General features: G+C 46.9%; 2 protein-coding genes across 8 annotated transcripts; both read right to left on the bottom strand.

Annotated features, from left to right (window-relative positions):
- Positions 1 to 23757: 23757 nt before the first annotated feature.
- LOC142570847 (uncharacterized) lies at positions 23758 to 37266 on the bottom strand. Its single transcript, XM_075679161.1, has 4 exons — positions 37054 to 37266; positions 35742 to 35868; positions 32358 to 32576; positions 23758 to 25721 (listed from the first exon to the last, which is right to left on the bottom strand). The coding sequence occupies exons 2-4, from the start codon at positions 35840 to 35842 to the stop codon at positions 25163 to 25165; spliced, it is 879 nt and encodes a 292-aa protein (XP_075535276.1). The 5' UTR covers positions 35843 to 35868; positions 37054 to 37266; the 3' UTR covers positions 23758 to 25162.
- Positions 37267 to 49201: 11935 nt separating this feature from the next.
- LOC142571919 (zinc transporter ZIP1-like) lies at positions 49202 to 113425 on the bottom strand. Of its 7 annotated transcripts, none has more exons than XM_075680634.1 (5): positions 113110 to 113425; positions 58882 to 59059; positions 54261 to 54386; positions 51252 to 51473; positions 49202 to 51162 (listed from the first exon to the last, which is right to left on the bottom strand). In XM_075680634.1, the coding sequence occupies exons 3-5, from the start codon at positions 54371 to 54373 to the stop codon at positions 50589 to 50591; spliced, it is 909 nt and encodes a 302-aa protein (XP_075536749.1). In that variant the 5' UTR covers positions 54374 to 54386; positions 58882 to 59059; positions 113110 to 113425; the 3' UTR covers positions 49202 to 50588. The 7 variants fall into 7 exon arrangements, with proteins under 7 accessions (XP_075536749.1, XP_075536752.1, XP_075536750.1 ...); XM_075680637.1 differs by lacking the exon at positions 113110 to 113425 and adding an exon at positions 77232 to 77281; XM_075680635.1 differs by lacking the exons at positions 58882 to 59059; positions 113110 to 113425 and adding an exon at positions 56327 to 56935.
- Positions 113426 to 144179: the final 30754 nt, after the last annotated feature.

Genomic DNA, 144179 nt, shown 5'->3' with positions numbered 1-144179 from the left:
AAGTTGGAGGCATAGCCGGAAAGTGACGCCACAACAAACAAGAACATACATATCGAAGCAATTGGGTGAATCTCACCGTATTTTCGCCGTGATTCACCTATATTGTACATATGATGCTTGTGTGTCTTCAGTTGAGTTTTCGACCTTGAATACGACAGCCATAATTGTGCGTCCAAGCTTCAACTGCGATGTACAGAGTATAAAATGGCGAGCTGACGAGGTCGACGTTTATACGGCCCTGCCTGGCCTCTATGACAGGCTGGCCCAATTTATTGCAGGACGTCCCTGCTGGGAGCGGCCGTGACATCACCGCGAACGCCGAGGTCGCTGCGCGCGGATCGCAATCACGGACGGCTTCGCGTGCACGCACGGCGCCAACGCATGCGACGTTCGAGGGTTGCGACGACGATTATGGGCGCGCAGCAGCACACTCACGCTGGCGCAAACGAGGGCTCCTCTGGAGCAGCTCCAAAGCAAAAAGAAACGGCGAGCCAAACGTGGACAACCTTCGAATAGGTCGACTTTCGCATGAGGCAGTGGGTGGTCTCGCGAATGCCTTTGTTGCTCGCCTGGAGCGTATGATATAAAAACACAGCAAGTAAAAAAAAACAACAACAACAACAAGAAACATACGCACAAACACGAACTGCTATGTGCGCTGCGCTGGGCTGCTTTTGATACAAGCCCAGCACATTTTGGCGGAGCGCGCTTTCTGATTTAACGATACGACTTTCGCGTTTCGACTGCGGCGACACGCACGATTTTACCATTTACCGCCCGGATGGCTAAATGATCTTGTATGCTGGACGAATAAAAGTATACGAGCGCGATTGTAGCGCAGCGTCAGGGGCGCTGCACTAAAGTCGGGACAATGGGGTACAGAGTGCGAGGAAAATATCACATGACATGTGATATTAGAGTAGCTACGTTTTCGACTGTTAGCGCTTATCCGTCGTTCGTCAAAGCCTTTACACACACACGCACACCCCGGAGCCCGGAGCAGTGCGGGACGAAACATTCCACACGTTAAGTTGTAACTCGGGTCTGTCCATCCACAACCACCTCCGTTTGGGGTTCTTCGAGAATGAGGATGATCAAGCTTTATTACCTAGATTGGCCGATTAGTCTAAAGTGTAGTGGTATATGGGGGTTGGGAGATGAAGTGGGCTAGCCGTCGAGAGATTCTCCGCTCTACACCATGCGGAGGATGCCCGGCTCCATCGCAAAGGCGTATAGCGTTCGCGGAACGCTGCTGGCTTCCGTCGACGGACGGATCCACTCTTCGTAGCTAGCTACGTGGCCTCGGTGATTCCGTCGGAGGGCTTCGAACTTCGGGCAGTCGCACAACAGGTGTCGCACTGTTGGTCGTGTTGTACGCAGGGCAACGAGTCTATTCAGGAGCCAAGTGAGCCACAGCGTCTTCCGATAATTTTCTTCTTTCATTATGCGTAGGCCAGCGCACCAGTACGTCCGAAGTTAGTGTCGCGTTAGTGCGGGCCTTGTACACCTGCACTTGTAAAGCTCTACGCTTGTCATTGCTGGTCACCGGCAGCAATATATGGCCCTTAAATGACTCGCTGTGAGCACTTTGTCCTGTCATCGCTTCTGTCGAAGGTGCACCCGGAAATGTTCAATGTCACCCAGAGAGTCCCCTCTGTCGTTCTGCATCGCTTCGATTATGATGAGGATATTTCTCACGAATTCTACGAATGATTAAACGATGTTTGCTTAAGCACTGCGTAAGTTGTCATTGCTTTCCTTGGCGTCACTTCTAAAGGCCGCTGAAAGTTCAAGCCAGCTAGGGCTGACTAATAGCGAGGTAATCGGTAATTATCTCTCACACGGGCGGACCGCTTTCCTCTTTGCGATGGCCTTGAGAGCCACAGGGTACCGCCTACGACGGTCATGAGGTGTTTATTAAGTCATCGTACGAGGCAGAACGGAAGGTTCGGAAACATCTTGCGCGTTTGCAAGTCACAGCAACTTCAAGTCAAGGCCTCAGAGAAAAAATAATGGTTGCCTCCGCTCAGAAAACGGCTACCATGCACTGTGCAATGCTGGTGACCAGCTACTCAAATACGGGTAAAGGGGAGCTACAATAAACAACAAAGTGCCGAGAATGACACAAAAGTTTGCCAGAATACGCCGTATAGTTTTGAGTAGGTGACGGTGCCGGCAAGCAAGACAGCATGGTGATGCAAATATGCATGCGTTTTAATTCACCTGGCTCACCTAAGTTCTTCGCGCTGCTTCAAGTTTTACTCAAGGTGAACCAGCTCGCCCAAATAAAGTTGTTGCTACCTTAGTTCATTACGGAGGGGTTTCTCTAGATTGCCGGGCCGGATATATATCCCGCGGACTAAGAATGGCTCCGACTAAGCTATATATATAGGCGCTTGGAACCTAGTATGTGTCTTTGTCACACATGCACACATTTGTCTTCTTTCTCTTTATTCCCGGCTGCTTTTATCTCCTCAGGAAGGTCTAACAAAGTGTTTACAAACATCGTTGTCTTTACTTCCTCCTTGTCGTTCAGAAAATTAGCGCACACGAACAATTGATAGCAGAGATACGAATACGCTACCATCAAGCGGTGAACAGAGGCCACGCCACTGCATTTCAGTGGATACCTGGGCACCGCAACATTACTGGCAAAGAAGTGCCGACAAAGCTGCCCGTGAGGCACATGGTGAATGTGAAACCATCTCGATACTATTGTCTACAACAGATGCAGCGCGGCACCTCAGCGGTCTTGCCTATATTATTGCTCTAAGGAAATGGAACACACCGGAGTTCACCAACCGACGCCTATATACCATGAACCCACCATATGAGATTACAACTTTCACCTAGTTTAACTTGCTACTTTAATTTCGTTGTACAGGGATGCTGATTTTTTATAACCAGTGCGAGGTTCACAGGTAATGCGGTATTAATTAGGGCCCGCAACAGTTTCAGCATAGCAAAACGCCAGAAAAACATGCACAAAAAAGCACCAATGAAGTGCCGAAACACACAATGTTTGACTAAGTGCCATATAAGAAAATTTCAACGCATTTTGTGCAAAAATGCGGCCTTAGGAGGCAATATATCATTACTTCACTGCAGTCGGTGCGTTCCGTTACTCGATAAAATCGGGCAAGATCGTCCACAGCGAAGCACCGCGAGTGCGCATTTCAATGCGTGCCGCCGACAGCCTTTCCACAGGAACGGCGCGACGGTGATGTCATCTGAAGCTCGATATATCCTCGCAATATATCATCCTGTTCTTCATGGCTATACAGCTTTCTTTAAGCCTCAAAATCTGACGTATTGTAAAAAGAAATTCATATTACTTTTCACTTTGCGGATATGGAATCATCAAAGGGCTCCTGAAACGGTTTTTGTTGTGCGTCTAGACATAGCGGGTATTTCTCAAGAAACGCTTTCTCACAGGAGTTTTGTGTCAGCGTGCTATAATAAAACGGGTATACGAGCCGCGGCGTACATCTCAACTGTTACACCGGGCGGCCATCGCGATATATGTTCCGTCTCGATCGTTCATGTGGTGACGCAGGTTTTGTCTACTTCCGGTTGATTTGAGCAGAGTGTATTCTTGCGTCGCCTCCCGACGCACTTTTTCTCGCTATAAGCGTGGGCTACACTGAGCGAACCTTCACCACGCACTTCGCGCGGCGGATGGAGACGTGGCGGCACGACGCGCAGTGTTCACTGGCTTGCGCTATAAAAAAGGAGGCGGAACATGGCGCGCCTTCCCCGCCTTTGTGGGATCGTATATCCAATGTACAAACTGCAAAGTAACAGTTTGCGGTAATATTTGGGCTTGATAACACCCAGATAATATGTAAATATACGCGTACGTTTACTATTACTCTATATCGCGCTCGCAAGACTTTTTCGTAGCCGTCAGCGGTAAAAACAAGCGCTGCCAGAGTTAGGCTGTAGCTTCCGCTAAATTGTGAATGTAGAGAAATGGGCTACGTTTCCTCTGCTCTAGAAGTTACAGAAAAGAAGAAAAGAAAAGCTAAACACCGAGGACACCTAAGCACTTCTTGTGAGTTGTGAAGGCGAAAGCATTAATCTCCATTTGAGCTTCGCTGAACGCTTCGAGTTTTGCGCTATGAGTAATCTGCCACAGCGGTACGTGCTACCAGAGCCAGCAAGCAGCAGCGGCCTGTGGTGCCAACGCCGCATGCTTCACTACATCATCATCATCATCATTTCCTTAAAGACCCTCATGTGAGGGTATTACATAAGGGGTGGGACACATATAGGTTAACAACAGTACCACCGACGTCCTGCGCTATACGAGATACTGAGGAAGCAGCAGCGGCCACCAAGGCCGGTCGGCGCGCGCAGCAGCTAAGCCCAGTGAGGTGTGTGTGTTTGATTGCGTGTGATAGAGAGAGAGAGAGAGAGAGAGAGAGAGAGAGAGAGAGAGAGAGAGAGAGAGAGAGAGAGAGAGATACGCACTGCCAACACCCTCTAGAGAACTTGTCTAGGGGTTGTTGGGACTGCGCGCATGCTTCCGAGAGCGAGGGTGGCGAGGGTGGTGTGGTGGCGGGGTTAAGTTTAGTTGAGTTGAGTGGTTGTAGGCTACTGGTGGGATTAGCCTTGCAGTTGCTGCCGGCAATTGCTCCACCGTAGCGACACTTAAAATACATAAATCACATAAATCAGACACAGACCTCACAACTACACAAAGTCACTCGTAAGGTCACCATGTGGAGGCCGAATTCGTGTCCTGCAGGTAATTTAAAAGAAGGCGAGAAACCTCCTTCCTACACAACTGGTTCCCGCGCGGGAAAACAATGTCCTGAAGAGAACTATGAGGAACGGGGTCTCACCACATTTGTATTCTTAACTGCATAATGAATCAGTATCTATTAACCAACTTCACGAGTAGTAACTTTAGGGTGGAAATTCCAACGAGAAAGTTGTAGAGCGTCATAAGAAACTTCTAATTCAGCCGCTTCTAAGTTTATATTTCTTACGCAATCATTTCTCCTGCGTCCGAAAGAACGCCGCGAAATGTGGGGGAAAAAATCACTTGTCATGCCCGCTTGTCAGCCCTGTTTGCAATTCTCTCAAACGTACCGCATATCAACGAACGACGCATTTAGCCTGTTCTGGTGATGAAACGCCGTAGGAGATGCATATAACTGGCGTGGATAGTGCAGCGAACGCATGCGTCATGGTCCTCTAATTTTTTTTAGCGGTAGCGCACCAGGCTATGTGCGCTGTTTGCCCATATTTGGGCATTTTTGAGAACACCGCGATCGTGGTGCGCGAGCGGGCATGCCACGTGTTTTTCTTTTTTTTTACTTTTCGCAACCTTTCTTCTTTTTATCTTTCTACGCAGAATAAATGATTACGTAAAAAGTACTACATTAAAAGCTGCTGAATTAGATGTTTCTTAGGGCACTCTACAACTTCCTACTTGGAAATTCTGGCGATGTTGGTTAATTAACATTTTATCATTAGGAAATTAGACAAAATAAAGAATTCAAAACAAAAACAAAAAACAATGTGTGACCTGCTCTATACAATAGCCAACAACACATATTTGTCGCGACCTCCAGAGTGGTTTGGCACGTTTTAACACCTCCGCTAAAGCTTATTAAAAGAGCTAAAGCTTATTAAAAAATGAATTTTTCATTCTGACCACATCGCAATGCGGCCGCCGCACCCGGGAATCGCACCTGCGACCTCGTGCTCAGCAGCAGCATGCCATCTGCTTTTGTCTATAGCGAATTTGTGCCGCTGGACTGCCGTGTAGTCTTGTGTCAGGTTTGCCTATACCGGCCTGTAATTACACACCCGCCGTGGTGGCTTAGTGGCTATGGTGTTCGGCTGCTAAGCATGAGCTCGCGGGATCGAATCCAGGCCACGGCGGCCGCATTTAGATGGAGGCGAAATGCGAGAACACCCGTGTACTTAGAATTAGGGTCACGTTAAACAACCCCAGCTGGTCCAACTTTCCGGAGTCCCCCACTATACGGTGTGCCTCATAATCAGATTGTGGTTCTGGCTCGTAAAACCCCATAATTTAACGTATAATAATAATTATATGCCCTTGTTCTCTCATTATTAGTTGCATGTGCACTTTCCCGCCTGACTAAGTGCGCCCTGTCTATGTTCTTTCCGGGCTCCTATATAATATTGTATCCGCATATTTTGTGTACTTGTCACGCTATTCACCTATCCCCTTTCTCCTCCCTCCAAACACACTGTAATACAGAGGAGGTGTTGTGAGTTAATAAAGTAATGCAGCAACGACGACGACAACAACAACGACGACGATGACGACGACGACCGATAATCACTGCCACCCGATTCATGGTCGAACTCCCGTAGTTGATAGAGCCATACCCATAGGCACCAAACCAAAGCAAACCAAACTGACAAGAGGTGACTATGGTCGTAGTCGACACAGAGACAATTATGATTATTTGTGTGTGTGTGTGTGTGTGTGTGTGTGTGTGTGTGTGTGTGTGTGCGCGCGCGCGCGCGTGGGCGTAGAAGTGTGTGCGGCTATTACCCGCAGTAAATGCCTTGCCATGGCAGCATGCTGCAAGCGAGCTTGAGGAGATGACTGACTGTCACCGAGGTCGCTATGGGCATATAAGGAACTAACGGCGACGTCCCTGCGAGGCACTGCTGTCGGGCAGACTGAGCCGCGCCGTTGCCCCAGGGAAAACATTGGAGCCAGCGACGCGTGGTCGTCGCCGCAGTAGCAGCAGCAGCAGCGTACTATATCACGCGGGCGAGGCCGGCCGTCTGGTTCCTGTCTTCGCGCGCCGTCTCGGGCCCGAGATGAGAGGAGCTGTCGTCGCGGACAGCGGTGTGTGCCGAGTTGCCTATAAGGACACGGCTCTGCACTTTGCAGCCCTGGTCCCGATGAGCAAACACAGAAAGCGCATGTCCTGCGAAGCGCGGAGGCAAACAAGTGTGCTCCCCGACGTGGACAGCCTTATTCCCAGGACGGGACCCTGTGGGTGCGGAAACCACGAGCACAAGTGGGCGAGGCAGTGGTTGTTTTGGCCCTGCATGAGAGGGCGCGAGGTTGCGATAAACCACTGAGGGGGTGCTGCTCGCATCATACCCGTGCGACGAGGTCGATGTCGCTAGATTCCTACGAACCCTATAGATTCTCCACTGCCATGGTGTCTAGGGTCCCTGCGTTGCGCGTGCGTCAACTTAAAGGCGCAGTGACGGTATGCGTTCAGTAAGTATTACACTGCCTCACAAGCTTTACGATACGTTTATTCCCCGGCATGCTAAATGCGCAGGTTTCATCATCTTTCGTCGTGTCATGTGTAAAACCGTGTCCATCTTTTTTTTTTCTTTCCATTTTTGTCTCTTCCCCACCCTCTCGCTCAAATGGCTTTTCCGGTACGGCGACCTACGCAACAGACTGTCTTGCCTGTCACCTGGAAGCAATGTTTCATTATTTCTTTTTTCCAGGTTGAAAGATCTTAATCAACAGCGTGATCTTTGAAGTTGCCACTATAGATGCCAGCAGCTTGGTATGTGTATAACTTCACAAATCCGTGATGCACATGACAGCAGATTCCTGGGATTCTATCTAAATAGGTTTCTTTGTACCTATATCCAGTGAAGCAATTAAGCTTGTAGTCACGATCACCAGGACTTTACTCCACCGTGCTAGTCGCGCGGCGCTGTTTCGCATATCGCAGTCTTTCTTTCAGGCTTGTAAAAAACTTTTATGTAACACGTATTGAGCACAAAAAAGATGGATTGGGAATTATTCAGGGTGATCTACAATTTTCTCATCGACACTCTTGCTCTGCATATAATATTTGAAAAGTTGAATAATTAATAATAACTAATTATGTAATTAGGCGAAATACAAAAAGATGGCCTGACTTGCTCCAGGTGAAGGCAAACAATATTATCTAGGGTCCGTTCGGGTACGTGTTACTCGCATACTTTTAAATTTTGGCACAAGCGGGACACATGCATGGTATATGGACACCCTTCCGAATTTTGACTGCGTTCAAATTAAAAGGCGCGTTGAATTGCCCAGAGTCTACTTAGCGGCACTCGACAGTACTGCTTATAGTTACATTGTCTTGTCTTGTGTTGACATTTTCCCCCGTGTACGTTTTTCCTTGGCTTGTGTAGCCACGATGAATACATGCATGCCAACTAGCTCAACTTTCGTGCTTCTGAAACACTCCTTTAGCGTTCGCCTTAATTGCAGCGAATATTGCATGTCGCACTGTGCTCAAGCTAACGGAAGGTGGCTGTAGTAAGCGCACTTAACGCATAATTTAAAAAAAATATAAGTGAGGAAGCAAGCCTGCCACTTGTGTTTATTCTTTGCACTATGATGTTCATTAGGCATTAACCAACTGGTCCCTGTAATATTGACAACGTTCATCAACGTACCATAAATCTCGAACCTTTTGTGGGCTCTTTACAGACAAATTAGGCAATACATTACATAATATTGCATAATTAGGAATTAATAATATGCTGCATTGTTTCTTTTTCGTATTTCATTGTTATGCTTCCCGTTTTACCACTCCCCTCTGTAATGCCCTGGGGATTCGAGGGCATTACAGAGGGGAACATATCGCGTAACATGAATGAATGAATGAATGAATGAATAAATAAATCCTAATAAAAGGTCACTCACACCTCAATGTACTTTGCATGTATTTGTTGAGTATGCAGCAAACGTGCTAACCAGAGAAAAGTTTGGAAGCAGCAATGCGCTTTCGAGTTTCGGATTAGATCTGGAAATTTAGTGAGACACCAATGACGTAAGGTTTTAACGCCCCTGGGCATCTCTGGCAGTTCGCAAATTGCACTATGATCCAAAGCATTGTATAGGCACTTAATATAATTATCTGGGTCAATACCGTAAAGGCTTATATGGTCCTCGCACCAGAAGACGACGAAGGCGCTACTTAAGTTTCGTCTTTCAAGTGATCTGACATGACTCTGACACTCCCGCTTGTTTTTTTTTTTTCGTATGCGTGTGCTCGTGTATGTCTGTTTTGAGAAGCATACAGACTGACGCAGGGCCCTGCGCTTGCCCCTTCTTTCTGTTGTCGCTGTCACTTTGTGCGCTTCTCAGAGTGTTGTTCCCAACTCAGCCGCATGTGTTTCCCCTTCTCCCTGCGCATGTTTTTCGTTTTCATCATTCTGCCGCCCCTTATCCCTTTCCCAGCGTGGGGTAGCAAACCGGATGTTTGTCTTCCGGTTGACCTCCCTGCTTTTCACATCTCATTTCTCTCTCTCTCTCTCTCTCTCTCTCTCTCTCTCTCTCTCTCTCTCTCTCTCTCTCTCTCTCTATTTCGACCCGCGTTGAAGCGAACATGTGGTAGAGGAAGGAGGCTTAGGGGAACTGAAGGCGAGAAAATGCGTTAAAGTGCCTCAGTCTGATACCTTTCCAAGGAATTCTAAACTCCTTCCATTGGATATTGACACGTGTACTTATCTCTATCGGGCGACCACGTTTCGCCGCCTAACAAATGTTATCGCACAGCGCAGGACGCGCCTGCACGTAAAAGAAGTTTCTGAAATGTTATCGATGGTTCCGTCCACTCTCTTTCACCGCAACTTGTGCAATCTTATTGCTTGTATGCGCGACGCGAATAGTGTAGAACTTTGTGGGAGACACGCGTGTCCCAGCGGTTAATCTGGGACATTCGATGACTGATCTATAAAAGCCGACGCGCTCGACCCGCTGATCAGATTTCCGACGATCGCCGACGTGTTCGCCGCTATCGTTGTGCTATAAGTGTAGCCTGTCTTGTGGGCACAGGTTCGCCCAATAAAAGTTAATTTTGTCGTTCACAGTATTGCTACTGTGTTCTTCAACGTCACCACCACGTGACAATATTTAACGGGATTGTTGAAAGACCACCTTGAGAGCACACATATAAATGCAGGGATTGCCACAGGTGCTTTCATCAGTGCAGAAAGACAGGCGTGAACATACTTTCGCCATCAATAAACTGATCTTTACTTGTCACTTCGACTGTCCAACTTCGCACTTACATTCCAAGCAGAGGTGTTGACGATAATCCCAGCGCTACGTACGAACACTCCCAACATCTATTTCTTCAGCAGTTATAAGTGACTCCGTGTTCGTTTGTTCCACTGTCGCTGTCGAATTCACCTAACATCCTCCGAGAACATCGTTAACCAATTGCCCAACACTTACTATTCGTACGTTTGGCATGGGTACGAGGCCACACGGGCTTAACATTAAATGAATCAACGGACGTACTTGTGGCCGCAACCCTTAAAGTGCCAGTCCCCCCGCAGGGGCGTCTGCATCAGCAGGCGTTTGCTGTGTTGCGGCACCACGTACCCGAGCACACGAGGGTTGGCCCCTCCCGCGTGTAGCCGTGCGCGGCTTAGCCGTGTCTGGGGAAAAGAGGATTCTGGGGGTTGAGCCGATGCTGGGTGTTTGGACCTTTAAGGCCCCCGGCGGAGGCAACACACCCCTTTGGCCTCTGCTTCACACAGACGGCACGCCCGGACTGACCCACCTGGGGGAAATCGGCAGTCGCCTTTTCCTGTCCCCCTCTTCAATATTTTTCTGTCTCTCTCACTTTCAATCTTTCCTGTCTTCTACTCACTTATTCTTACTTCCGTATTTCCGGGCGGCAAGGGTTAACCGTGTGTCATATATTCAACCTTGGGTATATACATTAGGTTATAGTGGCGGTGTATAGCTGGCGTCTGCAGGTTTCTTGGAACCTGCAGCTTCCCCTTGTTGGGCTCGGTGGTGGGTGGCTACCACCGCTGCCGAATTTTCAAACTATCCAATTGCAGAGGCGTTCCCGCGACTTTTAGATCTGCCTCTGAAAAGAGGTCGCACCGAAGCAACTTTCCAGTTCTTTTTAAAACCAACCGAAAACTGATTTCCAAAATACCATGTTCTTCACAGTGAAAGCAACACAACCGTAAGGAAACTGTCACCATTCATAGTTTCGAAATGCTTAGCAAACACAATTGGAGCTGGTTACAAAGCCTCGAAGATGGCTAGCGGAGACCTCCTCCTTGAACTGACCAAAAAAGATCAACTTGAAAAACTCGCCGAACTCACCACTATCGGTGACATCAAAGTGAAAATCTCTCCACACCGCTCACTGAACACAAGCAGCGGAGTTATATCAGAAGAAGACTTCCTGAACCTCAGTGATGAAGAGTTCCTCGAAGGATTTCAGGAGCAAAACGTAATTAAGGTACAGAGAATAACACTACGACGCAATGACCAACAGACTCCGACGAAACATGTGATATTGACGTTTGGTAGCACCACAGTCCCTAGTTCACTCGACGCAGGATATTTGAATATCAACGGGAGGCCGTACATACCGAACCCGAGGCGGTGTTTCAAGTGCCAGAGGTTTGGGCATGGATCACAATCATGCAGAGGCAAAGAAACATGTGCGAAATGTAGTGCCAATGACCATCCTTCTGATAACTGCAATGCTCCCGCACAATGTGTAAATTGCAAGGGCGATCATCCAGCTCACTCACGGAGTTGCCCTTGCTGTAAAAGAGAAAAAGAAATAATTGCAATAACTGTAAAGTAAAGGAAAAGATTTCATTCCATGAAGCCAGGGCTAGCGCACTTACCTCAAGTAAACTATGCCAGTGTGATGCGGCAGGGGACAGCGCCACACCGGTCTCAGGAATCTACAGGGTCCACGTCCGGTACCCCTGTAGAGACCCCAACCACCCCCTTCTTGGATGCAGCCAGTGCTGCTCGATCAGAAACGAAGACGGGCCGGCAGACCACACTGCCGCAGGGTCCGAGTTGAACCGTACCCCACGGCCCGAGACGCGCGTCTCGGCGCCTGGCTCTCGATCGTCCAGTGCCTCGGAAAAGGCGATGGAGGTCGATCCAAAAACCCCGGCGTCATTGACGCCAAAAGACCGGCGCTCCTTGGAGCGCTTACAGAAGGAGAAACATATTGTAACTCCGGTGAGAAAAGGAAAGGTAACCTGAACGGTTACCGCCCTTTATAAGTGTAATACGCTTTTTCAAAACCCGTCACCTACAACTTGTAAGCTCACGCACATAAGTTTTTTTTCCAAATCCAGTAAGATGGCTTTTATCATTCATTGGATTTGCAGAGGCCTAATCCACAATCTAGGTGACATCAAAAATATTATAAGTAAGTTATCACCAGTGGCATTCTGCCTCCAAGAAACAAACCTAGGACCCAAACATACACATTTTCTTAAAGGTTTTACTGTCGTAAGAAAAGACCGCGAGCACTCCAGTCGTTTATCAGGAGGTGTCGCTATTGTCATCGAAAGCGCCATTCCCACACGGAACGTTTTATTATATACTCCGTACGAGGCAGTAGCTGTCACCGTTTTGTCATTTAAGACTGTCACCATCTGTTCATTGTACATTCCTCCCCATAGCCATTTCAAAACTCGAGAATTTTTAATTGACCAGCTGCCGGGGCCTTTTGTTTTAGTTGGAGATTTTAATGCTCACTGCACTCTTTGGGGTAGCGATAAGAATGACCAAAGAGGACAACTTATCGAAGATTTTATTTTGACTAATAACATCTGTCTTATAAATTCAGGTGCACCAACTCATTTTTCACCGAGTTCACGTACATTTAGCTGCATTGATTTAGCATTCTGCTCTCCCGACATTTTTACCGATATTAAATGGGATGTACTGGAGACGTCATATGGCAGTGATCATCTACCGGGTGTAATCAACCTCATCTCAACGCTACCCATAATATCTCACAAACCGCGCCATTGGAAACTACAAATGGCAGACTGGTCTGTTTTCACAGAAAGTGCCAGGCTGGAGGAGTTTACTTTAACAGATTTAAGCATTGACGAAATCAATGAAAAATTTACTAACTGTATGATTTCTGCAGCCAAAGAGGCCATTCCGCAATCTCCTGGCGTTGTTCCGAAATAGCTTAATCCTTGGTGGTCACATGAATGCACCGTAGCTAAAAAGAAGCAAAATAAGGCCTGGGGAATCTTACGCAGGTACCCAACACATAACAACCATCTAAATTTTAAACAAGCCAAAGCAAAAGCTCGATATATCCGGAGACAGGCAGAAAAATCTTCCTGGCAAAAATATGTATCGACAATTAATAGCACCGTCACATCCAAAAGGATGTGGGAACAGGTCAGGAAGTTTAAGGGGGACTACTCATCATACGCGATACCGATACCTACACCTTCAGGCACTCAAACAACACTACAAGAACAAGCGAATATACTAGGGGAACATTTTTATAACATCTCTAGTTCGGCTAATTATTCAAACACGTTTTTAAAATACAAACTGTCAGCAGAAAAGGAGAAGCGACCAACTGCTTGTATGTCAAGGGATGAATACAACGCTCCATTCACGGTACAAGAACTTAACAGGGTCCTCTGTGCTGGCAAAACAGCTGCAGTAGGTCCTGACCGTATCCATTATTCCATGCTTGCGCACCTGTCCCAAGCATCCGTAGAGGCTCTCCTTGAATTTTTTAACAAAGTATTTGAATCTGGAAGCATGCCAAAGAGTTGGAAAAACGCAACAGTTGTGCCTTCTTTAAAACCAGGTAAATCCCCCACATCCCCAAGCAGCTTTCGACCGATTGCCCTGACAAGCTGTTTGACGAAATCATACGAAAGTCTCGTAAATGCGAGATTAACTTCCACGCTTGATACACGGAACTCCATTGATTTTCACCAGTGCGGCTATAAAAAAGGGTGTTCAACGACAGACCACCTCGCCCGACTTGAACACGAAATACGTGAAGCATTTTTACACAAACAGCACTGCCTGGCAATGTTTTTCGTCCTAGAAAAAGCGTACGACACCACGTGGAGATTTGGAATCTTACGTGACCTCGCCTCATTAGGAATCCGTGGCAAAATGCTAAACTGTCTGGCTGATTTTATGTCCAACAGAACATTCTAAATCCGTCTAGGCACTGTGCTCTCGCGCACATTTATCCAAGAAAACGGCGTGCCACAAGATTGCGTACTTAGCACAACACTCTTTATATAGTAAAAATGAACTCTGTCAACAACGTCATTACCACCTCTGTTATGCACTCCATATACGTCGATGATCTGCAAATAGCGTGCCGCGCCTCAAACTTACGAACATGTGAAAGGCAGCTCCAGATAACAATAAATAAACTAATGGAGTGGGCTGAGAAAAATGGCTTCCGCTTCTCTACGTAGAAAACCGTTACAGTGCTTTTTTCGCAAAAACGAGGGTTGTACTTAGACCTGGAGGTAAAATTGAATGATGTCGCGCTGCCGGTAAAACAAGAATATAAATTCTTGGGAGGAATCTCTGACAAAAAACTGAACTTCCTAGCCCACATTAAAACACTAAAGATTAAGGCAAATAAAGCATTGAATATCCTGAAAGTTTTATCTCATAAGCACTGGGGTTCCGACCGAACATGTCTTTTACGTATTTACCGGTCTGTTGTGCGTAGCCTTTTAGACTACGGCTCCGTGGTTTACGGCTCAGCCAGACAGTCGTACATCAAACGCCTTGATCCAGTACATAATCTTGGACTGCGACTGGCAAGTGGTGCCTACAGAACGTCGCCTATTCAAAGTTTATATGTTGAGTGTAATGAACCCTCATTACAGCAGCGCAGAGCATTACTCACTTTTTCCTACGTACTAAGAATTCAGTCATTACCACAACACATATGCTACAACATCCTCACACAATGCAACTCACGCCTACACTATACAAATAAACCGAACATGATTAAACCGCTTGTCCTGCGATATGAGGAATATGTTCGGGATTATGACATTCCTTGCGAAGTCCTCCAGGTTGCCAGAAAGCCACAGCGTTTACCCGCGTGGTACGATTTTGAACCGTTATGTCACTGGACATTGACACATTTAAAGAAGAAAGACACCCCACGCGAACACATCACACAAGAATTCCGTACACTTCAGGACAAGTATCAAAATAACATGCAATATTACACTGATGGCTCTAAAACGAAAGAGCACGTTGGTGTGGGGGTCTTAACGGAAAATTGGGAAAAAAGTATTCGATTGCCACAACACGCCTCTGTTTTCACGGCCGAAGTTTTCGCTATATGGGTTGTTGTCAAAAAGATTATCGCTGATAAACACAAAAATGCAGTCATATACACAGATTCTTTAAGCACACTAAAGGCTCTACATATTAAATCTGAGTATGAACCCCTGATTGGAGACATATTAAATATGGTGGCTTTTAACAAATACGGGAGGTCAATTCGTTTCTGCTTGGTCTCAAGCCATGTTGGGATACCGGGTAACGAAGCGGCTGATAGATATGCATTGATGGCAGCTTACAAAGAAATTACAAATACGACACTCCCATATAATGATAACATCCGTGCAATTACAAAAACCTTCACAGTAAAATGGCAGCGCGAGTGGGACCGTTGTGCCGACAACAAGCTACATCTCACGAAACCCATAGTTGGCAAGTGGAAGTCATGCTATCATCAGGAGCGGTTCATCGAAGTAGTTTTATGCCGACTACGCATTGGGCACACACACAATTACTTACTTACGAAAGAAGACACACCAACATGCGAGAAATGTCAACAGCCACTAACAGTTATGCAGATATTACTTACATGTACGGAGACGGAAACACAACGAACACTTGTGCACAAATTATATCAACTACACATACCTTTACACCCTGCTCTAATTTTTGGTGATGATCCGCTAGTCCCATTATGTGGCGTCCGTAAATTTCTAGACGACACTGGATTTTTTACATAAAATATAGACTACTAATACAGCTTTTTCCTTCATAAACTGGATTTTAAAACACCTCGTGTTTGGCGCAGCATAGCCTTAGATGCTTTTGCGCCATTAAACCCCATTTAACTAACTAACTAAAGTGCCAGTCCTTAGTGTTCTACGACTTTGGGCATATATTAATGCTTCAATATTAGCAAAATTTTCTCTTCATGAAGAACATGTGAAATCATTCGTTAAAGAAATGAAACAATGATTTTCAGTGCCATATATAGGTTCCATTGAACAGCGTTTCCGGATACCAGACAGCGTTCCCGGATATCGCTGCCTAATTTTTATTCCCACAGGCCTGGTTTGGGCACCTTGCCTTCAATTGTATTACTGCAGTGAACCTGAAAACATACAAGACTTCTTTTTTGAATGTCGTAGCTTTAGAACTCGAACGAAAGGAATTCTGGAAGGTATCAACAACATTAATAGCATATCCTCTCTAATATATCCATAAAATTTACATTAACAGAGTTAAGAGAATGAAGCTGCTTTACTATGCTTATCCATTAATGTATACGATTGTTATCCTTTTAAAATATTCTATATTTCTGACAAACTTCATTCACTTAACGTTCTTTTCCACTTAATACTACCCAATTCACGGCCTATCGGCTGTGGTGGATTGAGTTATGAGAACAAACAACCAACGAACTTGGTTTAACTTCACCTTGGAGCCTCAGCACCATGATTTAGCCATAGAGATGTGCTTGACGCTATGGGTCATATTGTCATGTAGTAGTGACAATATGACACGAAATATAAACAAGTAGACGTGTCGATATCCTTAAATCGACAAGACGTTCGCTACGTTAATTCTTAGCTGTTTCTTTAGTCTCTCATGCTATACTTCTTCCAAATTCCTTTCGGTCTAAATCGTTCTATGAACATTCTTTCTACTTGCTCTAATTCGCACTTACTGCATTCCATTTGATAAATGTGGGCAGTGAACGGAGAGGGAAAGCATAAGGCCAGGTTCTCAGAGGTAGGTGCCTCTGTGCCAGTTGTCAGGAGCCAAACACAGACACAACGGGTGCGGTCCTCTCTACTTTTCGAACCTTTCAGATTATTTTCTCTAAACCTCACACACTCGCAGGGAGTGTTCGACGAACTCACTTCGCTGTGCTGATGTGTTAAGTGTGTAGCCTCGATAGCAGAGCTTCAGAATAAATAAATAAACGCTCCACAGCAGAGTCGGCACTACTTCTGAGATCACTTTTACGTGACTTCATATGTTATGAGCGTCTTTACGACATCAGTTAAGCCTCAATAAGCTTGTGGAAGCCGGTGGAATCCGCCATTTTGACTCTTTGGATTTTGGTTATATCGCAAATAAACGCGTTAACGAAATTATGATATCAAGGAGTGCAGATTTTTGGCCTAGTTGGTTCGGTGCATCTCTTGAAGTCATGGCGCTGGATTGACACGGACAAGAAAGACGCTAGGACGTGCGTTATCTTGTCTTTCTTGTCCGTGAGAATCCAGCGCTATGACTTCAATTTATGCAACGAACCTACGAGCCCAAAAATTTGCACTCCTGGATTTCATTTCTAGTACAACGGGCCCTTTTGTGTGTGATCGCGATCTAGCGCACGGCCTGTCGTCTTTCTTGTCCGTGTCAATCCAGCGCTATGACTTCAAGAGATTATGATATTTTTATTTTTCTTTCAATAGCCTCCACACATTGTCATTACATTATTAGCGATTCCAGAGCAGCAGTACGCAATTTTGCGAAAGGTCGGGTCTCGGCTCCCGTAAAACACATAATAGACACAAACCAACACCCACGACCAATCCAGATCATTTGGGCACCAGCACACTCCTCCCTACCCGGCAACGATGCCGCCCACACCGCCGCTCGAGGACTCGCCAACCGAGCACCCGGACGGCTCACGCTAGGGTCAGGGAGGGATCGCATGGTCAGTTACCAGGAAATAACTCAGCACTACAGGTTAGCCAGGGCAGAGTACCCGCCAGCACACAAATCGCTTAACAAGCGACAAGAAGTAGCTTGGAGACGACTTCAGACGAACACCTACCCCAACCCCGTAGCCTATCACTACTACTACCCGGACCAATACCCTAATACATGTAAGCATTGTAAGCAAAAAGCGGATCTATTCCATATTATGTGGTCGTGCCCAGCCGAAAATCACACAAATCACGAAATAAGTAGTACTGAGCAGTGGGAGGCCGTGTTGCTCAGCTCCGACCCTGACCTGCAGGCCAAGGTCATCGAGAGAGCTGAAGAAGCCGTCCGGGCCCAGGGGCTCGTGGCTGCCTAACAACAAGGTCATCCGTCAATACCTTGTTTTCCAATAAAGTCTTCACTCACTCACTCTTGAAAATTTCTTCTAAGTAAGCATTTCTTTTTGTAATAAAAGACCAACCATTGATAAAACTCAAAATCCCAAGAAACATATCATGCTCTATAATTCTAAATAGTCATTGTCATCAATCCCGAATGACACTTCGTTTTACCGTCTAGCACCATGCCGCCTAAATGACACTCAGCGAGACAAGGTGCACTCGCTCGAAGTGTCACCAAAAATTTGCCCGTCCTATGGGGGACTTCACTTCGTTGTCACCGATCTTCACTTGTTCAAATCAAGCGCGACAGAACGGCGAGGGGCCGAGATGGTGAGATGGCGCCATCTGTGAGCTGGGCGAGGCAATTGATCGCTGGTCTTGCAGAATAGAAGTGGGGCGGCTCTTTTCGGTCGGCATATTTGTCAGCAGGAAAAATGACGTTGGAAGGAAAATTGCTTTAGATATTTTAACGCTATTTAAATAGCTTTCTTTGGCTCTTTCGGCCGTTGTCATAGTTGGTCGGTAGTAGGCGGTCAATGGTCGGTGGACGGACTCGGCAAGCAAAACGCTCGTTCTTTCGCTCGCTCGTTCGAGCTCTTCGCTTACATCGACAGTCATCGTCGACGATTCCTCCACAATTCTTTTTTTTCCTTCCTTCGTGGAAGAGACTATTCCATCTGCACGCAGCTATGCTGAGAGGCAGTTGTTGCTGCAACTCGTAGTAACATGGAACAACGACTCGCCCGGCCTCAAACCTTGTTACTGCGCACCGGCAAAAAAGGAACAATACGGATGACGCGTCGCGTACAATGGTAACAATTTGTGCCTTCTTTCATTTCTCCTCATTGATGCATAGACGAAATAAATATATATTTGTAGAGAAAGAAATTAGTTCTTTAGTTAGAATCAGTGTGAATTTGTATTCTTTTTTGGTGTCGCATGTTATACTCCTTCCAAATTCCTTTCGGCCTAAATCGTTTTATGAGCATTCTTTCTCCTTCTCTTAATTAGCACTTACTGCAGTCCATTTACTTAATGAGGACAATGACCGGAGAGTGAAGGCATACGGCAGTAGGTCAGATTGTCAGAGGTTAGGGGCATCTATGCCGGTTGTCAGAAGCCGGAAACAAGTACATCGGGTGCACGGTTCACTGCTCCTTGAACTTTGACCTTAATTTATTTGCTCCAAGCCTCATTCATAATACAGTTCAAGTTTGATTTAAGCTTAATTAAGCCCCCAGACATAAGGCCGCACAAAGCCTCCAAACTAAGCCCCCTTGAGTTAGCTTCGTTATTCAGTGATCTTCACTTGTTCAAATCAAGCGCGACAGAACGGCGAAGGCAATGGTGGCGCCATCTGTGAGGTAGGCAAGACAACTGATCGCGGGTCTTGTAGAATGAACGAGGGGCGGCTCTTTTCAGTCGCTCGGCATGTGTACCCGCAAGAAAAATACCGTTGCAAGTTTCTTTCCTGCGAGAAACAAATTGTTCCATGTGCACGCAGCGGTGCCGCATGCAGTTGTTGCAGCAAGCCAGCAAAAGGGGAAGAATATATATATATATATATATATATATATATATATATATATATATTCTTCCCCTTTTGCTGACAAAATACAAAAATACAAGAATATCCGAACTATACCGGCGATGACGTTTCAGATGAATATTAAAATCAAATGAATGTTTGGCCGTCTTTTTCTGTGTTAGTAATGAACACTTTACCACCAAATTAATGAATATACTAGAACTGTGAAAGAATACTTCACTCGTATAAAATTATTTAATGCTTATCTGTTTTGTCGCATTAGCACAAGGCGGAAGGGCACTGAAACCAGCGATGTTGTTTATATTTCCTAGTTCATGGAAATATAAAGAAGAGGCCCAGACGCGGTTCTCACCGGTCCTGGAAGCCAGCAACGGAAAGCCACATTACGGTATTCACCCGGAAGGGTTCCCCAGCACCGCGGGTAGACACTATCAGGGTCCTAGGAATGTTTATCGAGTCGAACGGGGCCAATGGAGTCGCCCTCAAACGCATTTGTTCCAAGACCGAAGGCGCCCTTGGCCTGAGCCGAAGAATCGCCAACAGGCACCGCGGAATCAGGGAGGACAATCTGATCCGGAGGTGCTATGCCACCTCGCTTATTCAGGGGCTATGCACAACTGGATCATGTCGGAGCGAAACAAGATTAATTCCCTAATCAGAAGGGTCTTCAAGCTTGTCCTCGGCCTTCCCGTCCGAAAGCACACAAAATACCTCCTCAATTTGGGTATTCGCAACACGTTCGAAGAAATTGTTGAAGCCCAAGAGTTTGCTCAGTTTGTCAGACTCTCCGGTACCCCAGCGGGCCGAGCCATACTTGGCAAGCTGGGACGTAACCCCACGGTCATCGGTCCCGACGCTGTGAAGCTGCCCAACGACGTAAGATCCAAGATTTCCATACACCGGATGCCACGCAATATGCATCCCACCTACAACGATGGACGAAGACGAGCCGGGGTAAAGTTCTGCTCGCCAGTGCCCGCTTGAACAAGGATCGAACATGCTTTCTCCTCGGTGCCTTCTCCTCAGTGGCCATCAACTGTGATTCCGAAGTCCTCAGCTGCGCTACCATCCGCACTTCTAGTGTCAGCGTTGCAGAGCAGGTTGCTGTTGCTCTTGCATTGACGGACAGTGTACGTGACACGATTTGTTCAGATTCCAAGGCCGCTGTCAGGGCCTTTCAGATAGGAATGGTGGATTCCCAGGCCATACGTATCATCCAAAATGCTAAAGACATCAAACATCACTCATTGGCCTGGTTCCCTGCGCACCTTGGAACCATTGAGGGTGCCTCACTCAACCCGAACGAGGAGGCGCACTCGGCTGCGCGAGTTTTTACTGACCGTGCGCCGGGTAACGCGTCCTCTCCTGGGCGACCCGAGCCTCTCTGCTCGTACAATGAGATCTGCAAATATAATTATCTGTCAAGAAGACTCCTGTGCACTCCTCGCTGTGCAGGGCCCAGGCAGTCACTCTCAGACTTCTGCAGACAAGCACTTACCCGAGTCCCGCGTCGCTGCACAGAATGTACCCCGAACGGTTCCCAAACCCGGACTGCTCTCTGTGTGGTGGTTATGCGGACTTTGACCATGTCCTCAATAAGGCCCAGGACCAGACCTCTCAAATCCTGGCAGTCTAGAGGGCTCGCGAGAGGGCCGTCAGGTTTCACCTGATGGTCCCCGAGTGGGCCCTAGCCAGGTGACGTTGAGTTTACTCACGTCTATTGTGAACCAAATAAAGTTGTTTCACTCACTCACTCACAATATGCTCCAGAAGTTTACACGGAATGCTTGTTAAAGGTATCGGTTCATGGCCAACTCGCGCTTACATGACTTAATTTATTCAGAATTCATATATTATATTCCAGAATTCACTTCTCAACCGTTGTATGGGGAACAACCATGACAACTATAACAAGCTAATTCTTCTTCAAAAGAAAACATTGTCTGTATTTGAAATTTACGCTGGAAATGCACGAGGCCTACGAACTGTGGGCTCACGCTACGTCTCCCCGCACGGCGTCGCCAAGTACACCCCCGAGAAGTGGAGCTTCACGACGGCGTACGGCGATAGACCCACCGCAGGTTCGAGCACCGAGCCGAAAGGCCTGGCCGGCTCTGGCCGTACGTATGGGCGCTCTCCCAGGAACACGAGACGTCCAAGGCAGTTAATGCGTTTATTGATTACAATATGGCCAGCACGTACCAGACTCCATCCAAACACACGAGGCACACTCGGCGTCTCCCCCCGCCCTTCCCGAAGGCGGGGGAAGGCAGGTTCCACCCAGCGTCGAACAATGGTTCACATACGCGGGCCGAAATGCGTTCGCAAGCACTACCTAGCGCTTCCCGTCACCGACACCGGTCAGCAACGGTTCGGACACGCAGAATGTGACGCACCGAGCGCCTGCGACTACCGCAAGGGCGGAACGCAGAGCCACTCAGCAAACCACACTTACGCAAGCTGACAAAACACGTGAACGTCTCCAGGCCGGGGGCGTTGGGGACACAAATAGCTGGTCGCTCACGTACCTTGCCGCTTGCCTCTCGTGACGGGAGCTCGTCCCTGCCGCAGCTCGACCCTCCCGCGCACGGCGATCTTCCCCAGAAGGGGCTTCTTCCCTACGTCACGCCCCACGACCCAAAAGGAGGGCTGCGTAGCATGACGTCGCGGGACGCGGCCGCGACACTCGGGGACAACGGCGTGCGGTCGAGGGGAAGGCATTTAGGGGGGGGGGGAGGGGAGGTTTCCTCGCAATGGCGAATAAGTCGGGAACCGGAGGCACAGCAACGACTGTGCCCCGGTATACCAAATGAACTCGCACATCCCTCTCCCCTTAGATGTCCCTACCAGCTGAGAAATAAGCCGCCGGCATGTAACACAAAGGAAAAGTACCCTGTATCAGCCAGCATTAGACATTGGAAGGACGGCTAACCTCCTGCCTCCGTTCCAGTCATTAAACACATATTAAAGAAATGAGAACGTTACAATCAGGGCATATACACTAAGAGCATAATTATATAACACGTACACAAACCCAATGATAATCGCGCACAACCAAATAACTCAAAGGGAACTGTATAAAGCACTGCCCCAAAATATCGCTAGAATAAATGCACTGTCTGCTACACGAACACACACACACCCACACAGACACACACTAACAAATAAACATAAGAAAGGGTAAAGAACCCCACCTAGAAAATAAAACGGCAGGACGTTCCCGGAGCCTTAGCACTCAGTCCCGAACGTTTCATTCCAAGGCTGTCGCCGGCACTTGGTCGCCGCCCACCACGTTCGGATGGGTTTGTTTCTGCGAAATAATCCGTCGCTCTCTGTGGGCTGCCTCTTCATCGTCTGGAGCCCCCTGACGAACGAGCACTGCGAACCCGGGGTCCTCTTGCATCCTCTGCCAGCACAATTGGGCCAGCTCGCCGTCTTTCATCGCCGTTGCCGCGCCAGAAGGCACCGGGGAATCTCGCGCCGCACTCTTCCCCCTCTCCTCCACGTTGGACGCCAATATGTGGGCTCACTCTACGTCTCCATGCATGGCGTCGCCAAGTATCCCCCCCCCCCCTCCCCAGAAGTGGAGCTTTATGACGGCGTACGGCGATAGACCCACCGCAGGTTCGAGCACCGAGCCGAAAGGCCTGGCCGGCTCTGGCCGTACGTATGGGCGCTCTCCCAGGAACACGAGACGTCCAGGGCAGTTAATGCGTTTATTGATTACAATATGGCCAGCACGTACCAGACTGCATCCAAACACACGGAACACACTCGGTGGGCACCCCCCCCCCTCCCTATGGCGGGGGAAGGCAGGTTCCACCCAGCGTCGAACAATGGTTCGCACACGCGGGCCGAAATGCGTTCGCCAACACTACCTAGCTCTTCCCGTCACCGACCCTGGTCAGCAATGGTTCGGACACGCAGAATGTGACGCACCGAGCGCCTGCGACTACCGCAAGGGCGGAACGCAGAGCCACTCAGCAAGCTGCACTTACGCAAGCTATCAAAGCACGTGAACGTCCCCAGGCGGGGGGGGGGGGGGACACAAATAGCTGTTCGCTCACGTACCTTGCCGCTGGCCTCTCGTGACCAGCGCTCGTCCCTGCCGCAGCTCAACCCTACCGCACACGGCGATCTTCCCCAGTCGGGGCTTCTTCCCTACGTCACGCCCCACGACCCAATCGTAGGGCCGCGTAGCATAACGTCGCGGCAGGGTCGCGTTATTCACCATTGCGAGGTTTCCTCGCATTGGCGAATAAGTTCGGAGCCGGAGGCACAGCAACGACTGTGCCCCGGTAGACCAAAGGAACTCCCACAGAACACAACCATTGTTCTTTTTTTTTTCAATGTACACAAAGCTGAATGTAGATTACGTTTCTTAGTTTGAGTCATTAGAGTGGATTTACGAAAATTCTCGTTATTACGACTGGTACACTCCCAGTTCAACCGCATACCAGATCCGTCAGCTTAGGCAAAGAGTGCCGGATATACACCAACAATTTATGAACGACGTACGTTCAGAAAATGTGTAATTCAAGAATCAATGTAGGTACTTCCTGATCCCTAATGACATTTTGTTTTGCACGTTTGCAGCCTGGCTTAGCATTGATGTGTTTTACCACAGCAGATTAAGTGTTTGATTCATGCGGACTCCTTTTGCGACATGAAATGTTGTCCTGCTGTTATTTACAGTTTGTATGTATGTACTATAAGAACACACACACGCACACACACATTCGAGGCTCTATAATTTGGACAGTTTATCTACCATATTCATCACACCTTACCAATTCTTTTTGTTGCGCCTCGTTGCATTGCGAGAGAAGTATCCGATCACATTTTTATTATGCGGTGTATTTGATGCATATATATTTTTTAGTAATGTTGCATTTCGTAGAGAGATGAGAATACGTTCTTGTACACAGTGGAATTTTTTTGTATTTCTGTAATGATGTGGATGAGATTTGTACATCTATGATGTCAACTCCAACAACTGATTGGCACGTTTATTGAGCACATGCTCGTGACGCATAACATGACCTGTACAGTTGCATGAACTGATATGAAAATATGTTTTGATGTGTCATGCATTTTGTACACACAGCCGGGGCCAAGCCAGCCAAAATATAGCCTTTACCCACAGCCTCCTCTTAGACTTTGTCTGAGAATCAGATACAGAAGGAAAAAAAATGTAGGAAAATTGTTCTTTTTTTCCGATCTTCAGGAGCATTTCCAGAGTCTAAAAAGTAATGTGCCATAATCCTCGATAACCTGGATTTCTGGCATTGCAACGAGGGAAGTACTTTGTAAGAGTTCTATATTATTGTTGCATTGAATTGAATTGTGGACCTCGTGCTCAGCAGCCCAACACCATATCAGTGTCAACTATTAGTGTAAACTATAATGGTGTATTAGTGTCAGTGCTAGGGGTTCTACGTTGGTGTTGCAGGAAACTTCGTACCAACAAGATGATAAGAATTGCTAGAATCTTGATTTGTTATCGAATAGCAAGGTGGCTCCAACAACAGAGGCTTGCCCGTATTCTGCCAGAATTAGTGTGGCGATGAATGCGCACGCAGCCAGCCCCAAGTTGTTCATGCGGAACCTTTCCGGGAGTTCGACGCGCGCGCATAAAATCGCGAGGCAGCTCAAGCACAGACACGTTGCAGAGAGGAAGCCGTCCCCAAGGCAGAATGCCGCCCAGCCAATGCGTTTCTCTGCCATACGTCCCATGCTGTAAGCAACTAATGGCAGCCCGACAATTGACGAAGAAACAAGAAAATCCAGAAAGCTCACTGGTCCCACAGTGTAAATGATCACAGTGTTCACAAACGAACACAGGGCCGACAGCAGCGTCAGGCGGGCGGCCCCAGGCTGGAAGGAATCCGTGTCCTGAGTGCCGTAGTCAAAACAGCGAACGGTGACCAATAACAAGAGGCACATTAAGACCGACACGCAAGCGCCTGCTGGTAGCAGCGCAGGTTCATGTGGTCGCGACGAATCTTCGGCGTCGCCTGAGCCTACGCCATCGTTGTTCCTCCTGCGATAAGATATGAAATCGGAGATTACTCTTTGTTAATCTGTAAAAAAAATGAACTGACGTGGTGAAAAATGGTGTAGGCATAATGAGACAAAGAAATAAACGCCGCGGCGAACGATCTAATGGCGCCCGTGTATGTAATGGACCCTCTCGGACATAAATACAACATGTCGCCTTTCTTCTAGGTGGCTTGTATGGGCTGGCGTGTATGGGCTGGCGTGTATGGGCTGGCTGTATGGGCAGGCTGTATGGGCAGGCCTCACGAGGCAAATCGACAGTGAGCGGCGCTGTGATTTTCAAGACATTGTGTTCATTGGCGAGTGATCGCCACTTTTCCGTATCGCGTATCTCTGTTTCTAGCCTCTTTCGTGAGCCACTCCCGGGTATAGCGCTCTCTAAAAATGTGATAAAACTGATGACAGATGGTGATGAATCATATAATTTGTTCTCAAAGCCGCGGTCACGATCATGACTGATGATGATGCTGACGATGATGATGATGATGATGATGATGATGATATGGAAGACGATGATGACGACGGCGAATACGATGATGGTGATGCTGATAAAGGATGACAGAAAGTTGGACGGCGATTCGACCTCTAGTTGATGTCGCTCCAGCGCCGCTTTCATTATAAATCATACGATTTATAGATCCCATTCTCGTCCCCAACGAGAACCACATAGCCTAAGTAGTTCTGCCCCGACTCGGCCAGGAAGACCTGTGTCTTTGGTTGACTCAACTAGAAGCCAAATGTTCTGATGACGTGGCTTTGGCAGTCTATGCTTACCACTGTCAGAAACGGTATCGCGCTCAGAGCCTAGGCTCGCCAATATCCCTGTCAGAGCGATGCAACCGCCGGGTCTGGCGTGGAGCATGTCTTGTTCCATTGCAGCATGTTTGTATCGTGAGAGCAGCTCTGCTGTGGAGGCGCAAAGGCTGAGTCTTCTTCAAATTTAGAATTTCCCGGCATTATTTATCTTAATCGCGGAAAACAAGAATGATCGGCAGAAACTCCATTATTAAAATTCATGTTTTCGAACGTGTTCTGACACGCGATATTAACATATCAAGTAATTATAACGTTCATGAAGTTATGTATTTATTCATTAGAAACTAACCAGTTAAGAAGGCAAAAATTATCGAAACGCATTTATGTTGATGCTAATAACATACAAATTGGTTTCGTTCGAACAGAAGGCCACACTTTTAAAACATGGTGCTTTTAAAAAACACTTTAAACGCTTTTTAAAACACTTTTAAAACATTGATAAAGAAGTCGGGATCATCATCATCATCATCATCACCATCATCACCATTATTATTATTATTATTATTATTATTATTATTATTATTATTATTATTATTATTATTATTATTATTATTATTATTAATTCTGTGACCATATTACAAACAAAGAGAATTCTGCGAACATCTTACAAACTAAGTAAAAGAAAAGCGGGCTAGCAATTGTCTCCTAAAAGGGACACTGTGCCCATCCGCTTGCAGAGGAGAGAAAAGAAAGACAAAGAGAAGAGGGAAGAGAAAAAGAGGAAGGAATAAAGAGCACATGGATGCCTTCACACCATTTTTCGAGAGTGGCGGGTGCCCTGGCTCTCCCGGGTTCTTCACGAATCTTGCGAAAATTGTCCCAATCGATGAACGTGGATTCCCTGGCCCTACTCCGAGACACCTTGAAGTTAGTCTCGAGAATGTAGTGGTCGCTGCCGAACTCCATCTCCCCAACGCTGTTTAACATCTGTATGTGGTCTTTCCGAGAGGTTGGCGCGCGTCGATGACGTCGAGCACACCATCTACGCCGATGACATCACCATATGGTGCTCCGGCGGCTCCGAGGGCAGAGTCGTAGAAGCCGTGCAGGGGGCGATCGACGTGATCGAGGAATATCTCCGAGCCACCGAACTTCGATGCTCCCCCGCCAAGTCGGAGCTCCTACTTTACAGAAAAGAGAAGGGAGGCAGACCCAAAGATTGGAAGCCAGTCTCCGAAAGCAGCATCAGACTTCGCACTTGTGACAGGGGGGTGATACCCAGGGTCGACGTTATTCGGGTCCTGAGCATGTTTGTCGAATTCAACGGCGGGAACGGAACTTTGCAAGATCATCGCAAAGACGGACAACGCTTTCCACCTCGTTCGCAGAATCGCAAACCGGCATCGAGGCATGAAGGAAAACAATCTTCTCAGGCTGATCAATGCCTTCGTACTCTGCCACCTCACGTACACGATGTCTATGCACAACTGGCTCAGAGCGGAGCCAGACAAGCTCAACGTTCTCATCCGCAAAGTAGTCAAGAGGGCTCTTGGGCTACCCATCAGGACCCATACCGAAGATCTCTTGAAGCTGGGTACATAACACCACCGAGGATATTGCCAAAGCCCAAGAACGCACGCAATTCAGTCGCCTGTCCACCACAGCGGCAGATAAACGCATCCTTGAAGAGCTGGGTTACCACCCTGCGGGATTCCCGGTGGTCAGTACCCCGATCTCTAGGTGCATTCGAGCCAAGTTCGTAGTGGCCCTTGTGCCCCGAAACGTCCATCCCGTCCACAACGAGGGCAGACGCAAGGCCAGAGCAGCAGCCATCCTCAAACTGATCAAGCAACACGACATTAGAGCAAGTTTCGTCGACGCCGCGGAGTACCGTGACAGGAAGACATTTGCCGTCGTTGTGGTCGACTCGAGCGGAAAGATTTCCAATAGCGCCTCGATTCGCACTTCAGACGCCGGAGTCGCCGAGCAAGTCGCCATCGCCCTCGCCCTGCTAGACGGTCGTGGGTCCGAAATCTATAGTGATTCTAGAACGGCAGTTAGGGCTTTTCAGAGGGGTTGCATCGCCAAGGAAGCTGTTCGTCTTCTTAGCGGCTCGAGTCCACATGTTCTCACAAACCATTCAATTCAGTCGTTTCCCGCTCACGTAGGATCGGTCAAGGGCGCTCCCCCGAACCTCAATGAGTCTGCCCACGAGGCTGCGCGTGACCTCACCGACCGCGCTTCCTCTATACGGAGCACTAACTCCCCTCCTCTCTACGGTCACAGGGACGCTCCCGCTACTCACAACGAGTTTAGTAAACATTTCGACATGTCCAGAAGGGTCTTTCCACCCCTTCACCCCAAGTTGAATAGGGCGCAAGCCGTTTTGCTTAGGCTTCTACAGACCAGCACATATTCGTGTCTGTCCGTTCTCCACGAGGCTTACCCCGACGTGTATCGCGACGACGCCTGCCCGTCCTGCGGCCAGACCTCCACTCTACCTCACATGCTCTGGGAGTGCGGGTCGACATACCCCAAGTTCATCAAGGAGGAGTGGGACCCGCTTCTGCGTTGCGCCGCTCTAGAAAAGCAAATCCTGGCCGTCCGGCGTGCCCGCGACCGGGCCGGTGGGCTAGACCTGCCGGTCCCGACGTGGGACTAGCCGGGTGCGCGACGAGTTCGCGTCCTCGCCGGACCTGCAATGAAGTTTATTCACTCACTCACTCAAGGAGCACATGATACAGTCACACGTGATGGTGTGACTCAGGCTGTATCTGCTGTGGATGAAAATGAAAAAAAAAAAACTGTGTGAATACGAAAAAAATTTAAAAGAAAGGAAGAAAGGAAAACTAAATAGAAAAATATTTAAAAAATTCTCTTTGAAGTTTCTGTAATTCGTTTCTAAGCTTGTGCCATGCACGCTGTAGCTGTGAAACTGAAAACAACGTGCCCCTTCCCTTTCGAGTGGACAAGAAATGTTTCAAACCATAAAAAGAGCAGTTGCTCGAAAAATTAAATATTGCGCATGAGTTACACAGGCAGCTGCCCTTGATAGAAACTGAGAACTTCCATTTGTATAGAATGTTTGAAACAGCTACAGATTTCTTTTTTTTATTTTTGCTTCAGTCATATGTATCCTCAGAAATGTTTCTTGCTGATCCTTTTATTACGCCGCTTTGCTTTGTTTTGTGGCCACGCCATTTTCGGTATCTGATTATACAGCAGTGTTGCAGTGCTGCTTTCCGCCACATGGCGGCGCTATAGCCACTGACGGCCAAGACAGGCACCCAGCCAGGAATGTAGGGAACGTCCACCGCTAAGAATCGCTGCATTCAAAGCATGATAGTCAGTAACTACTCAGCGGTCGAGATAAGCGAAATACGTCTAGATTATTTGTGGGGAAATAGAAAGGAAAAAAGAAACAGGGAAGTAATGAAGGCGGTGTCATTACAGACATAGGTAACTTTTCAACACAGCTAGAGATATGTGTTTTAATGCACACAAACATTATAGCTTGGTCGAGATAAGCAAGATGCTAGACTGTAATAGATGCAGTACAAGCTGATTAGTTGAAACACGCTAGGTGACTATTTCTCACCACCCCTTTTAAACCTTTGAACACGGTATGCCATTAGAAATCATCATCATCATCATCATAGCAGCAGTAGCAACGGTAAAGTGCTTCTAGTTCACCGTAGTAGCGGCAGCAGCGATAGAGTTCAGTAAAATATGGATATACCGTTAGTCAGTCAGTGAGTTTGAATCGTGCTCTATGCGTGTGAACAAGCTGCACACTTATCGCGGAACCAGAAGAATTGACTATTAGTTAACCAAAGCAGCTGCCTGCAGCGACGATTATTGACAGTACTAATTACGTTTCCGAGTCTTCCACTCAGGCGCTGCAAGACGCATGCTTTGCATGAGCATTTTGAGGTGCCATGAAGTGTAGCGGCTTCGCCACAGTTACTTCTATACTTGCCATCGATGCTTATGTCGCTTGCTTTAGAGGCTGCGCGACGCCAGGCACCTTGGCTACCTTGCAGCAGGTACGTGCAAACACAACGAGTACACAATATCAATGGTAATCATTCAAAGAAAACAGTTATCGGTGAATTTACAGCATAGACTACAGACTACTATATTCTGTAGTCTGTAGTCTACTATAGACTACAGCACAAAATCGCAAAAACGTATATATTCGATTCCATAAGCATAGTGTCACCGGCATAGACAACCACAGTGCTGCGCAGGGGCGCTGCTGTGCAAGTTGCGGACGCCATCTACAGTTAAAAATTTACAACGACCATTAAAGTTAAAAATTTACAACGTACAGCGCGCGCTCCTCCGTTTCCCTGTATTGCAGAAGCACGATTTCCTGCGCGCACCACACTACGTGTATTAACTTAACGGCGACAGTTTGCCACAACTGCTTTGTGTCAAGGACATGTACACCATCTGATCAGGATCAAGCTCAAACAATTTTTTTCACCATTCAAACGTCACGAAACAACAAGAAAACAAAGAGAGAGAGAGAGAGAGAGAGAGAGAGAGAAACTTGTGGGAAGAAAATTTGCGTGTGTCGAGCTTTTCTTTTTTCGCCTGCTTTTCTCAGCACATAATAAATGTCTCTTAGGCAAACTGTGTTGTGATGAATTTTCGACACAAATAAAGTTTCCCCAAAATCGATAGCGTCATGTGAGTTCTTTCTTTTTATTTTTCTGGTAATGAAATGATCGCAATTATGGCCTAAATGAAGGCGAAGCTGAACATTTACGGCAATTTAATGCTTCAAAATAAACTTCTTGTCAGCAAGAGGTTAACATTAAGGAGCCTGCAGCGACTGTGGACATTTATTGATCATATGTGCGCAATTAGAGATCAGGAAGGCTGCGATTTAATTATTATCACTTTCTGTACTGCGTTTGTTTTTATATGTATGTGTCAGCGCAAAATGAACCGATCATTCACACTATTTCGGAGTTTAAGGTCCAGAAGTGGAAAACTGGACTGTGAGGACTACTTAATGGATGCCTATACGCACTATCTATGTTCACTATCTGATGTTCTTGACTGCACATACCAGGCACGCTACACGACCATTTTTTAAATTTTTTTTTGCATTACATCTCTCGGAATATGCAGCCGTCGTGGGCGGCAATCGCATCCATGTCATCCTGTTAAGCAGCGGAACACCATACCCACCGTGCGGTTTGTGTTAGTAGAGCAAACGTGAAATAAAAGCAATGGGCTCGAATACCAGTCTATAGATACAACTGCAATTTCTATTAGCATCCTTTTTATTTTTTATTGCTAGTTTTTTAACTGTCAAAAGAGTATATTTCTTCCCGTTTTCACGAAAAATTAGGCCCCTGGGATTGACAGACCTGGCTTACACGTGAAGATTCTTGTCTGTTTCGTATTCTTCCTGCCACTTATAAGAATAAGCTCCAGCGATTTGAAAGAATCAAAGGGCGAGGTTGACGGCGCGCGTGCAGTCGATGGGAGGTGGTAGCGATGGCGGTACAAGGACAGAGCTACCACGAAGGCCGTCTAGTATCCTGTCCTAAGTTCTTTTAGGGAGGGTGCAAGAATGAAGGAACAACAAGGTTGTATTAACCGCTTCCACAAAATGCAGATTTACGTCCATCCTTCGCCATGCCACGGTAGCTGGGAGCTGATTGCATGCTTTTTTCTTTTACAAATCCAGGCCGCATATACAAGCTCATTACTTACATATGTAAGCAATAACATAGACGTTGTTTTAACTGAATGCGTTACCGTAAGTTAAAGCGTGGGAAAAAGAAATCAAAAGGTAATTTAACATATCTCCGATTCGGCCAATGAAGGTTCGATTTTCTCTTACCTTTTGCTCATTGTTTCACATAGAAGGCGGCTGGATTGAGCTAGATTCATCCAACAGGCGGCGAGCACGCACATTGCCCATATTTTGAAGCCTCCCAATTCAATAAGGCAGGCGTCACTGTGCGAAGTACCAAACTTGAGGACCGGGATGCAGTGTATGCAGTGGAGGCAGATGTTGGTTAGGAAGCCACCGCTGATTATGGCACAGGCCAGGTGGGCCCTGAAGTGAAATGAGAAAATTAGTCAGGCTGTGGTGTTTATTGTGCGTTGCTGATGATAAAAACTCCTGCATCATCTGACGGTATGAACGTCGACGTTAATGCGATACGCACTGAAGCAGTGTAGCGCATTTAGCGTTGAACGCTAACGCACGCAAGGGGAACCTTACGTACGACAACATGACGTCGTCAGTCGAAGCGAGAGCCGCCCGCTTCGGATCTATCGAGATGTCGGCCGGCACCATTCGGCTAATTCGTTCCCCACTGATGCTCGTATTCGCTTTAGATTTGTGTGATGATACTTCGACAGCGACATACTGCATGGTGACAAATTGACGTTCTCAATTAACGGCCCAGTAGGCTTAACTCGTGCTGGCTTCGTGTTTTGGAGGGGGCGTTGTTCTCTTGGTGTCTTGGTTATATATTCTCGTTATACGAAATAGAAATCCAGTTGGAAGTCAGCGCTTGCCATCGTCATCTTTCGGTTCTTTTGTCTGTGTACGCGCTGTAGTCAAGTTTGTAATTGAATATCGACTAGCCCGTACTCAAACCCTGCTTATAACGAGAGAGTTTGCTCATGTTTACGTGTTTGCTGTAGCCGCGTCGAGAAGGCGCCAAAGCCTGCCTTTCGCTCATTCGCTTGACTTAGTGAGGCACTTGCGGATTCGGCATCGGATTAGCTCGACATTCCGTATGGATTTGGCTTGCCAGTATACTGTTTCTACATCTAGATGGCGCCGTATATGTTTGCGTTAACGTTTTGCTCCATTCCGCTGTTCTAAAATACTAGCTTGGGCCGCGCAATGCAGCCTTTCTTAGGGTTAGCATCGCGTCGCACGCTTACGCTAACGTTAGCGTACGTACTTAAGAGATCCAGCACCGTTTACGTACAACGCATGCGCAGTGTGGAGCACGCAGCGCTAACTCCTTGCGTATGCCGCTATACGCTATACTAATTAATGCTGTCTAGTATTGCCAACGCCGAAACGCGTCACGTATGAGGCGTGTATGCGGCTGGGCTCCTATCCCGCACTTCTTTACTGTACACGCTGCGCCATCTAGAGGCACCGCCGTGAAGTCCGTTCATGACACGTGTGTGACTATTGTATATTAATACAAGAGCGTGTGAATATATTGTTCGAGAGCACTTTGGAAGTTTGAGGAATTAATGATTCTTTCTGGCAGTTTATTCAAAATTTCGATACCTGTAAACTCTTGAAGATGTACTCCATGCACATACGTTACTACGTGGTGAAAGATTATAATTTGACAGTCACTTTAGCGTACGCTAAAGAGGATGAAGGTGAAAGCCCGCGTGCTTACGGGACATTAATTAAATTAATTGACATTCTCACTCGGATGCGTTATTTCCTATTACTTGTTTTCTCCCTCCAAAGGTCGTGGGTTCGAGTGCCTTAACTAAATATATCTTAATTAACGGTGTCTTAATTAGCTTCGCCTCAATTAACACCAAAGGTTGTGGGTTCGACTCCCACCAACGGTCGTTGGTTCTACTCCCACAAAAGGTTGTGGCACCATCAATTTCCGGGCCAATGAATTTTGGTGCTATAACGCCGGACAACGAATTTTTTGACCCACGAGGCACTTCAGCCTTTCACCTTAAAATTTTCTGCAGTAACACTTTTAGTTTCCCGTTAAGAAGGATAAACTATGGAAGCGTTAAGCGGGTGGTTGTATCTCACGACCGTATAAACACACGTTGATATGCTCTGTTCACGTAGCAGATCAAATGGTAATATGTGATACCGATTGAACAGCGGTGCCGTGCGGTCAGAATGTTTAGAGTGAGCCATAATTCTAATCGCTTGTTTTTGAAGTTTCCGAATGGGATTTATTATGGTTGTATATGACCACCCCCAAGAATCAATACAGTACCTTAAATTGCTTTCTATAAAATCAAATTACATGAGGCGTAAAACTCGGGCGTCAAAGTACTCGCGAGCTGAAGTTAAGCCATAGCAGCCATATGCTAACCTGGAGCAAACGCTGTTTATGTGATCTTCCCACTGGGCTGGACTGGAATATTTATTATGGTCCTGGGCGGCTGGCACGAACATTTAATAACGAAAATAATAATGAATATAAAAACGCGTTCTTATATGCTCCATAGACAACGCCTAGTGCGCACAACAACGCGTTCTTAAATTCGTTTACTCGTATTTTCGTTACTAAATGTTCGTGGACGCTGCCCCTGATCTTGCCATTGTGAGTGTTTATTGAAAATCACCCCGAAGTAGTTGTAGGCACTAGTTCGTTCCAGTAAGACGTGTCTATCTTTAGGTTTAATGTCGTAGTATCTAAGACTGGAATACCACACTTAGTTTTATTTGTGTTAATTGGTATCTTGTTTGATAAGAACCAGTCCGAAATTCTGCTCGGCTCCATGATTGCTTCTTGATTAAGTTCAGTGATGTCATCCGCTATTACAATGACACAGGTGTCCTATGCGATCATGAGTACTTCTGCAGAGTTTATTACTTGCTGTAGGTCATTTGTGCACAAAAAAAAAAAGAAATGAGGGGGCCCTAATACGAAACCATGTGGAACGCCAGTACAAATAATTTGTTCAGAGAAATCAATATTATTGACCTTCACGACCTGAGAAGTATCTTTCATGTAACATAAAATGAAATAGAACACTTTTCCGAGAAACCTATAATAATTAAGTTTATCTCAAAAAATGAAATTATTCGCAGTGTTCAATGCTTTCTTTAAATCAAGAAAGATAACACTGACTAGCTTATTGAGTTGCAATGACATGTTTACGTTCTGATTTAAAATCATAACTTCAGTAGCTGTAGATAACCGAAGTCTGACACCGAGGGGGGGCCACCGTGCGCTCTGCCTCACTCACTAACGGAACGCAAGTCGCCTGAAACAGGTTCCGGCTTGTTTCGGACAAAGGGAAATGTGACACACGGAAATGGTGTCCCATAGTAATTGCCGTTATGCGCTAAAATATTCGATACTCTACTGTTGCATTCATGTAAATGCGGCTACAGTCAGTGCTCGTAGCGAGGAAAAAAGAAAAGAAAACAAGAAAACGCGACCTCGTGGGGAAATAGATGTGCACGAAACAGAGTAAAATATTGAACTAGAAAAGAAAAGTCAGGTTGAAAAAACAATGTGATAAGAACTATAATTACACCGGGTATCTTCTCAAGTTCCAAAGGTCCAATAAGTACAGTATGAATGGAGAACAGATGAAGTTGCAAGTGTTCATGGGCATCAGGGCCATCGAAATCATTTCGATCAGTTTGTTGAGGACAAGTTCTGAAAATGAAAAAGAAACTGAGGTAAGCTTGGTGGCTAGAATTCGGGACTTTTTCTGAGAGAGAGAAAGAAAACAAAAGCAAAGGCAGGCAGGGTAGCCAGGTTGTACCTGGTTTGCTACTCTGCACTGAGGGAGGAGGAAGGGGACAGAAAGGGAATAGGGAAAGAGATAGAGGAAGGAAAAGAAATGGAACTGTCAGTTAATCAACGACTGACTTAATCAGCGAAAGACACTTCTGCACTCACGCACGCACAAACACAAAAAAATCTAAACAAACAGAGACCAGGTGAATGCCAGTATCTGTAAAACGATTTACCTATCTTCATTTGACATTAGCATACACAGGGCAGAATAACCATTACATAGGTTTGATTAAACAGCAAAATTTTCTTGCGTGCTAGTTTTAAGTTACTAGTATTCGCATTATGCTGTTTCTAGGAGTGGGCGAATATTCTAAATTTCAAACTCGAATCGAACAGCTCTTGCTATTTTATTCGTATTCGATTCGAGAATTGATTATTTCAAGTAGCAGAATACTAGCTTCTCTTCGAATATAAGGGATAACAGAATCTATTGGAGTCTCGAGAGAATTAAGGTCGACACAAGTTAGAACTGCAGGAGAACACTGCAGGAGAGCAGCGGTTGTTGCTCACAGGCACTTGTGCATGAGGAAACGCGCGGGAAGATACATTTTTTCGAGTCACTCCACAACAATGTCACGCTTTTAAGCAGCCTATGCATTTGAATTTGCGCGTTGTCATTTATGCAAATCAATTCATGATTTACCCGGATTCACCATATTTACATGCCTTTAAAACATTGTTCGGGGCTATAGCATCACACTTGTCCCCTTCGGCGAACACAACAGCGTTCGCATTTGGTGACGTGGCATGCTGTTGCCATGTTATGCTAATAGAGTAATTGTCATCGAGCGGCAAATAACTGAAAGTGGTAATATTTCATTTACCGGCTCTTCACTTTACCAGATTGAGAATGGTAATATTGTAAAAAAAATGTTGATGATGTTGATGTTGAGAAAAATGAAGACAAAAGTGAAACGGTGTCTTCACAGAAGCTGTTCGTTGCACGCGCTGTAGCACTGCGCAAATCCGCTATCAACCACAGGCGTTCGCAAACCGTACAAGCGAAACCGAACGTGTTAGTAAATCGCTTCGTGAACTCACGGTCCGCTGCAACGAAAGGCGCACGATTTGCGGCTCGGCGACCATGTTGCAGGTTTTCTTGGCGCGCGACGTCCTGTTTGCGAGCGGCGTCCTGCTGCCGAGTCGCTTCGGCGAAGGTATGAGAATTTTGATCCGGCTCCGTAGTGTCTCGGGCAGCCAGTTGAGTTGCGACGCGCTCAGCCTCAGGAATGCTGCTGATTGCACCGCGAACGCTCGAAGGCGTTCTGCTTCACGCTGCCGCGTGTCTCTCGGCAGAACAAAGCGAGATTCGGCCGTCGACGTCGTTGCCTTTCTGCGCCGTTTAGCGCAGCAGCTTTCTTAGTTGGTGCCATCGCAAGCGAAGCAGTAGGCGGCGTGTATAAGCACTGCTGACGCAGGTTGAAGCTGCACTCCGTAGGCGATGAAGCGTCACAGGCTAAACCGACGCGAAAAACGAACCACGTGCGGAAACTGCGTCTTCACCTCAGCCATATGCCTCAGCTGAGGGCCTACACCGCTTGCACCAGGCGGCACCGCGTTGGAGCCTCCTCTGCGCTAAGACTACCGAAGCACTCACTGTCGGCGCTCGTTAGTGTCATGATGCTGGGCTTCGCTTCACCGTTCCTAGATGGTGGCGCTATTCCTGTCAAGAGAGAGCATATTATACGCGTTCGCGCCTAGGTTACATCCGTTACAGGAAGTTGATGGTGGACCCGGCATAAACCTTTCGTGGTAAAAATGTAAGTACTCTAAAACAGTCTCAGTATTCTATCTTTCTTTTTGTCAGACGGACTATAAACAAATTTGATATTACTCTTCCTTTAGAAATGATAAACTATTCGATATTTTATTCGCTATACGAATGTAATTTTTCTTGAATATTTGTATTCGTATAGATTCGCAAATTTCACTATTCGAACACCACTAGTTATTTTTCAGCATTGGCTCTGGTAATTGTCGACTCTCACAGTGATGCTGGTCGGTTTCACCAACTTGCAACGAACGAACCGCGGAAATAGCCCCCCCCCCCCTTCCCCCACGTGTTGGCCAGTAAGAGAATACTTTACTGTCCCATTCAGAGTCAGTCGATTAGACATGTTTCAATGTTAAAATATTCATTGATACGGCTTTTTCACAGGTGTTGACTATACATGTTCTTTTTTTTTCGGCAGCGATAACTGTGGAGGGTATATATTTGGCAGGATTTACGGCGACGAGTGTTAGCCAGATGTAACAAGTTAGTAAATGGTACTAGCGGGTCATCTGCCAGCAATAGGGCAGAGTGTATAGGTATACGTAAATTATACAGGTTGTGCAAAAGCTTCCGTCTCTGTGTTTCGATGTGTGGGCATGTCATAAGGATGTGTATCACTGTAAGAGGTACATGGAATTTTTCGCAAGTTGGTGGGTTTTATTTTCTAAGGAGCAAATTGTGGGTCAGATGTGTGTGCCCAATCCGAAGTCGACACAGGATCACGTCATAGAACCGTTGCTGGTGAGTGCACGACTTCCACTCGCCAATTACAGGTTTAGTAAGATGTAACTTGTCAGGATTATATGATGATCCCATTCGTGTTGCCATTTTGACCTCAAGGCCTTCTGAATCGCATTGATACTATCTTTATATGCAACTGTCGTGTTTGTTATGTCTTTGTACGCTGTCATTGATGAGCATCTATCCGGTGCTTCATTACCAAGTATCCCAACATGGCTTGGTATCCTGCAAAACCTAATTTATCTGCAATATTTGCTTGTAGTTATACTATGCTTAAAATATCCCACTTGCCAGTCGTAGTCAAAGATAGAGTGCATAAGCGTGACTGAACGAGGACCGAAAGAAACAGATACACAGAGAGAGCGCTTTCAACTGTAGATTTTATTTTCGCATGCATCGATAAATATATGCCGTACGAGCGGAAACAAACGTGACAGCAAGAAAGAACATTCAGTGGTGCATGTCGATGAACCGTACACGTGTGCAAGGCATGGTGAATACTTATACTGCAATGGATAGAAAGATAAATGTTCTTTTTTGCTGTCACATTTGTTTCCGCTCGTACGGTATATATTTATCGATGCGTGCAAAAACAAAATATATAGTTGTAAGTGAAGCGCTGTCTCTGTGTATCTGCTTCTTTCTACGTCCTCGTTCACTCGCGCTTATACACTCTATCGCGGATTCTGACCAACTTGCCCACCAACGTGTTTTAACGTATAGTCCAAGGTTATGAACTAGATCAAGTCGTCGGATGTAAGACTGTCTGGCTGAACCATATATGCTGCTACCATAGTCTAATATGCTACGTACAAAAGTGCGGTAGATGTGCAGCAAGCATTTACGGTCAAAGCCCCAGCGCTTCTGGGAAAGGACTTGAGGATGTTAAGTGCATTGTTCCTTTCATTTTAAGACTATATATGTGCGCAAGGACGTTCAACTTTTTATCAAACAGAAAACCAAGAAACTTCTGTCCTTGTTTTATAGGTAGTGTGGCTTCCTGTAGCTTAAGGATGGGATCTGGTTGTAGGCCTCTGTTTCTGTGAAAAGACAACACTAAGAGTTTTTCCAGTTGAGAAGCGAAAACCGTTTTCAGATGCACACTGCGTGAGTTTGTTTAATGTAACTTGAATTCGCCGTTCGCAGGTTGCCAAGTTCGATGCACAACACGCAATTTTTAGATCATCCACATATGAGTGCATTACAGAGGATAGAATTACATTTTGACTAAGTTCATTTTCACCACAAACCGTGTTGTGCTTAACACGCATCCCTGTGGCACGCCATTTTCCTGAATGAATACACATGACAGCGCCGTTTCTAAACACACTTAGAATGTTCGATCGGACATGAACCCGGCTAGAGATCTGAGCATTCTACCGCGTATTCCTTAATCCGCTAAGTCCTTTAAAATACCAAACCTCCATGTTGTGTCGTATGCCTTTTCTACGTCGAAGAAAACTGTGACACAGTATTGCTTGTTTAGAAAGGCCGCACGTATCTCGTGTTCTAGCCGGGCTAGATGATTTGTTGTAGAGTAACCACACTGATGCTTATTCAGCAGATTCTCGGTTTCAAGGACGTACGTCAATCTTATGTTTATAATGGCTTCATAAGACTTTGCAAGACAACTTGTGAGTGCTATAGGTCTGTAGCTGGTTGCTGTTGTAGGAAGTTTTCCCGCTTTCAAGAAAGGAATCATAATGGATTGCTTCCACTGATTCGGCATTTTTCCCATTGCCCAGATTATGTTGAAGAAACGAAGCAAGGTCTCAACTCCTTTAGAGGATAGATGAGCTAGCATTGTGTAATTCACTCTGTCAGGACTGGGTGCTGTTCTTTTGCCAGTAGTGAGTACTCTGTTGATTTCCGGGAGTGTTAAGGGGACATTATATGATCTCTCGGGGACTTCCTGTTGTCGGAAGCTTTTGTTTCTTTGCTGATTGTTTATATTTTTCAAATGTAGCAGAATAGTTTATTGAGCTTATGTCTGCTTGTTCATTTAAGTTCGTTTGCGTACCTGGGGGTAAGAGTTGTTATCTTCGGCATGCATGTGAAGCATGTCCAAACCTTTGGCATTTGAAACATTTTCTGGTGTTTTCTGGTCTGACATTTACTTTTTCTGGCATTTGCTTTTTCTTTCTGGCATTTGAAACATTTTCTGGTCTGACATTTACTTTTCGTAACCTGCGTCCAGCGAGGTAGGAATTATGCTTGTTCCAAAGGTGAGTATAACATGTTTTGTCGGGATTTCTTGGTCATTTCTGCAGATCACAATTCTTTGTGATTTGGTAACGTTTTGTTCCTGAAAACCTTCCAGCAGTTCTTCATGGCTCAAGCCAAGAAAGTCTTTCTCGGATATCACACCCCTGCTTGTATTTAGTGTTCTGTGCGCTGAAATTGTCACTGTCGCGTCGTCAGTACTGGTAAGTTCCGAGAGATATTGTGCTTGATCTTTGCCATTTAGTTCTAGGAGGAAGTCCCCGCTAGACATATTTAAGGCTTTGTATTTCAGTCCATTCAGGCACTTTTCCACCAGGGATGGAGAGAGCTTTCTTACCGGTATGTTGTTTTCGCTGTGGACTACATAGTACTTAGGAAATGATGGAGCGTTGCTCCGGAAGGAGAACTGGAACGGTACTTCGGTGCGGGATCTTTTCAGACACCGATCATAGACAACAGAGGTTTGCACTGCCATAAGAAAAATGTGTATGTTCGGCAACAGCGCCAACCGCCCACCATGGAGTCCAATGGGGGAAGGGGCAGAGCTTGCGTACAAGTCTGCACGACGCCGGTCGTACGCCGTCACTCTAACCAAATATGGTGTACCCAAGGTAGGCCAACAAGAAAGGAATTGAATGGAACAGAGAAGAAGACAGGAAAGGCGAAAAAGTGTGCGAGACAGAGAGAGAGAGAGAAAGAAAGGAAGAAAGAGAGAGAGAGAGACGAAGATTTGAGGAGAAAGAGACAAGAAAAGGCGACTGCCGTTTTCCTCCAGGTGGGTCGGTCTGGAGGGCCCGTCTATGTGAAGCAGAAGCCAAAGAGGTGTGTTGCCTCCGCCGAGGGGCCTTAAAGGTCCGAACACCCGGCATCGGCTCAACCCCCAGGATCCTCATTTCCCCAGGCACGCCTAGGCCGCGCACGGCTACACGTGGGAGGGCTCAACCCTCGTGGGCTCGGGTACGTGGTGTCGCAACACACCAAACGCCTGCTTACGCAGACGCCCCTGCGGGGGCCGAAAGATGACGTACACGTGCTAGTGCGCCTACGTACACGTTTTTGCACTATGACGTCGCTCGTGGTGACACGTGACTTCGAGAATTATTCAATGCAACATCTGTTATTTGTGTAATATGTTGCTTGAATAGACGAATTAAAGCTAGAGAAATAATAAAACACGCAAAGCGAATGTCTGCAAGTTTTTGTTTTACTTCGCACCGCAGCAAGAGAGATGTACAGGTGCCCCCAGAATAATTCGGAACGCCGGACACGCAGGTGCTCGTCGGCGGAGCGCGCCGGCGGATAAATACAGGCAAGGTCTGCGCATGCGCAGTCTCCCTAGCGAGCAAGTTTCGCTCCCTAGTGTTTCTAGATTGGCGTTGTCTTGCTCCAAAAAGGTAGCGCTAGGTGCCCTTTAGCATTGTGCAGGGAGGGCTGGGCGTATGAATGTCTGTAGCGCAGCATGCACCATAATCTATACATAAAGGCTTGTGGACGCCGTGCAGCGTATTCTCGCCATGGTCTGCATCCCGTGTGGGAGATAATAGCAATGCTTTGCGTGATTACGTGCTAGTGAGGCGACTTGGCTACAACGACCTCGCTGCCCTATTTTTTCAACCGTGTTAGCCTGCCCTGCGAAGTATTAGTTCTTATTAAATTATCTCCCACTCCGTGGTACTAATGGCTTCGTAAAACGAGGACAATTTCCACTTATATATGACCCCTCTTAAAGGGTGTGTCTGCGATAGTGGCAATAAAAGAGTTAACAAAATGAAATAACGCGGCGCGTTCCTCAAGGCCAGTTTCATGCACAGGAGGCCACCTCATTCCTTTTACTCGTGGGAGGCCGCTCTTCGGGCCACTTGCTCGCATGAACAGCTCTGGCTGGTGGACCGTGCTTGCCTAGAGATATCCGCCAGGGGGCTCCCGGACGTCTAGGGGCCCAACCACATTTAAATAGATCCAGTAAAGTTTTATCCATCCATCCATCCATTCGAAGGGCACTTTAATGAACTCTTCACGACTCCAGTCATTTATTGGCGCACCACATTACGTGGTTCGCATATATTGTGCGCCAATCAATCACGGAAACTGGATCATTGGAAGCGAGTATTCTTACGTATTGATCGCGTGTCGGCGTTTGTTGGTGTAGATATTCATTTTCATACTCGTTTTCTTTTGCTCAGAGGGGATATACAATGATAATCAAGGATAGGCTGAATGAAAAAAATATAGTAAGGAGAACATAGTAAATATAAATAACAGGAAGAACACTGGGTTCATTTTTTCCACAGAAAACAAAAAGAATCGAAACGTAACTTTGTTTCGTCTAAAGCGGTTGGCATGTTCTGCTATCAACATCTCGCGATGTCCACGCGAAGCGCAGCTTGTAGGCAGCGTGGAATTGACTCGCAGAGCGCATCTACGAAGTCCCTCCTCTCACCAAAGCCCTTCCACTCGCGCGTTATGGCGAGCCAGAGCTCGTCGGCACTTGCCCCTCCAAGATTCAGCTTGGATAAACTTTCCTTCATCGTGCCCCACACGTTCATAACATTGAAGTCTGCACCTTGCGGAGGCAAGAAGGCGAACACCACATTTTTAAGAAGTTTTTCCACAGCTCTGGCCATGTGCACCGGCTCAGGTCTTGTTGGAACAAGTAGCAGCCATCTTTAAATGGCCCGTCAAGAGCGTATGGCAATAGGTGGAATTCCTGAATTTCGCTGTAAACTTCAGCTGTGAACAATGGGGACAGCCGGATTATCGGACCGAGGCCCTCTTTGCTAATTGCTCCCCAAACGTTGAGGGCAGAGTGGCCGCTGTTGTAGATCTCGGAAACATACTCAGGCTCATATCTACACGAAAAGGAGGCAATGGATAATGGTCTTTTCAGATGAAAGACCTCTTGCGCGTTCGAAGAATTTCTGCTTAAAAGATCAGAATGAAAAGGAAAATACCTGCAGTTGTATGGTCTCCATACCCGGCGCTCTTAATCCCATCTAGATGAAAATGTCGATTCATCTGAGAATATGACTTCCTTCCATTCTTTACAGTCATCCAGCGCTCATATGCCCTGCCCAACTCAAGGCGCCGGCGTTTTTGGCACTCCGTAATGTGTGGCTTTTGTGCCGCGACAAATCCACGAAGACCAGCCTCTCGCATGCGCCTTCTAATTGTTTCCTCACTGGCTTGCAGGTTGAGGGCTGTCTTGATCTGGCGGGCGCTCTAAAAAGGATCGGCAACGGCTGTAGCAACAATCAGAAGGTCGGACTCTTGCAACATGCATCGGTGTCGTCCCGATCGTGCTGCATCTTTGAGTCGGCCATCTTCATCCCTGTATGCTTGGATTATTCGGTTGACCGCACTTATAGACTTTCCTGTGAGGCGGCATATCTCACGTTGAGGTATATCTTGTGAACTGAGCTTCATTATATTTCTCCGCACATTAATCGGCACTTTTTCGGCATGTTGCCTCGATTGTAATAGCGCGGAATTCGCGTAACTGTCATTGTTTAAATATGTTCGTATCTCTTTATCAATCGAGCCGCCGATATCATCACGGTTGCATCAGACGCAAACGCCGCCCTTTGCCAGCGCTAGTCACGGTCACCTACCATGAATATTTTGAGCAAATGATAAATACGGCCCACATGAAAATTGAAAAACAAAGGAGCCCAAGCACCCGACCATGCAGACACGAGCGCTTATGCTCCAACGCGAGTGCATGCGCAGACACAGCTTGTCACGGACACCATCGGCCCAGCCCCCTTGACAAAACGTTAAGGGGCACCTAGGGCTACCGTTTTGGAGCAACGCAACCCAAACTAGATGCACTAGGGAGCCAACCCTGCTCGCTAGGGAGAGCGCGCACGCGCAGACCATGGTACTACTTTTTCCACGGGCGCGCTCCGTCGGCGAGCGGCCGCGTGTGTTGCGTTCCGAATTATTCTGAGAGCGCCTGTACTTCCGTTTCGTCTGCTTGTTTCCATGTCGTACAGTTGCGCGCGAAGACATCGAAACTATGTCATTTTTTTTTATACTGTGTTCCAGCGCGGGATCATGCTCTGTGATACCCTTGTGTCTGCCTCAGTATTCATGTAGCACTGACTTATACCGCTAGTCAGGTGTACTCGTGCATAGCGCGCAAAATCGTGCGCTGCGCGAAACGAGACAATCACAACAGCTCGCCGGCGACGCCATCAGCGGAAGTGCGCCGCGCCGCAAAGAAGCGAGGAGAAAAAAAAATGAAGGTGAAGCCCGTGCGTGACGTATACGTTACGCGATCCTCGAGGCCCGGTATGGGAAAACGCAGGGAAGGAATTTCGCTTGTGGAGGGTAGACGAGGCAAGTGGAGAGAGTATCTCGCTTGGCAGTGGAGCTCGCCTTCTGAAATGATAGGTTCGCGGCACATAAATCTTACTGTCTCGGCTATTAATGAGCCGATATGAAAAATTTTCGCGACAGAACGCTCCCTAGAGCACATATAACTTCCAGCGTACAACGGAAATTTGCTATCCTGGGGTGCTAGTCGTTACGTCTCACTTGATCATCCCACAGACATGTGTTCCTCCTACATGGTGTGCCTTGCATTGAGTGTAATGTGACTACACGTAGATCAACTAGTACTTTCATGCTGCAATGCTTCGTCAGGGGCCTTGAGAGCAATAGGCGTAAAACTGGCAGAGGCGAAAGAGCCCACAGGCGCCCAACCTACCTGCACCCAAAAGTGAGGCAACGACAAAATGCTCAACAAGAGATTGGGCGCCAATCTGGTTAAGCGTATGCCGCACATGTCTTTCAAGCGAACTATCATTTTACTAATTTATGATGTAGGAAACGGCACACCAGGAAACAAGCCGCCTAACTCGTTTGCTGTCCGAACGCCATCGTTGCCCTATGAACAACAACAACAACAACAACAACAACAACAACAACAACAACAACAACAACAACAACAACAACAACAACAACAACAACAACAACAACAACAACAACAACAACAACAACAACAACAACAACAACCAATATCTTCAATAGACGTGTCGTGCTCGTGCTCACGCCACGAACCACGCATTTATATTCTCTTCCTCTTGTAATTTGCACGACTACTTCACCTGTAGGAAGAGGGCGCTATAACGATTTCGACGAAACACTGCGTTGAGCATTGCAGAGAGGCAACCGGGCACCGCGTAATTTGCGTCTTTACACTGAAGGAGGACTGGCATGTCTTATAATCTCGCGCTTGAACGCTTGGTGATTACGGGCTTATCACGCATTCAAAATAGACCTAGGCACGGCCTTGTGAAATCGAATGACTCTTCCAAAGAACTACTTTTTCCAAAAGATTAACAGAAATGATTACGAAAATTAATATTTTTATGTAACTAAGAAGAAGCCGCATTGAGAATACCGCATTGAGGAAACGTCCCAATGGGACGATGACAAAACCCTGAACTATACAACTGCTGAATGAAAGTCAGTCTTCGCAGTGCTGTGTAATTATGGATACTACACAGACTCATCACTATGTATCGCTTCCTTCGTAAGGCACCGTATACTTTTCTTAATGCTCTCTCGTGGCTCTCAAAGCTAGTATGCCTTTAGAACCAGAAGTTGTACATGATTATGTAATCTTTCGCTTATAATAATATCTCGTCTCTGTGGAGCGTGACCTTCGCTAAATTTAGGTGACGATAAGGCAGTACCATTCAACGATGGTAATTACTTTGCTTATTGTAAACAAATATTTAAAAAATCGTTTATGATGTTCAGGGCGCTGCTGGATGATACCAGAGTGGACGAGGCTATGAATTTTTATACACAGAATTTTGGATGCCATGAGAGACTTCCCGGAGGGGAAAAGAAAGGCTTAGGGGGGAGCGTCAGGTGACGATCATGATTCCTTTACTCATAAAAAAAGAAAAGTCATGATAATAGCACCTTCCTAAGCACGCTCTGGCAAGCGTTCTTTTCTATTCATACCACACGGTTGCCCTGTGTTCGCCCTCTGCTGCGTCGCTCGGATGCTACCTTTGCGATGATGACGACCAGTTTAAGTTAAGATAACGCAAATGGCTCGTGTACTCAAGAACACAGTGCCTGCTTGGCTTTTGCTGGGAACCAAGCAACCAAGTCGAGAATTGAAGGCCTCAGAGGCGGCGAGCCGAAAACAGACGGCATCTGACTTAGGCCTAACCACGGATCCAGATGCGTAGGGCGTCTCTCAGCAGGAGTCAACGCGCGATATGCGCGTTTAACAAATAAAAGCGGTGAGAGAACGTTGTCAGAGGAGGCTGGATTTTCCAAAGCCGATGGTCTGACGTCATGCTCTCCCCTATTTCTGTTTTTTTTTTTATCTCCATGGATCACTCTTACACAGCATTGAGCCATACTTGCGAAGCACACCTTAATAGTATCGGACATTTCTCCATTACTCTATGTTTGGAACTCTAACATACCTGCGGTTGGTGCTGCCACGAGGCTTCCGATCCAAGTGTTGGAACTGTCCAACTGTCGAAACGTGAAGGCGTAAGCAAAATCCGTATATCACTTGTCTGCCGCAGTGATGCGGCAGGCCGAGGCTCGTCGATGATAGCGTCGCTGGACGCACATCCAGCAGCCGCCGTTGCTGGCCGCTACTCAAGAGTCGGCATATCTGTCGTGACACGGCCAAACAGACGGGCGTTCGTTTGCGGAGGGCATTGGCATCGCTGAAGTGACTAGCATAGCAGATGGCTTCTTTGTGTAAGTCGGGGTCAAAAGGGGAGTGACAAGAAAGGCAGATAGGGGTGTTGTAGGGTAAAGGTCACGCACACCTCCCTTCGAGGAAGGGAGGAGGGAGAGCGCTTCTGTGGGCAACACGGCTGCATTACCGGTTCCGAAAAAGGCAAGGTGGGAGGCGACGTGCGCGACGACCAGCCCGCATTCATGCGCGAAGTAGTGCGCCTCGATGTCTTTCTTCCTCGCCCGCCGCTGTCATTTCACCGACGGCGCTGTTCAAATTATGCTGCTTCACTTCGAAGCCGCATAATGCAGGCTTTTGTCACCGGTTAACTCGTTCTCCTGGTTATATCTATATCCTTTAATCGCTGGGTATTTGATCTTGTCATTTGCTGATGCTTGTAAAAGTGGTGTTGCTTCTGCGTTTCTCTATATTAATGCAATTTTCCCTCTCCTGTTCGTGCCCTTTTCTGAGTCTGCAGTATCGTATAAATGAATGAATAAATAAATAAATAAATAAATAAATAAATAAATAAATAAATAAATAAATAAATCTAAGTATTTAAACGCGTGCAGTGTCTTCCAGTGACCGTTTTTCACAAGCTATCCACTGTTACCAGTTATACTTCGGCGCGACCCGCGCTTACATGTAGCGGATTTTCCGCATGCTGTCGCCGATTCTATAGCGAAATAGTATTGACTTAATTGTCGGATCAGGTCGCCTGCGCGACACGAACAGTGCTGTATATTCTGGAACACGCGCGAGCACCAGTGGTTACACGCTGGAACGTACGGCGAGTCGCGTAGATATAGCCGACGGGCTTGACCTCCTAATAGAATTCGACGATCGTGCTGGCAGCTATCGTTGCGCTCTGAGTGTTCATTGTTTCCCATGCCACGAGCGCGGCCAATAAAATGTTAACAGACGTCTCAAGCAGTGTCCTATTTTTCACCATCACAACGTGACAGTATAAGCAAGTGCAAAATGTGAGGGCGTGGCGACTGCTAATCGACAGCCTTTGATAGAAGCTGTCGTGCTACTTTCTTAACTTATAATATAAGGCAGGCTACTCGTATACTATTATATGTTTATCTGAATAGTTCACTGACCGCTTCTGTTGCTTTTTTCGTTCACTTTTATGTACTGATGTCGCCTCTACAAAGAACAATCATGCGACTCTATAATTATCCTTATCTTTTAGGCGCTGATAACAGCGGCGGTTTGTTACAAGCGCAGAAGTGTGATCCGACGGAGACGCTTCTTATTGACGCATTACTACTATAATAAACATTTCAGTCTGCCATAGCAGTATGCAAAATTGAAAACGTGTGTTTCCTCGACGCAACGACTGGGAATGATACGTGTTAGAGATGCACTGCAGCGTCGGGAGCAGTTACTCAGGGCTTGTGTTTCCTGTGTAGCTCTATCAGCAAACGTTAATTGTACGACACGATTGCGTGTTTCTTGTAGGAAAACATGGCATCAGCCTAATGTGCCCATGGCAGTTACCTTCTGTTTAACCACTGTTCAGCTGTGTAGAGTGACCTGGCCACTTTCTATGAGAAAATACTATATGGGAACATGGGAATATTTTGTGGTGTGTGATATACCGCACCGAACTCACGAGCACGTGGTGTTTGTTTGGCTTTCAGTTAGCAAAAAGACTAATACCTCATAGCGCGACCTACGGCACTCATCGAACGTCATACGGTAAAGGTCGGACAATTCAGGCGCAGTGAACGTTTCAGTGAATCTGTTCTGGAGATCACAATTTATTTTTTTTCAGATAAGAAAACAAATACCACGCTCCCGGTAACTATACCGGGTTTCCTTCAATACATTGCATGCCTCGAGCAAGTAATCAAGATGCGCTCGTGAATGGATGAAAGGCTAAACTGTCAAAATAAAGTTATTTAACAGGAATATAGGCGGGTTAGTTGGTGGTCAATATTGGAATGCATCATGTAACCGCACAAACAACAAAGGACAAAGAAGAAAACACACAGGACAGGCGCGGATTCCGCGCCTGTCCTGTGTGTTTTCTTCTTTGTCCTTTGTTGTTTGCGCGGTTACATGATGCATTCCGATATAAAGCTATACGCGCATGATGGATGAGCCGAGTTTCTTACTTCTGAAAAACCGAAGACGCGACATGCACATCACAACGTTTCGTGAGTATTTGCTAATTTATATACAGTATGCGTTCACGTAAAAATACATCTCACATCGTATTTCGGTCATGAAATGAAAGCGCTCGCTTGTGACTAGAGCTCAATATTACTGAAACCTTTGGCTTGCTCCATGCAACGTTCCATGGCATGTTTCATGGTGGCGCTTCTGCATGTTTCGTTCTACTGTGATCGACTGTGAGCAGTTTTTTCTCGAGTATCCTTGAACATTAAAGCCTCCATCGCTGTACTAAGAAATACACAGTAAGAAGCAACAAGAAACTAGATTCAGTTATTCAGTTTTGTCCAACAAGGCAAAAAGCAACTTCATATTTTAAATGTAGCACTATCCGTACGAACGCAAACCGCGATTGGTAAAAGGAAAAGTAGGCTGTCAGTGAACGTCTGGAAAATGTGGTATCAGTTTGAGAAGCAATATCTGCAAATAGTGATGCGGTATTAAAAAAAGAAACATAAATACATACATATGGGAACGATGTCCAATACCTGTGAGCCGTCCACTACACGTTTCGAAAGAAGGCTGCGTGTAGGAGGATGCCGCCTTTGTTGTACTCACACCTTCTACTCACATTAGCTGAAACAAGTATGAATGAAAAGTCATTGGATGTGTTTGCAAACGTCCTTAAAAAGGGGTAGTTCTTGAGTCCGTTGCTGAAGTTGTAGAAACGTACCTTTCTCTCTTATTTTTTAAGCTCATCACACACGGCACCAGAGACACATGTGCTTAGAAAATGGCAGTCGCGCGCAGATGTTGCAGTTGATTTCGGCTTTACCCGCGCTTGCTTCCCCTGCAGTCTAGCACGCAACAACACGCCGTCTTTCGAGCTCCTTCTGAGAACGTGCAGTACGTGTCGACCACGAGGCAACGGAATGAGCACAATGCAGGTCACCATGTGTCAAGTGTGCAGCGCGCACCAGTGTTCGTATGCACTCGTCACCAAACACCAGGAAGGGCAAAGCGTACGAGAATCGAGCACACCACACCCGCCGCCGCGGGTGGGAACGAATTACAACCGGTAGCCGATCGACTGTAGGGGCACACAACACCGAGAACGCTTGCGCACTGAAGCGCGCCGCAGCAGAACGTGTCGGCAATGCCCACGTAGAGCCGCGAGACGCTCCACTTGACCGTGAAGCAACCGAAAGCGTAGGCTGAGGCTGGCAGTACAGCCGGCAGCAGTGAGGCTGCCAGGAGCGCCGTCGGCTGTGGGTCGGAGGAGTACATCACGACGGCGAGGGCAATGGAGCCTACGATGGTGTTCGCTTCGGCAGCCTCGAAGCCGCCGCTGGCTTCGACCGAGGCTTGATCGGGTACTCGACCTAGAATGAGGCAGTGGAGCGGGAAGTAGACGCAGATACATCCGAGGACTGTCAGGGAAGCCCAGAGGCCCACGTGGGACAGCGGCATGTCTCCTGGACGCACACCATGAATGGCACAGGTGGATTCAGTGGCACCGTAGTCGACGTTTTCTGAGTAAGAAGACAGCATGGTGCTTTCTGTGGCTGACCTGCGAAGCGTACATTGATGATATAAAACATCAGAACAGAGAAGAGGCTAAGACACCGAGAGAAACTTCTGGCGCTGGGCTATACTCACACGCTCCGAGGGATTCTCCTGCGTTCAGCCCAGTCAACGAGAACAGTGGCCAACTGCTGGAGGCAGAGGCCCACTGCGAAACCGACGCACACAACTATTTCCGCCACTGGCGTGTCGGAAGGCGTGATATGGCCCAGCATCCGGGAACCTGAGTACAGCATGTCGACCAAAGATATTCCGAACAACGCGCCCCCGGAAAACAGCAGGGCCGTACGATGGTACCTGTAATGCACAATAAAGCTCAGTCCCATAAAGGCTCCACCATACATTTTCATTTTCTTATGAAGTGCTCGATTCGTGTTCTTGTTAAACCAAGCAGCTGATCATAATGGAACTCTAAAATTGCTAAATGCGTCTTTATGTCTTTCTATTGCCTTACCTACCAATGATGGAGTTAATGTAAGCACTTCGACAAACTTTCTCGTTAAGAGGAGGAGGGTTGAAATATGGGCATGAGTAGTGGAAACAGAAATAAAAGATAAGAAAATGTTTGAGGTTAAAAATATAAAGCAAACCAAACAACGTTTACGATCCTCGCTAGATTAAAGCTAACACATTTCGTGTCGGGAACCAGCGCAGCTGGACCACGAAGACGACCGCAACACTGCGCCGACTGCACTAGTTCTTAATCTCTCAGACAGCCATGTTGGATTTAAGGTGTCGCCCCCTATAGGCCGTGAAAGTTGCGAATAGCGACCTGCCCCTTCGCCGCAAATAGTAGGTATCTATGTGTAGGCGACGAATGCCGTCGCCACCAGGCCCCGTTTTCTCAGAAATAGAAGCGACTAAATTACACTGTGGAGACAGTCCCACAAGGGGCGGTCTGCAAATCCTACAGCCTCACCGCCACCCCCGCTCCGACTTCCTTCACTGACCGCAGGCATCTCCCTCCGCCTCCAGCCCCGCGTTTTACGACCCTAGCTGTGTACGGTAGCCTAGTAGAACGTACGGTAGCCTGTGTCGTCGAGAGAGTAAAACTGCGTTTCAAGGAGGAAGGTTGTGTTTCGGTTTGCTCCCACAAGTTGGCGAGGCGCCCTTTCTTGCGTGGGAGCCGCTTGGGGCGAGTGTACGCCTGCGTCTTCGCGTCGTGAGTTTCTGCTCCACAGTGGCGTATTCGAGGGCCGCTGTCGACCGGACCGAGTTTTTCTAACCAAGTGCGCGGTGAGGTAGCTGAGTCCGCGGTCGAGAACTTTTACACATATGTGCTTTAACTCAAGCTGGAGGCAGTACCTTGTATGTTTCAACGCTGGTCACAATAAGCAACATGCTCGCGAAAAAATATAAAAAAGAAGGAAAAGTGATTCCATTCCCATGACCACATATCACAAGCTTATTCTACTAGACAATGAAGAATTAAATAACTACGCGAGCTAAAAAATGACGGGCAGAACTAGAGAAGAACGATGCGAACGAACGGACGAGCTATGGCGCATGTGCGTGCATTCCTACCTCTTTGGTCTTTAGAACGATTGCAAGTTATGCAATTCTTTGCCGGTGTTGTGCAGGGTCCCAGAGTGCATTCTGTTAAATTAAGCATATTTCTCTGTAGCGCTTTTGTGTTCTACCTCGCTATTGTTATTATTGGGGCAAATATCAACCTTCTTGAATACGAATAGAATAAGAATAGTAGGTATCGAATCGAACATCGAATATTGAATAGCCAAACTCAGACGCACACATATACAGCAGGAATATTTATATTGGTATACTTAGGTACCATGCCTGTGCTGACTAAATAGACGGGGAACTATCACATACGAAGGATCAAAAGTAAACTCAAGGTCACTAATTGTCGTTAACGAAATTGCACGAATAGCTGCTCAACAACCTTACGGCGTCGTTGCAAGCAAGATTTCCAAGAAAGCATGGTTGCCGTATGACTAGCTTCCCCAAAACGTTAAATAAATGGTTGCCGAAAAAAAAAAAATGGTTGCCGAAATAAAAGAAAACTTGTATGCCATATCGACATGCAAAAAGGCCCATTGCAAGAACAACATCAGAGGTTGTAGCGTAAAAGATAAAAACTGCTATATGACTAGACTGCCAATAACACTAAATGACAAACTACAAGCGAAAATCACAGGTTGTCATGGAGGATTCCGGCGCTAAATCGAAAACAACCTTCGCATTACCATTTTGTTTCTGCATTGCTTCGAAAACATTTATCGTTGTCGCAGTTCTGATGATTTTCGATTCTTTGTTTAATAGACGCAGAACAGTAGCAAAAGTTGAACACTCGGCTGTTATTTGTGAAATATTTGGTTACTTTCAGGTATTCTTAAAAGTACCGAAAAGTTCCTTTTCGAATACGAATACGGATAGCTAGTGTGCAATATTGGATTCGCATTCGAAACTTGGAATACTCGCCTACCACTAATTTTAACACGCGCGAAAATAAACTCATAAATATAGACGCCAGAACTTACTGTCGGCTGCAAAATGGCGTCGGGTTCATGAAAACGGTGCAGGTTTGCGAACTTCGGGAGCGCGCTTTCTGGAAGGCGGATCTGGAGTATAGGTTAACGTCGTATCCCCGCGTCGTATAGGTTAACGTCCCGTAGCAACAGGTGGTTTGGGAGAGGCGAAGTAAATGTCTTTCTTTTCTTCTTTTTCTGAAAGCGCGCCTCGTGAAATATTAATTCTCGAAGTGCCCGACGAAATGCATTGGCATTCCAGTTACTTTTGCGCTTTAATGCATAAAACAGTGATTTCTTTAAGAAGTAAGAGGAACAAGAGTGCATTTTTACCGGAAGTTTGAGAGCGCATATGTCGAAAGTGCTGCCATCCTCAGAATTCGTTCCAACTGTATGCGCCCTGTGAACTTCTACAATTTGTAGATTGAAATATGTGTCGTAAAGTTATTAATTAAAAGGGCAATTAGTGTCATTACAATAAATATTTAGTTAGCTGAAGGAGTAGAATTATGCAATCTGCCACAGGCATTTAAAAAAAAAATTTGATGCAGCTAAAAAGACAAAAAGAAACATGCTTATGTGGGCGATCACTTACGCAGGCCAGCTTTGCCGAACGTCTGCCCGAACGTGCAGCCAGTAGACGAAGGGTCCGGCTACCAGGTTACCTCCTAGCAGGAGCAACGCCCGCAGCGTGGACGTGGCATCCATGACAGCACGAGCGCTGGAACCGAGACCGTCACGAGGTTAACGATTGACGACGGATCGATTGCATTGTCCCCAGATTCGGTCGTGTTTTGATTACGCCCCATATGCGGGATCGTTCCAGTTTATACCTTTGCACTGTATATTATATTGGCCCGGTTTAGATGGCGAGAAAGCGACCGAGCACACACGAGAAACCTCGCGTACGAAGGAAACGAAACCTTCGCTTTAATGGATGAATTGTGCGACTGAAGTTGGCATATTTGTTGTGATGAGAATATTTATGTGCAATCTTATGCAGATGTGCCCGTTGCCGGCACATCTGGAGGACACCTAGAGATATGTAAGGCGATTCGTCAGGTCGCGGCTGCTCCGCCAATTGACTGATCTACGATCTATAATGTAGAAGAGTGCGTAGGCTATAGCTCACACCAAACCTCTCACCCTCACCACATGTCTCGGCCAATCAGCTGGTATTAGTTTAAAGAACGCAATTGCTAACCAACGACCACGAAAAGTGGCTAAAGTGACCAAAAAGCAATCCTTTAAAAGTGAAAGCACAGACATACGGGGGTTTTTACGAAAACCTGAATACAGCTATCGGAGATAATCGCTTTTCAAGCTCTTTTTTTTTATTGTCTAGTAGTATGTTACGAACGTGGTGAAAGCCATTTTTTTTGTTTCGTTTTAATACCACGGTTCAGTGCCAAACGCTGCATCTCCACCTACGTGGAAGAAGTAACCACCTCCTCTTCATGTTTGCTATGGTGAAGAACTGCATTTTATTGCCTATAAACACAAACATGAAGAAGGAACTATGCGTAGTACATTGCCATACTGCTGCAGCCTCCTGTAGTTCCACGCCCTCTCGAGGAATTCAAAACAGATTTCAAAGTTGCTTTCCGTAGTCTCTGACAACACAGAGGTCTAGATCAACGTAGTGCCAATTTTCTCGAAAGTTGATGACAAGAATATGAGTAAACTACTTCCGTACAGTTTCACAAGCAGGGGCCTTCATAACCACAATGAATACATTTAGTTATCGCTGCTGCACTAATACTTAACTTACGCTAATCTTTATACTACTACCCTTTACAACAATTCATATATATTCAAAATATCTTTAATCGCTTAGCCACGGCAATGGATTCCCGTTGCAAGGGTTTGGACAGGACGTTTACTTCGAATAAAACTTTCCCTTTTCTTTTAGGTGGTATAAGAACAAAGAAACAAGGTATGGTGTCACAAGTGATTGATCGTGGTGTGTATATATATATATATATATATATACACACACACACTTCTGCGTGTTATAAAGCAACTCGCCCCAGAAAAGGTTTTGCCAATCAGTGACAAGCCGGCTCAGCAGTAACGATCTCAACAGAAAGACGAGAGAAGATGACGAATACGCAGGAAAGTGAGCATAGACATCGCGTAGATGCTCGCGAATCTTTTGTCGTGCGTCTAGTAAAATCACGAAGGGGTAATTAACTAAGAATCTTTCAAGGAGCAATTTCATTGCCTTCGGAAATTCCTGCGAGTAATTAAAGGCGCACCCTGCTAACGCTTTTCTTGACGTATATCTACTATGAGGGCGTAGAGAAAAACAAAACAAAACGTTATTCTGCAGTTTTACGTGCGGAAATCACTGTATGATTATGAGGCACGCCGTAGTGGGGGACTCCGGATTAAATTGGTCATCTAGGGTCCTCTAAAGCACAGCTTAATCTAATTAGACGAGGACTTTTTAATCGAAATGCAGCCGCTACAGTCATGAAAGATACTCGATGGCCATTCACGATAATCACACGATAGCCAGTGGCCGAGTTTTCGTTGGTCTGTAAATATATTGTCGCTTTAAATTTCCGAGCTTATATTTATTTCGCAACGTGCCTCGGAGCGTTGCGAAATAAACCGAGGTCAATATGTTGGTCAGAAAACATTAGGAACGTAACTCACCCCACTGCACGAAGAAAATAAAGCTCGATGCTCAAGAACGGGTAACGCGTGAACGTTACGGTGCTGCCTCGGCTGCCATGAAAAGTAGGACACACGGTCAGGCTAGCTATCTCTTCCTTCGCCCAAACACTTTTGCCGCACTTATCAGCACTCGGCCTAAGACGTTGTTCTGCTGAGGTCAGCAAGCAACTGATTTCGAGATGCTATGACACTTTGTATCTCGATATCAAAGCCGACTTATCGGGGAACATGCAACCTTGGGACATTGACGATCGAGTTTTACGGACCGGAAGTTTACGTATTCTTGGCACCGAGCTGAGCAACTCTGGTCACTGATATATAAGCGACAGTTTCAAGTTGCCATGGTTACGACATGCACGCGTAATACGAAGCTTCCCGGAAGAAGCTGCTGTCAGATATTTACGATTTGGGCTGAGTGAAGAAACGCGCCATGCTATCCTTGGATCTGAATATGTAAGATGATTTTTTTCAGCTATGGTGATTGACATTTTCATTGCAAGAAAAGTTCGCATAGTACGTACAGCGGAAGACAGTTATAGTAAACTATTTCGGATGGAGTGAATATTTAACAAATCTGAAGCTTATCTATAAACGTGTGCAATTTCTCTAAACATTTACTTCATGCATCAAAGTTAATTAGCTACTGAAAGAAGGGTATATATAAGGCACTAACGACATGAAGGTTAAGCGTCATTCAATTGACATCAACTCTGATTACTATATTCGAAACCGTGTGAAAGAAAGAAATACTCTCATTTGGCGAGCACTCGACCAAATCGGATTAGATTTGTTTCGTTAAAGAAAACTGTGTGGTGTGCATTTGACATGGCTCCTGAAAAGGACAGAATCAGCTTGTCGTACCTGTGGCCTCGAAGAAGGAGGTTACTCTCTAGTAAAGAGATCAGGAAAACTTGCCTAGACGACGTATGAGCTTCTCATAAAATGTGCACTGACTGGCTCATTTTGTATGCTTTCAACTCTCTTACGCGTGGACTTTGCAAAACTCTTCTTTGCAGCGTCACAAACACTGTTTCAATTTCGAAGAATTTCAAACATTTCGCGATTTTCGATGCATCCCCTTAAAGAAAGATTGTAATAAAGAGGAAGTTCTGCTTCTACCGGAGGGTAATGTTGTGCTGTGTTTTGTATACACAGATTTTACCGTGATTATCGCCACGCGATATTGCAATGTAAGAATTTCTGCGATCTACACAAATGGTAATCCAGATACATCCAGCAACATGCTGGATTTGCGCCTATATATCCACAGCTGTGGCTCAGCGGATTCACGCGGATTCAGTGCGGATTCACGCGTTCGAGGCCGCGCTGCGTCTACTGCATGTCAGGTGAGACGGAATGCAAAGGCGGTTCTTGTATACGTAGATTCAGGTGCACGTTAAAGAACCATATTTGGTCAAAATTATTGAGATGAGGTTGCGACATCTCCCGTAGCCCACCCTAGTCTCCCGTGCAATTTCGGGATGTTAAGCCTAATAACTAAATTACTATTACTTTTTTTACAGCTTACGCCTACGCAGTGAGGAACAAAGCTTGCAAGCCTCGAACATAAGCTATTCATCGGGGACGCGGAGTGTGAGCCGAGGAAATTAAGGACGAAATGCCGCCACGCATCATTTAGCGTGCGTAGCTGATGCCACAAACTTGTAAGTTAACTCGGCGTTCTCTCCGAGGGACTGCCTTTCTCGCAGATGAGAGCATTGCCTAGATTCCTTTTTTAATGGCTACAGTGAACTCGAGGTATTCAGGTGCTCATTACACAATCTTAGTTTATGTCCTGTAAAAAAATCAACATATGAATTAAATTAAAACCCGCAAGCACGCCTCAATCCTCGCATACTTCCGAGTACTTACAACGAGAGAAGTGAGGCTACAAAACGGCCTTTACATCTTCCGTCGCTCGGGTCGAGGGTATACCGTCACCAGGACCCGTATTGACAAGAGCTCTTTTACGTGATTGCTGTCGTATCACGCCGATCCCTTACAGGTGCGCGAACACTGTCCAATGAGGAGAGGCTCTTATGTAAGGCAGACTTTGCGAGTACGGGTGCTGAACACAATGAAAAGGCGCTCGAAGCGTTTCCGCAGCCTATGTGGGAACGGGCACCCTGCGATCTGGAAGACAAGGGCTACGCTGTAACAGGAGATAAAACAATCGGACTATCGACAGTCCACAGACTAGCCCGATAACTGTGTCAGCTCAGGAAAACAAAGGTCACAAGACTGCTCTCCACTTCCGCTTCATAAATAGTTTGTGCAAAATTTGGCTATTCCGGCATGCTGCGCGGCAAACCGTGGGAGTCGGAATGCTTTCGACACTTACATTCGCACTCGTCAAAGTTTTATATATGCGAATTTATAGCCTAGGTAAAGCCTATGTATGGTTAAAAACGAAACACTGAACGAAAATAAAATGCTTCTGCGCGAGCAACGCGTAAGTCATACGCAAGACGAACAATAGAAGTCAGAAGTGGTGCTCCGAGATAAGGCTGTTGTAAGAAAACCTGGAGACGCACAATGGGCGAGGCTGTGAAGATCCCCCTTCGGCCAGAACAATGCAGGAATTGTAGAACGGGAACAATAAAGTTCACCGTCGTTGGCTCTTGAGTCGACGTGGCGGCGCAAGCTGACCGTAACTTCGTATTCCGCCTTGCCGGATAATGCAGAGGCTCCTTGCTCCCTTCTTGTGTTTACCTGCATGCAGGGTGGATTGGAGAGTTAGAAGATGAGCTGGTCGGTGCAGTAGATAGTGTGGCTTCAATCGAGTGCAGTTTAGTTGTAGTTCGTTACAAATTTCTGCTACTAGTGAGCGAGATAGATAGATAGATAGATAGATAGATAGATAGATAGATAGATAGATAGATAGATAGATAGATAGATAGATACATACATACATACATACATACATACATACATACATACATACATACATACATACATACATACATACATACATACATACATACATACATACATACATAGAGAGAGAGAGAGCATGTTTATTGTCACATTAGGGTAATGGTGAACAAAAAGACAGTTCCGAGACATTTACACCTGGAAGTCGCAAAGCGAGAGAGGGAAAGAGCTAAATGGACCTTTATTTGCGAATTAAAGAGACATAGCAATCTTCTATCTTGGCCCCCAGGTTGCCGGCTTCCTCATTCCAGGAAATCGTGAGCTCTCGCTGCCACTCTGGCCCGATCTACAAGCCTTCGCTGGTCATCCAGGCCTGGACAAGACAGTATGACCTCCCATAGTTCTTCGATCCTTGGCCTCTCCTGTCTTCTCTTCTTTGGCTCTTGCTTCATTTTCCGCCTTGGTTGTTGTGGGATTGCCGCACGCACGCACGCACGCACGCATGCACGCACGCACGCACGCACACATACGCACAGGATACACACACATGAATGATACAGTTTCAAGGGATAGAGTAAATTTCGCAACAGTCTCTTTCTATATTTAGGTAGAGAGAGACAAACACGCAAGAAAGAATGAAAAGACAGAAAAAAGAGCGAGGGGTAAAAAAGAAATGAAAAAGCCTAAGGGAGAGAGCCTAGGGTCAAAAAGAATCTCTTTGGCCCTAGAAAGGCCCACTAGCTATTTTTATAGCCCCCTCCCCCCCCCCCCCCAATATCGGAAACAACAAATAAAACCATACGGTTTTGACAGGCATGAGCACAGGCGACACTATATGTACAGATGTTTATTTATTTATTTATTTGCTTACTTATTTATTTAACACGAGTTTATTCAGAAATAACATCCGTTGTTTTCATATTGCAAGTGACGCCGCGCTGACTCATTAATCTTTGGCTCTTTCATACAGTGCACGTCTACAATTTAGTTTTATTAGGTTTTTGCATTTTTCAAAAACCTCAAGGTACTAAACACTGGAATGCATGCGCATTTATTCTACCGTAGCCTCCAACCATGACCTCCGAGATCTCACCATGTCCTTACGCTGTACAAATTACGTCGTTACGTGCTTTCTGCTCCAGGTGGCGTAGGCCTTTCAATCGCAACCATGCGCCCGGCCGCAATACCAGTCGCAGGCGGACGTTTGAGATGTTACGTCGATCGAGCGTTCTCTCACTCGTTCTCTCACTCACGCGTTTACGTGGAGGTGCTTCCACGTTCTCATTGCGCTGATGTGTCGTGTGTTGTTCTCGAAATAGTGTTGCGTGTTCTAAAACACGACACATGGCATTGGGAAGGTTCATCTCGCAATCGTGCCGTATAAAACAGGGTGCTTAGAGGTACACGTGTCAGTCTGCTTTTGATGGCCACCTAGCGAGTGTCAACAGCGGAAGAGAAGTACGCACAAGCAGAAGCGTTAAAACATTTCATCGCCTGCGTTGTGTGACCGAAGCTTCGAAATAGCGCTAGATTCCCGCAATTCGTGGGATCTCAGTTATCTTTACAATACTTAAAAAACGAAAACTACAGTTAATAAAGAAATGAGCAGTAGAAGCAACTGGGCATTGACAGCCATTTTATGCATATCAATATTGTAAGCTAAAAAAAGTAACTATTCATAATATTCTTACATGGAATTCTTCAGAGACATGCACCCAACCAGAGCTCTTGCGTCAAAATAAAGTTCGGGAATGGAATAGGGTGCTTAGCTTAGCGGTTACCATCAGCATTAACACGGTGATCATTACAGAGGTACTTTCACTTACGGCTAAAGACAATCTGCTGCCCGACACAGGGAGGTGCTGTGAATAGTTATTGTAGTGAATACCGACGAGAATAAGTAAGGAACAGCCTAAGTGTGACCTGATAGAAATTCAGACATCCGCGCCCATCTTACACGGACTTTCCCACACGTCAGAAGAGCGACTTCAAAGACTTTTAGCTAGAGGACTACGCCTATGCCTAGGAGTTCCACGAGCGACTTCTAGTTCTCTTGTAATAGCTGAGGCTCGCCAATCACCATTTCCAGTTATGCGAACTACAGAAACATGCCGGCATTATTTCCGTCTTCAAACCCAGCATAAAAAAGATCCATTGGCTCTAGACATAATGAAACGAGATAGAAGTTATGTTCATGTAGAAATTCAAGAAAATCTTCACATATTGCCAAGAAATGAATTTTGGAACTCAGACATCGAATATCCTCCATGGCTGCTTACAGTTCCAAAAATCGAATTGTCAGTAGATGGGATATTCAGCAAAAGAGACAAGTTCATTCGAGCTGCTCAACAACTAGCGCTGTACCAGATATATATGCGGTATTCAGGATACACAAGCGTCTATACAGATGGCTCCAGTACAGCAACCTCTTCAACTTCATCATTCATTATACCGCACCTCAACAAACAAGAATCATTTAAGTTATCTCGTGCGACTTCGTCCACAACGGCTGAACTGTTCGCAATCCTATGTGCGATAAAATTTATATTGTCAGTAAGAGATGCGCAAAAATGGGTAATTTTCAGCGATTCACCGGCGGCTCTAACATCACTCAGCAACACAAAGGGGAAAACATTCAGTGACAGTATAATATATGAAACACTTAAAAACCTCACAAAGGCAAGCGAAGCGAAACATTCAATAGCATTCCAGTGGATACCAGGGCATTGCGACGTTCCTGGCAACACAGCAGCCGATGAAGCAGCACGACAAGCGCACCTCAAAGATGATACGGCTCCGCTCCCAATATCAAAGGATGAATTACGCTGCATTATAAGGACAACGTCTCTCAAAATGTCTAGAAACACTTGGTTTGACCAGAATTCTAAGAGCTCGCACTTATATCACATTGATCCATTTATAGAATTCAAATTTCCATTGTCATTAGATAGAACTATGGAAACCCTTATTCATCGATTTAGGCTAGGCACTGCCTACACAAAGCATTTCTTACACAGAATTGGCCGTGCGGAAACCCCCGAATGTGATTGTGGATTTGTAGACGAAGGTATATATCACCTCCTTCTAGATTGCCCACATCACGACACACCAAGAAGCCGACTTAAATCAGCGCTAATTAAATTAGACCGCAGACCTTTCAGTTTAAGGAAACTTTTGGGCCCTTGGCAAACAACGGACTTACAGAAGAGTGCTTTAAAAGCACTAAAGACGTTTCTTGAAGACAGCGGCATTGCTGGACGTTATTAGCGCTTTCATTGTTCCCTTCATTTCATTGTCACTGTATATATCCATCTGTTTGTGAATTATGTTACGTTGACTGTTCTGTTGTGACTGTATGTGATAAAGCATTTACACGATGTATGTACCACCCGCTAACTAGACAATGTGTTATTAGGCGACAATATCTTTTGTACTTTTGAGACTTTCATTTACATAAGTGTGGAGACATTTACATTGTATATTGTATGTACCATGTATTCCTTACGTCATAGTCTTCCTGTGGAAACGTTGCGTGATAAGTCCTGATGCTTGTGTGAAAAGACTATTTGATATGTAACCTTGAACCCTGTACGATGTATGACGGAACCACTCAAGAGATGAGGAGTAGCCGGCGCCTTAAACTGTGCGCCAACACCTCCTTATATCATATCAATTAAAAAAAAAAACAGCCTAAGTGTTGTGAAAAGCCTGCATTTTGTTGTGCATTAATATTTATTTTGTTTTGAATGGGGTGCCAAACGCTTGCACGTAAGCTGTGGTTTGTTGGTAGGCTTCAAAGACCTCATCCCGGCCATGGCGGCCGCATTTCGATGGGGGCGAAATGCGAAAACACCCGTGTACTTAGATTTAGGTGCACGTTAAAGAACCCCAGGTGGTCAAAATTTCCGGAGTCCCCCACTTCAGCGTGCCTCATAATCAGAAAGTGGTTTTGGCACGTAAAACCCCATAATTTAATTTTTTCTCAAAGACCTCAATGCACGTATGAACTCATCCTATGGTTTAGACGCACGCGAAGCAAACTAACCTATTGAGGGCTGACTTATCATAGAGTATTTAATGGAAACGACTGAAGAACAGCGCGTCGATTGCACCATAAATTTCAAATTTCATTAATAGTCTTCAATTAGCATATAAAGACAGACTGGCGAAATGCAAATATCTTAGGTGCATTAGGGAGAAGGGTGCACTCTATCTAGCAATAACTATTTTATTTCATTGTTATCGTCTTAGAATAGTTCAAATGTTCTTTTATTCCTGAGTCATCGTTATACGTATCAATGAAAACGCTGTGCAAATTGACGTTTGTACATGTAATTTGACTTACAGGTGACGAGGTTTTTTATCCGTCGATACAACCATTTTCAACGCAAGTGATGACCTAGACGTGTTTTGCGTGACACGTCTTCACAGAATTGCCTTTTTAATGTGTTCATTGATTTACCTTCCGCTATCGGTCGTATGGCTTCCGAATTGGTGTAATACATTTGCTTTTTTTCCCTTACGCTGGTGAGCTCAGCAGCTGGCTGAAGGTCGAGAGGTCCAACTGGCTTCCATCAACTATTCGTTCACTGAAAACTGAGAGGCGCCCGACAGCTTAGTGATGCCGAAGCGTCAAAGCGGTTATTGCAAACATTCGCCCCTCCTGCCTACGTACACTAGAAAGCTTAGAAGTTCAGGCACTGAGAACCTGTCTTGGTCTGCCACGCTGCACTTCGACAAAGGGCGCGATTTCGGAAGCACGTGGACCTCCTATAGACGCTTATCTCTCATGCGAAACCTTTAAGGGTATATCTTCGACTATTAACCCGCCATGAACGTCACTCTCTGTCGGCCATTCGCATTCTACGTATAGACAGCACTTTCTCGGCATACCTTTCACGTCAAGAGAGCGCCCTTCCCTCAGGCTTTACTACGGCAAAAGCTGCTGACATACCAGCGCGGACTTTGTCAAGACCTGTGGTAAATCTATCCATTCCCGGAGTCAGGAAAAAATTACCTATACCTTCATGTGGACTTAAACAACTTACTTTAACCCATATAACGGAAGAATATGCCGCTTCCATACATATATTTACTTACGGGTCGGTGTCAACAACCACTTCAACCTCGGCATTCGTAATACCGAATATGAAGATCAGTAAGCGCTTCAATCTCGACCACCAAACTACCTCAACGGCCGCAGAGATTGTTGCCATTCGGGAGGCAATGCGGTATATATCGATGGAGCCGCTTCAGACTAGGACTATATTTTGCGATTCTCTCCCCAGTGTAGGGTAGCCAACCGGATCTTTTTCTCTGGTTAACCTCCTTGCCTTTCCCCTTTCCTCTCTCTCTCTCTCTCTCCAACCAGCACTTCAAGTGATCGATTCTGCCCTTAGACGAGGACCTTACTATTTCCTTGCTCAAGAGATCATCGAATCACACGATGTCGCCCTAAGAGCTGGTCCTTGCATAAAATTTCAGTGGATTCCGGGACACTGTGGCTTACATGGAAATGAGCTCGCCGACGCGGAGGCAAAGATGGCTCACATTAATGCCACGCCCAGTGTCAATCCCATTTTCCCGGACAGACACTAATGCCCTAGTGTACAGACTTCTGCGCGTTAATACCGCAGTATATTGGACCTCGCTAGGTAATCGTCATCGCCACCTTCCCGAACTCGACCTAGAGATGAGAATACGCATACCACCGAACATGAAAAGGTGCAATGCAAGCTTGCTGCACAGATTACGATTAGGTGTGACCTTCACGCGGCGCTGCCTACATCTCATCAGCCGGGCGGGCATACGTTAAAGTGGGGCAAAAAAATTAATAAATAAAACTGTAGAAAAATGAGATAAATAATAAAAAAATAATAAACAAGAGGCCTCTCCCGTGTCACTAAGTATAACGGGATAGTAAGAGAAAAAAAAAGAATGAAGGAAAAGATAGAGAGAAGAAAAAAAAAGCGAGGGACTGTCCGAATTGGGAGAAATGCGGTATTCCTGAGACGATAGAACACCTCTCGTGCATCTGCCCGCGATTTGATGTACAGAGAAAATAGCTGACACACATCTTGTCAAAATTTGCCGTTGGACCATTAACAGAAAAGATTATATTGGGACCTTCGCCTGATACTTGTCATTAGCCTGATAGTCTGGAGTCTCTCAACAAATTTTTGTATGAGAACGAACGGGACAAGAGACTTTGAAGAGTCATGGAGTGCACAACTTTCTCACCACCCTCTTCATACTTATAACCAACGTCTTCTCTATTCTTTTTACACCCTTTCCCTTTCCCCCATCGTCGAGTAGAAGGCCAGAGCATTGATTCAGGCCGACCTCTCAGCTGTTCTATCACAATAAATACCTCTCTCCCTGGACGTCAAACCCCGCATTGTATTATAACCGAACACTTTTGGCACTGTGCACTGGAAGTATAGCACTGCTTTATGTATATTTCTCACATGCAGGATAGCAGGGAAAAAAAGCGTTAACGATCTGTGTTGATTTTGTGTTGACACATACATATCGCGAAAACAAACGCACTGTACAAAGTGACGATAATTAAATCACAGCATTCCAATATTGAAAGTGCAGAATGTAAATTCAACAAAACGCACACGGGGACATAACGTCCTACTGATCGACGAATCTTATTTTGAAGCGTTGAATTACCATAAATGTTCATGTTCGCCTTCATTTAAGACAATTGCAATTATTTCATTACCTTCAAAAAAACTGACCTGATGCTAAGGGTTGCTTAGGCAGAAAATTACTGTATTAGAAGACATTTGACCTTAGAGACATGTGCTGAGAAATGAGCAGAAATATTGCAGGCAAAAGAAAAACAAAGGAAAAAGAAGAGCGCGATACACGCGCATTTTCTTCGCACAAGCACTTTTTTTCTTCTTCTCACGACTTGCTCCGCGCCGTCGACGTAATGATGCGAGGCTAGCTGTGCTTTCGCAATGTTTGAACAGTGAAAATAATTGCTCGAGTTTGATCCAGATCGGAGGGTGCAGGTGTCCTTCGACACCAAGCACCTGTGGCAAACCATCGCCGTAAACTCTACACGCAGTTTGACGCGCGCGCAAGATCATGCATCCGCCGTGCAGCGAAAGGGAGGACAGCTCTATGTACCCTTGGCTGTTGTGAATTATTGCTGTAGGTGGCGTCCGCGACTTGATTCCGCCGCGCACCCACCCGGCTTTGTGGTTGTCTGTACGCTTAACATGGAAGCCAGCACTTCGTGGTATTTATCATTGCGTTTGTCTACGTCACGCTAAAACAGACTGAGTTTAGGAGTGAATGCACTTCATACCCCAGCAACTGGCTTTTATGTGCCGATTACGGAACCGTATGTTCACAGTGTAATGGATGTTTTATTTGACAGAACGTTTCTGCGATGATTCGTGACGAGATCATAAAGATGCCTGGGCTGCTGGATGATTTCAGACGTTTTACGAAGGTGGAAAACAATACTTCGTGCACTAGTTTTCAAGGCATCACACTTTCTAATACATTCCTGTCCAAGCACCGCTCCTTGATTCCGGAATGTGCAAAAATTAAGTAAAAAAAGGAGGGCAACGGTGAAGCAGTGAGTGTAAACTGTAGACAACAAACAGCACGAACAGTTACTTAAGCTGTGCTCGTGGAAACGTCGCAGTCGGTTATACGACGTGCGCAGGCGGGGACAAAATAGTACTGGTTCTGCGAGCGCGTGCCAAACTGCATTCTCGCGCCTTTTAACGTAGCAAGAGCGTGCTGCAGAATCATGATGATTGCAGAAGATTATGGCAGGAGAACGATAACTACGAGATTTCGGCCGCTGTGACCGTGCGACAATGCACTGTACGCTCCGCCGGCCGAATAGGACAGCGCTCTCCTAGCGGAATATTCTGAAATCGTCACGATTACGATAGCACACTGGTGAGAAATGGACCTATGTGCGAGCACGTGAGCATGAAAGGTCGCGCATGCATGCACAATGCCGTGTCTCCACACAGGGCGCTTGCTACGTTAAAGGACGCGAGAGTGCAGTTTGGCGCGCGCTCGCAGAACCTGTATTATTTTGTCCCCGCCTGTACAATTAGGACTGAAAGAAGCAGAAATTGCTGTCGATCCTTTGCTTGTTCTTTTTTTTCATCTTGCAGGTTTATACTGGTGTCACGCGTTAAAAATATTCGTATTTGCTTCAGCAGAACGAACTGTTCCCGTTGAACGAGTTATGAGTGGAGATAGACTTGCAATCTGTCAATGTAAAGAGAGGTGCCTTTGACGACATGTCCGCGTTGCGTGATGACAGACAGTTTTTATTACACAAAATACAGAAACGGACAATAATGGCGATAACAGGAGAAACACACAATGGAGCGGCTTTAAAATGAGAATTTGAAGTCAATTTTGATGGGGAATTTAGCGCACACAACGTACAGCAACAGCACTTTGTGGAGTCTTTACACTCCGTTTTATAATCCACAGTGTATCAAAGTGACATTTTTTTTTCGGACGTGATTAAAGCATCCAAGGATGCACCACTGTTAAAGACACGCGGAATGTAAAGCGTACAAACGCGACACAAAATCACCCGTACAAAATAGTCCACGTAACATTCATTAAGCGCGAGTGCATTAGTCCCTTTTTAAGTTCAGCTGCACCACGATGGGCACGTTGTATCACATTATACCAGTTGTTCGATAGCAGTTAATTCATTTCACACAGATCTATTTCGACTACTGGTCCTTGCCTGCAGAATCATTTCATGCATGTCTCTAAAACAACGTTCACACACACACACGCATAAAAAAAAAACAGGAGCAAATTGTCTTTCACTCAATCGTGAGGTAAAACCAGGACTAGCGTCAACATGATACAAAAACCGAGAAGCACGGCCAGCAGCTGCAGCACGCCACTCAACTGGCTGTTCTTGTCCCTCTGCAGGACCTCGAAGAACGTCACGTACAAGAGGGTGCCCGTTGCTACGCCATTGAGACCGGCAACCACGGGCGAGTCCTCGAGCCTGTTCTTGGTCACGGCTCCAATGAGCGCGCCGAGCGGCGACATGACCGAGAAGATCGCAATGTAGATGAGGATGGTTCGCGCCTTCATGCGACTCGCGGTCATGTCGAAGCCCACGACGAACGCGATGACGAACTTGTGGATGGAGATGGCGAGGAACATGATCCAGGTGGCCTGGTCCGTCGACTGCAGGCCCAGCGAGAGGCCCTCGAAGATTGAGTGAAACGAGAGGGCCACCACGATCAGAACGCTGCCGAGAGAGATGCGCTGCGGGCCGGGCTCGTCGTCGGCCACCGCATCCGCAGGGAAGGCCTGCTTGTCCTCCACGCCGTTCTCTTGCGTCGGAGGAAGCGGCGGCGGTGGTGGTGGTTGCTCCGCATCGTGACTAAGTTGTAACGAGACAAAAAGGAAAAACGAGGACCACAGTTTGCCCCCAGAGACTGGAGCACAAGCGTTACACTGAGACTGATTTACCGGACAGCGCACTTATCTCCCCTTAAATATAATGAGGTGTGGCATCGTCCATCAGAAAACGTGCCGACGAATATTCGACACAAAATTCTCGACGAATACGGCGCAAGGTACGGTTTACATGATTTACCGATAGGATGAATAAGCGAAGGCAGCTAGAAACAAGGCTGCCTGCCAATGTCAAAGGTACACTCGCCCACGAAATATTGCGAGGCGCGCGAGCGCGTGGCGAAATAGTGTTCCTGTATATGCTCTCGCAGGGAGCAGAGTTGCGCGTAACTTTTCCGGCGCCGCTCGCACCGCTGTTCGCCGAGCGCTATCACGTGGCGCGAAACGACGTCAAATATTCAACAGCGCAACTGCGAAGCCAACTTTACGGCACGATGCCCACTCGTCGTTTCCGTCAGTGCCATCGACAGTGGCGCAGCAAAGGGGGGGCTGTGGGTTCCGGGTGCACGGGGCCATTAGACGGGGGGGTGGGGGGTGGAGGTGTCAAATACGTCTGAAGACACCCGAAAATTGTCGATATCCTCGCCTTCCTCGAGTACATCCGGGGGGGGGAGGGGGTGACAGAAGAGTTATCGGCCTCAGGTGCCAGACGACCTAGCTACGCCACTGGCCATCGATATTGCAATCAGTGGACCGTAGAGCGTGCGTTGCGTTCGTTGGCTCCGGGCTGTAGGTACTGTATTCGACGGTATTCCGTCAAGGACTTTGGTGAAGTAATACAAAACACAGCATATTGACACCTGTATTCCAGTGCGGAGGCGCGCAGCGCACCAAACTGCACAAACCGCACGGAAGCTGGCAAAGCTTTACGCGGTGCCGCGGGGACGGACAGACGTGCGCCGGCGACTGGTGTGGCTATTGCGTATCAGCCGAGAGCGGCCGGCTCCGAAAGGGACCAGGATAAGCGAGATCCGTACGCCTTGTTTACAGAGGTGAGTTTGCCTTGTTTACAGTAAAGCAACATGTATCTCGAGTAACGCCCCCGCGAACGCTGACATGCGTAGGGGTGCCATGAAAGGTTGTACGATTTTTGGCGTATACGTGAAGCACGACGCAGACGCGGGACAAAAATTAACGACACGTTTGTGTCGCGCTGCAATTGTACGCCAAGAACGCTAACTTACCGACTTGCCCAATTCGCTGTGTTGCCTATATACGAATGTTTTGACTATGCGGCTCTAACACAGTTTTCAGAACAAAGTATATACTAGCGGATTCAATTTGCACGCTGCACCCTGGTTTTTCTGTCCTCTGTTGGTTTTAAATTTTTTGTCGGCGTTCTGATTTTTTAAGTAACGTTGATTGATGTGCTAGTGTTCATTGTTTTGTAGTAAGCGAAAACCTCCCGCGCTCCCGCTTATGAGGCAGCTGTGATAGCTTCAGCATTTACCGCCCGCAATACCTTCCTTGTTTGATCGGCCTTAGTTGACGTAAGCATTGTAAAATTATGCCTGTATGCTTAATAATCCCTGTGTTATAGTAAATTGACCCGAATAATATTAATATATCAAGAAAAATGTGTTATACTATAGTCGGCAATGTGTGAATAACTACTTTGGAAGTTTGCCATGTTTATGTGATTAGTGCAATACAAATAGCCGGTTGTTATTCTTATTAGCTTGTTTCCTGTCCAGTTACATTGAATTATGTCCCCCAAGGCTTCAAGAACCAGCACTCTTGCCCTTCTGCCCGCAGCCATTGGTCATCCATTCTCTTGTACGAAATAAATTTGATCTAGAGGCTCGTCCATCTTGAATCGTTTTCCACTTCAAGATTTACTGCTACGAAGCAGCTGGTTAGTATGTGGTATGAATGGAACCGTAATAGTAAGCTTTGTATAAAATTTGTGCATATGAACATTTGAAATGCGTTTAAATCTGCTGCAACGGATATACCGAAAACATGCAGCTGCTGTGAAACGAGGTCAGCGATAAATGATTTTGTTAACGGTCCCTGGCATAACTGCAGGCATGATAGTTCGCTTGGCAACGATCATTAATCGGCTGGTTTCGGCAGCCAAAATGCGCTCGCATAATTGTTCACCTTACGTGTGCGAAGTCTTCTTTAAACGCCCTTTAAGATATTTCTTGCTTTCCGGCCTCGGCGAGAAAACTTCATATGCATGCTGGAAAACATTGCACCGCTTTTTGTTGCAAGGTACAGCGCGTGTGCACGTGAACTTTTGAGCTGTTCGAGCCAAGGGCCTAGTCAGACTTATTTCGGGGGATCGAGGGGGTCCCACCTCCTGTATGTACGTTCGCGGGTGTGTTTGTATGTGTGTGTATATATGTACGTACAAAATTTCGGGGGGCTGGAACCCTACCCCATTCAGGCTACGCCAATCAATGGTTAGAGCGCAGCCTGCATTAGGAAGTGCCATCTTGCTGAGCGCTTGCGGAAAATTGGCGCATGTAGCTCGCGAATAGACTGTACTACTCACGACTAGACTGTACTACTCACGACCAGCTGACAAAAAAACGCAAAGGGTAAACCGTGCGGCATTTGCGTCCTGCGCGCTCGAAGAATGGCTTCACTGCATAGCTGCGACATACTGGAGGACCCATGCCCAACTCTGCTCCCTGTGGGAGCATATACAGGGACACTATGGCGAAATAAAGCCTCTAAACCATGCCCCTAAATGATGGTGAAACGGCCTTCCGCGCGTTCAAGCGGCTTATCTCTGCTGTCGAGACAGACGCATGCGCGTCGCTCCGGGAGGCAAACGTGCATGTTTCCACGCTTCCTCCTTCCGCGCCGGCGATAGCCGAGTGCAGCCGCGAGGTGGCCCTCTTGCGATTGGCGCTGTGGCGGCTTCGACGGGCAAAACTTCGTTTATATAAGGAAATCAAGAGTTCATTTTCAGAACTCGTAAAAAGAATTCGTAAAAAAAGAAACAACGAAGATTCGCCACGAGAAACGTCACCGGGCCCTATGCGTCCGCACTCGTGACTCGACAAAAAGCGGCCCCAGCGGCGCTCGCAAGCTCACGCTTCACACAACCTAGCTCGTCACATAATATAGCTTCACGCTCGTCAAAGCCGCCACAGCGCGTATCGCAAGAGGGGCACGTCGCGGCTACATTCCAATATTGCCGGCGCGCAAGGAGGAATCGCGGAAACATGCGAGCATGCAGTCCCGGAGGGACGCGCATGCGCCGGTCTCGACAACAGGGGTGCGCCGCTAGAACTCGCGGGGGGCCGTTTCGCCCCGCGCGCCCCGCTATATTTTATGGGCGAGCGCACGTCGCACCTAATTTTTCAGATGGTCGAATGTTGTATAGGACCACGCTTGTGGTCATTATGTGAAAGTAAGTAATATCAATTGTCAATCAACTGAATCTATGTTTGATGCTGTTAATGTACTGACTTCGAAAAGGTATCGCGATGAGGTTGATTGATGTTCCTTACAAATTCGTTACAGATCTTTTTCTGGCTGAATGCGCGACCGTCTGCTAAGCAGAAATACAGCACAATGTTCATGCCCACCTGCAGTTCATTACAGCGGCTCTGTGTGAATGACCGTGGTCGGACGGGTGATGGCTGTGACCTAGGCAGGCGTGGACGATCTCTTCCAGCGCGTAGACGGCGAGGAAGCCCACACAGACGACTCCTTCAGTGACGGGAAAGTCGGTCGTCAACTTCTCGAATCCTTCGCGCACTTCGGGCAGAAGGTGCAGGAAGCTTGTGGCGAACAGTACGCCGCCTCCGATGCAGACGAGAAACGCGAATGCCTTGTCGCCCCACCTCGCCATGCTAAGTCTCTTGACGAGCCAGATGGGAAGCAGCCCTGACAGCAGCGTTCCGAACAAGAGCAACAGCGGGGCCGCGACTTGGGACCACTGAAATGCCATCTTTCACCGACTTCTCGAGTCCCTGGCGGGTTCGGGCTTGTAGAAAGTGTGGCCTAGTGTCTTCGAGTGGTGCCCTGAGGACGGATCCGGAATTCTGAGCCAGAATGAGACACACGGCCCCCGTCAGGCACTCTTGTGTTTTCGAGGATCTGCAAAAACAGGACAAGCGTACGCGGACGTCAAGTGAGTGGTTCATAACACTGGTGGGAGTTGCATTGAGCTCTGTGATCTGCCAGGACTGACCTTGGGTTTTCTGTTCCATTACGGGTCAGGGAAACTTTGCAGTCGGACAGGAACAGGGAAGGCGTAGACGGGGGAGGCGTTTCCGGGACAACGCGAAAAACCGGCGAAGGGCATAATCGTATGGATCAGCCTCCACTTACACCAGAGCACTCACAGTGCATCAGCGTCAGCTGCGCACGAGGGGGCAGTACGGGTTTGCACCGGTCGCGCAAGTTCTTAAATATTTAAACGGAGGTGGCAGCTGACACTATACGAACCGATAAGCAGAAATAAAAGCCCTCGCTGCGTAGCATTCGAATACACTCTGTAACGCAGCCCCTCAAACACCAATTCATGTAAAAAAAAAGAAAGAAATAAAGATACAGCTCAGCCCTCAGCTGAGAGAGAGAAAGATAAACGCGGTTGGAAACGCAAGGAACCTTCAGGTGAAATATCTGTACGATACTGACGATTGTGAATGAATCAGATTAGCTGAAAAAATACTGTCAAAAAGCATGAAGCCAGATCGGTATACCGATCTGGCCCTGATGCTGTCTGACACGATTTTTTCAACTACTATACGTAGGACAAGTGCGACTCGCTTTTAAAGGAGTCACCGAGGCTGTGCGAAGAATGAGTGTCAATATGAAGTAAAATATGACCGTGGCTGCAGTCAACAGCCTCAAGTGCGTCTATTTACAAATGACATGCCTCATAAAATTACGCTTAGTAGAGAAATAACCAGCGGAGCATGCCCCGCATGAAAATGAAGAACCTTGAAACACGACTGGGTGCCATAAAATTCCGAAGGTCCATTCGCTTTACCTGTTTGTTGGCCTGGTGTCAGACGGGTTGCGCCATTATACGAGGGCAGATTTAATGCAGGCCCAAAGCTCAACACACGACTGTCTTCTGAACGGCCAGAAATCGAGAGGATATTGTTCTTAGCCTCATTACTTACGTAGTCGGCCGCTGATGCGATTGACGGGGGAGTCTGGTGCTAAGAGGCATCACCCACGAACTGACAGGCGCCTATATAAGCATTGGCAACGCATTCCATGTACCTGCTCGAAGTCACGGGCTCGGTCCCGGCCGCGGCGACATCTTGATGGGGGCGAATACCGTTGCGCCCGTACGTCAGTTTGACGTCATGGATTGCTAAGCAGTTCTTTCGCATTTCGGCTGTTATGTTTCACCAAAAGTTCTTGAAATTTGCTGTGTACAGTCTTGGGCTCTCTTAAAACACAATACTGTTGATCTTTAGCCATAAAAAATGAACTAGGCCTGTGCAGACGCCGCCAAATCTATTACGTCACGCCAAGCTGGTGCGGGAATTTCAAGGCGGCGTTGCCACCTAGCTTTCATTCTAGCCTTTTTTTTTCTGGCTTTCCAAGCGTCTTTTCACGGTAAGGGTGACTTTTATGGTATTGTGGAAGGGTAATGTACTAACACATTTCAAATTATTTCTATCTTTAATGTCTACCTCTGGGAGTCTACAAACCTTCTGATAAACAAAACATACTATACTCTGACCACGCCCCGCATTACATGACGATGCCATACATTTTTTTGTGTGTGTGTTTTCGGCTTGGCAACGACAGAGGACCGGCAGAATTTGATAGCGGCAGCGAAATGGGTCAGATATCTTCCTTTCCAACAAAAAGCAAATCGTGACACAGAGGCCCCATCACTGTCGCGGCTGGAACGCTTTGAGGTGGCGATTCATAAACGTGACGTCACTTAAGATTGGCAGACTGCGAGCTCTTTAAAGGGAGTAAAGAAACCGGTAAGTAAAAATAAATCAATAAATAAATAGATCCGGGTGTTTTGATTATGAGGCACCTAAATCCAAGCGCACGAGCGTTTTTGGCGTTTCAACCCCATTAAAATGTAGCCATCGCGGCAGATATCGGACCCGCGAACTCATCCGCGCCGCGCCATATCCACTGGGTTACGGCGGCGGGTAACTCTGGTAAGTAAAATATTGCACGGCATGATGCAAATATACGCCAAAATTGACGTTATGCTGCTCTTAATGGAGCTCAGTTTCTTTTTTCCTCCTGAAGTGAAATAACACATTTAAATCATCAAAGCGAAGCTTTGAAACAGCGACATACCTTGACGCTGCATGAAGCGACGAACGGGACAGCTGGAGCCTCCAACTTTGAATGCACAGGGGAGGATGAGCTCAGAGAAGACCGGGTAAAACCCGGAATGCGCATGCATCGCTCCCCCCGCGGCTAGGTTATCTCGACGCTGCTGATTAAAGCATTGTGTTGCGTTCTTCTGTTTGTTCTCACTGCGACTGCTCTCGCCTATAAAAGGAGCTGGTAAGTTCCGAGTAAACACGCCGCGCGTGCGAACTGCCTTAATGGAAACGTCCGGCTGAGGGAGCTGCGTGTAACCTGCAAGTTTGTCGTTTATCACGACAGTGTGTGATATACAGTGCGAATGGCCACAGCCTGATACAACGTATGAAATATCTTCGAAACGACACTGAAGAGCGAAATAAGCTGAGCTGCATTAGTAAATTACCGTTCTACAATGCCAAGAAAACCACTCGTATACATGCATGAGAGGAGGCTTTATAAGCCACAAAAGACGCAAAGGGGAAGGCGGCGGAGGACGACGACGTCTTGAAGTTTAGACACTAGTTCACCGTGACATCATGGTGGTTGATGCCATCTCTTTGGGTCTAGTTAGTTTTCTAAGTCGGACATGGGCTACATTGTATTCTGAAGGAACAAAAGACTGAACTTGGCGAGTATCGACAACTTTTACTGGGCCACAAAAGGCCAAAATCCCCCAAAGTACTTTGAAATTCGTGGCGCCACACTGACGTAGCGGCGCTCGGGTTTCTGAGCGAAATACCATAAATGCACGTTTAGCCTACGTTCTGCCATCTAGCAATAAACCTCTTACCGGCGAAAATGAACGCAAAATGGAGTTTTGAAGCAATGCCTTCACCGTCTAAACTAGTTTTTTTAAGACGAAGCTTCAGCTGTTACTTTCCAGATTCAGATACATGAGAAACTTAGCTGTGCTCTCCTTATGTATATGCTGAGCTTACTGATATGAAATTTTTTTTTTCGTTTAATTAAGACTGAAGTCAAATTCCTTTTCTTTTGTGTGGTTGTGCGTGCGTGCGTGCGTGCGTGCGTGCGCGTGCGTGTGCGTGCGTGTGCGTGCGTGTGCGTGCGTGTGCGTGTGTGTGCGTGTCGCACAGCTGAATGCATTCCTACGCATTTCGATCATTCGTATACCGTTCAGCCGATTTCATTGCGCATGCACGCAGTGTGTCACGTTACGTCACTGAATATAAAATTGACCAAACGGCGGGCTTTCCCACAGGAGATCAGAGCGCATTCACAGACGAGTAAGCCTGAAAGCAGCTAATGTGTGACACATGGTCAAGTCTTTATTGAGAAGCGTCGCGGGCCTTGCAAGTGAGGCGACCCAAACCGGCACGCGCCAACCAGCACGTCAACAACGACCACGGTCGAAATAAGGCGCCAGCAGCGATCAAAGAGGCTGCAGCTTCGATGAAAGTTCTTTAGGGATGTCCTAAGCCTAACGAGGTACTGATTTGGGGGAGGAGGAGGAAATAAAGAGAGAAGGCAGTGATGTTAACCAGAAATGCGTCTTGAGGGCTAGCCTACTCTGGGTGACGGGAAAGAGGGAATATGAAGGTAAGTTATGGAGGGGAAGGCAAGGGGGAGGAAAGCTACGGTCAGCTCGCGCATGCACGCGGAGCGCCTGAGCGAGCCGAAGGCGTTCACGTAAGGCAGCCGCCCTCAAGAAAGTGCCTTCATAGCTTTGTGAGAGTGGGAATTACGAATCCACGCAGGTTATCATCGCAAACTTACAAAGAAATCGCGGGAACAAAAATATGGAGCGCTGCAACGCTCTGTATATGTTTTTGTTACCGTGGTTTTTGTGTATTGGGTGCCGAAAGCCTAGCAAATGTCCTCAGCATACTTACAAGATGAGCTAAAGTTGTACGCGGCCCCTTCTTAGCTTTATAATTTACAGGTTATCGCGCCTCAATGCCGCTACTTGGATATTAGTAACGCCGTATTGAAGGGCCCGATTAGTTGTTGACCACCTAGGGTGGTTTGATCAGCCCTTAAGTCTATACTGCAGACACGGCCGGGGAATCGAATACGGTATGCTCGGCAGTAAAAAAAAAAAAAAGAAAGAAAAAGAAGAAGAAGCCCCTTAGCCGCCGGGTTACCGAGGCAACCACTTTCAGAATTTTCAAAAATACTTTTCCGGCATGGTTGACACGTACTGAACTGAACTTTCTTTTTTCGGTACTCAATATACAGTATATAGATTATATAAAGCATATATACAGTATACACAGTATATACAGTATACACGTTCGAGGACGCGTGTAACGAGTCGGTCAATGTAAGGTGAAAGAATATTACGAACGTGTTCGCAGCAAGCCGCCGTATACGAGGAGCACTAGAATTCGTAGCATACTCGAAAGCATGCAGAGCTCTCGTGACAAAAACTTTCTCTGGAACACGCCCGAAAACACTCGCGTGCGGTGACACGTTGGCGTTCGGAACTTCCAGTGCATTGACAGAACAATGTGGCACACCGCAAATCACGAAAGCGAACGAGAAGTGAACAATGGTGATTCTATAGGTAAGTAAACGAAATTTACAAATAATTCAGCATCAACTAGAAAAAAAGCGTTGCGTTAAGGAGACAATTGCACTGTGTGAGAGAACAATCGCTCAACGTAAGGAACGCCGTCTTCTGAGGAAGTACGAAAAAAAAAAAGAAAGAAAACAGCTGACGTGAGGGAACAAAATAATATTCCGGGTGCGGAGAATGGTTGGGTACTAGCGTTATTAAGATGGGAAGAATATTTCGAAAGCGCTTGCTCACCTCATTAAAGTGGTTCTTCACGAGCACTTGTCTGCTCGAGAGGGGCGTCTGTGACGGAGCCTTGGGATAGCTTTGGCGTTGAGGTACAGCTTTGACTGCCTCATGTTTACGGTGTAAGCATTAGCTATTCTATTTGTGGTGGTGGTGGTTAGCCTGGCATGCTTGGCTGGCACTTGTTCTGCATGAAAAACACTAGCGCGTCATCACCATCGTCAGCCTGGCTACGCCCACTGCAGGGAAAGGCCTCTCCCATACTTCTCCATCTACCCCGTTTGTGTACTAATTGTGGCCATGTCGTCCCTGCAAACTTCTTAATCTCATCCGCCCACATAACTTTCTGCCGACCCCTGCTACACTTCCCTTCCCTTGGAATTCAGTCTGTAACCCTTATTGACCATCGGTTATCTTCCCTCCTCATTACATGTCCTGCCCATGCCCCCCCCCCTTTCTTTTTCTTGATTTCAACTAAGATGTCCTTAACTCGCGTTTGTTCCTTCACCCAATCTGCTCTTTTCTTATCCCTTAACGTTACACCCATCATTCTTCTTTCCATAGCTCTTTGCGTCGTCCTCAATTTAAGTAGAACTCTTTTCGTAAGTCTCCAGGTTTCTGCCCCATAGGTGAGTACTGGTAAGACACAGCTATTATACACTTTTCTCTTGAGAGATAATGGCAACCTGCTGTTCATGATCTGAGAATGCCTGCCAATCGCACCCCAGCCCATTCTTATTCTTCTGATTATTTCCGTCTCATGATCCGGATCCGCCGTCACCACCTTTCCTAAGTAGATGTGTTCCCTTACCACTTCCAGTGCCTCGCTACTTATCGTAAACTGCTGTTCTCTTCCGAGACTGTTAAACATTACTTTAGTTTTCTGCAGATTAATTTTTAGACCCACGCTTCTGCTTTGCCTCTTCAGGTCAGTGAGCATGCATTGCAATTGGTCCCCTGAGTTACTAAGCAAGACACTATCATCAGTGAATCGCAAGTTACTAAGGTATTCTCCATTAACGTTTATCTCCAATTCTTCCCAATCCAGGTCTCTGAATACCTCCTGTAAACACGCTGTGAATAGCATTGGAGAGATCGTATCTCCCTGCCTGGTGAGCGTGATGAACGTGTCACCAAAATGTTAATCAACTCAGTGTCTCGGAGGAATGCAATCAACATGCCCAGAACTTCTTTTTATAGTAATTCAGGGCCGTCCAGAAAACACTAGGTGTTGAACACAAGCCTACAGAATAAAGATCTTCCACATGCGAGCTTTCCTATTCCTGCTCGTTTGTCTGCTATAGTAGGAACATTCCCTGGCCCTCACTATAACGATCTCCCCATTGCCCTAATGTAGGTTAGCCTGCCTAAAGCCGCTCAGATTAAACTCTTTGCCTTTTACTGCCCTACGATATACATTCGAAATTGAATATCCAATTGTCCACTTAAATCCCGACCATAGCAGCCCGACAACGACATCGCAAGCTTCTCTTCAGCAAGCAATGATGTCGAAGATCAAAGAGAAAAATAGAGACCTAGCACGTTTGCAACGGCTAATCTCAAATGATATCTTCGGTGACAACCATCTCGTGTGCTGAGAGATATATAAAGAGAAAAAAATGTAGAGGCTAATTAGGTGGCTGACTATTTGGTCGGCTCCCCAGGACGGAGCAAGACAATCAAGGAGCGAATGGAGTGAATACGATAAATTGTTGACTCGGAAGAAAAAGAACGAAATCTAGAAGAGGTCAGTTCATTGGGTAAGACAGCTGGACCTGGTGCATGTGAATCGGTTCAAAGACTCACGTAGATTCAGAAATGTGATCCTAAATATTGCATTCCGCGTCGCCTTCACTATGTAATATCCGAGCTGAATACATTTTCACACACTAAAGGCGACATCAGGCTTACGACTAACAACAGCTGTCGTCAGAGGTCTTATATACGCACCGCGAGGTGTGAGAAAAAGCAGAATATATCTGCAGCTCGGGCATGCAGCCTGGTATTTTGCTTTTTATCATTTCCTCTAGTGTGTGCGCACAACATGGTGTTATATATATGATTTAACTGGTTGCGGCAACAAGCTGCTCGGGAATTCAACGTTTTTCTCAGCTCCTGCTGTCCGTAAACGTTTGGCCCCGACTGTGCCGGATACTGCTGGGCTCCTAGGTGAGATCCTATCATCACTGGCGTTCCAAAATGTGAACCGTTGGTATCGTACAGTGCGCGCGATTATTTTTACTTATGACCATGATATAATTACGAGCCGTACATAAAGAAATTGAACCTATGCGCTGATAACAACAAATACGACTAACTGCTGGGAGACCGTGGGTCATTTACGCACAATCAGCTCCAGAAAACGAGTTCGAAGGGCGACCAAGCATATAAGCGGTTCATTCGGTTTACTGCAGAACTTGAAACAATGATCTCTCTAGCAGGACACAAAGATTCCGCGAATATTTGTGTGCAACGAATTACAACATATTCGTTCTTAACCAAAGTAGTACTTCAGGATTTGGAAAGAAAAAGTTGGGCCAGATTCTAACGATTTTACGGTTTAGCTATGCGCAAGCGTGTAGTCGAACCTTCACGATAGGCGCTTCGTCTAATTCTCTTTCTTCTATTAAATCCACTCGCTTCCTATAGATGCGCCGCTTTCATTTAATTGTAAAGGTGCTGCTGCTGCATTTCGATAAGCTATGCAATAGTTATTGCCGTCTTCAATCTATTCCAGCATGTACGAGTCACCTGCTGTCTAAACTTTCCAAGCAAATGCACTAGCACACCGTTACAACAGTATTATTGTCAGGATCACTCCCTCTGGAGCTGAACCTGCAGCTGTATCCTGGTACAGCCGGACATGGCGCAGCGGGACACGCATTTGACATGGACCAACTACGGCAGGCAATGATATATCTTGCTGAACGAATTTCCTGGGCCGAAGCGACGAAAGTACTTGTAAGCTACGTTTGCAGGCTTGTGAGTTCGAATGCGTTTAGTAAATAAAATTTCGTAGGGCACTTTAAAAAGCGATTTTATCCCAAAGGTTATATTTTATGAAGCGCCCAGTTATCGATATCATTGCAAGTTCACTGGCGTGCTGCTCATTAGTTGTGTAGATATTGTTTTTCTGCGCTTTCGCTAGCAGCCGAAATAACGATGCCTTGGCGACAGTAGACAATGAAATTCCGTTACAGCTACGCATATATGAAACTACTATTGTCTGCTACTACTACCTTGAAGCTATTGTCGTACACTGTTTCAAATAAAGCCCCAGGAAATGACTTCGCCACTATCATCCGCGCTGCGCGTGACAGATTGCGCCTGTGTCTCATACAGATAAGCTAGCAAACCTTGTCGCCAAATAATAGATAGATTTGAAGTAAGGCACTATATACCCTCGGCTTTAGGAGAGGCACAAAACACGTTTGTGCGTGCTACGGCTCTCGCTTATTGCGCTTTATCCTTTTGGGGGCTTTGCACGATTGCCTGTATACACTGGGTGGGTTCGTGCGTTAGAGTGGCGACCACAGACAGATCACCTATTTGCCTGTTCAGTTTCTGCGTGAAGGGAAATGGCACGGCTCACTGAGGTTTAGTGGAACTTGTTTGTACGGCTGTACGTAGAAATGGCTAAGATGTTAGTCAGTTCTAGCAGTTTTAGCTTAGCGTACGCAACGGCCTTGTGTATACGCAAGCCAGTTGTACATGAACACTGTGCATGCGTAGAAATTAACGTTATGCGTTCTGCGTACACGCGCGCATACCTTACTTGCATTGAGGTTTCTTAGCCTGTATGCGTGCTTTGTGGCCTCTTGCTACCTCAACGCAAGCTCTCGAGTGCTTGCGTTGCTGATGAGAGCGTACCAGTGGGTTCGGAAATTGGCAGGAGCTAGGGTTGGCGGTGCAAGGGGTGGCGAGGATTTGCAAACTTTGTCAACCTTCTACAGCGTCACGCTCTTGAGAGCTGTGCGCATTACGACATAAACAGAACGTGCAACTAAAAGGAACCTGACGAAGGTCGCATATACACATAGTTGCCTTGCTTGTTGCACACGCTGCAGCTGCAGACGCTAAACTAAAGCTGTCCGTTGTCTGATGCAGGCACTTTTGCCTGCAGCATTGAGAACATCATTACACGTTTGATGGAAGCGTCGAAGGACACCTTTACATACACAACAAAACGTGCGGGTTTCGACATGGAACTTGAACGACTTTGAACGATTCGTAGAAGGGCCGAGAGGCGATATCGGCGCGCCAACTCAATTGAGTCACTCGAAGTATACGAAAGAAAATCCAACGTCGTACTGACAGGCTGGAAGAACAACGGTGTAAGACGTTATGCGAACCATTTGACCCCCGCAAGCCACTGTCCATCATATACGGAGGACGGTGCGCGGCCTTGGCTCGCCTCCACAGCAACGACACCCATTCTGCGTTCTAGCCCTGCATCAAGGCAACTCGCAGGTTGATATAGCCGAAGATTTCTGTGAAGATTGCGGGTAGTGTGGTCACCATCAATATCGAAATTCTGGGTGAGGTTCCTCCGTCACGCTTCCCAGGATTGAATGTGTCCTTCTCACTTGAGGAATTGGACGCTACTCTGGCCACATGCAGGCGCTCATCGTCGCCAGGACCGGACGGCATCACCTACGCTGCTTTATGCCACCTAGGTGAAGATGGCCGAGGTCGGCTTCTGGAATGTTACAACCAGTCATGGAATGATGGCGTCGTTCCTGAGCGGTGGAAGTGCACCCGCTTGATACCACTCCTGAAACCTGTAAAGTTGCCACTTGACCTAGCGTCCTACCGACCCATTGCGCTGTCCAGCTGTGTTGGCAAGGTCATGGAAAGAATGGTTCTCACGCGCCTAGAGTGGTATCTTGAGCGCCACAACGTATACCCCAAGGACATGGCTGGGTTTAGAAGACGCTGAGCCGCTCCTCTGTTGCCAGCATCATCGATCTCGTGACGTCTGTGCAATAAGAAAAACACCGCAAACGTATATTGGTTGCACTTTTCCGCGATGCGAAGCGCCTATGATAATGTAACGCATGAAGCCATCCTTGATGCCCTATAGAATAATAGAATTGGTGGACGAATGTTTCGGTGTGTTCAGAGTTCTTTATTTAAAAAATCCTTCTTTGTGCAAAGTGCGGATGGCCGAACCGCTGACCATTACACTTGCCATGGCGTCCCGCAGGGCGGGGTTTTTAGCCCAACTTTGTTCATCCTTGTAATCCTTGGACTTGCCGACGTTCTACCACATACATTCAACCTTTCCATATATGCTGATGACATGTGCATATGGGCCTCGGCAGTTACACGTCTCTAGGTACGTGCACGGCTCCAAACAGCAGTGACCCTTACATCGTCGTGCCTGCGTGCTCAAGGCCTCAGCATTTCGACCGAGAAGTGCGCCTTAGTCGCTTTTACCCACAAGCCCATGACCTGACACCCCATTTCTATTGACCACCAAACAATTTCATACGCGAAATCTCATCGATTCCTAGGCGTTGTTATTGACAGAGACCTTTCATGGAGCCTTCACATCACATACTTGAAGAAGAGGCTTACCTCTATCGCCCATATACTAAGGTTTCTTGCCGGTAAAACGTGGGGCACATCCTTGGCGTCTATGCTTCAACTATATAGGACGCTCTTCCTAGGAAACTTGTGATATAGCACAGCAGTGCTCTCCAATGCCAACAAATCTAACGTCCATGTCCTACAGAGCATTCAAGGCCAAGCCCTTTGAACATGTGTGGGGCTACCTCGATGTGCTTCAACCGTAACAACAATTGCCGCCGTGACAGACCACCCAATAACGACTTATATAGCTGTCAACGCACTCAGGGCGCATGGTATAAATAGAGTCCCTGGCCACCATCTCGCTCGCTTGCCTGAGAAAAGACCCAAGGCAGCATTTTCCAGATCAGTTGCGGCTAACCAGTACTCTTTGTCATCGAGATACTCGCCCGCAACAAGAATGCCATTCCCTTTGTGGTGCTTGAAAAAGCCCCTATGTGTACCTTGCTGTTCCAGGAATTAACGTTACTAACGCGGCTCTCAAGCAGATCGCATTGGAACTTTTGCATTGTTCGTACACTAACCGAATCCATGTTTACACGGACGGTTCGGTTTCGGAAAGTTCGAAGGGCGCCATTGTTATACCATCTCAATCGGTCGTCATCAAGCTTAAGACTTCACACGTAATGACATCTACAGGTTCCGAACTGGTCGCTCTTCGCGCTGCTGTCGAATACATTGAAAAAGAACCGCTCAACAAATGGGCAATATTTTGTGATTCGAAAGCAGCCTTCCAGAGCTTGCGAAGTTTACGAAGTGGCAATTATGAACAGCTGGTGTCACAAATCAACGAAATTTGCTCTTCCGCTTCTGAACGAGTACATGATATAATCTTTCAGTAGCTGCTGGGACATTGCGGCATCGTGGTTAATCACCTCGCCGATGACGCTGCCCGACGTCCTCAGGCTGGAGCACGGACACTACTTAAACCTTCATCGAAAGTAGACGCTGCAAGAGAGCTTCGCAGTCTCGCTCGTGCCATCAGGTTCAGTTGCTGGCATACACCACAGAACTCTGTCATTTGTACAGCCTCGAACCATCACTGAAACTGAAATTACCAGCAAACATTTCACGACGTGACGGAACACTTCTTTCTCGGCTGTGGGTCGGAGTAGCATTCACTGACTCCTACAACTATCGTAGTGGAATGGTGAACTCAATGATGTGCGCGAAGTGCAAGTGTGAAGAGAGCATCAGTCATCGTCTGTGCCACTGTTTTCGCTTTGACGCGTCAACTACGTTGCCATTCCTCTTTCGAGAGCCGACGCAGCGAAAAAACTTTCCGCACTTGCGCGTGGCCTGACATTAGCCCAATGGAATTCATCCGATTTCACAAGTGCACGCCTCCATACCCTGGACCTTAATTTACAGCTCCATATTCCGCCGGAGCTTCCACGACGTGACTGCACCCTTCTTGTCCGTCTATGGCTTGGAGTAGCATTTTGAAATGCCTACTCTTTCCTTATCCGAATGGCCAACAGCCCACTGTGTGACTTCTGCGGGTGCAACGAAACGATCGAGCATCTTCTTTGTCAGTGCTCTCGTTTAAACCCACAAAGAGCAGTCCTCTCAGCCACCTTAGACAAACTGGACAAGCGCCTAATGACAGAAAACAAGATCCTTGGGACCTAGCCTACGCGAACATCAGCGCGATCCACCATGAAGGCGCTGCTGCGATACTTGAAAGACACGGGACTTTCTGACAAATTGTGACTGTACACTCTGTGACGTAGGACTGTACGGTGACACTGCGTCAGACTAGGAACGCCTTTGCGGGCTGCGTGACAGTGCCCACAGAAATAGTTCGTGTGTACGTGCGCGTGTGTGCTTAGGTTTCTTTCTCCTTTTTTATCCTTCTTTCTTTCTCACCTATTGCATCCCCTTGCCCCACCCCAGTACAGGGTAGCCAACCGGAGATAATCTCTGGTTAACCTCCCTGTCTTTCCTTTGCCTTTCTCTCTCTCTCTTATAACTAGCGTCAGACTCTCCAGCGTGCCTTGAATAGACTGGACGATCGGCCATTACAGAAGCAAAGATCTTGGGAGCCTGGCCTCATGGTTCATTAGCCCAGAAAGCTCGAGCACTTCTTCACTACCTGAAGGCAACATACTTGAGTAGCCGACTGTAGACATCCTGAACCTAACTTAGTGCACGTGAAAGTGGGATATAGACTCATGTATTCTCTCTCTCTCTTTCACGCCCCATCTCCCTCCCCGCGTGTAGGGAAGCAAACTGGACTCAGTCTGGTTAACTTCCCTGCCTTTCCTTTCTCCCTTCTCTCTCTCTCTGTCCGTTGTCTGAAACTACTTTGACATTTTTGTTTCACGTGCGTTGCAGGCGGCGATAGGAAAATTATGCACCTCCTCAGAATCGTAAATTATATAACCTTAGGATGAGAGCAGGAGTTCACAAATTCTGCAGGTGAAGTTATATACGCATACTTGATGCTACAGAATTCGTTCCCTCCTGCAGCTGCTATTTTATACGCATGCTTGTACTTATGATTACCTCAGACTGCCCTTCCTGTAATTTGTACAGTGGATTCGTTACTCTGGCGCGCTTTGACCGAAGACCTTTAACAGAGGAACTTATTTTCAAATGCCGCCATCACAAGCAATCGCCGCACAGGGCGACGAGGGCACTTTTGCAGTTTTTAAAGGCAACAGAATTGGACAAGCGGCTGTAGCCTGAACAGGTGTTTATAGTGCTGCAAGTGCTACTGTGCTGTGCGGTGACAGTATGCGGCGACAGTGACCGACTGTGAATTTATGTCTATGCTCCTTTCTTTCTTTATTTCTGCTTTGTTATCACTTTACCGCCCCCTCCACTCTCTCCCCAGCGTAGGGTAGCAAATCGGATCTTCCCATCTGGTTAACCTCCCTACCTTTCTCCTTTCCTCTGTCTCTCTCTCTCTCATTACTGTGGCGCAAACATTAGTAAACCAAGCGCAGTGGTATAAAACTTTTTTTTTGCTCCAGTGTAATGAACGTTTACGTTACTTGACTTCGGCTGGCGTTCGCTCTCGTCATCATCCCGCATTTTGTGACGTTTTGGCGAGTTGGACCTCTCCGCTGGCACAAAGAATGATGTTTTCTAATCTTACTTATGGAAGGTTGGAACGAACTTCTTAACGTACGGTCGAGCTCAAAAAGCAAAGTCATGCTCGTGGCGCAACGAAATGTGACGTCGTTCTTTCCTGGCAGACGGCGCTACAATGTACTTGGTCCTGCGGCAAAACCACATATGAGGCAATGCAGGCTGACACGAAATGGACCTCTTTTGAAGTCAGAGCAGCGCAGGCCGTAATTAGTTTTGAAGAAAGATTCAGGAACGTGGATGAAAGTAAATGGGCGACTAAAGGGCACAAGTATATCCTGAAAAGGGTGGACACAGAATTGCGGAAGAGGTCAAGAAAGTTGGCAGCGAAGTACAGTATAATTCAAAGTATAAAAAGATAACCAGGAGTTATCAGAAAGAAAGTGAGAGAAACGGAGGCAGTGAATTGGATGCAAAGAATGGAAACAAAAAAGACCATGGAGATTTACAAGAATGAGAAGAAAGAAATTAGAAGGGAACATTGGTACTATTACACAATGGGCAGTGCTTTGCTATTTGAGGCTCGAGCTAGTTTCCTAGGGAAAAAACCGTACTAGAGCAAATATTCGCAAGAACATCAGGCACACGTCTGCTGCATCAAAAATCCGGAGACCACTCAGCACGTCCTAATGGAACGCGAAGGTATTCACTCAGTGAGACCCGCAGATTACGTAAACCTACCAGAAGTAATTGGATTTAAAATGGATGACAGCAACAAGGGGTCAGCAGCCCAAATAATCAAGAGACGTTTAGAGTGGTGGTGAAAAAAAAAAAGTAGGGAAGAGATATGAGCGGATCCGTACAGGCATAGGCGACAGTACGAAGTACAGGGTGTTTCGCGTAACTTGAGCCAAACTTTAAAAATATGCAGATGCCGGCTAGCTAGACCGAACCATGGTAACACTGTTTGCCATCGCTTGGAGATACTCAGATTACTTCTTGAAATCCGCCTAATTACATAATTAGTATTAAATAATTAGTAAAGTTCTCAAGCACTATAATAAGATGAACAGTGTCAATGAGAAAATTGTAGATCGACATGAAAAACTCACGATGCAGCTTTCTGTTGCTCAAATAAATAAATAAATAAATAAATACATGCTACATAAAAGTATTTTTCCGAGCGTGAATGAAGCCCGCGAATACACGCGAAATTGCCACTTGACTGGCTACTCTGGGCACTTTGCATGCATTCGCTGGCTTCTGTCACTTTCGAAAAAAATACTTTTACGTAGCACGTACGTACTGAGCAACAGAAAGCTGTATCGGGAGTGTTTATGTTGCTGTAAGATTTTTTTTCATTGAAGCTTCTCATCTAATTATAATAATTGAGAAGTTGATTAATTAAGTATAATTATCTAGTTTGCCGGAACGCAAAAAACGATTGTATCCCCAAGAAACGGCAAGCAACATCACCTTGATTCTGCGCAGCTACGTAGTTTTTGTGTATCTTTAACGTTTGGCTCAAGTGGAACGCCCTCAAATTTTTGAGGAAGGAAAAAAAAAACATTAAGGAGATGTATACAAAAAAGCTAGAAATAAATGCATGTATAGCATACCTGATTAACTCAAGCAGGCTAGGTGACTATTTCTCACGTCCCCGTTTCAAGGGGATGGCAATAAACCACCACCACCACCACCACCACCACCACCACCACCATCATCATCATCATCATCATCATCATGCATGGTCTAACGTAGGTGGTACCATATGTACGCGGTATTTGTCCACGTGACGTCGACTACACAAATATAATCAAGTGACCAGTCCCTTTACTGTTATCGTAATAAAACACCGACGAACAGAGCTTCTGACGCCATTCAGACAAACGGCTGGTGAAAAGAGATTGTGATACCATTGAGAAAACTGAACGATGTGAACCTTCTCTTCAATGAATCCATCATTAATGACGACAGCGATCGATGTATCACGCTTACTGACATCGTAATACCCACCCATCATGTAACGCCCTTTGGGCCCTTGAAGTATGAATAAAATAATATAATAGTAATAAACGTATTGTTGCTATATTAGTGTGTGATACCACCCAAAGACATTCAAACAACTGTACATACCTACGCAAGGGTATTTGAATACACAATGAGGGTAGGTGATGTGATTCAGTTAAAGGGACAAAAAGAGCGACGTTGGAATACTTCAGACTGACAAATAATTTATTCGAAATCCGGTTCTCATTATTTCGATGGAAGGTTAATTATTATAAAGAGTGAAGGCCGCAATAGCCTATATTCAATTTCCCGCCGGACACTCAGCACCACGGCGTCACACTGACGTCACGAATTTCAAAGTACTTTCTCATATTTGAGCCGTTCAGGCAGAGGGAAAGTCCTGGAAACTTGTGACGTTGTCGTTAGTCCCTTTAGGATGCAATACATAGTACTTCTTTATGAACATTTATCTAGACCCACGTAAACGCTGTCAAAATTAATGACGACATGGTACGGTTCAGCAGGAACTTCTGCGCGACATCGCCATTCGCGTTTTTTGTGACTTGTTAAGCCTCATGCATGTGACAATAAGAATCGCTGTATTTTGAGACTGCAGAAATATAATTTAGCTTATTTTAGAACGCAGCTCTTAGGCGCCCGTTCCTGCGGCGAGCGTCGGCATCGGCCTTCGTAACCGAGCGAACAAACGCAGCGAAAGATGAAACGGAACGCGGAGCGCAGCAGGAGATGAAAGACAACGATAGCGAAGAGAGCGTGAGGAGGACAGCGGAGGAGAAGGGGGAGAAGGGGTTATGGTGAAAGCGTGAGAAGGAAAGCGTAGTGCCGCGCAAGATTGTGGGGGGGGGGGGAGCTTTGCGGCGACGATGGGTATACGAGATGGCGGCAGAGCAGCAAGCGCCGTCTGTATAGAAACAAAGCTCTGCATGAGCGGAAGTCTGCCTGCGGCGGCTGCTGTAAAGCACGCCCACGCGTCACCCATGCGCCGTTTCTCGTGATCTTCCAATTAGCGAAGCAGTCGTGCCACACTTCGCTCCATTTGCAACGTGCCGCACGAGACAGATTATGCACACCAGCCAATATATCGCGAAATGAAGACACGTATACAGCGGCGCTCAAATTTCGTATTAGGGAGTGTCGTAATTGTCGGTGCATCTTTTATGCTATATATGCGTGTGTAGGAGAGGTTGGCGTCATGAGTGATGCCACCTATTTCTCGCTCAGAGAAACATGGCACAGCAAAGTTAGTAAGGCAGCTCAGCTTTACGCAGCTCTTTATCCACACTGTCCGTTTTTATCGGGAGTACAAAGCAAAAGGTAAACTCCAATTAAGCCGCATGGAGCGGATTAATGTGTAAGGGATGCCGAAAGACCAGACGAAGCAGCTCGTGACGAAGAATCGGCAGAACAGCAATATGACAACTGACGACTGTTGCTTTCCAATGCCATTCAAGGACTATAGCAAGGTATGTGGTCTGGCAACGGTGAAGTCAGCTATGACCTCTGAAGCGTGCACACTTGTGAACTCGCGATGGTTGTCTCAGCGGCGCCATAGGTCACTTGAGGGCCAGGCCCACCTTTGCAGCTTATCAAACCATTTCCGACGACACCCACAGCAATTAATTAGGAGTGTGACCTAGTGTTGGCAACTTCTTTTCGAAAAAAGTCGCCATATCGCGGCCAAAAGCACTTCATTTTTAGCGAAATGTCGCTTTAACTGATGATGATAACAATAAAGATGTAGATGATGACGTGCTCGGAGTAGTCTCGTTTTAAGTTTTAATAGTTCCTGGACGTCTTCTCTACGATTTTTAAATCTATAGCTTTAGCTCCTGCGGTGAAGAGTCAGTGGTCCGAACGTTAAAAGTGAGATCAACCTTCTATTTTTTAAAGTGGTCTCAGATCTCAAGATTGCGCTTTGTCTAGAAAAGCAGCTTTGATGCATTGGGATGGCTCACTAATAAGCTCTTCGTTATGTCTTTAGAAGGAGCGACAAATGCCCCTTTGGAATAAAGTAAGGGGGAGGCAGTTAACTTGGCGAACATCCTCTGAGAAACATTACCAGGGAAATTTGCTGGCTACTGATGACACTTGGAAAGTCACTGAAGGAATTGGTAACACTTGGTGACTGTCTCGCTAAGTTACCAACTCTGGTACCGTTTCATCACATGTACTACGTGCTTTTATTCAGGGCTGTCACTGAACGATAGATGGAAAACTTTACTCCGGAGTCTATGAATGTACTGGGCGCAGAAGGGCAGCCTAACGCTCCTTCGCGGTTTCAGAACAGATGAGCTGCCTTGTGACACGGGAGCCTTAAGTACCACTGACTTTATTTTTCTTATTTTTTTTATTGAAATGAAAATAAAAGAAAGAGACGTAGTCACCTTATAATGGTGACGGCTACTTCCTTTCTCATACCGGAAACAACAATATAAAAATATGTAGGAAAATGAAAAGAAATCACTTCATACGGTCAGAAAGCCACAGCAGAGTCCTATACGCCCATGAACATAACAGTATAGAAGTCAAATGCAAGTTGCACCACAGTGAGTTCGTAAACAAAGTCACAAACACACACAAACGGCCGTGATCTGGATATCGATTAGCGTATAAACAGATGAGGAATTACACGTCATCTCGATGCTTCTCTTACAACTGACGTTCTCGGCCACTGAGTGGTAATACGTAACAAAAGGAGAATGGATTCCGATGCAGTACATGCCAACAAAAGATAATTTACAAGGTTAAAGCTTTCTGTATCTCGAAGAAATAATAATGGCAACACCAAGCTTGACCAGCCGTCGCCACCTCGATAAAAAACAAACAAAAGATAACTTTAACTCAAGCTCAACATAAAAACATTTTTGGAAACCTAGGAACTATATATTGAGATGGTGTAATAAAGCGCTTCCTTTTACTCGACTCCATTCGCTTCCTGTAAGTACAGCTATTTCCTTTTATGTCCAGGTTTTTTTCCCCGCCGTCAAAGATGGCAATGCGAAATAGAAAAGGGTCATTGACACTTGTTTGCCGTAAAAGAAAGTGTTATCTTGTGTTGTTGCTGAGTCGAGAGCAGAAATGGAACTGAGCTTATTAAAAGGCTGTACAGAGTCTGTACACTACAGGACGCGTTCGATAGGTGGGTCGAGCTGCCGGTTAATTTCAAAGACATCGCATAGAAGGCAGGAGAAGAGGAAGCGATGCTCATATATGGCATGACCTTCTTTTAATGAAAATCGGCATTCTAGTTAAGAAATATGCTGCTTACAAAAGTCGATTCGATAGTTATTGCAAGTTACGAAAAATATAAAGCGACGTCTGCTCTTGTTATGTGAAGTCGCTTCTCAAGCTAGGGTATCGCGCAGGAGGCTTGATCCTTCTTCCGAAACAAGTAGTTTGAGGTGGACCTGAACGAGGTTGAACCTGCTGAGCTGGAACTGGTGGGTACCCTGGGCTGTACGCTGATGTACTTGGCTCGGCAATGTCGCAGTCCTCTGGTGAAGCTTCGGCAGCCGTCTGTTCCGCAGGCCTTGGTCGTAGATGTATGTGGTTTCTGAGAAAGGTGCCTCCGGTGTCTGTCATTATGGCGCATCTACGCGGTTATAACGTTGACCACTGTGGCTTTGTACGAGTTTTGATTGTTGCGAAATCACACAGGCTGGCCAAGAATTAGTGGTGGGAGAGTTTCTTGTGTAGGATTCACCATGTTTGTGCTGTGCCTTTTGCATTTGCTGGTAGAGCATGTGATGAAGTGCTGATTGGAAGCTCCGTTTAAGTGCTGTCGGTAGGGAAGATTGGAATGTGTGCAGATTTCAGTCCATTAGGAGCCGAGCTGGGGAATGTCGTCCTATGTTTGCGCTGAGCGATGGTCAAGTAGCACTAATGCGAGGTCCTTGCCTTCATATGCTGTCTTTTTCTTCGTGGGATTGGCGCTTTCTATGGTCCTTTGCGACTGACCATTCTCGATCTCGAGGTGTGAGTTGATGACCCAGGTACGTGTTTATTGGCAAACTTAGCTGGAGCTTGCCCTCCATGAAGTCAAGGTTGCGCGTGCTACTCTGTGCACATTTCTGAGGTCTGCCGCCTGTCCTTCAACGTTTTGTGATGCCACTGAAACATCGTCGAAGTAGGGCTTGACGGTGAGTTGCCTTTCGAAGACCCTTTCAGTGGCTTGTTCGTCGAGCTCAGGAGGCAGTCGGACGCTGTCCTTTTTTTTTTTTGATGACAACAACTGGATTGGGCCCAGCTGGAAGGCTCTGTGACTTTCGGAATGATTGCATTCTGTTCCATTCGTTGCAGTTCCATTCGTTGCAGTTATGCCTTGACTTTGTGCTCTAATGCGCTGGGTACACGGCGTGGAGCTGAAGCCGTGATAGTCACTCCTTCCCTCAGCTGTATGGCGTATACCCCAGACAGTTTTCCAATGCCTTCAAGTACACTAGGAACGTCGTAGAGCACATTTTGAGGTCGTTTCGTTGCTGTGCACCAGCTAAAGTCGTTCGCTGCGGTTGTCTTCTCGTTGTGAGATTCAAGACTTTGCATGCGCTGGCGCCCAAAATCGGTTTCAGCGGTTGGATAACGACGAGGAACCTTATTCTGTACTTGTTTTCTTCAGTTGAGCAGCGCAGCTCGTATTTGGCCACGATGGGAGGTGTCTTGTCCCGTGTACGTAGTCACTCGTGCCGTTGTTGGCTTGAACGCAAGTTGCGATGGCTAATGCTAAAAACAATTTAAAAAAAACATTATGGGGTTTCACGTGTCAAAACCACGATATGATTATGAGGCACGCCGTGGTGCAGGACTCCGAAAATTTGGACCACCTGGGCTTTTTTACCGTGCACCTAAATCTACGTACATGGATGTTTTCGCATTTCGCCCCCATCGAAATGCGGCCGCCGTGGCCGAGATTGGCCAAGAGCTGAATAGATTCTTGGGGATTATGTTTGAGTCGGAGCCGGTGCCTGGCTTGAAGGTGACGCTGTATCTTTTTAGGCTGACCGTTTCTACCCATTCCGAGTAGTTTATGTTGTGGAGTTCTAGATTTTCCCAGAAGAAATCTTGTTGGTGATCCTGCTGTTGTGGATCGTCCAGCAGACCTATGCGCTTGTGGGCGGTGTAGTGGCCTCGTTAGGAGTTGCTTTTCACGCGAAGCTTGTATTGCCTCACTCGTGCCGGCGTCGGTGTTGGTGTTGCCGTTCGAAAAAAACCCAAGCCACGCGAAAATAAAAAGTGCTTGTCGGGCTGCGGATTTGAGGCACCGACCTCCGGGTCGCAAGACCACCATGTTAATCGATTCAGCCACTTTCGTTTTTTTTCTTTCATGGTATTTGTTACAGTAACATTCAACCCGACATTCACCAGTTGTCCATAGTCATACAATGGAGGGCACAAAGAAAGTCCCACACAGAGAGGGCAGCGTTCATACTGTGGGTTGTTACGTTTCGCCTACGACGCGCGGTTTTGCCGGCGCACCTGCAACAAAGCGGCAGACATTTTGGCCTGTTCGGCGCCGCCGCTACGCCTCCCCGCCAAGCGCGTCCAGGCATGTTCCGATGCCACGTGTCTTCATGTGCGTGTGTGAGTGTATGTGCATATTGGTGCCCACGCTTGTCGAAGCGCGGCAGCCGGGGAGAGGAGCTCCCAACAACTGTGAAGCGAGGGGGTCTGACAGGCGCCGACACGACAGTATGAGCCACCTTCTCCTCCCCATTGTGCCCGACCGGCGCCGACACGACAGTATGAGCCACCTTCTCCTCCCCATTGTGCCCGAACGGCGCCGGCACGACGGCTGCGTCACCTTATCCCATTGTGCCCGAGCGGCACAGTCACGTGCTCGTCTATAGAGGGGTTCCTTCTTGCCCTCAACTTCGAGAGTATAAAAGCAGCTGCCCCCGGACGCCAAAGGAGGGCTCCGATTTCTTCTGTTGAGTAACGTGCACTCCCGTCTCTCTACTTCGGTCAACCTGACCGCCAACTCTTTGCAATGTTAGAATAAACAAGTTGTTTTGTTGTTACCAGTCGACTCATGCTTTGCCGGGACCTTCGGATGCTTCCAGTTGTACCCCAGGCCGCCAGGCCAACGCTACCCTTGGGGCTTGCGACCCAGGTGCAACAACGGGCGTCAGCGCCGAGTTCCCAACAACTCGTGCCATCGGTGCGATTACAACAACTGTCTGCCAGCAGTGAGATCGCGACAACGGAGGCCAGCAGCGAAGAGATGCAGTTGACTGTATGCTGAGCAGATCAACGACCATCCGGGAGCAGTGCAACGAGCCCTGTGTGATGACTGGTTGCCTGCAGCGGAACGACTGCGTGGAATTCTTAGCTGCGAGGTTCGGTGAGTGCGGGACTTTCTTCTTCTGAGCTTTGCCAGGCTTTTGTTAGTGTCAGAAACAGAGCTGGTAATTGTGGTTGTCGTTGCTGCCGGGTTAGTTTGCGGCAAGACAATATTAGGCAGTAGAGAAAGCAGCATTCAGAGCAGCCATGGATTTGAAGTCGTTGCGCAAACCGAAATTGTTGGAGCTTGCAAGAGAGTTGGGTCTGGATGTCTCGGACAAACTCAGAAAACCAGAACTGCTAAAGGCTATTCTTGAGTTAGAGGCTGAGGATGACGAGCTGTCGGAATGCCTTGAGACTATTGAGGAGAGGTCAGAGAAACAGGAGCGCGAACTTAAAGAACAGAAAGAAAAAGAAGAGCGCGATCACGCTTTGGAAATGAAGCGTCTCGAGGTAGAGATGGAACGCGCTCGTAATGGAAGTCAGGCACACGGTGCAGGAGAACGCGTATTGTTCAAAATGACTGACCTGATGCGGCCGTTTAAGCTTGGAGAGGACATTGGTTTGTTCCTGGTTAACTTAGAGCGAACGTGCGAGAAGCAGGGGTTCTCTCGGGAAACGTGGCCACAGCGCTTGCTCACTTTGTTACCCGGCGAGGCGGCCGACGTAGTCGCTCGCTTGGATAGAGAGGAGGCAGAGGATTTCGACAAAGTGAAATCGAGTCTGCTAAAAAAGTACAGGCTGTCAGCAGAGGCGTTCCGTCGGAAGTTTCGGGAAAATGAGAAAGGCAGAAGTGAGTCATATACGGAGTTTGCGTACAGGCTTATGTCAAACATGCAGGAGTGGCTCAAAGAAGAGAAAGCGTTTGGTGACCACGATAAAGTTCTGCAGTGCTTCGGGCTGGAACAGTTTTATAGTCGGTTACCTGAGAACGTGCGGTACTGGGTCTTGGATAGGCCAGACGTTAGTACAGTGGCTAAAGCCGCCGAGCTAGCCGAGGAGTTTGTGACGCGTCGGGCTCGCGGAGCTAAGGACGGTCAAAAGGGTGAATTTGGCTCCAAGTTTGAGAGGCCAAAGTTCACACCCATGAGAGCCAAGGGGAACACACGTAGTGCGGATGCGAGTGAAAGCAGTGCGACCGAACCTAAGGAGACGGCGGCAGCCGAAGCCGAACGCAGAAAGCGGTTCGAGACGAGGCAAGCGCGCGTTTGTTATACGTGCCAGAAGCCGGGTCACTTTTCGGCGCAGTGTCCGGAAACAAAACCAAAAGTTGTGTTTTTGTCAATATGCAGCACTGACGAGAACATGAAGCTTCTCGAGCCTTACATGCGAGACCTCCTCGTGAACGGGAAAGAGTGCCGAGTGCTTCGCGATTCCGCAGCTACAATGGATGTAGTTCACCCGTCTTACGTAGAACCCCATATGTTCACGGGCGAGTGCGCATGGATCAAGCAAGCCGTGGAAGCTCATAGCGTGTGTCTGCCCGTAGCAAAAGTGCTTATTGAAGGACCTTTCGGAGCGCTTGAGACGGAGGCGGCAGTGTCATCTATGCTGCCCCCCCAGTACCCGTACCTATTTTCGAACAGGTCCGATCTCCTCCTGCGCGAGAAGGGGCTTTTGTTTGGTGAGGCTAGCGTTCAGGCCTTAACCAGATCGAAGGTTCGGGAGCTCGCTGCAAAGGCGGTAGTTGCGGGGCCGACGTTATCGAACAATGAGAAAGGGTCAGAGGCGCAGCAAGCTGATATTCGGAGCACGCCCAAACTGAATAAACTTGAGTCTGTAACGTTAAAGGCACCAGATACCGGAGAGGAAATTGCCGATGCGGGAAAGTTAGAAGAGCTATCTACAGATTTGCTCATCGCGCCTACGTCAGACGGACTTAATAGGTTGCTAAAAGTCAGCCGGTCGGCTTTGATAGCCGAGCAAAAGAAGGATGGCAGCCTAGAAAACATACGCTGCAATGTCAAGGAAGGTATCGCAAAGAAATATGCTCGCTTTGTGGAAAGAGGTGGAGTCCTGTACCGGAAGTATCTAGACCGCAGAGGAGTGGAGTTCGATCAGCTGATCGTGCCTCAATGCTATCGTGAGGATCTGTTGCGCTTGTCGCACGGGGGTTCGTGGTCCGGACACCTAGGAGTTAAGAAAACTAAGGACCGTCTCTTGCAAGAGTACTATTGGCCAGGGTGTTCTCGGGACGCAGACCATTTCGTGAGGACATGTGACACCTGTCAGCGGGTGGGCAAACCAGGGGACAAATCGAGGGCGCCGTTGAGATTGGTACCTATCATTACGGCTCGTTATTGATACAGTGGGACCTCTGCCGGTAACAGCCACGGGGTACAGACACATTTTGACTGTGATCTGCCCAGCGACAAAGTTCCCTGAAGCAGTGCCGCTTAAAGAACTCAGCTCAGTTGAGATAGTCAATGCACTACTGTCCATATTTGCGCGAGTTGGTTTTCCTGCGGAAATCCAATCAGATCAGGGCACAGTGTTTACTAGCGCTTTGACGACAACTTTTCTCGAAAGGTGTGGGGTAAAGCTGTTACACAGCTCAGTGTACCACCCACAGTCGAATTCCGTTGAGAAGCTCCACTCCGTCATGAAGCGCGTGTTGAGAGCATTGTGTTTTGAACATCAAACTGACTGGGAGCTGTGTCTGCCTGGGGTGATGTTTGCATTAAGGACCGCGCCGCATGCGGCTACGGGGTTTTCGCCAGCTGAGCTGGTATACGGTCGCTCGCTTCGATCTCCGCTTCGCATGCTTCGAGAATCGTGGGAAGGCAGGGGCGACGACCCAGTCGCGGTGGAGTACGTGCTTAAGCTCCTCGAACGCTTAAGAAGGGCACAGGAGTTGTCAGGTGAAGCAATGGCAAAGGCCCAGCAGAGGGCCAAGGTTTATTATGATCGGACCGCCAGGGCCCGTCGTTTTGAGGTGGGCGATGAGGTCATGATATTGCGCACATCGCTAAACAACAAACTAGACGTGCAGTGGGAGGGCCCAGCGCGAATTGTTCAGAAAATGTCGGACGTTAACTACTTGATGAGTCTGCCAGGAAAGCGGAAAGCACAGCAAGTTTACCACTGTAATCTGCTCAAACCTTATAGACAAAGGGAAGCAGTGGTGTGCATGATGGTAAACGTTCCTGAAGAGCTTCCGGTCGAGCTTCCGGGACTAGGCTCAGTGACGAACAGGGAAGACACCGGTCAAGTCATTAGTGACTTATTCAGTAAAGCATCGCTGTCGCCTGAGCAGAAAACCGAACTACACCAGCTCTTACAAGAGTTTCAAGGTCTGTTCTCTGAGAGGCCTGGTAGGACTTCTGTCCTTACTCATGATATAGAACTTACCTCCCCAGAGCCAGTACGATCCAAGGCGTATCGGGTGTCACCCCGCCAGAGCGATATTATGGAGGCTGAGGTAAAGAAAATGCTACAGCTCGGTGTTATTGAGGCAGGTGAGAGTGATTATACCTCCCCTTTGATTTTAGTTGAGGTACCGGGCAAGGAAACTCGTCCTTGCGTCGACTACCGCAGGCTTAATTCCATCACTAAGGATCAAATTTATCCGATCCCTAACATCGAGGAGCGCCTTGAGAAAGTTAGTAGCGCTCAGTTTATTTCCACCCTAGATCTTGTCAGGGGTTATTGGCAGGTTCCACTTACAGAAGAGGCTAGTAGGTATGCGGCGTTCATTTCACCAATGGGAACATTCCGTCCTAAAGTGTTGAGTTTTGGTTTGAAGAACGCGCCATACTGTTTTTCAAGCCTCATGGATAAAGTGTTGCGGGGACAGCAAGAATTCGCTTTACCGTATTTAGACGACGTAGCGATATTCTCCGCATCCTGGTCTGAGCATATGGCACAGTTGCGGGCAGTGCTAACCCGCCTGCGCGAAGCGGGCTTGACAGTCAAGGCTCCTAAGTGCCAGTTAGCACAGGCCGAGGTTGTCTACCTCGGTCACGTGATTGGTCAGGGTCGTCGCCGCCCCTCTGAAATAAAGGTGGCCGCTGTGCGAGACTTCCCGCAACCGCGCACGAAGACCGATATTCGGTCGTTCTTAGGTGTCGCCGGCTACTATCAGAGGTACATCCCCAGGTACTCTGATATCGCGGCTCCCCTGACGGATGCTCTAAGAAAAACAGAGCCCCAAACAGTCGTCTGGGACGAGACAAAGGAAAGAGCTTTTAGCGCCCTAAAGAGCGCCCTAACAAGCCAGCCTGTGCTACGATCGCCAGACTACACAAAAGGGTTCGTAGTTCAGTGCGATGCTAGTGAGCGAGGCATGGGCGTTGTACTGTGCCAACGGGAAAATGGAGAAGTAGAACACCCCGTCCTGTATGCTAGTCGTAAGCTGACCAGTCGTGAGCAGGCGTATAGCGCCACCGAGAAAGAGTGTGCATGTCTCGTGTGGGCCGTTCAGAAATTGTCATGCTATCTAGCCGGCTCGAGGTTTATCATTGAGACGGATCACTGCCCTCTCCAATGGCTGCAGACCATCTCTCCCAAAAATGGCCGCCTCCTGCGCTGGAGCCTCGCTTTGCAACAATATTCCTTTGAGGTGCGTTACAAAAAGGGGAGTCTCAACGGTAACGCCGATGGCTTAAGTCGAAGCCCCTAACGTAGGATTCAGCCTCAAAATTGTTTGTTACTGATGTTTTTCTTCCTGAGGCAGGATTTTTTAACATATTGTTTTTGTGTAGTGTTTCAAAGTGATGACATGCTTTCTAGTGCAATTTTCCAATTTGTGGACGCGTTCTGAGTGCTGCTAGACTACTGTAAGGAACTAGGCAGTGGTATAAAAGGGGAAAGAGCCTGGCAGGGCTTAGTGAGGGTTGTGCCGTGCTTGCTGACTAAGCGGTTGAGTTTCAGCGTAGTTCTAACGCTTGCCGGGAACAAGAACAAAAATGTGAACTCTCCCGAAGTCACTTTGCAGTGTCCCGTGCGAACCTGAACGAGAGAACGAGGCCTTCTCTGTGCGCTGCGCTCAAGAAACGTCGAGGGACGCCCGACTTCGGTTATGAGCATCATCGAGCGACATCCCTCCGGACAGGGGATGCAGTCCCCTGACCATCGGGATCTCCTTCCCCCGGCGGGGCGGTCTGTTACGTTTCGCCTACGACGCGCGGTTTTGCCGGCGCGGCTGCAACAAAGCGGCAGACATTTTGGCCTGTTCGGCGCCGCCGCTACGCCTCCCCGCCAAGCGCGTCCAGGCATGTTCCGATGCCACGTGTCTTCATGTGCGTGTGTGAGTGTATGTGCATATTGGTGCCCACGCTTGTCGAAGCGCGGCAGCCGGGGAGAGGAGCTCCCAACAACTGTGAAGCGAGGGGGTCTGACAGGCGCCGACACGACAGTATGAGCCACCTTCTCCTCCCCATTGTGCCCGACCGGCGCCGACACGACAGTATGAGCCACCTTCTGCTCCCCATTGTGCCCGAACGGCGCCGGCACGACGGCTGCGTCACCTTATCCCATTGTGCCCGAGCGGCACAGTCACGTGCTCGTCTATAGAGGGGTTCCTTCTTGCCCTCAACTGCGAGAGTATAAAAGCAGCTGCCCCCGGACGGCAAAGGAGGGCTCCGATTTCTTCTGTTGAGTAACGTGCACTCCCGTCTCTCTACTTCGGTCAACCTGACCACCAACTCTTTGCAATGTTAGAATAAACAAGTTGTTTTGTTGTTACCAGTCGACTCATGCTTTGCCGGGACCTTCGGATGCTTCCAGTTGTACCCCAGGCCGCCAGGCCAACGCTACCCTTGGGGCTTGCGACCCAGGTGCAACAACGGGCGTCAGCGCCGAGTTCCCAACAACTCGTGCCATCGGTGCGATTACAACAGGGTGGAAACGTTGGTGCCACTTTATAAGGGTGGTAAGGATAGGCATCTTAACAAAATGGGGCACCAGTCCTGTTGTATATCAAGTCCATCATAAAGATGCTTTAGGTGTAGTATCATCTGTATGAAATGTACCCTTGTAGGTACAATCGTTTCGGCGCTTCGTTCCACCATTCGCGTTTTTCACAAGCTGTGCAGTCCCACGAGAAAAAACACATCGAAAGGTACATTATTATCGGAGGTCGGGAGCAGGTAGCGCACAGTATGAGCGTTAATTTCAAAGTCATATTTTATATTCCTTTGGAGGACATGCCAAAAATAAGATGGCGTCGGTGCAGCTTATAAATCAATTTTCAATTGTCTCTGGTACATCAGAAAGGCGACAGTTAACAGAAGAGACAAAGATGCCCTTTTTCTGTAGCCATGTTTTTACAGGTATTGTTTCACTATGAAGTTTATAAAATAATGTTTTGCAGCAAGGGGATGTATACATAATTAGGGGCCGATCCATTCAAACCAATATACATATCGCCCGTACACTTGCAATGCTCCGGGTAGGCCTTGCTAAAGCTTTTGATCGGGTCAGTCACTCTATTTATTTTCTCTTCTGGAGCATGCCAATGTAGGCTACGTTGTGCTTAAAGGGCCTTAGGCTTTGCTGCACCTGTTGTTCTACTCGTTTAGTTATTAATGGCCATCTCTCCGAACCTGTTTCTATTTGTTCTTCAGTAAAATAAGGTTGCCTGATGTCCGCACTACTATTCACCCTTTACCTGGAGCCGCTATGCTTCAGCGTAATTCAGTCGAGTTACATCCATGGCTTCAATATACTGGGTAATGAAGTAAATGTCTTAGCTTATGCAGATTACCTAGCGTTCTTCTGCGCGGATAAATCCAATGTTGAAAAGGTAGTATCGACAATATAGGGATTTGGCAGCGTATAAGGATCACGAATGAATTCCTCGAAAAGTTTAGGCTTATGGTTTGGCTCATGGTGCTATACACCAGAACAGTTTGCAGGCGTTAAGTGGACTCATGTCCCGCCAAAGTATCTTGGTGTGCCGCTAGATGCGCATAAATTAAGTGCACACGATTGGAAAGAACGGGTTTCGGCCCTGGAGAGTTACACCCAGACATTCGTTCCACACCGACTTTCTATTTTTGGAAAGCCGAAGCCTGCAATAAGTTCTCGGCAACAAAAAAATTACTATGTATTGGAAGTTATTCATTGTGCCAGCCTTTACATCCAAGGCTTTCACCAAATCTTTGCGACCTTCGTATGGTCTTCAACTTTTGAGCCCATGAGGCGAGACAATATTTTTAGGCCTGTTAGTGAAGGTGGGCTCGGTTTAGTACATCTTTATGTGAGGCAAATAGTGCCTCATTTCTTATTTTTTCGCGATACTTCGCATCCGATACTTCGGTCATTCATGCAAGCCACACTTGTTAATGCGTTACCTGATTTAGTTGTTTCTCCCAATTTTTCATGTTTATGCTTGTGAGGGTTCGTGCAAGAAGTTTACTTGGCGGTTCGTTTCCTGACAGTTCGGTGTTCTACTGAATACATCTACTCTGTGTCGCGTAAAACGTTATACAAAGGTTTACTGTCCATGATATCTCCGCCTCCATTTTACCGATCACTATACATTAAATGGCCAGGCCACGATTCAGCCAGTTTCGGTTCATCATACACGCCCTTTAAGGCGGGGTTTTATATGCATGAAGAAGTAGACGCAAGGAAAGGCGCGCGTCTTTCTCTCCAGAGGAAGGAAAGGGTGTGATCGCGTGTTCGCTCGCCTCGGGCGCTCGCCGTTTCGCGCCACTTCAGGCCCGCCGGTCAGATGGGGAGGCCGCGTTCGGTTCGTTCTGCCGAAGAGCAGGCTTTGTTCAAGGAACGGCAGCGGGAGCGGGCCAGTAAACGTGTTCGTGCTCGCCGGGCAAACCCAGAGCTTCGGTAAGCTGAAGTCGAAGCACAACGACAACGCCCTGCTATTCCAGAAGTTCGGGCTGCCATCTCCGAAGCACAACGACAGCGCCGGGCCGATCCACTAACTATCCAACTCTCTTTTAAAACTAACCAACTCCTCCTAAAGCATTGGACAAGCTTCGCGTGACCGCTGTGTTGCCGGTAGGGGGAGGGTTTTCATTTTTTATGTTGAGGAGGTCGAGGTTCTCCAAGAAAAGGTCTCGTTGGTGATCATGTTGCTGTGCCTACTTCAGCATACCGATGTGCTGGCGTGAGGTTATGCTGGCTCATTGGCCTTGCCTACACATGCTGGCGAAATGCCCGACTTTGTCATGTTCGGAGCCATACGCTGGGCATTCGCGCCGATTGTGCGTTTTTCCACAGCGTGAACATCTTTGTTGCGATTTCATCTGTGGCTTGAGTTGCTGGTTCCTCGACGTTGATGATTGATGCGAGATCCGTTTGAGTTGCTTCTGCTTTTGTATGGCTTCTGCTTCAAGCTTCAGCTCTTCAAGCTCTCTTACGTGCTTTTTGGAAATTTCCGCTGCCTTGAACGTGTTTATATTCTGTCGAGCGTTGAGCCTCGTTCGCGAAAAAAGGCTCTCTCATAGTGCTTCGTCGCTTGTTTTTACAACGATGCGGTCACCAATGGTTCGGCCTTTTCTCTCTCCAAAGTCGCATTTTTCTGCTTTCCTCCGCAGGTCCATTACAAACTCGCTGAATGTTTGGTTTTCTTTTTGCTTCAATGTGTTGAAGACAGCAGACACCTGCATAACGTTTTTGTATGGCTTGTAGGGGCGTCGAACTGTTTGAGGATGTTGGTAATTTGATCCGTCGGCAGCACGCCGTCGGCTGTCGGAGGTAGAGGGGAAAACATCTGGGCGCCGTGGCGGCCGCAGGCCCCGAGAACATGGAGAGAGGGGCCTTTTCGCGTGGCGGCGGGTTTCGTAGTGTACTCACAGGCTTGTTCGTAGATGGTGTCGCTTCTTTCCAGTCCTCCTATAGGCTTGTTGCGGGTTGTCGCCTAGCTCGAAGTGTGCCGGTGATTTCAGGAACGCGTGGAGGAGGGGGGGGGGCATAGTTGCGGTGTGCTTCCGATTACGCTGACACCATGTTGTGTTGTTGCTGGAACGAATCGGACACAGGAGCAGCCGGGTCGAGAGCACAAGTAGAACTGTTTATTGAGCCTGCACAGATGCAGGACGCGTTAGATAAGTGGCGCGAGCTGTTGGTCAACTTGAAAGACGTCGCATAAGTGGCAGGAGAAGAGGAAGAGATGCTCATATATAACAAAAAGCAGACTGACGAATCTGGCGACGTGCAAAAACAGGAAAGCGTTCACAGATTCGTTCAATTGAGCAGTCTAACCTTTCTGACATAATGTATATATATTTTCAGAGTAATGGACCGAAGCACTTGTCGCTGACAATGAGGCAAAGCTTGCTTTTATTGTATTGGTGCATACACCTCCACTAGGTCGGCACGCATTGTCAGAACAATGACTGCTAGCAGCACGGTATAGAAAAAGTCCTAAGACAAGCGCTATACAAAATTTCACTCTGGCTTGACTGGCATAATCTGTGCTATGCGATGCAGATTCCTTGATAAGAATTCCTTAGCAAATGAGCCACGGCAAAAGACGCAAGCAGAACAAATACATACTATGTAGCCGCGCGCCGCTGAGCACTGAGAATATTCCTTTTAATGCTTCGAAATCAGATCTCTGTAGCAACGCCACGATAGAATAGGGCTGTAGCAAAATCAGCACGGATATTCGGGAAAACGACTGATTCATTTGTTCGCAGCCAATGCTAACTTTTGTAGCTTGTAAAACAGAAATAGCCACCGATTACCTTAGAATGAAAAGACTTATGTAGATCCAACACGTACTTATGTGAAGCGAAGCCTCTGCGAAGCGGTTAACGAAATGCGACGAATCTGCCCATTTCATTCCTGCATCTTTGACCTAAAGGAAACTGGAGAGCGCGCGTGGACTCTCGCGTACCCGTGCTGTGCGCAATGTGACAACTATTGTATTGACTTGTATTTCTTCATGTCTTCTTATTCATTTTAAATGCACCGGCGACTTCTCCGCCAATCCTCAGTTTCGGCTATGTGCCATAGTATGATGCAAATCAGCACAATCAACATGCCAACTGTTTGGATCGGACCGCTGGTACGATCTGTTGGGAACTCGGCGCTGACGCCCGTGGTTGTACCTGGGTCGCAAGCCCCAAGGGTAGCGTTGGCCTGGCGGCCTGGGGTACAACTGGAAGCATCCGAAGGTCCCGGCAAAGCATGAGTCGACTGGTAACAACGAAACAACTTGTTTATTTTAACATCGCAAAGAGTTGGCGGTCAGTTTGACCGAAGTAGAGAGACGGGAGAGCACTTCACTCAACAGAAGAAATCGGAGCCCTCCTTTTGGCGTCCGGGGGCAGCTGTTTTTATACTCTCGCAGTTGAGGGCAAGAAGGAACCCCTCAAAAGACGAGCACGTGAATGTACAATGGGCTAATGGTGACGCACACTGTCGTAGCGATGCCGTAGCACCATGTCGAGCACGATCTCGTAGCACCCTGTCGTGGCGCTGCCGGTCGGACACAATGACTGTAATGAGAGGATGGTCCCTGCTTTGGCATCGCCTGTTTCGGGCACAATGACTGGAACGAGATCCCTGCTTTGGCATCGCCTGTTTCGGGCACAATGACTGGAATGAGATCCCTGCTTTGGCATCGCCTGTTTCGGGCACAATGACTGGAATGCGAGGATGATCCCTAGGCGGTCGCATCGCCGCAGTCGCGCCTGGAAACACCTGGCGATGAGTGTTGCGGCGACGACGATCGGGCCAAAATGTCTGCCGCCCCGCCGCAGTCGCGCCGGCAAAACCACGTGTCGCAGGCGAAACGCAACAGACCGCCCCGCCGGGGGAAGGAGATCCCGATGGACAGGGGACTGCATCCGCTGTCCGGAGGGATGTCGCTCGATGATGCTCATAACCGAAGTCGGGCGTCCCTCGACGTTTCTTGAGCGCAGCGCACAGAGAAGGCCTCGTTCTCTCGTTCAGGTTCGCACGGGACACTGCAAAGTGACTTCGGGAGAGTTCACATTTTTGTTCTCGTTCCCGGCAAGCGTTAGAACTACGCTGAAACTCAACCGCTCAGTCAGCAAGCACGGCACAACCCTCACTAAGCCCTGCCAGGCTCTTTCCCCTTTTTATACCACTGCCTAGTTCCTTACAGTAGTCTAGCATCACTCAGAACGCGTCCACAAATTGAAAAATTGCACTAGAAAGCATATCATCACTTTGAAACACTAAACAAAAGCAATATGTTAAAAAAAAATCCTGCCTCAGGAAGAAAAACATCAGTAACAAACAATTTTGAGGCTGATTCCTACGTTAGGGGCTTCGACTTAAGCCATCGGCGTTACCGTTGAGACTCCCCTTTTTGTAACGCACCTCAAAGGAATATTGTTGTAAAGCGAGGCTCCAGCGCAGGAGGCGGCCATTTTTGGGAGAGATGGTCTGCAGCCATTGGAGAGGGCAGTGATCCGTCTCAATGATAAACCTTGAGCCGGCTAGATAGCATGACAATTTCTGAACGGCCCACACGAGACATGCACACTCTTTCTCGGTGGCGCTATACGCCTGCTCACGACTGGTCAGCTTACGACTAGCATACAGGACGGGGTGTTCTACTTCTCCATTTTCCCGTTGGCACAGTACAACGCCCATGCCTCGCTCACTAGCATCGCACTGAACAACGAACCCTTTTGTATAGTCTGGCGATCGTAGCACAGGCTGGTTTGTTAGGGCACTCTTTAGGGCGCTAAAAGCTCTTTCCTTTGTCTCGTCCCAGACGACTGTTTGAGGCTCTGTTTTTCTTAGAGCATCCGTCAGGGGAGCCGCGATATCAGAGTACCTAGGGATGTACCTCTGATAGTAGCCGGCGACACCCAAGAACGACCGAATATCGGTCTTGGTGCGCGGTTGCGGAAAGTCTCGCACAGCGGCCACTTTTATTTCAGAGGGGCGGCGACGACCCTGACCAATCACGTGACCGAGGTAGACAACCTCGGCCTGTGCTATCTGGCACTTAGGAGCCTTGACTGTCAAGCCCGCTTCGCGCAGGCGGGTTAGCACTGCCCGCAAGTGTGCCATATGCTCAGACCAGGATGCGGAGAATATCGCTACGTCGTCTAGATACGGTAAAGCGAATTCTTGCTGTCCCCGCAACACTTTATCCATGAGACTTGAAAAACAGTATGGCGCGTTCTTCAAACCAAAACTCAACACTTTAGGACGGAATGTTCCCATTGGTGAAATGAACGCCGCATACCTACTAGCCTCTTCTGTAAGTGGAACCTGCCAATAACCCCTGACAAGATCTAGGGTGGAAATAAACTGAGCGCTACTAACTTTCTCAAGGCGCTCCTCGATGTTAGGGATCGGATAAATTTGATCCTTAGTGATGGAATTAAGCCTGCGGTAGTCGACGCAAGGACGAGGTTCCTTGCCCGGTACCTCAACTAAAATCAAAGGGGAGGTATAATCACTCTCACCTGCCTCAATAACACCGAGCTGTAGCATTTTCTTTACCTCAGCCTCCATAATATCGTTCTGGCGGGGTGACACCCGATACGCCTTGGATCGTACTGGCTCTGGGGAGGTAAGTTCAATATCATGAGTAAGTACAGAAGTCCTACCAGGCCTCTCAGAGAACAGACCTTGAAACTCTTGTAATAGCTGGTGTAGTTCGGTTTTCTGCTCGGGCGACAGCGGTGCTTTACTGATAAGGTCACTAATGACTTGACCGGTGTCTTCCCTGTTCGTCACTGAGCCTAGTCCCGGAAGCTCGACCGGAAGCTCTTCAGGAACGTTTACCATCATGCACACCACTGCTTCCCTTTGTCTATAAGGTTTGAGCAGATTACAGTGGTAAACTTGCTGTGCTTTCCGCTTTCCTGGCAGACTTACCACGTAGTTAACGTCCGACAGTTTCTGAACAATTCGTGCTGGGCCCTCCCACTGCACGTCTAGTTTGTTGTTTAGCGATGTGCGCAATATCATGACCTCATCGCCAACCTCAAAACGACGGGCCCTGGCTGTCCGATCATAATAAACCTTGGCCCTCTGCTGGGCCTTTGTCATTGCTTCACCTGACAACTCCTGTGCCCTTCTTAAGCGTTCGAGGAGCTTAAGCACGTACTCCACCACGACTGGGTCGTCGCCCCTACCTTCCCATGATTCTCGAAGCATGCGAAGCGGAGATCGAAGCGAGCGACCGTACACCAGTTCAGCTGGCGAAAACCCCGTAGCCGCATGCGGCGCGGTCCTTAAAGCAAACATCACCCCAGGCAGACACAGCTCCCAGTCAGTTTGATGTTCAAAACACAAGGCTCTCAACACGCGCTTCATGACGGAGTGGAGCTTCTCAACGGAATTCGACTGTGGGTGGTACACTGAGCTGTGTAACAGCTTTACCCCACACCTTTCGAGAAAAGTTGTCGTCAAAGCGCTAGTAAACACTGTGCCCTGATCTGATTGGATTTCCGCAGGGAAACCAACTCGCGCAAATATGGACAGTAGTGCATTAACTATCTCAACTGAGCTGAGTTCTTTAAGCGGCACTGCTTCAGGGAACTTTGTCGCTGGGCAGATCACAGTCAAAATGTGTCTGTACCCCGTGGCTGTTACCGGCAGAGGTCCCACAGTATCAATAACGAGCCGTCTAAAAGGCTCCGTAATGATAGGTACCAATTTCAACGGCGCCCTCGATTTGTCCCCTGGTTTGCCCACCCGCTGACAGGTGTCACATGACCTCACGAAGTGGTCTGCGTCCCGAAAACACCCTGGCCAATAGTACTCTTGCAAGAGACGGTCCTTAGTTTTCTTAACTCCTAGGTGTCCGGATCACGAACCCCCATGTGACAAGCGCAACAGATCCTGACGATAGCATTGAGGCACGACCAGCTGATCGAACTCCACTCCTCTGTGGTCTAGATACTTCCGGTACAGGACTCCACCCCTTTCCACAAAACGCGCAGTTTTCCTGGCGATACCTTCTTTGACATTGCAGCGCACGTTTTCCAGGCTGCCATCCTTTTTTTGCTCGGCTATCAAAGCCGTCCGGCTGACTTTTAGCAACCTATCAAGTCCGTCTGACGTAGGCGCGATGAGCAAATCAGTAGATAGCTCTTCTAACTTTCCCGAATCGGGATTTTCCTCTCCAGTATCTGGCGCCTTCAACGCTACAGACTCAATTTTATTCAGTTCGGGCGTGCTCTGAATATCAGCTTGCTGCGCCTCTGACCCTTTTTCGTTGTTTGATAACGTCGGCCCCGCAACTACCGCCTTTGCAGCGAGCTCCCGAACCTTCGATCTGGTTAAGGCCTGAACACTAGCTTCACCAAACAAAAGCCCCTTCTCGCGCAGGAGGTGATCGGACCTGTTTGAAAATAGGTACGGGTACTGGGGTGGCAGCATAGATGACACTGCCGCCTCCGTCTCAAGCGCTCCGAAAGGTCCTTCAATAAGCACTTTTGCTACCGGCAGACACACGCTATGAGCTTCCACGGCTTGCTTGATCCACGCGCACTCGCCCGTGAACATATGGGGTTCTACGTAAGACGGGTGAACTACATCCATCGTAGCTGCGGAATCGCGAAGCACTCGGCACTCTTTCCCGTTCACGAGGAGGTCTCGCATGTAAGGCTCGAGAAGCTTCATGTTCTCGTCAGTGCTGCCTATTGAAAAAAACACAACTTTTGGTGTCGTTTCCGGACACTGCGCCGAAAAGTGACCCGGCTTCTGGCACGTATAACACAAGCGCGCTCGCCTCATCTCGAACCGCTTTCTGCGTTTGGCTGCCGCCGTCTCTTTACGTTTGGTCGGACTGCTTTCGCTCGCATCCGCACTACGCGTGTCCCCCTTTAATCTCATGGGTGTGAACTTTGGCCTCTCAAACTTCGAGCCAAATTCACCCTTTTGACCGTCCTTAGCTCCGCGAGCCCGACGCGTCACAAACTCCTCGGCTAGCTCAGCGGCTTTAGCCACCGTACAAACGTCTGGCCTATCCAAGACCCAGTATCGCACGTTCTCCGGTAACCGACTATAAAACTGTTCTAGCCCGAAACACTGCAGAACTTTATCGTGGTCACCAAACGCTTTCTCTTCTTTGAGCCACTCCTGCATGTTTGACATAAGCCTATACGCAAACTCTGTATATGACTCACTTCTGCCTTTCTCATTTTCCCGAAACTTCCGACGGAACGCCTCCGCAGACAGCCGGTACTTTTTTAGCAGACTCGATTTTACTTTGTCGAAATCCTCTGCTTCCTCTCTATCCAAGCGAGCGACTACGTCGGCCGCCTCGCCGGGTAACAAAGTGAGCAAGCGCTGTGGCCACGTTTCCCGAGAGAACCCCTGCTTCTCGCACGTTCGCTCAAAGTTAACCAGGAACAAACCAATGTCCTCTCCAAGCTTAAACGGCCGCATCAGGTCAGTCATTTTGAACAATACGCGTTCTCCTGCACCGTGTGCCTGACTTCCATTACGAGCGCGTTCCATCTCTACCTCAAGACGCTTCATTTCCAAAGCGTGTTGACGGTCACGCTCTTGTTGCTCTCGCTCTTTCTGTTCTTTACGTTCACGCTCTTCTTTTTCTTTCTGTTCTTTACGTTCACGCTCTTCTTTTTCTTTCTGTTCTTTAAGTTCGCGCTCTTCTTTTTCTTTTTGCTCTTTAAGTTCGCGCTCCTGTCTTTTTGCAGTCTCTCTCTCTTCAATGGTCTCAAGGCATTCCGACAGCTCGTCATCCTCAGCCTCTAACTCAAGAATAGCCTTTATCAGTTCCGGTTTTCTTAGTTTGTCTGAGACATCCAGACCCAACTCTCTTGCAAGCTCCAACAATTTCGGTTTGCGCAACGACTTCAAATCCATGGCTGCTCTGAATGCTGCTTTCTCTACTGCCTATTATTGTCTTGCCGCAACTAACCCGGCAGCAACGACAACCACAATTACCAGCTCTGTTTCTGACACTAACAAAAAGCCTGGCAAAGCTCAGAAGAAGAAAGTCCCGCACTCACCAAACCTCGCAGGCAGGAATTCCGCGCAGTCGTTCCGCTGCAGGCAACCAGTCGTCACACAGGGCTCGTTGCACTGCTCCCGGATCGTCGTTGAGCTGCTCAGCATACAGTCAACTGCATCTCTTCGCTGCTGGCCTCCGTTGTCGCGATCTCACCGCTGGCAGACAGTTGTTTGAAGTCGTAGGCGATCTCACCGCTGCCAACCAGATGTTTGGATCGGACCGCTGGTACGATCTGTTGGGAACTCGGCGCTGACGCCCGTGGTTGTACCTGGGTCGCAAGCCCCAAGGGTAGCGTTGGCCTGGCGGCCTGGGGTACAACTGGAAGCATCCGAAGGTCCCGGCAAAGCATGAGTCGACTGGTAACAACGAAACAACTTGTTTATTTTAACATCGCAAAGAGTTGGCGGTCAGTTTGACCGAAGTAGAGAGACGGGAGAGCACTTCACTCAACAGAAGAAATCGGAGCCCTCCTTTTGGCGTCCGGGGGCAGCTGTTTTTATACTCTCGCAGTTGAGGGCAAGAAGGAACCCCTCAAAAGACGAGCACGTGAATGTACAATGGGCTAATGGTGACGCACACTGTCGTAGCGATGCCGTAGCACCATGTCGAGCACGATCTCGTAGCACCCTGTCGTGGCGCTGCCGGTCGGACACAATGACTGTAATGAGAGGATGGTCCCTGCTTTGGCATCGCCTGTTTCGGGCACAATGACTGGAACGAGATCCCTGCTTTGGCATCGCCTGTTTCGGGCACAATGACTGGAATGAGATCCCTGCTTTGGCATCGCCTGTTTCGGGCACAATGACTGGAATGCGAGGATGATCCCTAGGCGGTCGCATCGCCGCAGTCGCGCCTGGAAACACCTGGCGATGAGTGTTGCGGCGACGACGATCGGGCCAAAATGTCTGCCGCCCCGCCGCAGTCGCGCCGGCAAAACCACGTGTCGCAGGCGAAACGCAACACAACGCGCTTCTTGGCCTAGCCCCCATTGTAGGTATGCACTATAGTATGGAAATCATAATCATCATCAACACGCGCAGCGGTCATGTCAAACAGCTAGATTACGTTGGCACGACATTTACTGCCCGCTCTTTGGCCGATCTCCAGTTTTGGGCATGTGTCGAAATATGAACAGCATCACAAGCAAGAGGTGGGCACGCTTCTTGGTCGATCCCCGGTTGTGGGTAGGTGCCGTATATAGTATGGAAATCATAATCACCATCAACACACGGCGACCACCCAAATCGGGGGGAGGTTCACATCTCGCCGCCGGACGCTCATCTTTCTTTGTTTTAAAGAATGAGAAGGAGCCTACTCGGCAAGAGCACGACCAGCGACCGACATAAAAACCGACCGAACCAGGTGAAACTACGGGACGGTATATTCAAGGAAGACATTGCCGTTTCGCTTTGATAAGAACTTCGTTTGCTACGCAGGCGCCAAAAAGAAACCCAATTCTGAAAACTGCCATTTTCGTGAGCGTTAAATTTTCCTGTTGCGCCTGCAGGCTGACTTCTGACGAAAGACAGCGTCAGTCTGTGCTGCCAAACTGGTTTCCATTCACGCTTGCAAGCAGCAGCATCTCGCCAGTGTGCCACATTGTGGCACGTAATACACACCGTTGGCGCTACAATGTGAACACAGAGCTGACGAAGCCTTGGGGTCATCTTGCACAGGCGAAGTTTCCTGCTACCGTTCACCATCGCTCGACTCATTCGCGTTTCACTGATGATGACCTCATCCAAGTTATAGAGCAAGAAGCTTGTTACACAGTGCCAATTGAGCGTTTAATGCGGCGGCAGGTGATAAACGGCACGATAGATCACCGGAACATAATACAAGTACCTAACGCTGTGAAAGCATTGAGCTTCGCGGCTCTATAAAAAACACTGTTGGCCGTGGTTCAGTGCACCTCGACTAAGGAGCGCTTTCCGAATGCAAATCTTTCATAAATATTTTTGGTCCACCGCGCGTTGCTGCTTCATTATTATTCACGACGGAGTGCTTCAAGGTCGCATTTCGAACTCCCCGAACGTCACCTTGGTGACGAAGTTAGCTCATTCCGAATTCTCTAAGCGACTCACTTGGTGCTTAAATTAAGGAAGTCGCAAGCAACGTCGCTCAGCGAAAGGACAATCGAGGAGCCGGCACTCCGCTTTCTACGCCGCAACATCGCGATCGGCGGGGATTCGACACTCGTTGGGTCGTGAGGGGCGTGCGTCTCGATATCGCACGTTTCAGCGCTGCCCGGCCCTACGCAGCTAAGCCTCGCGAGCTCCTGTTGAAGATAACGCGCGTCGCCCCAGCCGCTGCCGCGAACGAATCAGGTGAGGTGAGAGCGGGTGAGAGCGCGAGTTTTTTGCACACAGCCCCAACTTGCGTTCCGTCCGCACAAACCGCGTATATAAGCCGCCAACTGCCTCTCGGCCCGACGCGGCCGCTGCGGCCGTGCCAGGTGCAGGCGCCAGCCAGCAGGCGAAGCCAGCAAGCAGCACGGGTTGCGCAAGCTGCAGCGGCGCCGTCATGTGCCTAGCGGGCGGGAGTCACGCGGCTATTTAATACAGCGTGCGAGAGAAGAGATGCAACAGTTCCTCTTACCCCGTCCGCCGGCGATTCCGTGGTCCCTCTCGGAGCAAGGTTGCGTGCCGTCTGCAAAGCTTGTCGGGGTGTGTTTAGTGGTCGGTGTCGCCGCGAGGTACAGCTTGTTCGGTGGTGGCTTATCGGGCGTGGAATGGACTGAGCAAGAGGAGGCAAGAGGCAGGCCTGCGGAGGAGAGGAGGAGGAAGGGCGTTCTGTTATCACAGCGCGCTCCTCGCGTCCTCCCCTCCCTCCGCTCTCTGCTAGAGCTCCGATACTCGCAGTCAACTCTTCAACGCCCCGTGCGCGCGGGCCTCAGACGATTGTGTTCTTTCCAGGCGTCGCCTTGTTTGTGAAGTGAATGCATTTCACGAGAGACTAGACCGGAGGTGGAAGCGGCTCGTGAACGACTGCGGAGTCGACTCGTGTGTATAAATACGGCACGTTGAATGGCGAACAAGCGCGCGTTCGGCGTGTGATCGGCTGCTAACTGCTGCTGCTCCCCGAACGACAACATCATGAGCGCCTGCCCGCGGAACGGAAGCGCGGAAACGAGGGCGGTCGATGACACGTATTGGCAGCCGCGACGTGGAGGTGGCGCGATCGGTTTTAATGATTTTGTCACTGCGCACTGAATTGAGAATGGAACTGCAATGCCGCACGAACCGAGATACTATACAATCGTGATTATAGTTTTCGTCAGCTAGTACACATCGCATATTCGCGGTTATATCTTGGAGAGGTGCAATGCACTCAGCTACTCAAATGGAGACGTCAAACAGGAAAATGCTGCAATCTCAGGCTCGTAATATGACCATTATTGAGTGCGATCCTCACGCGTATTCGATGCTATGATATCGCGCGTACTGTTCAAGCTTAGTATCACAAGGGACTGGATCAGTCGAAAATATCTAAGCTGATGGGCCAATCATTGTCGTCCGCATAAATATTTGCTTAATTTAAAGGTATGATAGCGTCGATTTGTCCCCTTTCGTAAAATGGATGAGCTAAAAGGAGGCGTTTCAAAACGACCATACAGCGCAGTATTTTGCGACATAGATGAAAGGGACTGATTTTTCATTCCCCTCCCCCTCCAGTTGTGGAAGTAAATTTGGCCTCAGAGAAATTTTCATGGGACCTTCAGAACGACTCACCGAGTGCGAAAACCACGAAGTTTTAACTCAGCAACTGCATCATCCTTTGTGGCTTAGACGTGGATTTACACAAACGCTAAATTTCAGAAACACTGCAATTAAACGTCAAATTTAAAGCTAATCTGAAGTGCCAAGCTACCAAAACGGTGGGCAGGTATAGAGGCTTCGAGGTTTTCCTGCTGAATGATGAAAATGGAAAATCATCATCATCATCATCATAATAATCATCATCATCATCAGCCTGGTTACGCCCACTGCAGGGCAAAGGCCTCTCCCATACTTCTCCAACTACCCCGGTCATGTACTAATTGTGGCCATGTTGTCCTTGCAAACTTCTTAATCTCATCCGCCCACCTAACTTTCTGCCGTCCCCTGCTACGCTTCCCTTCCCTTGGAATCCAGTTCGTAACCATTAATGACCATCGGTTACCCTTCCCTCCTCATTACATGTTCTGCCCATGCTCATTTTTTTTTCTTGATTTCAACTAAGATGTCACTGACTCGCGTTTGTTCCCTCATGCAATCTGCTCTTTTCTTATCCCTTAACGTTACACCTATCATTCTTCTTTCCATAGCTCGTTGCGTCGTCCTCAATTTAAGTAGAACCCTTTTCGTAAGCCTTCAGGTTTCTGCCCCGTACGTGAGTACTGGTAAGACACAACTGTTATACACTTTTCTCTTGGGGGCTAATGGCATCCTGCTGTTCATGATCTGAGAATGACTGCCAAACGCACCCCAGCCTATTCTTATTCTTCTAATTATTTCAGTCTCATGATCCGGATCCGTGGTCACTACCTGTCCTAAGCAGATGTATTCCTTACCATTACCAGTGCCTCGCTACCTATCGTAAACTGCTGTTCTCTTCCGAGACTGTTAAACATTACTTTAGTTTTCTGCAGATTAATTTTTAGACACACCCTTCTTCTTTGCCACTCTAGGTCAGTGAGCATGCATTTCAATTGGTCCCCTGAGCTACTAAGCAAGGCAATATCATCAGCGAATCGCAAGTTACTAAGGTATTCTCCCTTAACTTTTATCCCCAATTCTTCCCAGTCCAGGTCTCTGAATACCTCCTGTAAGCACGCTGTGAATAGCATTGCAGAGATCGTATCTCCCTGCCTGACGCCTTTCTTTTTTGGGATCTTGTTGCTTTCTTTATGGAGGACTACGGTGGCTATGGAGCCGCTATAGATATCTTTCAGTATTTTTACACACGGCTCGTCTACACCCTGATTCCGTAATGCCTCCATAAGTGCTGAGGTTTCGATAGAATCAAACGCTTTCTCGTAATCAATGAAAGCTATATATTAGGGTTGGTTATATTCCGCACATTTCTCTATCACCTGATTGATAGTGTGAATATGGTCTATAGTTGAGTAGCCTATACGGAATCCTGCCTGGTCCTTTGGTTGACAGAAGTCTAACGTGTTCCTGATTCTATTTGCGATTACCGTAGTAAATACTTTGTAGGCAACGGACAGTAAGCTGATCGGTCTATAATTTTTCAAGTCTTTGGCGTCCCCTTTCTTATGGATTAGGATTATGTTAGCGTTCTTCCAAGATTCCGGTGCGCTCGAAGTCATGGGGCATTGCGTATAGAGGGCGGCCAATTTTTCTAGAACATCTGCCCACCATCCTTCAACAAATTAGCTGTTACCTGATCCTTCCCAGCTGCCTTGCCCCTTTGCATAGCTCCCAAGGCTTTCTTTACTTCTTCCGGCGTTACTTGTGGGATTTAAAATTCCTCTAGACGATGCTCTCTTCCATTATCGTCGTGGGGGCCACTGGTACTATACAAATCTCTATAGAACTCCTCAGCCACTTGAACTATCTCAACCATATGGGTAATTATATTGCCGGCTTTGTCTCTTAACGCATACACCTGATACTTGCCTATCCCTAGTTTCTTCTTCACTGATTTTAGGCTTCCTCTCCTCCTCAGAGCAAGTTCAATTCTATCCGTATTACACTTCCTTATGAGAGCTGTCTTACGCTTGTTGATTACCTTAGAAAGTTCTGCCAGTTCTATTCTAGGTGTAAGGTTAGAGGCTTTCATACGTTGGCGTTTCTTGATCAGATCTTTTGTCTCCTGCGATAGCTTACTGGCATCCTGTCTAACGGAGTAACCACCGACTTCTATTGCACACTCCGTAATGATGCCCATAAGATTGTCGTTCACATCTTCAACACTAAGGTCCTCTTCCTCAGTTAAAGCCGAATACCTGTTCTGTAGCTTGATCCGGAATTCCTCTATTTTCCCTCCTACCGCTAACTCATTGATCGGCTTCTTATGTACGAGTTTCTTCCGTTCCCTCCTCAAGTCAAGGCTAATTCGAGTTCTTAGCATCCTATGGTCACAGCATCGCACCTTGCCGAGCACGTCCACATCTTGTATGATGCCAGGGTTAGCGCAGAGTATGAAGTCTACTTCATTTCTAATCTCGCCCTTCGGGCTCCTCCACGTCCACTTTCGACTATCGCGCTTGCGGAAGAACGTATTCATTATCCACATATTATTCTGTTCTGCAAAGTCTACTAATAACTCTCCCCTACTATTCCTGGTGCCTATGCCATATTCCCTATACTGACTTGTCTCCAGCCTGCTTCTTGCCTACCTTCCCATTGAAGTCGCCCATTTGTATAGTGTATTTTGTTTTGACTTTACCCATCGCCGATTCCACACCTTCATAGAAGCTTTCGACTTCCTGGTCATCATGACTGGATGTGAGGGCGTAAACCTGTACGACCTTCAACGTGTACCTCTGATTAAGTTTCACAACAAGACCTGCCACCCTCTCGTTAATGCTATAGAATTCCTGTATGTTACCAGCTATATCCTTGTTAATCAGGAATCCGACTCCTAGTTCCCGTCTCTCCGCTAAGCCCCGGTAGGACAGGATGTGCCCGCTTTTCAGCGCTGTGTATGCTTCTTTCGTCCTTATAGCTTCACTGAGCCCCATTATATCCCGTTTACTGCCCTATAATTCCTCCAATAGCACTGCTAGACTAGACTTCGCGGTGCACAACAATCAAACCCCAGCCCTCAGTCCCCAGCAGCTGCTTCGCAGCTGCTGGGGACCGAGGGCTGGGGTTTGATTGTTGTGTTCATATACGAGGTTGTGGCCAAGTACTGCACCAAGGTGGCTAATCCTGCTCTGATGAGGGAGTGCATTACCGGTTCTGGTCACGGGGATCAGGCCACACTCCAGGCCTGTTTATGCAGTTTTTATCAAAACACTGATTTTTTTTTTATCTGCTGGAAAATTGTGCGGCACCGGGTTTCGAACCATGGTCCTCTTGCACGCGAGGCTATGTTTTGGCTCTACGCCACCGCTGCGAATGGAAAATAGGACTGCTTTACACAACTTCTCGAAACGTATCACTGTGACTAAAAGCCAATATCGCCATGATGAACGAGAAGAAAGGACACCGAGGTGCCCAATTTTTATTAGTCATAAGAAACCAACAAACAAAGACACCAAGAACGACACGCAAGAAAAACTAAACTAAACATGACGCGCGAAGATTGTCTGAATACGATATTTTCAAATAATAAAACGAACCACCAGCTAAAGAAGAAAGTCCCCACACACACAAAAAAAAAACACAAGCTTTTGGTTCAACAGTGGCGAATGTAACATTCCATAAAACACTACAATAGAACTAAAAACATAGTCTTGTTAGACATTGAGAGCCTGGAAGTGCTGAATTAAGTGTGTGCATGTATTTCGATTTATACGACATGCATGCTGCGAAAGGTCGTTGCATACATCACAATAGAGATAAAGTCACAACTTATTTATCTAAACAACACTTTTCTTTCTCTAATATGCTATAAGTTATTGTTATATATTAAATATAATTTTGCATATTTCATACTTCAGATTCTCACTTTATTACATTGTCCTCCAACTGCAACCCCGCACCCACACAAGCCTATAGCTTTTGCGTTATTGCACACTCTCCGTAGTCGGTGAGCGCAATTATTTAAGGAAAAAGCTGTCAAGCCGGCACAAGAACTTTACCCTGACCAACCCCCCGTAGTGGGTACGCACCTTGATATAGGGAGCAAGCAAGCAAGCAAGATTGTCTTCGCGGTGCACAATAGAATGTAGCATGCCGCTACAAATGAGTTCAGAGCCGAATGAACCGCTAAAGTCTTCCGTCCTTTATTTTTGATGTTCCCAACACGATACCATGAAATCAAATCTACGTCGCTGTCCATGATCACGCCTTCTCAACGTCTAACGCCGCTTGACTATACAAAGAAAAAAAAAGAAAAGAAAAATTGTGGGGCCGCAACAATCATATGGGGACGGATTACCAGCGATGCTGTTTAGGTTGCACACAGGAGCTGCATACATTTTGAAATCATACACATCTTTAATACGGCACCACACTACGGCGACACAAGCGTCGCTGCGGTCACCGTACCTCCCATGCATCTGCCGCAACCGCTGCTGCAGCCGCGCCGGCACCTCCGACGCGCATGACGCGATAACCACGAAGGCGTAGGCCACGTGCACAGGCGCCGTCGCCCCACTCTTTCCCCAACTCCTCCAAATAGTCGGCTGAGCCCACATTAACGTCCACGATACGAACGCAAGCCACCCAGCGTAACCCGCTTGGCAACGCATGCGGGTATGCATACGGGGCTAGAGGTAAATAGTTCCGCTGATAAAAAAAAGAGAAAAAATGAACGGGGGAGCGAGAGAGAGAGAGAGGAAGAAGAAGAAATGAGAATTGCTTCGTTAAAATGGACCACTTTTGGTGAAACTAGATCCGAGCGATAAGACCATGTTGTGCGTGAGGTTATAAATTTCGTGCTGCTGGTTTTTGGCAATCAGTGCATTAACGACATAGAGTTAGGCGCGATACCGACACTGTTTACTATTGCGATTGGTAGAAATTTTTGTCAGTGGATATAGGCGAGGCATCGAAAGAAGATAGGGGGAGTGGAGGGGTAGGGTGATTGTGCTTCCGCACTATAACCCTAAACACACACACTCAGAGTTTGCGGAAGGACTGTACCATGCGAACTCCTGCTCGACTGTGCTGCAGTGGATATCTGGATAGCTGTTTCAAAAACGAGATTGCCGTAAGCATATTTCTTTATGGCGCTGGAGTGACAATGACCGAGAGAACTCCGAAGGGAAATAGAAGAAATGTAGTAGATCAAAAGCACACTAGTAAATCTATCGGGTGTTTCACGTCACTTGAGTCAAGCTTTAAAAAAAGGAGTAGTAAATGCATCTTAGGGGATCGGGATCAAAGTCATATTGTTATAAATCATCGTGTGTTACTAAGAGTATACTTTAAGCGTAATTAGTTGGCTATTTAGCTAAGGCCAATTACGGGAATATTTAGATACAGATAACAAGGCATAAGTTTGAAGTTAAATGTTTTAGAGCGTGCTAAGAAACACCCAAATGAAGTTGTTTCCATCACATCATCTTTTGCTTGGCTCTCGTTTCCGAGCTCTGAAAAGAGCCCATGAAATATTAGGAGAATGACTTCAATAAGCCTTGCGCGTATGTTTTCAGCGCTCTCAACCGTGTTTTGAAAGAACGAAACCTATATGCTCGTCGCAAAGCAAGCCTACGATTCTGTCTTTCAATCCGCTTACAAAGTCGACTTATTTCGATGGCATACTTCCATATTCACAATGGCGGTGCTCACGTGAATGCCTGGATGCCGGGGCCGATCGCTTCTTTTTGTAAGAGACATGCGGCCTTCGTTCTTTGGAAGTGCGGTTGAGAGCGCTGCGAACTGGGAGCGCCGGCGCACAGGCGTAAAGTTTCATTCAGTTATTGCGGGAAACCCACCAATATGCGCTGTTTACCTCCTCTTTTTCATATTTCGCAGGCTTTCTGCCGAGATCGGAAACAATAGAACCACGTAACAGGTGACATCATGGAAACAACTTCACTGAGTGCTCCGAGCGCGCTCTACAACTCTTACATTTAAATGTATGACGCAAAACAAATAGTTAAATGTTTGCATAATTGAACGAAACTACTTAGTTAACTACATGTCCAAAAATGCTCTGAGTAACTAAGGCGTCTACTAGCAATATGCTTCCGTCTCCGTCGCCTAAGATGAACTATTTTTTTAAAGAATTGACAAAATGCTGGGGTTTTACGTGCCAAAATCACGCTCAGCTTGTGAGACACATCGTATAGTGGGGGACTCCGGATCATATTGACCACCTGGGGCTTATTAACGTGCACCCACTGCATGGTACACGGACACGTTTTGCTTGTCGCCCCCATTTAAATGCGGTCGCCGCGGCCGGGATTCGATCCCGCGTCCTCGGGTTAGCAGCGCAACACCAAAGCGACTGCGCAAACATGACGAGCATTTTGTTTTTCAAGGCTTGGTTCAGTCTATGTGAACTAACCGGTATATGTATCGAAACTTTAGTGAAGCGATTAATCAGATACTATAAAACTAAAGACTTATGTGCATAATAGTGTTTATTCTCATCATGTGCAGCGTACACGATCTGATATAATTTAAGCAGCGTAAAGGTCACGGCATTAATATCATGCACTTTCCACGTTCGAAATCGCAAGCTGCGCCAAAATGCGAACATCAAATCGGCCAGATGGACAGTGTGCGATGGCTACGCATCGACGTCACGGAGGACCACCGCGGTGTATGATGCTCGTCGAGGGAGGAACGGCGATTGCAGGTGCACGGATGGAGACCTATACGACAGGTCTCTAACCACATTCAAGGATTGTATACCTTTTTTGCTTCCCAGTGGCGCATACACAATTTGGCAGAGTTGACCAAGAATGAGCAAAGCCCAGTGAAACACATCCAATGGTTAAATCAAATAAATTTACATAGATAAGAGAATCCATCGACTGTAGTGCGCTATATTCCAATAAGAAGGTCTGTGCATATTGGAGATAGCAGCCATCGGTCAATATACGCAGGCTTTATACAGGGATTTATTTTTTATTACGTAGAACAGATAAATATACTTATTTGTCAGTGAGCACGTCAGTGCGTTTTCATATTCTCCTATAACAACGAATCAACGGCCAGTTGCACGCAGTCGAAAGCGCGCACGAGTATGCGTCGGACTGGTCAGTGCAGCTGCATATACACACGCGAGGCTCGTGCACGAGTCGAATTGACGTCGGCGGCCATTGCGCCGTCGGTCGTAAATAAGTTACGGCGTCTCGGCTGCTGGCAGCCCACGTCGTTTGTTAGCGCCGTGCAGCGTATATATATATATCATATCACGTGGATGCTGCCTTGTCGAGTACGCAGCATGCGCGCTGTGAGACCGGGAGTTCGCAAACACGCCGCACACTGACACCCAGATATGACTAACGTTAATCCAATCAGAGCGGAGTTGGTGAAAACACGGCGACTTTAACCGCGGCGCCTCTTTTAGGCCAGTTCTTTCTGCGGTGCACCGCGTCCCAAGAGACCTTCTATGGGCCTCACAGAAGGGAAACTTCGGTGCGCCACGGGAGCTCTCATACTTTGATGTGGTTCTGGCCTCTCGGGTGGCCTCACCATTCAAGGCCGGGGGGTATCACTCCGAAGAGTTTGAGCGAGTGCGGGTGCCACACTATCCAGTCTCTTACAGTGGAAATATACTGACACCTAACATACTGACGCCAGAATGGACACCTCTTTGAGCTGTCCATTCTGCCCTGCGCTAGTTGTGGAGTCATATCTGCACAGTCTTCTGTGCCGGGCTGCATGCATGCCCCGGGCTGACTCCACCCTGTCGTCAGGCTTTCTCAACTGGACTCGTAGACCGCGAAGTGGACCAGCCGAACTTTATGCGAAAGACGAGGCTTCACAATTACGATTAGATATATTTTTTTGATGCCAAACGGAAAGTTAGAAAAAAATAAAAGAGCGTCAGGCAGATTCCAACTACGCCGATCTCACTAATACACGTATACTGACAACGTTGGATTTACACTTGGCTTGCGCAGCTCGTGACACTGGCTCATGGTCACTAATTTCAGCAGTATATATATATATATATATATATATATATATATATATATATATATATGTTTTATAAAGGAGGCGTAATTACTTGCGCGGCAGTTATTGCATATTGCTGCACCGGATATAAGAATAAGAATAATTTAGCTGTGCCTTGGTTCGTCGAGTCAGGGGGCCAAAAAGCGATAACATATCGCCAGAAACAGAAAAGCTAAATATTGTTTCCAGCCAGCTGAGTCAAACAAGAGAAACGATAAGAAAGAAATGTGCCACGCCTACCAATCAGCAGGGACATTTTCGAAATTTTGCCTTCAGCGGAATATGACGACCGAGCTGTGTCAGCTTTGATTTTACAGTTGTCACAGGGTACAGATCGGCTTTCGCGTTCAGGCATCGATGAGTTAATTGGAAGCTATAACGACGGTGATGAGGTATGTAGTAGCTGATAAGTGGCGAGCAGTTCAAAGGGCAGAAGCCACGTCGAGAAGGTGAGGGGCATAATCTTATCGCTTCTTTTATCTCGCAACTCGTAGTTGCTTTTGGCTCTTTTAGCCTTTCTAGGCACGTCAACACCGACGGACGCTATTGTTCGCAGTTCTGTCAAAAATAGTCACCCGTAACAAGATCCATAGCGGCGGCATTCCGATGAGGACGTATGTATGCAAAACAGCTCGTGTAACGTGGTTCGCGTGAACCCCATCTCCCCGAAATTAATCCGTAGTATTCATTACGGCGTTTCTGATTGTCTGTGTGCTGCTTCGAGAGGTCAAACCAGACCACTTTATCGATCCATCGTTTCGTGACAAAATGTCGCCATTAAGATTTCGTTTTCCTGCGGTCGAATATTTGTGATAAGGATTGGAATTCTGATTGTTCTTTTAATCGGTACCTAAAGATATATGAAAATATTACCATTAGGCGGCTGCGCTGCTATATTCCACGTCGCACATTACTTTTTTGCCAGAGAAATCAAGTGTAACAGAATCAATTCTGAATAGAGGAGAGATGCTGTCTTTGATGAGATAAATACAAAGGCTAAACCTGTTCAGAGGCAAATGATTATTTAAAAACATTATTTTTATTAATTATGCTGAAATATGAAAATTGTGAAAAGAAAAAATGAGAGCCAAAGTTCTATTTCTTGAATTTCGCTCAGAAACCGAAGCGCCGGCAGGAAACTGGGACGTCACAGATTTCATTTTGCATTTGAATTTGCATTTGTACCGCTGTTATTCAGTAACTAAGTCGTTCAAGCTTTCCAAGTTTTCCTTTGAGCTCTTTTAGAATATCTTGTAGTCTATCTCTAAAGATAAAGAAATTAACTTGGGCCGAGCAAGCGCCATCAAAATGTCGTTACGGCTGTCTGGTGCGGGAACTTCAAGGAGGCGTCGCTACCCACCTTTCGTTCTTGCGTCTTCGAGGCGGTCACAAAGCCCAGGACTCGGAGCTGTTGTGTAGCATGTGAATACGCCGCCTGGCAACCGCTGACAGCCAAATGCTCTGTGGCCGCCCCGGCCTTCTCTCAATCTTTTTTTGTTCCTTATATCTCCCTCCCGTTTCCCAAGGCGCTGAATCGCGCTCCCTAAAGGGTTGAAGAAAAAAATAGCGCCTTTTCCTGTCTCCAATCACTCTCTCCCTCTTTTATGACTTACCAAGCCTCTCTTTACAGCAAGAGGGGCTTTGTTTAGCATTGTAGAAGGATTTAATTTGTTAATGCACCTCAAATTACTTTTTTCTCTTGAGTTCTGTTAATGAAATGCTGGAGATGTTAACGTGAATGACTTCCTGGCTTGCTACTTCCTGTGTTGGGTGAAAAATGTGATATTGTCACACTGTGGTGCCGGCGAAGAAGAAGGCAGTGCCAAAACTGTGAGTCACGAATCCAACTCTTTTACTGAGTTGTGGGGATTTTGGTTACATGCAGACGCGACTTGCGCGGAGCGATAACTTGGCTATAGACGGCGAAAGACGGTCATCGGAAAAAGTTAATGTACTACGGGTGTCAATATATAGAGTGATCTCAGAAACGCACAATCGACACATAGATCCACAGCTGCGCACACATACTGGGAACTGTTCACAAAGTCTCATTAAGGCAAGTAGTTATCAAAAGTATCAGAAGTGCTTTCGCTGCACCCAGTGCGTAAGCTGTTTTTCTCCATAGGCCGAGAATGCCTCGCACTTACAAGTCTGACTCGGTTGCGGTACAAGTGCAGCGCAGCGTTCACAGATCGTCTATTTGATAATGAACCGACTGAAGATAAACAAAAACTACTGTACTCTCCTTGGGAACATTGAACAACGAACACATTCGCTAGTCCAATAGAAGAAGTTGCAGTTTATGGTAGTTGGTGTAACCCACGTTGCCGCTGGTGCGGGGGAGGTGTGCTTGGTGCAGTGTGTAGTATGCAATAGTGAGACCTGGCGGCATGTTAAAATTGCAAGAGGGATACACTTTTTGAAGTGGTCCATATGGAAGTTTCGCCTTTTTTTTATTGAAATGAAAATAAAAGAGAGAGACGTAGTCACCTTATAATGGTGACGGCTACTCCTTTTCCCATAGCAGAAACAACGATATAAAAAATATGTTGGAAAATGAAAGAAGAAAAAAGAAAAATCCCTTCATAGGGTGAGAAAGCCACAGCACAGTCCTATACGCTTATGAACATCACAGTGTAAAAGTCAAATGCAATTTGCACCACAATGAGTTCATAAACGGTCCCAAACACACACAAACGGCCATGATGTAGGCTTCGATGTGCATATAAACAGATGAGGAATTACAGTGTTAAAATAATTCACGCAAAACAACAAAAAATGTATAACAAACACGTAATGTACAAGCACTAATAATCACGCACAACCACTAAAAATGTATAACATGTAATGTACAAGCACTAATAATTACAAATAATAGTAGAATGTTTTAGTGACACCGTGTGATTATTCGATGCAACGCCTAGTATTTGTTGAAGATGCCTGTGTCTTCATAAAAATGTTCAATTGCGTTCGATGCTTTTCGCTGTGCTATTTTCGATGGCCATGGGCCCAGCAGTTTTGCGAGTGAGAAAGGCCGGTGAGGATCGATGGAGTGTAGCTCTTGTTCTAGCTGCTGTCTTTGTATCTCGTATATGGGGCATTCGAGGAGTAGATGGCGAACATCCTCATCGTCGTGGCCACAGGAGAAAGCCGGGGAATGAGCCCGTTTGATGTGATGCAGGAAATGTTTGGTGTATGCTGTCCCAAGGCGCAGTCGGTGAATTAGTGTCTCGGTACTTCTAGAAAGTTGTACATCCAGCTGGTATAGGATGGTGTGAACGCCACGCGGCAGTAGACACCAGAGTCTCCGCGTCTTTCTTCCAAAATGGTATTTCAATTGTCTGCGTCGAGAGAGAGAGAGAAACGAAAAGAGAAAGAGGAAATTAACCAATGACGTGCCCGTTGGCTACCCTGCACTTGAGGAGGGGGAAAGAGGAAGAATAGATAAGGAGAGTAAAGAGAAATAATAGTCAGTCATTTACAGAGTTAGTCGCAGAAGAACTTCCGCTGTCACAAGTGTTCGTGCAGTCGAGTATCCTTCACAAAATTCAGAGGGGCTTTTGTGGCCTTTTGCATGCAAGAATGCACCAAGCCATGATCCGAGGCTCTTTTCTTCCGAGAGGGCTTGATTATCTAACAGGTTGAGTTTAGCTTGTAAAGTGCGTCGTTCAGTGTCAAAGAATGGGCAGTGACACGGAAGCTGCTCTAGGGTATCTTCGCACCCGTATAAATTGTACGTCGCACTGTTGGTCATCCCTATTAGTAATGAATCCGCATTCGTAAATGCGACGCCCAACCACATGCGACACAGTAAAGTTGTTTCGCGACGGGAGAGTCCAGGTGACAGGCGAAGTCGCAAGTTAGGGACGAGAGAGTGCAAGCGTGAGTTTGTGAAACCTGGCGAATTCCATCGTAGTTTGATGTGGCGAGTAAGTGATTGAAGTGGCCGCGCAGCATCCATTCTTGAGTCGAATTGCCAAGTGCAGCTCCGGCAAGGGGTCTGCGTTACAATTGCATTGTATGGCCACAATGGCCGTACATCCTCTGCAACACAATGCGGTGATGCAGTCTGAATCGGTTCTGCGATTGGCGTTACACCCGTCCAACTGAGAAAAAAAAACAAAAGCTTCAATACCAGGACTGCTGTTATTAGCTAAAATAATGCAGTGTTGCCTCCGGTAAAGTTGAAAAAGTGGACCTCTGTGAAAGACACCGCGATGACTGTATGTAGCGTGACGACATTTGCTGAAGAGTGCACCATTAGGAAACGAACTACGCGTTTCCGTGTGAATGCTGTGCTGTACTAGTTCCTCGAACCTAAATTGGCTGCGTCTGTGATAAGTGGCCAAAACCATCCTTTCGTTCGACAACTTTAACGCATAGTACCAGCGCAACACTTAACCTGTTTACGCATCGGCCCACAAGACCACCAGCACCTATCCACCTATGCATCTATCCCCCCCCCCCCATCCCCATTATCCCACCTATCCCACCTCGCATACTTCGCCAACAGTGTATGCAATTATGACGCTTGAGTGCATTCCGCTTCGAACACGTGGGATCAGTTGTAGGAGGCGTAGTCCCGATGCACAACTTTCCGATAAGCAACTTTCAGTGCGCGTTATATGGCTAAGCCAGAGGAAGCGCTTTGTCGGGATGTGTGTCGTTCCAGTGAGACATGGGGCTGGACATTACGTCGTGCGGAAGTTAAAAACTGGTCAGTCGAGAATGCGGCTACATACATCGCCAGGAAACTTTGATTTTTAAGAAGAAAGAACGCTGAAGCATGTTTATTTGAAGTGAAGCAAAAGAAGTAACGTCGCCTGTACCCCTTAACAGCTACATATTTTCGACAAACACGGCGAAATAAAAACTCACTGCTTCCATCTTGGCTTCTTTCGTCGTCTTGAGCGCTACGTAGCACTGTGTCTTACTCATTAAAAGATAAGTGCAAACTTGGAAGAGCAAGCTTTCACAGGAACACATCACTGGGAAAAAAGCGCCGGAAGCAGTGAAACAGTTGCAGGCACATATATATCTGTATTCAGCGCAATGTACATAGGCATTTATTCTGGGTCGTGTTATTTTTTCCTGACTTTTAGGTATACGCACGTTTCTTTGACAACACGTGATAACATTCTTCATATACTTGACAACATTCTTCCTATACAGGGAGAATGCACCCCCATTAGTGAATGCTTCTGCTATGGACTCTGCGTTCCATTAGAGAAGAATGATAAGTGAGCGTGACGTACGTGGATGATAAGAGATGGTGAAATCAATGAAGGTGCGTTTTGCTTATTCTGTTTTGATTATCCTTCCATTCTGTATTGAGATAACGGTACTAAGAATGGGACGAACGACTGCTCAGAAAGCGACAAGAACCTTACCGGGTCTTTTGAAGTCTAGCTAGTTTAGCAGCGTATATCACCCCCTGTCGCTTGGTGACGACCTATCCAGCGTGTGCGAGCGCATTGCCTATGATTACGGATCTTTTTGATGCTATTTTCCTATGAAAACGGAGCTCAGTTTGGGGATAACTCATGTCGTACCTCTTTATGCCACTAGCCTGATTAAATGGTAACAATACATAATAAAACATTCCCAGCGAAGGCGAAACACTACGAAGAAGGGAAGAAGCAACTTATCGCTCCGTTTTCTCTGTTTTCTTCTTTATTGGCTCTGAAGTTTGGCAATAGAAAGAGCCGGCTGTCCCGAAATCTTCGCTAAGAAAACAATAGAAAATAATATTGAAATTATAAATGCCACAAGTCTATAACCAAATAACGAGAGAGAGAGAGAGAGAGAGAGAGAGAGAGAGATTATTGAACGAAAGGCAGAGGGTCTGCCTAAACTAGTGGGTACTACTCTGCACAGGGGGAAGAGAAGAAGGTGAAAGAAAGATGGGATGAATGATGTTGATGACCGGTTAGTTGAGACGCCAGATACATTATCTCGCAGAACTGCTAACGGCACGGGCCCACTTCGATGTTGTGGAAATGTTCCAGGACGTCCGTCAATGAAGATTGTTGCATATCTTGTCACGCGATCAAACATTTACGCAAGGCCTGCCTGGCACCGATAAGCATCAAAAGAATAAAATGGTGAAAAAATAATGAGACGCTAACAAAGCAAGTCCATGAATCTCGTACGGAGAGGGATAAGTACTGGTAACCTTTTCATGCTTGTGTTGTTTATGTCCATCTTCGTGTTATTTTGTCCACGCTAATATGCTCCATTATGAAGACAACCAGTTAGCCCAACACCAAACTGTAACGAAATAATCTGACCAAATAACTAAATAATTGTCTGCCCAAGAAATCTGAACACAGCGGTAGAAAACAACAACAACAACAACGACGACGACGACATCAACAACGGTGCTTTTCAAAAAAAAAGAAAGAAAGAAAGAAAGAAAGAAAGAAAGAAAGAAAGAAAGAAAGACTATCGGAGCTGCTCTCCAGCATCTGTGACAGCCAGGGGCGACCATTTACTGAATAATGTATGGCTAGCGCCTTCGTTACGGAAAAGAGAGGCGTCTTTCTCTCAAAACGCCCGCAGTCAGCAGCATTCTGTGGTTATCAGTGCAGTGCCATTTCCTAATCTCGACGAGAAGGAGGCTGTTGCACGTGCTGCTGTTTTTTACGCGGTCGTCATGCGCTGGAGGAAGGCTCGCCTGGACACCTCCCTTTGAGTATTTCTGATAAAACAAGCCTGTCGAAAGTAAAGTGTAGTTAGTTGCCGTGGCCAGGATGGAGCACGGTCGTTGAGATAATCGACCTGCTTGACATTTAAACTCTCTTATGTTCTGTCTTAGCTCTCTTAGCTTCAACATGACCTCTCTTAGCTCTCTTAGCTTCGAGTGCAGTATTCAACGAGAAGAAAAATGATTTGAATATATATTTATTGTACCTTTTCCGCTCTGAAAACACGCTGCCGAGTAAAAATGACACTATATTTGCTCCAATATTTTGCTTTGCTGATGCAAATATTCTGAAAAACAAAACGCAATAGAAAAACACAATCGTCAAACCCTTTTCTTGTTTTTAAATAAAGTCTGAAATATAGTTGAAGCAGGTATAAAAACTGCATACAATAATTTTCTCAGCATTAGTCGCCCTCACAAGTTGGTGAGACCCATGAGGTCATGAAGACGGAATCTAAGGTTTCTCCGTGCGTCCCATTATTAAAACAGTAAACTTGAAGTCGCATTCACTAGGCCGCGCTCTCGAATTCCATTTCTAAAGTTTCACCCAAACAGAGCTAGTCTGGTTCCTTCGCTAAACTATTTCTTTTGTGAGAAACATGAAACAATAGATAATTTTCTCATTTATTGTCCAATATATACTAACTTCCAAAGAAGAACCTTAGAAACTGTATTCCGCCATTTTAGATTAGATTTAAGTGCTCAAATTTACTATTTCCTAGATTTAATATTTACTAAGTGATATGCCGAGTAAAAATTTCCACTGAAATGTTGTGAAAGACGTGTTTCGAAGATGCAGCGAAACCAGAAATTCTCTAGGTAGTGGACACTGACTTAAAATTCAAACCTACTATTATCTTCACTACCGACAAAGAAACACTGTGTCAATGGCTCAGGCCAGGTGTCGTCTTCACCAACTACTTGGTGGACCAACTAGACTGAATCCTTGTCATGCCTATGTGATGAATCATTTAAGGATATGTCGCATGTCCTATTAATAACTTGCCCGCTTTATGCCCGCAGAAACAAGAACTGTGCGTATACTGTTCATTCAAACATACAAACAGCGCGTTAGGTTGTGTTCAATTCTTTTTCTTTTCTTCTTTTTTTTTTTTACGTCTGACATAGTAATAGTTTTACGTCTGGCTATAATATTACTTCATCATTACATTGCGTCTTCAGCTAGATTTCCTTTTTATCTCTCTTTTACACGTTATCATAGTGTGGACTTGCTGGCCATCGTTAAGATCTCTTGGTGGACCTCGTTCCCCTTTACGCCCCAAACTGTTTCTTTGCTTCTCAATGTTTCACTCTTGACCTTGGTGCGACACTCGCGGCATGTAACGTCGTCACGTGCTGTTGGCTACAACAAGATGATCGACCTCGAGCCGACGCGAACAACGCACTATCTGCTCCACATAGATAACGCGGGTAGGGCAGGCCCCTCTCGACCCACTTCGGGCAACAGGGACACAAGACAATGCACCTTCGTTTTCTTTGCCATTCGCAATAGGAAAAGTAAATGTCACGCGCTGCGGACCTATAGGGGTGCGCTGAAAGCAGTATGTGCTTGTCGCGTGAAGGCGTGCGGCCGCCAATGCGGTGTGCCATCTGAACAACTCCGTATTAAAGTGGAGTTTTGGGCGAGTTGGTATACATTCATAGTGGTAACAGTGGGAACAAAACGGAGACGAAGTGAAAGGACACAGCACGAGCGCTCGTCCTGCGTCCTTTCGCTCCGTCTACGTTTTGTTCCCGCTGTTACTATTACGAATGAACAACTCTCTTGGGCGGGTGGAACAGTATAGAGAGGAACTTCAAGTTAACTGAAGCAGGCGCATTTGCGTCGTGGTGTTCCCGGGCTTGGGATTCAGGTATTAGCCAAAATGAACTGCGCGAACGCTTCATAAAGGGCAGAGATAAATACGTTTGTGTAGATGTTAGCGCCTAAGGAGTCATAAATAATGTATAGCTGTTATACTACCACGCCCCCCGCAGCTGTTAAAGGGCAGTTGAACACTTTTTTAAAAAAGGTGAACTTTCAGTGAATTATTACAATTTTTCGCCCCCTGAATACGAAAATCATTGTTTAACAGGCGAGAAATTACCGCTACTCGCTTTATTCAGCAAAAACACGCCGCAGCGTCTGTGGGAGACGCCGCGCGTCTCTTGGCGGGCTCTGATGGCGAAGGTGATCGTGACGTCATCTTAGGTATCAGCGGGGTGCGTGATTCGAATAGAGCGCTCACGTGACCCCTGTATTGACGTCATCCTCGCGCCCCGTCTGTTGCCACTGCGCTTGGCGCGCGAGGGGATGGAGGAGCTTCCCCGAAAATTTCAACGGCGATTGCAGCGCTGCTACGTGTAAAATAGAGGAGATAACTTCAGGAGTTGAATTATACTGTGGCAGCCTTCGAAACCACGGTAACTCTTCCAGTTATAAAACCTCTTCAGCTTCCCTTTAACGCTTACAGAGTCATCCAAAACAAATCGCTTTTATATTTAGGCATTCGTAGAAAAGGGGAAAAAATGACATCATGCCACGGGTGAGTCTAGGAACTGCGCATGCCGTTGCGCGGTTCTGTGTCAGCCGTACTGCAGTCGCGGACTGTTATTTCTGGCATACCTTCCAAAACTTTTTTTCCACAATATTCTGCATGAACATTGCAACATTGTACTTGACGTACTCATTTGATTTATGACACTCCAACGTTACAAACTGTTGCCTTACAAAATTGGTGATCCCTAACGCATTGCAAAATGGAATACATATATTTTGCGAAATGGATGGTTCAGGTAAGGAGAGCTTCACGTTAACGTTTTCAATTGCCCCTATGGATTTCCTTCACCTGAGTGTCTCTTGACGCCATATAAATTTTCACTTGTAACGACGCACAAGAATGTTATATCAGAATGTATCCTTCTTGCCACTGCCTTACTTTCGTACTAATAATGAAATAAAAGCAAGTGCCAGAGACACAGGCTTTGCTTCGCTCTGCTAGCAAATATTTGCCATGTCTTTTTTTTTTAATTTTATAACGTTCGTTGTTAAGTCACAAGGGGAGATAAATTAAAGCTAAGAAAGAGTCGTTTTTACATTTTAGTTGATTCATTCGGTACTTACATACCATGAGGATGCTGAAAGGCGTTACAAGAACGGAACTTTGAAGTGATCTTCTACTTTGTTCTAGTGCAAGCTGTTAGACAGGGGCTACGGAAAGGCACAGTTAACAACCACATAACGCTAACTTTCAACAACATATTTATTTCCAGTTCTCGTTGCTAATTATACCCTCAAAATGGTCATACGACACGTGCAAACATGAACAAGGAAACGTGAAACCATACGCAGGTATTTTTTTAGCTACACCGATTGTTAGATATGCATACATTCAATGCGAGCAAAGATAATCGAACTCTTTTGTAGATAAAGAAATGGATGGCTTACTGAGGCATGCGTCACCAAATATTGACATGTTTCTAGCTTCCATTTACAAGCGCGTAATCTCGCAATGGATTCTACTCATGATAACAGTTTCTATAAATCTGGGTTCGCAGTTGCATTTTTTTCAATGGAGGCCAAGAAAACCATCAGCAGCCACATTCTTTACTTTGTCATTGTGTTCTCGTAGCCTGTCATTTAAACATCTACGAGTTTGACCAATGTAGGACTTTCCACATCTGAGAGGAGATCAGTTTACCCATATCGTTTAGCTTGCGCTACAATGAAGTAGACGATGACATACCGACAAGCCCATATAGCTACCCTCATCGGATTAGGAGTAATATATCAAGATACCATGGAGCAAAGAAGATGACCAAAAATGCAAGGCATGTTACGATGGTACCGTAGTGCGTCACCGCAAAAGTGTTGATATCGGCACTGATTACTATGGTTATTGAAAAATACGCATATATAAGTGCGTTGGATAAGTTACTTTTCCAATATTCAATGTGTGCTCCAGCATAGAGAGACTGCTCCATTGTGAGTAGAGCCCGAGGTAGGATAACTCGCGAAATTATAGAAGCAGAAATTATTGATAAACTTGGGGATAACTGTGTGTCAAAACCATCGATTGCCCTTTCCAGCGAAGAGTTATCGTACCTGCGCAATGGTGTGTGAGGAATTTTAGCTAACAGCGCATGTGTCATGTACGCGAAAAAGTTATATATATATATATATATATATATATATATATATATATATATATATATATATATATATATATATATATATATATATATATATATATATATATATATATATATATATTGGTCCCTAGCTCGAAATAAAGATTGTTGCAAGTGAGAGCCTGTGTGTGTCAGGTCTCCCTTTCGTCCTTGTCTTTTTCACGCGCTATAAGCCTCCCGATGTCTCACCAACAAGCCCAAATCACTGCTTTACTCTTTCAAACCACCTTAATTTCTTGGCTAAGCCCACTGTTGTTAGGAAACGGATGCCCTACACAGTCATTATAAGCTTGTATTTTGATAAGAGAAAATGTTTTCTACCCCACACCTCTCCCCTCTGCTTCCCACCTTCCTTCAAAAAAAAAAAAAAAAAAAGGGTTCATCGTCTACCAAGCTTTTGTTAAGGTTTTGGTGAAGCCAGGCAAACAGTGATATAAAGAAATGTTATGTCTCGCATGAAAAAAACATACTTTAAGGTATTCAAAGGCTCAGTTGTCTCAAATGCTTCGAAGTATTCAATGGCTTCAAGCGCTCAGCTGTTTGAGCACTTTCGACTGGTGATGTACACGCTCTATTTTTATTTGTAACATTTAATCGACGTGTCAGCATTTGTTCTAGTTGCGATCTGGTCAATTACAGAAAACCGTTGTGCCTACTTACGTCATTCAATGTGCGAAATGTGCTACACGTATGGAGGTGCATTCAGGTGAAGGGACGTGCATATATATACCAGGAAGATCTGGTCTGCTTATTTGTACTAAACGAAGTTAGCATTTGCCTGCACTTATTATTCTGCGTTACCCTCCCTGCTGTTGTTGCCTGGTGGTGGCCCAGGCAACAACAGCTGTACTCGTCAAGCTGTAGCCTTATAGCCTCCTTGCCAGGGTGGCCTTCAACACTGTGCTCTGTACATGTTTTAAATAAACTTGACTTTTTGACTCGCGCTCGATGTAGTTACCTTAAACGTACATAAATACAATGCGTTTAGTCGGAATGAAAAGACTCAAATGTTTTTATTCCAGTATAATCGGCAAGCAAATAACCAGGAAGGAAACGCCATAGCACGCATACGCACTTACACATGCAAATTGGTTCACAATGTAATGATGACTTATGCCCTACAACAAGGCACTGGCTCAAGACTTGTGAAACTCTTAGGATATGTTAAAAAAAAAAAAGAGAGAGAGAGAGAGAGAAGCAAATTGCGTTGCTTGACTTTGCAAAAACTGAAAATTGAAACGTGTGTGTTCTGACTTTGATCCGCCTACCGTGCGGAGATTTACGGAAGCCTTTCAAGTTTTCTCGCTCTGAAACACAAGAACGCGTAGTGTGGTGTATGACAGCGCTATGTTATCGTAACAGTGATAAATTCTTTTCCAGAAAGGGCTTTCTTTTTCAGGATAGGAGAGGGCGTCACGGTGGCTGCTCGTCGGCGGTCATGACTGCTCTTAGGGCAACTCCGGCTGGGAAGTTAAGTGAGAGGACAAATTGTTGCTTCCTGTCCTCCCCGCCTCCGTCCTACGTCCGTCAGATACCCGAGACGGCCTTCACAAGCCGTCCGCTGCGCTCGATTTCAGCAGCGCGCCCAGGAGCGAGGCCAACCCACTGTGGCACCGCTACGTGTCGATCGACCGCACTGTAGTCGACGTCGTTTAAATTAGTACCACCAGAGGACGCTACAATACGTGGCTCTCCGTGTGATCCGAGTTCAAGAGCTTGTCGCGGCAATTCCGAAAGATAGGAAATGTGGTGTTGCCTATCTGCTTTCGCGCTTTACTCACATATCGAGATAAAGCCCAAATGCATTTTACCTGGCCATACAAGCTCACCCATCCAATAAATCGGAGTGCGTTTGTATTAAAAGCTTGATTAAATTTTTTTGACAGCTGCCGTCTGCATTGCCGAAAGCCTTCTCTTCAGGTGGGTGAGTCGCCGAAAGGGTGCTTGCCTACATACCGTGTTTTCTCCAATTTAATCACTTCTTTAATATCAGGCATCATCTCTTCTTCCCCGTTTGCCATACTCTGCATTAGAGTTCTAAAAAGTATATATATATATATATATATATATATATATATATATATATATATATATATATATATATATATGAACGACATTTTTAGTGTTTCCTCAAATCTAAGTACTTTGTTCATCGTGGGCACACTAAAAGGGATGCCTCGATTCTAATAAGCGCAGTATCTCTTCCGACTTCGGGTCATCGGTAGGGACTTAGCTGCCCAAATATTCTTAACATTAAAAGCTCAGGAACCAGTGACCTGAGATGGTTTTACTGTACGTCGGGGGCGGGGGATGATTGGGGGGGAAAGTATTACACAAAACAAAATCAAAACGGAGTAAAGCAAAATATTTGCATAAGTTACACTGAAACACTTTACACTTCATTTTTGCACCTACGCCGCATTTACCTGCTGCTTATCAACGAGCAACGACGCCATGTAATTTAGCAACGGATATGATATTCTAATAATCAGCAATAAATTCTTGCACAAAGCTGATTTCATTTGGCAGATCTACACGTTCAAAAATAGCAGGAAAGAATGAATGACTGAATTGCCCTGTTCGCGTTTCACTTGTACATTGCAGAGAGAGAAATGACATGACATACACAGATTTACTTCCGCCTCTTTCTCTCTCGAAACACTCGAAAACATGGAGGAATGAAGCGAAGGGAGGCCTCGGCTATATATAGGCCGCATCAGTTGAAGAGTGCGTGGTGGAAGTCACGTGGTGTTTTTCGCAAAGGAGCACTGGGACTGGTGTGCCACACATCAACATTGACATAGCAACCGTGCTCTCGAAGCTCTCGTTGCCGTTCTAGGTCTCTGAAAAGTACGATAAGCTTTTTCGGCCCATGTTTTTTTCCAGCAAATTCCGTCCGCGAGGCAAGCTGACTTTGGAGTGTGGTGTGTAGGCTTGAAAGTCGGGTTTAGGATCTATGAGTGTAACAGCCAGCAGGGCACGGGTCTTCGTCGTCTTCTTCAACGTGTCACGGAAACGCACACAAGCGTCTGCTTCACTAAACCTGTTACAGAAGTTTCGTAGGCTTTGTTCTGACGCGTGTCGGCAGCACACACTTCTGGAGGCTTGTAGCAATGCAAATTCAAAGCTAGCACCTATCTGCTCCGGCGAGTTGATTGGATGGCTCAGATGGAGATGGCACACCAACCTGGCTGCACTTCTGGCTTCAGAAACGTGACGTCAGGGCCTTTTTTATTTTGTTTCTTTCCGCCATACCCAAACACAAGGATGAAATTCTGCGGCAAATCCCGAAGCTTGAGGCATTGGATGATTGTGTATGAAGCCAAAGCTATCGATTCCGATAGCGCAGTCACCTGTGATGACATGCAGAGCAGAAACTTAGGACGACTAAGGTGGCGCGACGTATCGAAAGAGCACATCGTACGCCGAGACAACTTTCCTGTCCTCTCTGTCGCCACTTATGCGTTCACTGGCAGTGTTGATTTACTTGCCTGTATTGGCAAACCATCAATGTTTGTGCCGTCCAGTATGTATGAACTTACTTAAATACTTTCGCCAAAACAGGTAGCATAGACGCTAGGGGATTGCTATAAGTTTTCATTTTTTCCGTTTGAAATTGGAAACTTTGTTCTTGACCTGTTATTTCTCATCTTTTCAAAGAATATCTTCACTTTCCTTGCCGTACGAGTACCATAAAAAACCACGTTAGACCCTCATTGGGTCCACCGTAAAAGTGCATTCTACAAAGTGACCGGGCACTAGACACGTTAAATTAGACGCCATACCGAGGTTACGCTATTGCAAGGATTCAGCGGAGTACCGCGTAAGCAAATGGGTACGATAGCGAGGGGAAAGTGCTTAAGTAAATGTTCGTTTTCATCATAGTGCACATCACAGTATTACTCTTACTCCCTTTTGTCACCAAGCTTGGGTAAGTACTGTGGTTCACTTCGTCCAGCCAGAGTAATCCCGGCGTACTAATCCAATGTATAAGCAATATTGTCAACAGGTTTGCCTGACAAAGAGGGAGTTAAGATGTTTACTGAGGAGATTTTATCCCGTGGCCACTCAAGTAGAAGTAGACTAAGCCACGTGCGATCTGCAAAAATCCTGAACCTTATAATGTGCAGAGTGCTTTGCCAACTCTAAAAAATGTAAAGCAAAACTGCGCACAATGATAAGAAAAACAAAAACAAAATCAGAGCAACGTGACGACTCAGCGTTATTTTTTCGTCCATTATTGAAACGAAATGTGTAAGTTGAATATTTTCCACCCCTGTCGTTCTGTGGACTTTGTATTACGTAAGTGATAATACTGTAACAGGAAAGACCACGCTTGCAACTAAGGAAGAGAGAAGGGGAAAACATTGCCGACGTGCAAATCTTTACTCCACAGAGCGTCACCTAAATGCGGGCAACCGCGTGTACTGTGTAATGCAGCTGCGTGGCTGACGAGCCGTTCACTAACACTAAGCGTGCGCCGCGGAGCGGCAGCTTCGATGCATAGCTCGGTTATGGTTCTGTTAACTGAGTAATGCCTGCAATTAAGCTTTGTGTGTCTTAGTGTTTTTCCCCGCCCATTCGCTTACACCAGTGGTTACCGCATAATGTCAAGAACGTTTCATTAAGGGGCCTGCAGTTAAAATTCTTTTTTGCGTGTTTGGACATACACCGATTGAAAGATATCTAGGCAGAGAAAGAGAGGAGGATAGAAAGAGAGTGAGAAGAAAGCGAATATTACTGCGTACTGAAGATTAAGTGAGATAAACGCTATGATGCAGGTTGTTAGGCAACTACGACGGCTCGTTCATCAAAAAATGGGTGAGTTCTCGGAATAAGTCGGTGTCCCATATCCGCATACTCGTATAACAAGCGCCAAAGCAGTACTTGGACTTTTATTCTTAATTTATTTGATAACGGCCGAAGAAGTAATGTTGTTTTGAAAGTTCATATGAATCTATTTTTTTAACAATGTTTCTTTCATATCGCTTTATTCTTCTGAATCTCAGCCAGCAAGGCACTAAAATGAAATTGTTAACACCTTTTATTCACAGTAAATAATCACTCGCCAGAGAGTGCCTGTAAAAATAAGGTATTAGTACAGGTACATTTATATTCTTCCTATGGTACGTACAATGAGGTGTGCTACGAAGTGTGCTACGTGTGCTTTCGCGTATACAGGTTTTCATGCTCTTTACACGTAACCTTGTGACAACTCCGTTCTTTTAGGCGTTCAATATATTCAATATATGGCGCATACACCGGTAACCTTGTATTTTGGCACCATCTCTCTTAGTGCGTATTAAATAAGAAATGTCTTAGCTGTGCAAAAGGTTTAACGTAGACCAACGTGTCTTAATATAGCGGGCAGTGGTAGAGGCTCTCTAGTTCGACGCTGACGTGCATTCTTGTAAATTATTTATTTACGTGATTTACCTTGGTCGCCATCATAAACTTACCTCCGCACAACAACACGCATAAATAAATATATTCAGCATAGAGAAAATCACTTGAGAAATAATATAAAGACAATGCGTAAAGCGGGTTCTCTGCGCAGTATCTGTTATAGTGGTGAAGCCATACTCACAAAAATGTTTTCTTGATATTTTTTTACACACTAGACAAGTGTTTATAGAAAATACATTAAATCCTACCGCAAACACTCTACAAAAAGTCATGGTGAAGTCTTCGGTTACATTCAAGTGTGCAGAATTAAATTCACCCACTATATGGACACTTACAGTTAATCGAATCAGTCGCAATAAAACAAAGGAAATGAATGAAGTGGCTTCTCCTCATATTGTTTGTTGTTGTGGCGGAGCCAGATTTGATTAAAGCTTTTCAAGGACCTGCACTCGTGTCAGCAGGAACATATATTCAAACTCATCGCAAGCACTATAAGGTCATGGTGAAGTCTTTGGTTACACTAAGAAGCACAGAATGAAATGCACCCGCGATATGGGCAGTCACCTTGAAAACAAAGGCAATGACTGAAGTGGATTGTCGGCAGGTTCTCTCTTGCTTTGGTGAAACCAGATATGACAAAAGGTTTTTTAAGGGCTCCGCACGCGTCCGCAAGGACATATATTCAGTCCACAGCTAGTGAAGTAGAAACGGTCACAGTGACACTGATTATTAAACAAAAACATACCAAAATAAATCCATCAAATATGCCCGCTATCGACCGTAAAACCAAAACAAGAGAAGTGGCTTGCCCGCACAGTTTTCCGTTGTCGTGAAGCCAAATTGAACAAATGCTTTTTTTTTTATCTGCGTGCGTTCGTGTCTGTGGGTGAGTGTGTGTGTGCGTGCGTGCGTGCGCGTGCGTATGTGTAAGGATATGAAGGCGCGTTTGCAGGGAAGATATTGAATGCCGTTTCGATTAAAATAGTTCTTTTTTGCTGGTTTAGTGAAGTAATAATGGCTGTATAGAACAACAAAACGAAACCGTGATAATTACTGTGGCGGACGACCACGGATGCTACAGCCAAACTAACCCTTCGTACTTTAGTGATACATTATCCTCGTTATTTGACTACCAACGAGCTTCTTTCTCTGTCATCAGCGGAGGAACTTATTCGTGATATTGCCCCAAAGCGATTTATTTAGTCTTTCGCATCCCTACAACTGCATTAACTAAGGCGTAAAACCCTTATACTACGGCCCAGCGTTTGTCCCGCCTCCAATTGACGAGTAGTTCGTCTCTAGTCGAAAAGCTCACTGTTCTACTGTCTCTCAACATATCTTCTGGTAAGCGTTAGGAAGGCCTTTCCGCTCTCCAAGAACCCGTTATGCATTCGCTAGGCGTGATGACGGATATGATTGATGGTCGACAGGGTGACAAAAACGACAACATTGAAGGATGCCTGTGCGAGCTGTCCATGAACTACATTGCTTGCCAATTGCGACAAACAGTTTAGCGACTTGATAGCAAATGTGCAGCGTTCAGAAGCTTCGTCTCTGTCAAGATATACCCATTATTTGTTTAGCATCTGCACTAAACTGGAAGCGGATTTGTATTGGAGAGGTGACTTGAGCAGAATTACTGTGCGCGGGATTACGTCGCTGTCGCTGCATTCAGTCATTTCGCCATCCATCCCACGTATACTTCGGTGTGGGAAACGGCACGAGCCTAATTTTTCTTGTTTTGTTCTCCACAACGGTACGTGCCAGGTTTGTCTCCACCGCACGAAGGGGAGGAACGAGAAAAAACAGGAAAAAGCAAGCAAAATAATAGCGCAGAGCAACGTAACAAAGGCAGCTCTATAAGGCGTCGAGGCATCCAGTCTTGCCTCTTTTCGCATTTGCTTGCAGTCTTAGGTTTATCCGAGCGGCACGACCGAGAAGACAGAGGCAAAACAAGAACACAAGAATGACTGCCAGTGCGTAGGAGTGTTGGCAGTGGTTCATCGACGCGATTGTTTTGTATTCCGGCGGCGTCGCGCTCCAACCTCTGTCCTCTATTGGCTCACTGGTCCCACGAGCGACGCCAGCCCAGCTCGGCCGGCGTCGCTCGGTAGAAGAACGAGCAGAAGTAGAAGAGGAAGAAGAACTCTGAGGAGGCCCGCATGCGTGTGTGTGTGTGTGTCTGTAGGGTAGGTAAAGTCAGCCGCAGAGGTTGGTCGGCTCCGGCCTGCGGAGCAAGGCGTGCGACGAGCACAGATAAGCAACAACAGAAACACCGTGCTGGGTCACAAACACACAAGCACACAAGCGCATGGCGAGACCGTGGAGCAAAGGCGAAGCGGTCAGAAGCGCGAGAAACAAGGGTGGGACCGAGTAAAGGGCCATACGAGTGAGGCGCGACGGGAAAAGAAGGTTAGCGCGAGCAGTAGTGTAGGTAGTATTGCGACGAATTCTCACAGGCGTGCGAGAAAAAAAAAATAACCGAAAGTGGTGGATGAAGAAAAAGACGAGGAAGTTGGAGTAAGGAAGAAGAGAGATAGAAGGTAGAAAAAAATAATGGAGGGCAGAAGATTGCCGTAGGAGAGAGATGGGGTTGTGCTGAAACACGGCAGGAGTGAAGGGCAACTTGGTCTGTTGGCCGAGGTCGCTGCAGGAACGAACGCCCAGCGGAAGTGTTGGTGCCGAGTTGTGCAGCGAGTTTGGCGCCGGGGCGGGCGACGTGCCGCCGTTGCCACATGCCGCCGCCTTCTGAGTTAATTTTCGTCCGCGCGGCACCCGAATGAGCGGCCTCTGCTTCGAGCACCGGCGTTGGCTGCGCGCCCAGAGCAGCGTGTGATCAGGTTTACGCCTGCCGCGCTGGTCGTCGCCGCAGCCGCCGCTGGCCATTTAGGACCCGACTTCGGCCTGCAACTCTCAGCTGTTACTGGCGCTGGTTGACTGACGAGCCACGTAGAGTGCGGCAGATGAACGCGATGACAGGAGCAGTTATGGAGAAGTCGAAATAGCAGAGGAATCTATGCGAGTGTATGGAGGGAAAGAAAAAAAAAAGAGCCAAGTGTGAGACCTACCGTATGTTGCTTAGCAGCGTACGTGAATACGTGAACGAGGAGAATAGCAGTTTGCCAGTATACTGAAAGAGTCGTTTCAGGGAAATAGACCTAGCTAACTTCTTCTAAATTCATTGATTGATCAAGGTCCGAAGTTTGCAAGTTGTTGCATTCCTCTCCAAGCGGTCTCTCACGGCGCGCAACACCCTTGTGATTTTTTCAGACTAACTTTTAGGTAATTCTGAGGTTATAACTTTCAGTGCATGAGCTGCGCTCTCAATTCTATGAGCCGTCCTTACCTTATTTCCTGACATTTTGTTTTATAACAAAGCAAGAAACAGGTAAAAAATTTAAGAAAACAAAGAGAGAGGGGGGAGGGCAGGTTTAGCTGACACAAGTGCTTTATCTATTGTGTTCTCGAAGCTACCGAAGCACCATGAGCAATTCAATTTTCACTCTCCAGAAAAAAAAAAAAATAGGGCGGAAAAACAGCCAGCTTTAGTGGCTTCAATCTACACGTTGCAACTATCAAATGCCTCCAGCTTTGTGCATGCCGCCCCACCCCCCGTTCTACTGCAGCTGGAACAAAAACCTTTATCAAATCAAGCCTGGTTTTTTGTCAAGAACAAGTCTAGTGAGGACAAAGCCACACAGTTAATTGTTTTCATTGCACAGGCGACGCTATGCTAATAAGAAGTATTTACACACGTGCATGTTTATCTACGACTGTAAACGGTGTGATGGCACCTATATACGTCATTATGAGCATATCACAAACAAGCGTTTATCAAATCACCACACTCTCGAGCTGGAGAAGTGTGCCGTCGATCCGTCGTGGTTGCTTAGGGGCTATGGTGTTGGAGTACTAGGCGCGAGGTCGCGGGATAAGACCCCGGCCGCGACGGCTGCAATTCGATGGGGGCGAAATTCGAAAACACCCGTGTACTTCGATTGAGAGAGAGAGATGAACAGGAAAGGCAGGGAGGTTAACCAGATATCGGTCTCCGGTTTGCTACCCTACACTGGGGATGGGAGATAAGGGTTGGAAAGAGGACAGAGAGGAAAACGCAAAAAAAAAAGAAAACACGCACACATGGAGGCACACACACATAAAAGGCGTTCCAGTTAAAGACGTTCGCGAAGGCCGGTAGATCGCAGAAAGCGCAATAGCGCTTGCACGGCCTTCTTCTGTGACGTTCGTTCCCTTCGGCGGCGTAGAATTCTTTTTACCGATAGCGGTTGGTCGTCCAGTTGGTCAAGTTCGTGGCGAAGGCATTCCCTCTGTGGACTGTACTGTGGGCAAGCGCACAAAATATGTTCGATTGATTCTTCATGGCCGCAGTGGTCACAGGTTTCGGTGTCGGTCATCCCTATGCGGAATGCATAGGCCTTGGTAAAGGCAACGCCCAATCATAGTCGATACAAGAGCGTGGCGTCTCCACGGCGAAGCTGTGATGGCACTCGGAGAGGTTATGTAGGATCAAGGGAGTACAGTCGATTATTTCTGAAATGTGGCTCATTCCATTGCGACGTGGTGCACTGCCGAGCAAGCCGGCGGAGCTTCCGTGCTGCGTCAGTTCTAGAAAGTGGAAATGGTACGTGGTGCTCCTCAATATGGGCTGAGCGGGCAGCTTGATCGGCCCGTTCATTGCCGATGACCCCGCAGTGACTTGGAAGCCATTGGAAGGTTATTTCATGGCCTGCATCACTTATATGGTGTAACGTCTCTTTAATGTGAAATATTACCTGCTCGTGCGGTCCGCGTCGTAAAGGTGACAGTAGATACTGCAGTGCCGCCTTCGAATAGCAGAATACCGTCTACTTGTGTGGCTGTTCATTACCAATGTAATGAAGGGCAGTAAAGAGTGCTGCGAGCTCTGCTGCCGTCGACGTTGTCGCCTGAGTTGTCTTAAATTTGATTGTTGTGGCTGTCGCTGGTATCACGATTGCCGCCGCGGAGCTGTTTGGCAAGACAAATCCACCAGTGTAGATATGTGCAGAGTCACGGTAGCTCTTGTAGAAAAATAGTGTGAGCTGTTTAAGGGCTGGTGATGATAGATCAGCTTTTTTCGTAATGCCAGGTATTGTGAGGTTGATTTTTGGTTGAGTGAGGCACCATGGAGGGATCGAGGGTCTCGCTGCCGGAGTGAAACAAGATGGCAGTGATTCATCATGTGCGGTAATCGTTTCGCTGAAAGATGTGCGATGTCTGTCCGCTGGTAGAGAGGCTAAGTGGTAATGAGGAGTCCTGGTTAGATGTCTTATATAGGTCCTGATCACTTCAATGTCAATGTGAGTCTTGACAAGGTGGTCTCCAGCGATTGCTATCGTAGCCACTATTGATGCACTCCGAGGCAGGCCTAGACAGATCCGGATCGCTTGAGCTTGAACACATTGCATTGTGCGTAGATTCGTTTTACCTGTGTTGGTTATTGCTCGCAAGCTGTATCGCAGAAAGACTAGAAAAAGCACCCTGTACAGTTGTAACATGGCACTTGTCGACACTCCCTAAGTCTTGCCAGTGAAAAACTTGAACAGGTGGCAGATGCCTATCAACCGCTTAAA

This window comes from Dermacentor variabilis, chromosome 2, assembly GCF_050947875.1.
Source record: "Dermacentor variabilis isolate Ectoservices chromosome 2, ASM5094787v1, whole genome shotgun sequence".
NCBI classification, from domain to species: Eukaryota; Metazoa; Arthropoda; class Arachnida; order Ixodida; family Ixodidae; genus Dermacentor; species Dermacentor variabilis.
This window is presented reverse-complemented; position numbering and strand designations above follow the sequence as displayed.

Coding starts and splice junctions, on each gene's coding strand:
- LOC142570847 (XM_075679161.1), bottom strand. CDS start 35,842: ATGATTTCGATGGCCCTGATGCCCATGAACACTTGCAACTTCATCTGT. Junction 32,577..35,741: donor AACTTGAGAAGATACCCGGT/GTAATTATAGTT, acceptor ATTTCACTTCAG/GGCCCACCTGGCCTGTGCCA. Junction 25,722..32,357: donor TGTGAAACAATGAGCAAAAG/GTAAGAGAAAAT, acceptor ATCTTATCGCAG/GAGGAACAACGATGGCGTAG.
- LOC142571919 (XM_075680631.1), bottom strand. CDS start 72,572: ATGGCATTTCAGTGGTCCCAAGTCGCGGCCCCGCTGTTGCTCTTGTTC. Junction 68,628..72,207: donor GCCGCTGTAATGAACTGCAG/GTGGGCATGAAC, acceptor GTTACAACTTAG/TCACGATGCGGAGCAACCAC.